Source organism: Strongylocentrotus purpuratus, unplaced genomic scaffold (assembly GCF_000002235.5).
Source record: "Strongylocentrotus purpuratus isolate Spur 01 unplaced genomic scaffold, Spur_5.0 spur5_scaffold_18, whole genome shotgun sequence".
NCBI classification, from domain to species: Eukaryota; Metazoa; Echinodermata; class Echinoidea; order Camarodonta; family Strongylocentrotidae; genus Strongylocentrotus; species Strongylocentrotus purpuratus.
In genome coordinates, this window is record NW_022145603.1 from 28,427,834 (window position 1) to 28,572,012 (window position 144,179).

At 37.0% G+C, this 144,179-nt stretch overlaps 4 protein-coding genes and 3 long non-coding RNA genes across 8 annotated transcripts; 6 read left to right on the forward strand and 1 right to left on the reverse strand.

The window, feature by feature from the left end:
* Nucleotides 1–7,576: 7,576 nt before the first annotated feature.
* Nucleotides 7,577–9,710, forward strand: LOC105437526. Its single transcript, XR_970636.2, has 3 exons — nucleotides 7,577–7,731; nucleotides 8,458–8,551; nucleotides 9,537–9,710. It is a non-coding gene; the product is annotated as an uncharacterized LOC105437526 (long non-coding RNA).
* A 16,660-nt stretch (nucleotides 9,711–26,370) lies between these two features.
* On the forward strand, nucleotides 26,371–31,387 carry LOC105437527. The gene is made up of 4 exons (XM_011664199.2): nucleotides 26,371–26,502; nucleotides 28,061–28,421; nucleotides 30,106–30,139; nucleotides 30,931–31,387. Exons 2-4 carry the CDS (start codon nucleotides 28,094–28,096, stop codon nucleotides 31,046–31,048), a joined length of 480 nt encoding a protein of 159 aa, XP_011662501.1. The 5' UTR covers nucleotides 26,371–26,502; nucleotides 28,061–28,093; the 3' UTR covers nucleotides 31,049–31,387.
* Nucleotides 31,388–36,937: 5,550 nt separating this feature from the next.
* On the forward strand, nucleotides 36,938–42,448 carry LOC105443767. The gene is made up of 5 exons (XR_004064785.1): nucleotides 36,938–37,329; nucleotides 38,407–38,549; nucleotides 38,811–38,879; nucleotides 39,505–39,600; nucleotides 40,401–42,448. It is a non-coding gene; the product is annotated as an uncharacterized LOC105443767 (long non-coding RNA).
* A 3,014-nt stretch (nucleotides 42,449–45,462) lies between these two features.
* On the forward strand, nucleotides 45,463–56,483 carry LOC100891623 (protein saal1). Its single transcript, XM_030988904.1, has 11 exons — nucleotides 45,463–45,581; nucleotides 47,006–47,230; nucleotides 48,712–48,834; nucleotides 49,100–49,183; nucleotides 49,768–49,847; nucleotides 50,342–50,517; nucleotides 51,368–51,491; nucleotides 52,262–52,344; nucleotides 53,243–53,413; nucleotides 53,892–54,232; nucleotides 55,149–56,483. The coding sequence occupies exons 2-11, from the start codon at nucleotides 47,021–47,023 to the stop codon at nucleotides 55,272–55,274; spliced, it is 1,518 nt and encodes a 505-aa protein (XP_030844764.1). The 5' UTR covers nucleotides 45,463–45,581; nucleotides 47,006–47,020; the 3' UTR covers nucleotides 55,275–56,483.
* Nucleotides 56,484–59,721: 3,238 nt separating this feature from the next.
* Nucleotides 59,722–78,520, reverse strand: LOC755573 (cysteine--tRNA ligase, cytoplasmic). 2 transcript variants are annotated; one of them, XM_030989664.1, is made up of 16 exons: nucleotides 78,261–78,520; nucleotides 75,801–75,978; nucleotides 74,371–74,566; nucleotides 73,450–73,575; nucleotides 72,515–72,655; nucleotides 71,540–71,628; nucleotides 70,726–70,960; nucleotides 69,827–69,955; nucleotides 68,876–69,109; nucleotides 68,007–68,107; nucleotides 67,194–67,383; nucleotides 66,159–66,227; nucleotides 65,503–65,584; nucleotides 64,135–64,283; nucleotides 61,306–61,449; nucleotides 59,722–60,386 (listed from the first exon to the last, which is right to left on the reverse strand). In XM_030989664.1, the coding sequence occupies exons 1-16, from the start codon at nucleotides 78,271–78,273 to the stop codon at nucleotides 60,225–60,227; spliced, it is 2,238 nt and encodes a 745-aa protein (XP_030845524.1). In that variant the 5' UTR covers nucleotides 78,274–78,520; the 3' UTR covers nucleotides 59,722–60,224. The 2 variants fall into 2 exon arrangements, with proteins under 2 accessions (XP_030845524.1, XP_030845523.1); XM_030989663.1 differs by having other exon boundaries at nucleotides 75,801–75,981.
* Nucleotides 78,521–78,972: 452 nt separating this feature from the next.
* LOC593137 (thymidylate synthase) lies at nucleotides 78,973–91,036 on the forward strand. The gene is made up of 7 exons (XM_030989665.1): nucleotides 78,973–79,105; nucleotides 80,802–81,068; nucleotides 84,924–85,103; nucleotides 85,871–86,041; nucleotides 86,978–87,078; nucleotides 88,106–88,252; nucleotides 89,545–91,036. Exons 2-7 carry the CDS (start codon nucleotides 80,822–80,824, stop codon nucleotides 89,680–89,682), a joined length of 984 nt encoding a protein of 327 aa, XP_030845525.1. The 5' UTR covers nucleotides 78,973–79,105; nucleotides 80,802–80,821; the 3' UTR covers nucleotides 89,683–91,036.
* A 37,275-nt stretch (nucleotides 91,037–128,311) lies between these two features.
* Nucleotides 128,312–130,510, forward strand: LOC115925551. Its single transcript, XR_004064786.1, has 3 exons — nucleotides 128,312–128,383; nucleotides 129,110–129,181; nucleotides 130,381–130,510. It is a non-coding gene; the product is annotated as an uncharacterized LOC115925551 (long non-coding RNA).
* The last annotated feature ends 13,669 nt before the right edge of the window (nucleotides 130,511–144,179 follow it).

The window sequence follows — 144,179 nt, forward strand, 5'->3', positions numbered from 1 at the left end:
AAATGTGATTAAGTTATAATAAAACATCGATAATTCTCGGTTTCGTTTTTTCTGGGACGCACTGTTAGCAATGTATAAAGAGTTAACAACATCATACTGGATTCAAGCGAGAAGAGCATGCATGGTTCATGTTAACTTCACAAGCGCTTTTGCTTTATTCTCATCATATGAAGTGATGACGAGAATAAATCGAAAGCACTTGTTAAACACTCCATCTTGTCGGAACCATTCCCTCGTAATATATATATATATATATATTCAAATGTATTATATATATATATATATATATATATATACATATATATATATATTCGAGTGCATGGGATGTGTATGCTTGTGAGAGTATATGTGTGTGTAAGCGAGTTTGTTCTTTTGCCCAGGTGTCTTCAACCTATAAGCCTTTGGTTTCCATGTCGGCCCTCTGCGTTTCAAACTTTTTTTGTTCATGTCTTGTTTTGTTCAGGTGCATTTTTCATTTACAAAAAAATAAATAATCAAATTAATTAATTTCTTGTACGTTATGGAATTGTTGAAAAGTAAATGTCCTGCACATGTCAACACGTAATGTTTTTATGTTCCTTTATGTTTGGAAACGAAAATAATTAATGAAAGTATTAATTTTTTTAAATACATGGAATTTAATCTACTTTTCTCTTCTTCTTTTATTCTTTTAGATCGATAGATAGTTTACTGCAGGAGAGTGAACTGATATTGCTTGCTAAAGAAGTTCCAGGCGACTGCTACGAATACCTGTGCATTGGTCTTGGTTTCAGCTTAGCTCAGAGCCGGAATGTACTGACCCAACATCAATTGAACCTCCCAGGAGCTTTGATCGAATTATTCTGCGGATGGAAAGTCAAGCAGAGAGATGGTATCAATTGTAGAGCACTTCTTGGAGAAATTCTTCAAAACGCTGATATGGGTGCACTTCAGACAAAATTATTAAAAGGTAACTTTGCCATTGTACTTGTAATGTCTTTTCTGTTACATGAATGTCGTCATTTCATGCGTAATCACAAAGGGTACATGATAACGATAAATATTGTGATACACATACAATGGACATTAAGAAAGATAGGAAAACGTGGAAAAAATATTCGGATTAAAAACAGACTTTATCAAATAAAACTAAAATAGGAAAAGTATTATCAGCAGAGAAAATTATTGCTTAGGTGTGCAAATCTTATCCACATAAAACCACTTTACTAAAAACATGGAAGAAAAGAGAAAGGTTCAGAAGTAAATCCCAGGTTTGCTTATTATTCATATTATTTTCAGACTTATGCTCGACCCCCCCCCCCCCCCTGCCAGAGAAATATACTGTTTCTAAAAATATATGTGGACATTTGTTTATAATATTAATTAGCAGAACATTAACTGTTCTTTTATCTATCTAATTTTATTTCCATTCTTAAGGTGCATATCTTACATCTGCAACCTCACCGTCTGGTAAGTTTACATTACACATTTTACAAGAAAGATATTTTGTTCATCATGGTGTTTAGAACAAAGTAGCTTTAGTTTAGAGGAACATTTAAGGTGACAATTAATTACGACAATCTGTTCTCTCATTCTCTGTGCATATTACGAATACAATTACGTTAGGGTGGACGATCTCTTTTGAATGAGTTATTTGGACATATTACTGGACGACTGTAAAATGTAATTTGATGCTTTGTGTATCCGTTACTATTAAGATCATTTATCAAAGTTATGTTAATCATCTATTCATGATGTATTTATAACGTACCGTCGAAGACTGATATTAATTGCATGTTTGGCCCAAATCATTTCATTTCCAATGGGTTGTGACCCAGAATGTGATTAAAATCCTGTAGATATTTGATTTGTTCCTACATTCACCACCAAAAGATATCATTTGCCTTTCTGTACGCGTTAGACATTTACTATCCGTGTCCTTATAATTATGTAACATCCGTTAAAGTAGATATTTCGTTGCATTTTGTTTTTAATCTCCGTATAGATCCAATACTGGATACTTCCAAACCAAACATAACTGAGGCACAGGTTCTCCAGTGTGGGGAAGACTTGAAGACATTCTATCGCGAACAAATGTGCAAAATTAAACCTGACCCGCTTGATTTCAATATCATCTTTGAATTCAAGCAAATTTACACAAACTTAACGCTACTTAGGAAAGAAATGGGATCAAGGAGAACCGAACAGCCACTTGATTACACTGATCTTCTAACTACAAAGATTAATGGGGTACTTCCTAAGCGTCTTCTGGTTGAAGGTGAAGGTGGTGTTGGTAAAACGACCTTCTGTTCGAAGATAGCATGGGATTGGGTCAATGGATCTCCCGAGTTTCAGCGCTTCAGTTGGGTACTGGTTATACCCCTGCGTAACGTTGTCAAGGGTCAGACAATTGGTGATATTATGAAAAACTATCTCTCTGACAATAATGCTGTAAACACTAAACAGATCGATGATTACATATTATCTCAACCTACAAAGGTTCTTATTGTACTGGATGGACTCGATGAGTATGATGGGGACCTCTCTGCCAAAGAAAGCTCAGATATTTCTCAAATTCTACGATCGAAGAAATTCAAGCAATGCATAGTTCTGGTGACAACAAGACCGTGGAGGGCGCATAAGATCAAATCCAACAAAGTATTGAGTAAGTCGTATGCTTTCATTGCAGTAAAAGGATTTAGTGCTGAAAATGTCTCAAAATACATCAGCAAGTACTTCGTGAAAGATGAAGACGCGGGATCAGAACTATGTCAGTTTATAGAAGTGAATGATGTAATCAAGGAGAACATGGCACCCTTCCCAATTTATGTAGCAATGCTATGCATCTTATGGGAAAATTGCGACAGTGAGAAACGAGAAACAATACGCAGACTAAAGACATTTTCTCAATTATTTGAACAAATGATCACGTCATTAAGAGACCATTATGTCTCAAAGGTCACCAAAGTGTTACATGAAACCCATCTGGACAAGGAAATGGACAATATCAAGCTTTGTTTGCAAATAATAGGATCGATTGCCTTCTCAGGACTCCTGAAAAGGAAATTGGTTTTTAATGAGGAGGACTTCAGCTTGTGTAAGGAAGCCATGGAGACATGTTGCAGAATCGGAGTTCTAAGTCGGGAGAATCGAAATGTATCCAAATGGAAAAGCATTTTGACTACCTCACAACCCAAAACCGCTAGTGTTTTCTTTCCTCACAAATTATTTCAAGAATATATTGCGTCTATTTATCTTGCCTCTCTATATGACACGAATGGCGAAGAGTATAGTAGGTCGATGGGTGAGGTACTGAGCAACAACCCACAAGAATTCCGTTATCTCTTGTATTTCACCGCTGCCCTGGGAAAGGAGGTGGGACTTGACATTGTCAAGAAAATACAACAAAAGGACTTCCAAAATGTACTACAAAGAAGAGGAAACGATGAATTTCTAGTAGATGTCACTTTTGAAGCGTATAACAATGACACAGCGAAAGCAGTAGGACTACAGATATTTGCAGACGAGAAAATGTTGACATTCGATAAAGACATGCCTGCTCACACGTTGTCTGGTTACCTATTCATCATGGAACAGCACGGAATGGTTAGTTATAGTAGGCCCGTAACTAGTATTTTAGTGGGGGAGGGGGGGGGGGCAGACATAATATAAAGTGGACTCTTTCAAGGGCGTGGGGAGGGTCTGGGAGGTGGGTGTCTACCCTCCTTGGTTAGGGGAAATCATGATTGCTGGGCAGTATAGCGAAAACAAATTACCATACATAGTTTTTAAATGCAATCGTGTGCATTGAGTCAATAGTGAATTAGCACAATGGAAAATGCCGGTTCATTTAATCTTCCTTCAAATAAATACATTTTGACAGGCAGCTTTTGCTATTTAATTTTTTTTTTTTTTTTTTTGAGAATTGACAGTCGGGATGCGGTGTATTAAACAACTATACTGCTTATTTTCCGGTTCACGCTTAAGACTATAGCTCCTCTGTGATCTTGAGACTGCAGCTAGCTCTCTCGACCTTGCCTCGGGTACCGTAATGTTTTGAGATTACCTTGGGCAACCATGTCCCTCAAAGCAATCAATAGTTGTATATTATTGAATGTAGGACAATTACGTATAAAAGTAATATGTGTATCTACAACAGTGTGTAGCCGGCGTACAACCTCCATTACAACAATACAACTTTATATACAATGTTGTAATAAATTTCTTTAATGAATGTGTATCAAAGGAAATACAAATAGAATGACATTCAGATTGTAGATTGAATGAAAAGGGGGTCCATGAATCGATTTTGGTTCATGCCTTCATGTGCATATCTCATAACCACTGGTTATTTAGTATATACATGTAGGCTCAATTGAAAGAAACTTGAATAGTATACACATCTTAACATTACTTGTACATGTACATTATGTACATCTAGGTAAAGACATATTGCGGCATTTCTTCATGAGTTATTGATTGTTGTAACCGTTGCTTCCATAATTTCATACACTGTACCCTTTCCCACACCTGGTCTTGAAAGGGAGCGCCCAGGTTAAGCCAGGTATATCCATCCTGGCACACACTGACTTGTATTTTGTTGCAAGCTGCTGTATTGATGTATGATTGTGCTTCCGTGTTAAATGGATACCGGTAGGAAGGAATTCCTTGAATGCTGTGAGCGCCGAAATTGCGAGAGCCGGGGTAATATTGGAGTGCCTTGAGCACCTTTCATGGTGGATACGTGCGCTAAATAAGAATCCATAATGTATAATGTATAAATAAATATATATATATATATATATATATATATACACACACAGTGGCGTACGCAGGATTTTTTCAGGGGGGGGGGGTATAATTGTTTTAAATCGTGCCGAAAATTTCGCAACGCCTAAGTCACCCGCTGAATAAGCGGGGGGGGGGGGGGTAAGGTCACTTTTTGGGGGTCACCCTTTTGCACACAAAATAAAAAAATACATACCTAAACTTGTATAACATGTCAGGATCATTTTAGCTATAAGAATGGTATAGTAATTATAACATGTTTATGTCTATTTTAGGAGACTTTGGTATTCAGAGACAGATCATGTGGCCCGACTGTTTCACGTGACCTAGCAGATGTCCTACTTGCATCAAATTCATTATCAAGATTAGAGTTTTATCGTACAACATTGGATCATGACTTCTACCAGTTAATGCATACACAAGTTTCTACAATGGCGGTAAATATATTATTATTTTAACAGAATACTAATGATGACAATGCGTCTTTCTCAGAAATGCTACAGTGTAAATAATACTTCCATGTTGTGTTCAAAAACGTTACTTTGGGACGTCGTGCGCTGGAACCATTTCATTTTTCTATTTCCGTTCTTCATTTCCCCCCCCCCCCCCCCATTTTTGTTTTCATTTATTTATTTATTATTATTATTTTTTTTTTTTTTTTTTTTTTTTTTTTTTTGGGGGGGGGGGGTGGGTGGGGGGGGGGGGGCGGCTAATTAGCGTGAATTTTGTTTTCGCTCCGAAACTTAGCTTCGCAGACTACCTGCATATACCACAAACAAGCACGTTTACCTCTTTACCTCTTTTAAGAAGATATTAAAAATAATATGCACACTGTCTTCATCACTTATAATTATGGCCTGAGATGGAATTATTGTTGTCTCCGCTGATAGCAGGATAAAGGGTGACATTATTTGGTAGAGAGTGAGCACTAGCTAGATAAGGGAATATCTACAACTTTCATTATTGGTTTTGTACTTTTGGAATTCAGCTTTAAAATTTAAAAATCTTTTTTTAAGAATCTTTATTTACGTACAGCTATTAGGTGAGGAAGTATATAGCAACTGAGCAAGATGGTTAATTGCTTCATTTTATCATGCGAATGAGACAGAAAAAAACACAACCAATCGCCCCCTCTTGTGACAGTAGGGCCAGAAATGATTGTGTGCCTCTGTGAGACAATGTTTCTACAGTTTTAAGTACTTATAGTACTTTGTTTTGCATGCACCATTTATTGAAGGAAAAATATTATGCTTTCGGAGGATGAAAGTACATTTTCGCTTTAATTAAAAACTGCTTATTGTCTCATGGAGGGCAATAAGTATTTTTCCACCCAGGCTTTGATGAATTAATAAACTAAGAATTCACTTTAATAGTAGTACTACTACTAATAATAATAGTAATAATAATATATGAAATTTGTAAGGCGCTGAATTCACCTGAATTTAAATTGTCAAGGCGCATGTGTGAAAAAAGAAGAGTAAATTGCATTGAAGCATCTGCATTATAAACAAGACAACAGAAGTCTTAAAGATAGAACATACAAAAATAAAAATACCAAATTTGATCATATACTTTGTTAAAGGGGAAGTCCACCCGGATTTAAGTTGTAGTAGTAGTGGTGGTTATTTTACCTGACTGTTAAGAAAGCATAAATGCTTGTTAGTAATTAAGCAACTAGAGGACCCATGGCTTTAGGTCCTCTCCAAATTAGGGACCTGGTAATGAGGATTAATGCATTACCAAAGGACACTAGCGCATCGCCTTGGTTTCGAACCAGGATCACCGTATTTCGAGACCACTGTTCTACCAACTGAGCTATAAATCAAACACAAAATGGCAACACTGACATATCTTGCGAGCTCCTCTCCAATTAGTGCTGTACATTCAATTTCCTAAACTTTCATTTTCTTCATTATTGATGACGGAGTATTTTTTTTCTATACCGGGTTGAATAGAAAAATGTTTGCAATAATTATATTTAGATTGTATGTATGCTTGAAAATGTTCTTGAGGGAAAATAAAAGTTTCAGATTTGTTAAAGTACAGAACAAATGGGAAGAGAGCTCGCAAAATACGTCACAGAGTTGCCAATTTATATTTGATATTGATTACAACTTCAAATGTAATGAGTTTCTTATTTTTAATCGTAATTTGTTAAACTTTCAATGACCTGTTTCCCTCATTTGTCTGTAAGTTATCTTTAGGAAAACAACATATTTGCTTCATCAAGAAAAAGTTGTATTTGAAATTCTTTTTCCTTTTCATTACATTGGGAATTTCTGTCTGTATTGCATTGTAAATAAATCTAATCGGTCATTCTTTTTCATATTTTTAATACAAGCTTTAATACAACCCAGGTGATGTAGATTGGTACCTGGCATGAATCAATTCCTTGAAATGCTAGAGCGCCACAGTGGCTGCCATGCTAAAGCCAGGCTAATAATCGGGGCAGCGCCAGAAGCGTCACAGCGTGACGGACATGTGCGCTATAAAAGAAGCCACCAGCATTACTATTATTATTATATTATATGAACAGATTTATTGATAATACTCTACTTCATTGCCATTTCGCACACAGGGAGATAAATCCTCAATCAAAGAGGTGGTTGTAGATCATCAATTCCTAAATGGTCTACAGAGGTTTAATGATGGTGACATTAATGTCACAATTGAGGGCCTATTCCCGAGCGTGAAGCAACTGACTTTTAACACTCTTCAAACTGTCTCACCAGGAGTTGTTAAACGGTTGGCACATTCCAGCCTAGCAGTGTTGTCTATTGAGCGTGGTAAGAAAGGGGAAAACCTAGTTCCTCTCATTGGAGAACCTACTTCACTGGGGCAACTTTTCTCTAGTTCATTCCCACAACTCACATGTCTGACCTTTCAAGAGCTAGTAATGGGCAACATACGCAGTGAAGCAATACTACGTAATCTAATGAACCACCTGCATTTGAAATCAATGAGGTAAGTATTAAAATCAGGGCCATGTTGCAGAAATTGTCATTATTTCCAATGATAATGAAAATAATAATGATAATAATACTTTTAATGATAATATTTGTAATGATAATATTAATAATAGTAATGATACTACTAATGACAATGATTCAAAATAATAAATACATCAATAAATAAATGAACAATAAAAATAACTTAGTGAAATTAAAGAAACGGATAGGCCAATATGTATAAATTATAGAAAAAATACCAATAAATCAATCAAATGGTTTCAATTTCTGACAGCAATCAGATTTTTGAAAGCTTGTGTAAGCTTGTGAAAGAGTTTTCTGCCCTAACAACGTTGTCAATTTGTAAATTTATTTCCAGAATAATTATTGCAAGAGTCAGTTATGATAAAGTAAAAAGGGACTTCACGCAAATATTAACTAAAGAAATTAATCTTGTTGATTAAAAAAGTTATGATCGTTGCATAACCACCTAGAACATTTATAATATGTGGGATTTTTATTATACCCTACTACTATATTCGTTTTGATAGTATAGACGTATCGAACATTTTCTAAATTGAAAATCTAAATGAAAATTATAACAAGAAAACCCCAGTAGCTGGTATACAGCCTGTTTGGTTATATCACTGGGTACTTTATTCTTCTTCAATTCCTTTAAACATTCAGTGATTCAAAATGTTTAAATAAGTAATTTTCTTGAACATATAATTATGTTGTATAGTATCATCAAATGTTTTACGGATGACGAATTGGACCCCCTGGCTGAACAAATAACTGCTGAGAAAAGGATGAAAATAACTCTTGGACATGACACGGTAATTTTTTTGTCACATCGTCTTTGTTGCTTCCAAATACGTTTTTAGAGTGTTAAATTATGATACATAAAGGGAAGTCAGTCGCGGATCCAGGATTTCTTAGGGGTGGGGGCCCAAATTTGAAATCAATTTGAAATTTATTGTGCTGAAATATGAAAATCGTGCCGACCAATATTTCGCTCAGTGGGGGGGGGGGGGGGGGGGGTGAGGACTAATTTTTTTGTTTAGGGGGGGTCCGGTCCGGTCCCCCCCCCCCCCTGGATCCGCCACTGAGGGAAGTTCACCCTGATATTCAGTTTTGATGAATGCAGGATATTGAGAGAAACATATCAGTGAATGTGTACGCAAAATCTGATAGAGAATAATACAATTATTGGTTATTGACAATTTACAATGCTATGACGGTTTTTGCGAGGTCCACTCGCAATCACTCTGTACAAAAAATATTATCTTTTATCTAAAGAAATATATTAATCACACATTGTACATATGTTTCTACACAATGTCTGTATGAAAAGAAACTATTTCGTCAGCAACTAGGATAATTGAAATTTACAGAGATTTTCTCTCTTTTTCAAATGGGAGAAGATGATAGAAAGGACATCAAGTACATGGATCAAACATCAAGTAGCCGAGCCCAAATACAACATTAAAACATACGAATCGTCAGACACCTGTATACATTTGGCGAACTATTACTCTGAAACATGTCAAAGTATATTGATGAAAGTTCCATAGTCGTAATTCAGATTAATTGGAAGTTTGAATTAATCTGTATGATTCGCTTGTTTGATATATAAATCCTATTTAACATCTTTAGCTTTGCCTTCTACAGTAGTTATCATACAAAATGCCTGGTCTTCTTTGGGAATATTTCAAACAAATTGCCAATACCTAGTTTTGTGTGCTCACCATACGTTGCAATGTCATGGTATTCCCTTCAGGGTTTTTCAAATAAGAAACCAGCAACTATTCTTTTCAACAGGAACAAGAGAGCATAGAATTTGGTGATGGGGATTCCTGCGTTGGACCATTAACAGTAGATACAGTGGATGCACTTTGCCATCGAACATGTGTTCGTTGTTTAAAAGTTCGCAAAATGGGCGTAAATATTGCAAGTGGCAAACGTTTTCCGGACCTTGATGGCAGAGAGGTGGATTCAAAGGTCAGTGAATGTGTGAAGCTGCTTTCTTACCCTTTCATCCCCATTCTCCCTCTCTCTCTCTCTCTCTCTCTATCTATCTCTCTTCCATCTCTTCCTTGACAATACAAGTTTCCTTTTTATTGCTAAAGTACTTTCTTCTCCCATTCCATTCAATTTCTCTCTCCTCCCCACGATCTTTGTGCTCGAGCTCTTTATAGTTATATGCCCTTTAACGGTATAGACCAGTTCTAGTCATGCGAAAGTTGGCCCACTTTTGGTAAAGTTACAAGCACTGTACACAGAAAGATGTATATGGGACTACGCGATATCTATCCAGTCCGGATAGATATAATAATTTACCAAATATATCAATTATTAGGCGGTTTCCCAGCAAAAATTTGTATCATCACGTATTAGTCAAAACAAATTCTTTCAAATGATTGATAATAAGAGCATCCATTTCATTTTTTGAGAGGGGGGGGGGGCGTTTCCAAAACTGGTCTATACCTTTAACGGGAGTATATATTATTTTGCTTGAATGTCAACATTTAAATTTTTGTATGTAGAGGTGATATGTCTATAATTAATTCCCCACTAGTAGAGAGGAGAGAGGAGAGCCTTCAATTCGAACCAGATTTATATGGATAATGGTAGACAATTTTTTCTTCATTGCTCTCCAATCACTCATTTGTGGTCTTTCGATCATGCTGAAATTTGTAAAGGAAAGGAAAATCCCTTCTGCTGACTAGTATTATAATTTTCACAAAGTGAATCTGATAGGATATAGGGCCATAATCCTATGGATGCCATCCCTTGAACACGATACCTTTGTAGCACTCAGTTGAAACAAAACAAACAAAAAAATGGTAATAAATTGCCATGAATCACAAACCTTTAGTGCTGTTCATATGGTGCGAGTTATAAATCCAACCCGGATTACCGTTACAATTCTCAGTCATGCCTGTGTTTTTATTCTTCTTCTTTTTTTTTCTTTCTTTTTTTTCGTTTTTTTTTTTTTGTTTAGGGGGGGGGGGGGGCTCTACAAATTACCACTAAATACTGACTGAAGGGTTTCCACTATCATTTATCCTTTTCCATGACTTGCCAGCGTATTCGATTGCATTTCCTCAGATTCACACGTTGAAAGTTGAATAAATTAAATCATTACCATTGAAACAGATTCTAAAACTAAATAATGACCAATCAGCTTTCCCTTGTCTGGATAAATTTATATGGCCCGGATAAGAGCATTCCAGTTGTATTTTGTTATTTAATTTGTTAATGTTTGTGTTCATTATATACATTTTACACGGACAATTTAACAAACCAACCAAACAGTTTTGCTCTTTAGATATCTCTTTACTGACTCCCTCCCTCCCTCCTCATCCTCAAACCAGAACCCTGGATCATCTTATGTAATCATGTGAATATTAAGGGTTTTAAATGTTTCCCAATGTCATGCTTCTTGATTCACGTATGTTATTTTTTTGTATTTCCATGCACAGATTAAGAAGTTTTTCGCATTGAACCTTCGCCATGATCAAGCAGCATCCTACTGTTTGGGGAAGTTTCTCAGTCTCCTGCCTCATATTACAGACCTGAAGATTTGGTCATGTTTCCTTCATGATGATTTCTACAAAGAGATTACTGATCGAGCTTCTTCATTTCAGGTAAAATTCATTTAAAAAAAAAGCAGATGAAAAGAGATGAGAAATATCTGTTTCTTTTTATAAAACCTGAGGTTGCGGGTTAGGACTACGAATAAATTGGCGTAAATATTTTTGATTTACCTTAATTCACCTTGATGTTGAGTATAATTAGTTATGTGCCCCTCTGTAGCAGGATTAATTTCTGTATGTACTGGGGATTGCGTCTGTCGGAGCTTCGAACAATGCAATAGCGAGGAAACATTTCTTCAGGGTTGTGCATGTCATACTTAGCTCTCCATGCTTTCCGGTTTGGATTTGAATGAGTTTACAGATGGGCTATCAATTACATAGGCTGGAAGCGCATTCCATAAATTGACGAATCGCTGTGTAAACGATCCCATTCGGATAGAAGCATGATAGAAGTGAAGGCTCTAACTTTCGGTAGTTTGAAGCTAAGGCAACGCGTTCAGATTGGTTGGAGCCCCTGCGGTCAATCCCACGGAATAGTCTATGGCCCGAATTCATAAAGGCTGGTTTGTACGAACGCGTCAAAACGCGTCATATGACGCAAGAAAACCAAGGTTTGTCGACAAACCTCCTTTGTGAATTCGGGCCTATATACTTTGTATCATATCCGCTCTGTGACGACGGTATGCAAGTGTGGGCAATTTCAAATGTCTAAGCCGGTCAGAATATTCCAAGTCACGAATAGGTAGAAGAATGTTAGTGATCCTGCGTTGCACTCTTGTTTTTTTCCATGAATGACACTTTGCCACCTATCAGACGTTTATTTAACTAAATGATGACCTATCGGCTTGCTCTTGTCAGGAAAAGTTTCTCTTTGTCTGGATTAGAGAATTCCAACTGTATTCTTAATAGTTGATTTTGATATGTTTGTGTTCATGTATAGACATTTTACTCAGGAAATAAAACAAACCATCCAAACAGTTACCAAGGATTTTGCTCTTTAGATTTTTTTTTTACTACCCCCCCCCCCCCCCTGCGTTGCACTCTTGTTTTTTCCATGAATGACACTTTGCCACCTATCAGACGTTTATATAACTAAATGATGACCTATCAGCTTGCTCTTGTCTGGAAAAGTTTCTCTTTGTCTGGATTAGAGAATTCCAACTGTATTTTTAATAGTTGATTTTTATATGTTTGTGTTCATGTATAGACATTTTACACAGGAAATAAAACAAACCATCCAAACAGTTACCAAGGATTTTGCTCTTTAGATTTTTTTTTTACTACCCCCCCCCCCCCTCCCCCTCCAACTATAGAACCCTGGATCATCTTCTGTAATAATGTTAATTCTTTTTTTCTTCCCTTTTTTCCTTATGTGTTTTATTTAACAATAAAAAAACAATCACAATATTTACAAGTTATTATAAAAAGATTACAAAAAAGCAGTAAAACGTATAATTCTTAGTGTGATAGTACATACTATATTTTTCTCCATGTCATACTTCCTGATTCACGATGTTATACTTTTGTATTTCCATGCACAGATTCAGAAGTTTGAGGTCTACACTTTGAAACTACGCGATGATCAATCAGCATCCTACTGTCTGGGGAAGTTTGTCAGTCTCCTGTCTCATCTGACATACCTGGAGATTCACTCATGTTCCCTTCATGATGATTTCTACAAAGAGATTGCTAATCGAGCTTCTTTATCTCAGGTAAAATCTTTTTTTTTTAAAGCAGATAAAAAGAGATGGGAAATATTTGTTTCTTTTAAAAAAACCTGAGGTTGCGGGATATGACTACAAATAAATTCAGTGGCGTAAATATTCTTGACGCTTTTTCCACGAATGACACTTTGTCACCAATCAGACGTTTCTATAACTAAATAATGACCAATCAGCTTTTATTTTATTTCTCTTGTCTGGAGAAGTTTCTCTGTGTTCGGATTAGAGCATTTCAACTGTATTTTTGAAAGTTAATTTTTCATATGTTTGTGTTCATTTTATATACATTTTACACAGAAAATAATACAAACCACCAAACAGTTATCCAAGTGTTTTGCTCTTTAGATATCTCTTTACTGACCTCCCCCCCCCGCCCTCAAACCAAAACCCCCGATCATCTTCTGTAAAATATGTGATTGCTTAAATCGACAGTACAGACTATATTAAGGATTTCCAATTTCCCCCATGTCATGCTTCTTGATTCACGTATGTTATTCTTTTGTATTTCCATGCACAGATTCAGAAGTTAATAGTTTGGCATTTGAAGCTACGCGATGATCAATCAGCATCCTACTGTCTGGGGAAGTTTCTAAGTCTCCTGTCTCATCTTGCAGACCTGGACATTTTCATATGTGACTTTCATGATGATTTCTACAAAGAGATTGCTGATCGAGCTTCTTTATCTCAGGTAAAAAAAATAAAAAAATAAAGCAGATAAAAAAGAGGGGAAATATTTGTTTTTCCTTTTTTTTAAACGTGAGGTTGCGAGATAGGACTACAAATAAATTGGCGTAAATATTCTTGACGCTTTTTCCACGAATGACACTTTGTTATCAATCAAACGTTTCTATAACTAAATGATGACCAATCAGCTTTAATTTCTGTTGTCTGGAGAAGTTTCTCTGTGTCTGCAATAAAGCATTCCAACTGTATTTTAAAAAGTTAATTTCTTCATATGTTTGTTTTCATTTTATATACATTTACAATGAAAATAAAAACCACCAAACAGTTATCCAAGTGTTTTGCTCTTTAGATACACTGTCGCTCATAAAGGTGGAATATTTTTTTTAAAATTATAATCTATGGAATTATTTTTAAAATAATTTAAAAATAATAGATCTAGATAATAGTATACATTCTCAGATTTTATTGAATAGTAATTTGCCAATGTGTGTTTTGCGTGACTGCTGAAGTATGTATATGCTAATATGCTTATCAACTAGGGGACCTATGCCCTTAAGTCATAAATGACAGTAATGAGGATTAATGCCCCACAAAAGGGCACTGATATAGCACATCGACACGGTGTTGATCATGGGGCCTCACAGTTACGAGGCCATTGCTTTGTCACTAAACCATGACTGTACGCAGCGGGGGCTAGGATAGGGGGCAGTTTCCATAAATAAAATAAAAAACAGAAAATGCAATAAATTTAAATAATTTATTGCATTTTACCCCGGTCCCCAACATAAAAAAATCCTCTGGACTGCCATGCATTATGGCTCAAGGCATGGGCACACAGAAGATTTGTTTATGTTGGGGACCGGGGTAGAATGCAATAAATTATTGAAAATGTATTGCTTTTTTTAAATTTATTTTTATTTATGGAATCTGCCCCTATCCTAGCCCCCGCTGCGTACAGTCATGGTTCAGTGACAAAGCAATGGCCTCGTAACTGTGAGGCCCCAGGATCAACACCGTGTCGATGTGCTATATTAGTGCCCTTTTTGGGGGCATTAATCCTCATTACTGTCATTTATGACTAAAGGGCATAGGTCCCCTAGTTGATAAACATAGTAGCATTTACATGCTTTAGCAGTCACGCAAAACACACATTGGCAAATTATTATTCAATAAAATCTGAGGATGTATAATATTATCTAGATCTATTATTTTTAAATTATTTTTAAAATAATTCCATAAATTTGGATTTAAAAAAAATATTCCACCGTTATGAGCAACAGTGTATCTTTATTATTCAATAAAATCTGAGGATGTATAATATTATCTAGATCTATTATTTTTAAATTATTTTTAAAATAATTCCATAAATTGGGATAAAAAAAAATATTCCACCGTTATGAGCAACAGTGTATCTCTTTACTGACCCCCCCCCCCCCACCCTCAAACCTGAACCCTCGATCATGTTCTGTGAAATATGTGATTGCTTAAATCGACAGTACAGACTACATTAAGGATTTCCAACTTCCACAATTCATGCTTCTTGATTCACGTATGTTATTATTTTGTATTTCCATGCACAGATTCAGAAGTTAAAAGTTTCCTGTTTGAAGCTACGCGATGATCAATCAGCATCCTACTGTGTGGGGAAGTTTCTAAGTCTCCTGTCTCATCTTACAGACCTGAATATTATCTCATGTGACTTTCATGATGATTTCTACAAAGATATTACTCATCGAGCTTCTTTATCTCAGGTATAAAAAAAATCGTTAAAAAGCGGATAAAAAGAGATGGGAAATATGTGTTTCTTTTTTAAACCCGTGGTTGCGGGATAGGACTACGAATAATTTTTCTTAAATATTCTTCATTTACCTTGATGATGGGCTTCAAGTATAATTAGTTATATGCCCCTCTGCAGCAGGATTAATGTCTGTATGTACTGGGGATTGCGCCTATGTCGGAGCTTCGGACAATGCAATAGCAAGGAAACATTTCTTTAGGGTTATACATGTCATATTTAGCTCTTCGTGCTTTTTCCAGGCTGGATTTTGAATGAGTTTACAGATGGGCTATCAATTACATAAGCTGGAAGCTCATTCCATAAATTGACGACTCGCTGTGAAAACGATCCAATTCGGATACAAGTGAAGGCTCTTACTTGCGATAGTTTGAAGTAGTCCAGCCTCTGTACCGTTTCCGTATCGAGTGCCCAATAAGCTGATAAAATAACACACCCTCAACGTTGAAAGTAGACGTAGCCATTCCTCTCATATTGGGGCCCGATAAAAATGAGAGGAATGGCTACGTCTACTTTCAACGTTGAGGGTGTGTTATTTTATCAGCTGATTGGGCACTCGATACGTAAACGGTACAGAGGCTGGACCATTGAATTTCAAGTATTTTTTGGTTTGAGTTCGTTGGGCTTGACTAGTGCGCACCATGTGCTATGCCCTAGTTGACCTCCGAGCAATTCTCTGCGTCCCGGGTCAAACGGCGCAAAGCAGCTGCGCAGAGACAAGGCCTTCATTTTAAATCGTGAAGAGACGATAAACGCGACATCCCGAAAATCACGTTCGTATAGTGGGGTTCGATAGAGGGTTCGATATGTACATATCTAGAGGCAAGACACGATAAACGTACCCTAAGCCGGTCAGAATATTCCAAGTCAAGAATAGATAGAAGAATTTTAGTCATCCTGCGTTACACTTTTGCTTTTTCCATGAATGACACTTTGGCTTCGTTTATTGACCAAATTTTTGGCTAGAATCAGGTTTCTCAAACGCCTTTCAGGCAAATTTGGAAGGTGATAAACGCAAAGCCTTTTTTAAAGGTCTTTAGATATGGGCATATCTAAAGACGCAAAAAGGTGTGTTTTGAATGTGACATACAGTTTTGAACCCCACATACAAATCGGACCACACAGGTTACTTTCCGGTTCGGAGGCTAGCGCGCCATGTGTTGTGTACAAGCATGTGTGTGTAGTTGACCTCCGAGAAACTGTCTGCTTCCCGGGTCAAAACAGCTGCGCAGACACAAGGCCTTTATTTTGAATCGTGAAGAGACGATAAACGCAACATCCTGCAAATCACTTTCGTATAGTGGGGTTCGATAGTGGGGTATGATAGTGGGGTACGATATGTACACATCTAGTGGCAAGACCCAATAAACGCGCCCAAAGTCACCGATCAGACGTTTCTATAACTAAATGATGACCTATCACCTTTCTTTTGTCTGGAGAAATTTATCTTTGTCTGGATTAGAGAATTCCAACTGTATTTTTAATAGTTGATTTTTTTTTAAATATGTTTGTGTTCATGTATAGAAATTTTACACAGCAAATAAAACAAACCATTCAAACAGTTACCAAGGATTGTGCTCTTTAGATTTCTTTTTACTACCCCCCCCCCTGTTACACCCTCAAATGTAATAACTCCCACAAATGTAATAACGCCCACAAATGTAATAACACTTTACCCACAAATGTAACAACACCCACAAATGTAATAACACTTTACCCACAAATGTAATAATTTCACCCACAAATGTAATAATGACTTTACCCACAAATGTAATAAATTTTAAGTGATATTTTGAATCACCCACACATGTAATAATGACTTTACCCACAAATGTAATAAATTTGAAGGGATATTTTGTCGAATTTAAAACTAAAACCCTGTAATAAAGCATGTGTATAGCACGCAGTCTTTGCTCCAGACCCGGTTATTTCAAAAAAATTAAAAAATCTTCAAAACTAAGACCACACCATCTTCCAAACTAAGACCCGGTAATAAAGCATGGGTTTAGAGCGTAGTTTTTCTTCCAGACCCGGTTATTTCAAAACTTTTTAAAAATCTTCAAAACTAAGACCCCATCATCTTATTCCTATGGAAGAACATAAGTATTGAGCGTAGTCTTTCTTCCAGACCCGGTTTTTCAAAAGTTAAAAAACAAACAAAAAACAAAGCAAAACAAAACAAAACAACAAAAAAACCTTTTAAACTAAGACCCCTCTATCTTCCAAATTAAGACCCGGTAATAAAGCATGGGATTAGAACGTAGTCTTTACTTCAGACTCGGTTATTTAAAAAAAAAATCTTCAAACTAAGACCTCACCATCTCATTCCTGTGGAATAACATGGGTATAGAGCGTAGTCTTTCATCCAGACCCGGTTATTTCAAATGAAATAGAAATTTAAACAAATCTTCGAAACTAAGCCCATCATCTTATTCCTCTTTTTTTTCATTTAAAAAATAAATTACATTATTACATATGTGGATAAAACACGTCACAAATAAATGATTGGTCGGCGGTCACACGAACTGACGAATCAGTCAAAATGGTCCATATATATAACACACAGAGGAGGGACCGATTCGATGGTTCGTTGACCGTCGACGATTTCTTAATCATGTAAATATTCTATTGTAAACAAACAAAAGGGTATCAACTGGGTTAAAGAGCTTCCCTCTTATACAAAACTCCTAAACGAGGACCCGAAAAAGGTCCTTGGATGGAAATCTCCTTTCGAGATTTTCTTTAGTAGGAAACCAGAACAAAACTAGATTTGTAATACTTGTTTGGTACAAGTATAGGTGGGCTGGTCCAGCTAAAATTTTAGACAAAATGAAGGGCACATTTGAGATAGCTAATTGTCTCAGCTACATCATACTCAAAGTTCAGCGTAAACGAAGCTAAAACGACGGAGATATTGCTCGCGAAAGACGGGAATGTAGAATCCAGTTTTGAGAAAAAGTCATGTCCCATAGAGAATACACGCAAAATGACATGCCTCCTTTAATCGCAAAAAATACGCCATGATGCCTATGCCAAAATGAAGGATCGTAGCCACTTTATTTGTAGAGAATTGTCTCGGCTAAAACATATACAAATTTTAAAGAAAATCGATCAATATCTACAGAGAAACAATCAATTTTCCGTAAATATGCTGACGTCATAATATGCAAATTGGAATGTTGAGTTCGGAGGCCATTATGATGACGTCATGAGTTAATTGAGGGTCAAATGGGACATGAAAAAATATCTCCGAATCATACTCTATCAAAATATGAAAAAAAATTGGGGTCACCTTGCATCCTAAAGAGCTACAATGGATTTTGTATGGGCATGTTTTTGCCCATATATGCTATGTATTACAAGAGCTCGCGCGCACGGAAATTTATGTTAAACGGTCGATCATTCCGTTATTAATAGTCATAAAGAGACAAACATGGTATCAATTTGTTCTCAAAAATATGTGGAATATTATGAAAGAAAAATAAGGAGATTTTATGTTGTGTTATAGTCTTACGCGCGAAAACGCGCGCGCAACGCGCGCGCATGCGCGTGTGCGCGATTTTTTATCAAATGCTTAGCATGGCCTAAAACGTATGCAAAATGATTTTAAGACGATTTTAAGCATTTAAAAATTTTGCGCGCGCATTGACGCGCGGACGTACGCGCACGCGCGCGTTCTTTGACCTGAAATTGACCGGACGGATATTGACCTTGATCATGATAAATATGAATGAGAAATAGCTTTCGGTTATGAAGATATGATCATGAGTTGATTTTCGTAAAATTTTACAAAATGGCGCCTAGATGACGTCATCAGTGAAAGTCAATGTTGAAAACGTTATTGTGCTTTGTACATATGCCTATACATAATTATGTGTGCCAAATTTGAAGGCATTTGATTGAGCCATTTTCATGTTATCTTGTCCACAAAAAAGTGGTTAGAAATAAATTAAATAAACTAGATTTGTAATACTTGTTTGGAACAAGTATAGGTGGGCTGATCCAACAAAAAATTGAGGCAAAATGAAGGGTACATTTGAGATAGCTTTTTGTCTCAGCTACAACATACTCGAAGTTCAGCGTCAATGAAGCTCAAACGACGTAGAGATTGCTCGCTAAAGACGGGAATGTAGAATCAAGTTTTGAGAAAAAGTCATGTCCCATGGAGAATACACGCAAAATGTGAAAAATTGACATGCCTCCTTTAATCGCAAAAATACGCCATGATGCCTTTGTCAAAATGAAAAATTGTGGCAAATGGATTTGTAGCAAATTGTCTCAGCTAGAACATATCAAAATTTTGAAGAAAATCGATCAATTTTTACAAAGATACAATCAACTTTCCAAAAATATGCTGACGTCATAATATGCAAATTGAAATTTTGAGTTCGGAGGCCATTATGATGACGTCATGAGTTAATTGAGGGTCAAATGAGACATGAAATCATATCTTCGATTCATACTCAATCAAAATATGAAAAAATAATTGGGGTCACCTTGCATCCTAAAGAGCTACAATGGATTTTGCATAGGCATGTTTTTGCCCATATACGCTATGTATTACAAGAGCTCGCGCGCACGGAAATTTATGTTTAACGGTCGATCATTCCGTCATTAATAGTCCTAAAGAGATAAACATGCTATCAATTTGTTTGTAAAAATATGTGGAATATTATGAAAGAAAAAAATGGCGATTCTATGTTGTGCAATAGTTTTACGCGCGAAAACGCGCACGCATGTGCGTGTGTGCGATTTTTTATAAAATGCTTAGAATGGCCTAAAACGTATACAAAATGATTTTGAGACGATTTTGAGCATTTTAAAATTTTACGCGCGCATTGACGCGCGGACGTACGCGCACGCGCGCGTCATTTGACCTGCAATTGACCGGAAGGATATTGACCTTGATCATGATAAATATAAATGAGAAATACTTTTGGGTTATGAAGATATGATCATGAATTGATTTTCGTAAAATTTTACAAAATGGCACCTAGATGACGTCATCAGTCAAGGTCAAGGTTGAAAAAAATTCTGTGCTTTGTACATATGCCTATTATGTGTGCCAAATTTCAAGGCATTTCATCGAGCCATTTTCAAGTTATCTTGCTAACAAAAAAGTGGTTAGAAATAAGAAAAATATTTAATAATAAATAATAAATAAATAAAGGCAATTCTAACGAAATTATAAGGTGGTCTGTACGTTATACAGCCCACCTGATTATATCTCCCGTCAAAAAACAAACTATACTATCCATGGTTGGGAAAAGAATGTACAAGCTGTTCGAAGAAAGGCTTACAAGGCTTTGCAGCGTGTAAAAAAAAGAACGATTAGATCCCAGGAAAAAAAACTTAATGTACCAAACATACCAGATCAGGTAAAGGTTGTTAATATTCTTTATCTCATTGTATAATTAAAATAATTATTTCCTTTTGATCAGTCATACTTCATTTCAACTCCGTCTACTCTTAAAGCATCTGAAAAGTATTACTGAAAAACTTTTGGAGTTGTACGTGTTAAGTAGTTTTATATGGACGAATACTAAGTTACAGAAAGCCAGGTACATTAGGTATTTCGGCATCTTGTTCTCTTGTTTTTCCTAGCTTAGAAAAATTGTCATGTGTTAGGTTGTTTGCGTTTTATATCAAGTTCAGTTGATGTTATCAGGTTCAATATTGCCCAAATTATAACCTTGTTTGCTTGTAAAAGACATGTGAGTTACTCCACCTTTTTATACGTAATAATTATTTTGGTTCTGTTACCGTCTGTATATTAATGAAACAACCTCTTCATTCGTTTGGAATAAAATACTTTCTATCTTACAAAATCTATGTATCCATCATTGCATTTAATACTATAAAACCATAACCTCTGCAATTTACTCACATTGATTGAGAGAGTATATAGATATTTTATCAGTCAAAGGGTTCTGCAATCGTTCATCCAAAACATGCAAATATGTTTCGCGCGATCTCGTTATACAGCTATTTATGATTTGTTATATGAAAGTATGCGTTGTTATTTGCTTGTTAACCGATTATCATCCCCCCAAAAAAGAAAAAACAGGGTCATAGTACATAATAAATATAAGGTATAATGTGTAAATCATCAGGGATAATTATGTTATAATAATTAATCTCAAGGAAGATATGCTGCCGGCGAAGAAGCAAATGGAGGAATAGAAAACATTATAAAAAAAAGCTGAAGATGGAAAACGACATTGCCAGATAGACAGAAAGACAGACAGGGAGAGGGAAAGAGAGAGAGAAAGAGAAAAGGGGGAGGGGGCGGGAGAGATAGAAAGTTGGACGTAGTCCGTACTGTATTTATTTATATGATTTTTGTCTCTCCGATCAACGGTCAACGAACCATCGAATCGGTCCCTCCTCTGTGTGTTATATATATGGACCATTTTGACTGATTCGTCAGTTCGTGTGACCGCCGACCAATCATTTATTTGTGACGTGTTGTATCCACATATGTAATAATGTAATTTATTTTTAAATGAAAAAAAAAAAAGGAATAAGATGGTGGTTCTTAGTTTCGAAGATTTGTTTAAATTTCTATTTCATTTGAAATAACCGGGTCTGGAAGAAAGACTACGCTCTATACCCATGTTATTCCCCACATGAATGAGATGGTGAGGTCTTAGTTTGAAGATTTTTTTTTTTTAAATAACCGAGTCTGAAGTAAAGACTACGTTCTAATCCCATGCTTTATTACCGGGTCTTAATTTGGAAGATAGAGGGGTCTTAGTTTAAAAGTTGTTTGTGTTGTTTTGTTTTGTTTTGTTTTGTTTTTTGTTTGTTTTTTAACTTTTGAAAAACCGGGTCTGGAGGAAAGACTACGCTCAATACTTATATATGTTCTTCCACAGGAATAAGATGATGGGGTCTTAGTTTTGAAGATTTTTAAAAAGTTTTGAAATAACCGGGTCTGGAAGAAAAACTACGCTCTAAACCCATGCTTTATTACCGGGTCTTAGTATGGAAGATGGTGGGGTCTTAGTTTTGAAGACTTTTTTTTTTTTTAAATAACCGGGTCTGGAGCAAAGACTGCGCGCTATACCCAGCTTTATTACAGGGTTTTAGTTTTAATTCGACAAAATATTCCTTCAAATTTATTACATTTGTGGGTAAAGTCATTATTACATTTGTGGGTGATTCAAAATATCACTTCAAATTTATTACATTTGTGGGTAAAGTCATTATTACATTTGTGGGTGATTAAAAATTATTACATTTGTGGGTAATGTGGTTATTACATTTGTGGGTGAAATTATTACATTTGTGGGTAAAGTGTTATTACATTTGTGGGTGTTGTTACATTTGTGGGTAAAGTGTTATTACATTTGTGGGCGTTATTACATTTGTGGGAGTTATTACATTTGAGGGTGTAACACCCCCCCCCCCTCCAACTATAGAACCCTGGATCATCTTCAGTAATAATGTTAATTCTTAGTGTGATAGTACAGAATATATTTTTCTCCATGTCATACTTCCTTATTCACGATGTTATTCTTTTGTATTTCCATGCACAGATTCAGAAGTTGAGGGTTTCAGAATGGAACCTACGCGATGATCAATCAGCATCTTACAGTCTGGGGAAGTTTCTCAGTCTCCTGCCTCATCTTACAGACATGAAGATTAAGTCATGTTCCTTTCATGATGATTTCTACAAAGAGAGTGCTGTTCGAGCTTCTTCATCTCCAGTAAAAAAAAATTAAAAAAATAAAAAAAATAAAAAAACTGAGGAGAGATGAAAACATTGTAAACATATTTTGTCTTATTTTTTGTACTGAAATTCCAGGTTAGAAACACAAATACATGTGAATGACAGGATATACACTGATCGATAACAACGCAATTTTTAAATCCCTGCTTTCTCTAATATGATTGATGAATTTCTATTAAAGGTTCTTAATTAGCATTATGTTTTCGGGTTGTCCGCCCGTCTGTCCGTACGACTTACGACGTCCCGTTCTCGTGATCGCGTTATCTCAAGAGCCGATTGATGGATTCCTGCCAAACTTGGGTCATGTACTCATGTATATATCTTGCAGAGCCAATGAACTAATTAGATTTGGGGTCACGAGGTCAAAGGTCACAGGGCTCATTATGTATGCAAACAAAACTTGTGATCGCGTTATCTCAAGAACCGATTGATGGATTCCCGCCAAACTTGGGACATGGATGTCCCAATGACCTGATTAGATTTTAGGGTCACGAGGTCAAAATTCAAATGTCATGGGGCTCGTTATTTATGTAAATATAGCTCGTGATCGCGTTATCAATATTAAGAACCAAAGGATGAATTACTATCAGACTCAGGCAGAGGCGGTTCTCCCGGGGGGGGGGGGGGCAGGGGGGCACAGTGCCCCCCCCCACTTTTTCAGATACCCCAAAAGTGCCCCTTTTTACATAGGAAAAGTGCCCCTTTTATTTTGTAAGAAGTGCCCCTTTTACATAGGAAAAGTGCCCCTTTTACTTTGACAAGTGCCCCTACTACTAAATAAAAGTGCCCCTTCCCCCTTTTCACCTCTGACGAGTGCCCTTTTTATTTTTGACACGTGCCCCTTTTCCTTCGACATGTTCCCATTTTCCTTTGCAATAAGTGTCCATTTTCCATTCTCATAAATCTTGAAATTATCTTTAATAAGTGCCCTTTTTAATCTCTAGTAAGTGCCTCTTTTCAGGTACGAGAGGTGCCCCTTTTCACTTTTGATAAGTGCCCCCTTCACTTCTGATAATTGCCCTATTCAAAACTGAGAGGTGCTCCTTTTACTTTGACAACTGCCCCTTTTTTTCTTTGTAAGAAGTGCCCCTTCTCCTTTTAATAACTACCCCTTTTTTAAACTCGGATGAGCACACCTTTAATTTTAACATGTGCCGCTTTTTTTCTTCTAATAAGTGCCCCTTTTCCTTATGATAAGTGCCCCCATTAAAAAGAGAGAGCTCCTTCCCCTTCTCATAACTACCGCTTTCCCTTTCTAATAAGTGCCCCTTTTCCTTATGATAAGTGCCCCCATTAAAAAGAGAGAGCTCCTTCCCCTTCTCATAACTACCGCTTTCCCTTTCTAATAAGTGCCCCTTTTCCTTATGATAAGTGCCCCCATTAAAAAGAAAAAGCTCCCTCCCCTTCTCATAACGGCCCTTTTTTTAAATTTGAACGGTGCCCCCTTTTCATTCAACAAATGCACATTTTCCTTTATTATAAGTGCCCCTTTTACATTTTCATAAGTGCCCCTTTTCATATCTGGTCAGTGCCTCTTTTCACCTCTGATAATTCCCTTTTTAATAATGATACGTGCCCCTTTTCCTTTCTAATAAGGGACCTGTCCCCTTTTCACCTCTTATAAATGCCCCTATCAAAATCTGATGGGTGCCCTTTTTCCGTCAACAAATGCCTATTTCCCATTTTCGTAAACGCCTCTTTTTCATCAGGTGAGTGCCTCTTTTCAGGTGAAAAAAATGCCTCATGTTCACCTCTTATAATTATCCTTTGTACTTTGACACGTGCTCCTTTTCTTTTCTAATAAGTGTCTTATCCCTTTCGATAATTGTCCCCTTTTCATGAAATCATTAAACATGCCCCTTATTTAAAGCGACTAAGAGCAATTTCCCCCAAAGTTCGCTCGCTGCGCTCGCTCGCATTTAAAGATGATATAATTATGTTAGTTATCAAAGGTCTTTTCAGTCTTCCGTTAAGAGAATGTGCTTATAACCCCATCACGATTGGCTTTTTTCCTCTTTATAAGATGTAATTTTTCGCACTGCGACCTCGCAGATCTTTAAAATTTTTCTCGCTCGCTTCGCTCGCTCGTAAATGCATATTCAGACATCCCACCCAACTGTAAAGTATGATGCTTAAGCGATATCTTGTATGATGTATGAAGAGAAACAAATATTGAAATCATCCCTGATAATGTAATCACAATGCAGGGGTATGTACCAATGTCTAAAAAATTGTATATTTTCGCTTTGAGATTTCCCACTGTAGGTGCCCTTTTTTCTTCAGAAAGTGCCCTTTTTTGTTGGTGCCCCCCCCCCACTTTGGAAGTCGCTCGACCGCCCCTGGACTCAGGACATGTATGTATCTTGTATGCAGAGCCAATGACCTGATGAGATTTAAGGGTCATGAGGTCAAAGATCAAAGGGTCATACATGTATATTAAAAATAGCTTGTAATTACAATATTCTGAGATCCTGGATTACGATCGAACTTGAATTATAAAAATTGCTTCCGTTTTGGTTTGTACAGTCGCTCTATATGGCGAGGCATCATTTTTGACTGCGCGCAGTCAAAGATCCATCTAGTCTCCCATACAATTTGCTACTGCCCCAATTACCATTGTTTTCCCTTCCATTTTCTTGCTCATCAGATATATCCCCCCTCCCCTTCAGAATCCTGGATCATCTGCAGTGATTTTATGAATGCTTAATGTGAGAGTATATATTTTAATGGTTTCCAATATTTTCCCAATTTCATGCTTCATGATTTACATATGCCATTCATTTGTAAAATCTTGATTCTATCAATCGACAAAATGCCCCTTCAAAAATGATATGGGGATGCCTTCCACACTATGGCTACTCTAGGTATAGAAATCAAATGAAACATATACAAAGTACAAACATGAGAACTTATAAATCTCTCTCTTGGTTCTGTCTTCCACTCCTTTACGGCCATCTTGTGACGTTTATCCACCTAAAAATATACTGGAAAATCACAACATAATAATATTGTGATTTCATTATCGGTGATATTTGTATGCTACATGTGCATGGCTGATTCCAAATGATTTTCTATCCCAACAGATTCAAACAGTCGACCTGGATGCTATACATTACATGTTAGACGAGGAAACGAAGCAGCTAGCCAAGTTTCTCTGCTCTCTACCCTGCCTTACAAACTTAAAGGTTGATGAGGAAAAAATGTACATGATGATTTCTTCGCTGAACTTAATTCCTTTGCTGCATCCTCACAGGTGATAAGAAAAGTCAGTGCTCAGGCAGTATAAACATGCATGGATGTAAAAGCACTTTTGCTGCTTACCATCAATGTTCACACAGTAGTATAAATATCAAATTAAGGGGTTATATGTGGGAGTTTTGAAAGCCAGACTCGTCCATTTATAGATTTAGAAGAAAAAAACAGCCAGGATGAAATCGGGCAAGAAATAAAGGAAAAATAATATGTGGTCTATGACCCCATTAAAAAAAAAATTGAGTACTATACTTTAGGAATTATGGAGTTGACTGTGCATATTTAAAAAAAGTGTACCCAACTTTGGAAGCTTCTAATTAAAAAGCCATTATGTGTGTGTTATCTCAATCCAAAAAGAAGAACATTTGTTAATATCAACTCAAACTCAAGGAAATGCTTATTACAAGCACAATTTATGATATTTCTCTTTGTTATGATAATTACAATCTTGATTTGACTCCTTTGCATCCCTTGTTAAATGTAACTATTCTCATTGAGTGAAACAAGTTGACAGAGTTTATTTGGGATGTTGTCTTTTTTATGAAAGTTTACTGTCAACTTCTTTGACACTTGACATCATATGTTTGCTTTCTTCCATTCAGGTTAAGTAACCTTTGAGTTTTCATTCGCTATTCGAAATAAACACCTCAATATGCTTCTTGTGCGTGTAAAATGGCGCAGCGGACAAGTGAGCAGAGAGAACTTAGATATCATGAGACAAAAATTCAGTAGGCTGTTCAAATTATTTAAAGGTTATCCTATGGATTGAAACAAGGTTATGTGAAAGATTGGATACATCTTTTTAAATAATGAAGCACTGAAGCACGAGACATAATGAAACTTTTAAAATTCGTTCATTCAGCTCGAATTTGGTACAAGGCGATTTTGACCACACTTGTTAAAGACCCTGGTAGAAATATTAGGAAAAGGGTATCATTGGACATACACCAATTTACTCGTCATCGTGAAACCGATTTCAATGTCATGTTGGTTATTACTTTCTAATTAGGAGCTAATACAGTTGGGTACCCTTTTTTGTAAAGGCACTTTATATGACATTACATAAGCATGAGAACTTAGCAAACTTCCTGAAATACATATTTTATACATGTATAGGAAAATTATAATTCCTCAACTAGCCTTATCCATTTCTCACTTTTATCTTGACCCTGAGGCTGATCATTGTATCGAATCAGTGGTTTCACGACGTTGCGTGAGTTAACTTGAAGGATAGAGGGTGAGAGAGAGAGAGAGACAGAGATGAATGAGTGACATGAATATAACCCTTTTGTTGACAACCTTACGTTAATGAATAGTGTGGGTGAAGAAAAAAAAACCTATGCATCTACATTTGTATCCTTGTTCATAGATCTACATGCATAGCGCAAAAAAAGGGGTTTCAAAGAAAAGAAAGAGTGCATTAATAGGGGAAATGGACGAGGTTGGCCAATTCCGTATACGTTACAAATCCCTTTTCTTTCCCCCCCCCCTCATTTTTACACCTAATCACTTTTTATTTCCTTTGTTTTCTAACAATCTGTGTATGGTTGTCATGTCAGCAACCTTACTTCAGGGAAAAGAAACATGTCAGAATGCTACGGAATTGGTCAGCAAGAAAACGTAATCGTCAAAAACGTCAACAACGACAACGCAACCAGTGTGAAACACAACATTCGCCACACCATGGTCTAGAAGAAGCAACACAGGACACCGCTGTTAGCCAGAGACAGGAAGATGCAACCCCAATCGAAACTGATGACACCTCACTATCATCAACATCTTCAGAATACATCAATTCCCAAACTTCGGTGTATCAAGGAGGGCTGTTAATTGGAATAAAACCAATCGATGAGAATGATGATAACCTTGCAATGCCCTTAACCAGTGGATTGAGTTGTGCACAAAGCAGAACTGATGCAGGTATGGAAATCGGGCTCAATACTTTGTATAGGCTCTTATAATCACCATGCAATGAATAATAAATTCATGGTATATGACAAGGTCTGGTTTACATACATTTTCTTTTATTCACAAAATGGGATGATCATTGTAGAGTTATCGTGGTCTCGTGGACACGTCACCGGACTGTGGATCACACAGGTCGCTTTTCGAAACCCGCCACAGCACTAATGTCCTTTGGCAAGATATTAATCTACATTTGCCACTCTCCAGGTGTTAAATTGGTACTCATTAATTGTAATTCATAACCATGTATGTCTAGCGTGTTAAGATGAAACATTTACTTCAAGCAATATGTTTTTCTTGCATGAAGTAACTTTTATCTGAGCAGATGTGTACTCTGTGAAATTTTAAGTTTAAAAGTTAGTTTAACCTGTCGAATAATCCACACCTTATCAGCAACATTCACCCATAATGCCATTCCAATCTACATTTGCATCAGATCAATTGACCAAGCAACATCTTGAGGAGTTTGAACAGTATCAACAGGAGGAGTTGACAAGAAATCATCAACAATTAGTTGAGGAGCTTGAACAATATCTATCTGCCCAGGATAATGCCAGTAATGGTCATGCAACTCAATACTCAGCAAACTCGAGTTCTCAAGAAACACAACAACATTCGCCACATCATGGTCTAGGAGAAGCAACACAGGACAATGCTGTACGTCAGAGACAGGAAGATGCAACCCTAATAGAAACTGATGACACCTCATTATCATCATCATCATCTTCAGAATACATCGATTCCCAAACTTCTGTGTATCAAGGAGGGCTGTCAATCGGAATGAAACCAATCGATGAGAATGATGATAACCTTGCAATGCCCTTAACCAGTGGATTGAGTTCTGCACAAAGAAGAACTGATGCAGGTATGGAAATCAGGCTCAATACTAGCTACTGTTTATAGGCCCTTATATTTACCATGCAATGGCTAATAATATCATGGTATATGACAAGATCTGGTTTATACCTATTTTTTCTTTCATTCACAAAATGGGATGATCATTGTAGAGTTATCGTGGTCTCGTGGACATGTCACCGGACTGTGGATCACACGGTTCCCGTTTCGAGCCCCACTGCAGTCCTTTGGCAAGATATAATTCTAAATTTGCCACTCTCAAGGTGTTAAATTGGTATCCTTTAATTATAGCTAATAACCATGTATGTCTAGAGTGTTAAGATAAAACATTTACTTCAAGTAATGTGTTTTTCTTGCATGATGCAACCTTTAGCTAAGCAGATGTGTACTCTGTGAAATTATAAGTTTATAAAAGATTCTTTAGTTTTAACCTGTAACGTTCACCACAAAAGAATAGGAATCATTAGATTTTAATGTGATTTTATCAAACATTGAAAAGTAAATGCAATCATTTTATGGTCATAATTAAATAAAGTATAAGAAATCCCCCAAGGGCAGTGACACGGTATTAGTGAGTGTCCATTAAATTGCTCCATTGCTTGTATTGTATATGCATATTGTTAATGCGTGTATTCGCATATAACATTTGAAGTTCCCTTCAAATACATATTCGATAACCATTTTTCAAAGTTTTACTTTAATTCAGTTTTATATTCGTCATTTGAAGTTCATTTACAACTCGATAATTATTCTCCCATATTTTTTTATTTTAATTTTATTGCAGCTCCAGTCGAGAGTGAACAAATTCCTGAACATCGGTAAGTAACACAATATAGGATTACCTTTTTCTCTTTCTCACATCTCCCTCATTATATGTCCCCATATCTCTCTCTCTCTTTCTCTCTCTATCCGTCTCTCTCATCCTGGCAGTCTCTCTTGCTCTCCCTCTCCCATCCACTCTCTTACTCTCCCTTTTATCTCTTCATCTATTTCTATTGCTGTCTCTAACATTTCTTGTACCTTTATAATCGCCTGTTTGGAGCCAGAAGGGCTTTAATTGATTATACTTTGACACACTTTAACGCCTTCTTACCACTCTCCTAGTGTCTTGCCGTGATGCTTTTTTGTATTGCCTTCAATTGGCATTCCACGAAGTTATGCCATGAATGAAAGTTATCAGGTTGCCTTTAGATTTGAGATGGATATAGAATTTTAAAAATCCTAAGGTTAAAACATTAACAGCCATATTAAAACCATTTCACATCCCAGTTTTTCCTCTCTCGACCTGGCTTTTAAAGCCTCTCATCCCCTCTCCAATCCATGCACTCTCAGTTTAAAATGTTTCCAAATCTCAAACACTATTATCTCAATGTTAAATGTTTCTCTCTCTTTCTCTCTCCTCACTCTCTCGTTTCTAAACTTTTTAAATCTCCATCTGCCCCCTCTCTTTGTCTATATTTATCACACTCTCCACATGTCCCTCTCCTTCATTATATATATATATTCTCTCTCTCTCTATTCCTGTCTCTCTTTGTATTTTTATCTTTTTTGTCTGACTCTTTCTCTCTCTCTCTCTCTCTCTCTCCTTTTCTCCCTCTCTATTACATAGCAAACGCATTTATAGCGACGACGACGATGAGGATGATGATGATGGAGTCAATGAGAGCCTGGAACAACGTCCACGAAAACGAAGAGCTAAGACGGATCGTCAACCTACCTCACCTTAGGATCCTTAGGATAAAATGCAATCGCATTCTTGAATAACATTCAGAGCAGGATTTGGCAGTAGTCTTACACACACTTATGGAACATTTATTTTAATTTGACTAGTACTCCCTGATTTGATTTCTTGTCATTCTACCTCAAAACACCTCTTACATATAATAAGTGCAATCCTTATATTTACTATGCAAACATTTACAAATACCGGTACCTAAATGTTATCAATTGTGCATTACAAGTCATCAGGTGTGTTTATTTTCTATAGGCGTATATTTTGATGAATTTGCTGTGAGTCTAAAATGGTGTAGTGCTTATGAAAACTAGCTTTCTTTTGTAATACAAAAATGCTGCATTCGTTTTAACAGTACTACCTACTAAGTATCTGATATATGCATTTGTTTTACATTGTTCTGTATATAAATATATATATATATATATATATATATATATATATATATATTCTATGTCACTCTTTATTTGTAAATAGATGGATATATGTAAATATCACATTAACTGATTATGAAATATAATACATGAAATGCTTAAAGTTTTCTTTAGGCCTTCGACTTATTGGCATTTATATTTTTTGAACGAAATCCTGTGGCAATACATTAATCAGTATGTGCCTCACTATAAACCAGGCGTAAGAAATGTTTAGTTGGTATGAAGAAATTTGAATGTCATATTTTCTTACAACTTAGCTAGCCCGGCTAAAGTCGGCGTAATGATAATTTTGTATACAGCGCTTATAATCATAACAGCTGTACATAATTATACAGACTATAATAGTTATACTGCTTTAGGTTATACATCGAAGCGCTTAGTAATATTTGTATCAAGCGCTCTAGAAATGTTCCTACACTTGTATTATCGATATTGTCAATACCGTTGTACAGCTGATATAATATGCCTGTTCACTTCTATTAAACTTAGAGGTGAAACATTTCATTAACCTATTCCAAACATTATTTGATATATTTTTTCTTTATTTTGTATTTTGCATATACCATGATGGTTGCAAGATTTGTATTAGCAATATTCATGAGGTCTTTTTTGTGTGCATCTTGAGCATTTAATTTCAAGTGTATTAGTGTTTTGAGAGCCTTACAAATCATATATGTACAATTTGTTTATGTACGGAGCATCATTAATTCTTGTATTTTCTGGAACTCCGAGAAGAATTCTAGACTTTCTTCCATATTATGTGTATGTATTATTCATGTATTGTGCAATTGCGAGCGATAACCAATTCAGGTATCAACATATTACTGTTGACAGCTGTCTTCATTTATGATGTCATGTATCTATTAAAACACAAAAGTAACTTAAAATTTCTAACACAGTCATGTAACATCATGATTGTTTTCTTCTTCTGTCAATGTAAATGAATGGCAAATGTGGTCATCATATTACCTGTGCGTATTCATTGAGGGTTGTGTTTATAGGATACAGACACATATGTTTATCTGGCTTATCATATACATATATATATTTATATTTATATATCTAAAATCGTCTTTATTTCAGTGGAAGAAAATCAAGAAGTTAAATTGATAATAAACCCAGGCCTACTTCCTCCTCAACTGACAAAAGGCAGGATCACGAATTGCTAAGTTATTTTCATAATTTTATCAAGGAACAAATGCCAAGTAAAATGAGCTGTAATATGTATGAGCTGTTCAAACGATTGCACAAGTGATTTCTAAATGTACTTTTGACATATCAGAGTAGTGCATATAATTTGTTAAAGGGAAATTCAGCCTAACAGCAAGATTGTTTAAAATAAAAGAGAAAAATATGAAAAGCAGATTGGTGAAAGTTTGAAAGAAATCGTACAACAATATTTAAGTGAAATATATCTCCCAACTGTTGTAAGCTGGTTTATAAAGTGCTTTAATTACCAACCAAAAGTCTGCAAGCGTTTTGTTTAATATTATATATGTATCTGAAAAATTTATGTTAACGATTGCCATTAGACCATGCAGTTACTAGATATAAATATATATACATAAACAACCTGACTGTCAAGGTCACCTAGGGAAACATAAATAGTAGCCTCTGTAGGCACTAGGCAGGTGGCCTCTCTAGACAGGTTCTACAGCAAACATTTCTTTCTCGAGGGTTACAAAATGTTTAATCACTATCCATAATTATGTGGCCTTTATAGACAAGATCTTTATAGATAGATAGAAAGATAAATAGATAAATGGTTTATTTATTATTTTTGCATTACGGCAAAGCCAAATTGAGATGAATTTACAATGACGGAGTGCACACAAAGAAGGTAATCGGCGTTGCACAACAAACTAACAAATTTAATTGTACATGGCAATGTTACAAAACTATAACATTCCAAAAATCAATAGTAGTAATTGAAGTATTCATATAAGAGGAATTGGAAGTGATAAAGATGTTGGAGAGTCGGTATTATATCATGACAATGTTAACAAAAGATATCAAAATCTAAAAGCAATGGTTGATATCTTTCTTCATTAATCTGTTATAGCAATTGGAATTGTGATTGATTTTAAAGATTGATTTTGAAGAATGTGATGGAGGTATTACTATGTTTCGGGACAAGCGTGACCTTAATGCGCTGTGTGTTACATTTTGCATTGAATAATTGTGTTTGTTTTGTACCTGAGAACATATGAAATAAAGTCACTCATTATTGATGCCAAGCAATGCATACGTGTCACTGTTCTTACTGCATTTTTTAAGGGCCAGACCAGAGGTATTAAGCCTGGGGTGATCAATCAAACACAAATTAACAATTCTGTGACGTACATATATTTTGCGATCTCCCCTCCCATTTAAATTTGTGCTGTACATAAACTTTCATAAACTTTTATTTTCTATGTTAGTGATGACGGATTATATTTTTTCCATATAGGGGGTGTATAAAAACAGATTTGCAATAATTAGATTTAGTGTGCGTGTTTGATTGATCGCAACTTCAAAAATTCTTCACCTTCTTATTTTTTATCAGAATTTCCTTTTTTTGTCATTCTTCTTTCAAACCCATTTAATATCAGGGTGGACTTTCCCTTTTAGGTCAGGTGTAATGTGGTATAGCATGATTATGTAATAGTCAAATTGTATATATATATATTTTTCAAATAAGGGAACCATTATGCGGCGTTTAATTCCCTGAAAAGTGAAATGAAAGGACAGAAAATGAAAAGGGGTTAAAACACCATCTTGCTATTTTGTTTGTCTAGATGTTTCAGTTTGTTAGTTTGTTGTTGTTTGAATATTATTGTCTCTCTGTTCCCTCTATCTCCCCCCCCCCCCTTCTCTTTCTCTGCATGTCTCGCTCTTCCGGTCTCTCCCTTCTAAGGGACCTCCTATGTGCATAATATAGGCCTACCTGTCTCTTTTCCATTACTGTTCATATTTCCCTTGTACAGGGTGTAGTGTTAAATATTATTTGCCATTTCAACCGTCTCAAGTTCTCTCTCCCCCTTTCTTACTCTCTCTCTCCCTCTCTCTCTCTCTCTCTCTCGATCGATCGATCGACGTATGTCTGTCATTCTTCTCTCTGTCTTTCTCCCTCTCTCTGTCTGTCTGTCTGTCTCTCTCTTTCTCTCTCTCTCTCTCTCGCTCCTTCTCTTTCTCTCACTCTTTCTCTTTATAAATAATGCAAATATACAACACCAGTAGTTATCTGATATGACCTCATTGTACACCGCTCTCAAGCTTTTATTAGGTCATCCATATAGTTTTAGTTAATTTGTATGCATACTATTTTGTTCATGTTCTTTATATTATTTACGGAATTATTATGAGGTTGACAAATCATATCAAATCACATAAAAAGATCAAGCATGTCTAGATCAGAAATTACCAGTCCCATAATTACTATAGAAACTATTATATACCTCATTTTAAGATTCTTTACTAATCCTGTCTTCTGATTGGTTGAAAATGCAGTCATGTTCTTAACCATGCCCGCTAATTGAAATTCATAGTCATTTTTCCCGGCTCTACCGGTTTATATCCATTTTTCATAGCACTTTTTCCATGGCTGTGAAACGTGATGTCATTTTGCTGCGATCCCCATTTTGGTTTACGTGTTACCGTATAAGTTTCTTTTGTGCGATGACTGTTCGTGTAATTTGGTATTCCCTGTTCTACTGGAGCACAGCTTGTTGGATTTCATACTGTACACAAGTTATTGTTGGTGTTAATATTCATGACTTCAAAGAGATGGAAACCTAAATGGGTGAGTCAACATTTTCCTTTTTTTCGGTATATAAAATATATATTGACTGCTTTTAATATTCGAGGCATAGTTGTTTCTATAGGGTCTCGGGTCTCGGGAAACTCACAACCTGCTATGACCCTGCGGCGCAAGCGCCTTGGGGTCATAGCAGGTTGTGAGTTTCCCTTGACCCTATAGAAACCACTATGCCTCTCAAAGCAGTCAATATATCCTTACTATTACCTCTCTCCTTCTCTTTAATCTCGCTTCACCCTCCTAGCTCTCTCTCTCTCTCTCTCTCTCTCTCTCGCTCTCTCTCTCTCTCTCTCTCTCTCCCTCTCTCTCTCTCTCTCTCTCTCTCTCTCTCTCTCTCGCTACGGGCTCTCTATACCCACCAATGTAGGCTACCTATCTATTATTCATGCATCTATCTTTCCCTTTTTCCCCCTCCCCTCTTTACATGTCTCTTCCACTTATAGCTAGCCGTAACATATATGTCGTATATCCTTTTATTATTTTTTCTTTTATTATTTTGTCTCGGCGTAGTGTATTAGTATGTGTAGGCCTATTTTTTTAATTCTTTTTTATTCTACGTGTCTAGCTTTAAAGGGCCCATGAAATCGAAATAGGCCTACAAGTGTATTCCTGTTGGTGTGCAGTCGTGCATACATCTCATATTTTGATATGTTAACCTCTGAATTTGTTCCATAGATTTTTAAATATTTTTTTTAAATATTTGTTCTTCAAACTTGCTAAGCTCCACCCCAAAAACCTCCTGATCTCATTCCCCTTGTGACATCATCTGTCAGTCATCAATGAGCTATCTTGAGAAACTTTGCCAAAGTTGACCACCTGTTACAATACCACAAACCAGGCGCGGATCTACGGGGGGGGGGGGGGCGACGGACCCGGGACGCCCCCCCCCCGCCCCCCCCCCCCCCCCCCGGTAAAAAAAAAAAGTTTTATGTATACACTTTTTAATACGAGATCACACAACTAACACTAAATAGCTCAACTAGCTTTGGCAAAGTTTCTCAAGATAGCTCATTGATGACTGACAGATGATGTCACCAGGGGAATGAGATCTGGAGGTTTTTGGGGTGGAGCTTAGCAAGTTTGAAAAACAAATATTTCAAAACATATTTAAAAATCTATGAAACAAATTCAGAAGTTTACTTATCAAAAGTTGAGATGTATGCAGGACTGCACACCAACAGGAATACACTTGTATTTCGATGTCATGGGGCCCTTTAAACAGCGACCTCTTTCGTCGAATGGAGGAACTATTGTACCCATTGCTTCACTCAAAATAAAGTTAAAGGTATAGTTGAGTATTGGTAATTTCCAAAGTGCCCCTCCAAAACAGATTTGGTTTATTTCAGTACCATATGAAAGATCATCGAAAAAAACATGGGAGATGATAATAATTCCAAATCAAATGCTCTAATTGTTGTGCAATTTGCTTTCAAAACATTATATAAAAGTGTTTGACGTCCGGACATCACTTTTGACTTTCGACGGTTTATTTTTTGAATTTACGTGTTTAGCTCCCTCTATGTCATTTAACAACCAGCGTATTTACAACGAGTGTTTGAGTTCGTTGGTACGTACCTAGCTAGCAGGCGGCGGGTATCCGACCGCGCGCTAGTAATACAGTACAGCTGATCAATTCCAATACGCTGCTATCACGTAAAGTATAACACACACAGCTCAGATCAGATTATCACCGGCGCCGATCGAACGCTAGACAGCTACAGACAAGCTTTGATTGAAATACGATAACGAGATCGAGATTGGAAAAGGAGCTCGAGGTCACGGACGATGGCCGACTCGGACTCAGCTAGTGCTAAGCCTAAGGACAAGGCTAAGGCTACGCTAAATCGGAATAAGACTAAGTAAGACGGTAAGAGGAAGGAGAGAAACAAGCAATGGCAGCTCGACCATCCGGCCCAGAGGAGGCGCGGGAGTGGCTGTGAACAAGGCCAGGGTACGGCGGAGAAACTTCGCGAGCTGCAGGCGGCCTTCTCGTTGCCGAGTCTAGAGGATGCAATAGACCCTATGGCTATGCCAGCTCACTGAGAGGTAAGTTGAAATGATATACGCCCCACTGCATTGGGTAGGCCTACCGTTTTAATTTGATCTAGTCTAGAGACTAGATGCATGGAATCGGCAAATTTAAGAAATTACGTTTTGTTATCTCTTGCCTTGGATTTTTAATTCAGATTTCATGAATCATATGATATTGATAGTCTAGCCTAGGTCTACAGTAGACCGAAAGCTTCAGTCTCTATATCGTCGGTTGTTCCACTGAGACTACGTCTGGCTCCACTAGACCTCCGGATGAATTTGGTTCAAATGAAAATATTGGAAGCATATGCGATCCTACAATATTCAGTGAACGTTGTCGCGTTGAAATCGAGTCTAAAGTGATGAAATTGTAAATAATAATCTCTTTATGGGGTATACTATAACTCTCTCTCAAGGTCAATATATTAATTCAGCTATAGTCTACAACAAGCTACAATTGACCGATTGGCTATTACCTTTTTGAAATTATATATCACAACTACATATTCCGGGATTTTTATGGTAGCAGCTACCGTTGTACGACCGTAGGCGCTATTTTAAATTTATCAAAATTTACCGGGAGCATCGGTAAATTTTTATATTCAATTTTTTTCGAAAGCAGAAGTGTTTTAGGAGCTAAATTTTCTAGTGCTTATAATACTTCCACAGGGGCATCCAAATATATCAAAATTGTAAAGAATCACTATCCACCCAATTTTCAAAATTTCCCAAAACTTTGTAATAGACCCTACCTTTAATGTCCCTCGTTACAACTGCAGTTTTCTTTGTAATGATGACGTGCAGGGCTAGTCAACCGGGTAAACATCCTGCTCTTTTTAAAAGTTGACAAGGTTATACTATAGCTTGCTTGAGATGTGACTGTCTCATCTATATTTATCTCTACCAAAGAGTGTCTCAACTTCACATACATGACAGAGAACCAATGCATCAGTTATTAGTCATGCAAATTCCAAATCTGGCTAGCTGTGATAATTATTAGAGAATGCCATCTTCAAAATAATTTCTTTTGGTGATTTAAAATCTGAATGTTTTTTACTTTGTGAATGACTTTCATTTCTTCACTTTTTACAGATATGAAGAACAGACAACACAATCCATCCCCAGGGAAGAAATTCCAAGCAGCAGTAGGGGAATTAGCAGGTGAATAGTACAAGTCACCTTTGACCGCAAATTCATGGAGAACTTGGCCTACTCTGCTGATTTGCTCGCTTCAGGTAGGATTCTGTATACATGTACGAAGGCTCTGTAAATTGAGAGGAATTTAATGAGAATGCGTTCATTACGTACATGTTTGCAAGATTGAGCTCTTTTTCAGTTATGACCTATAAAATTGGGACATATCAGCAGGTCAAGATAATGCATCTTATTTGCTCATGTGTATGACATGGGATTTTCAATATTGATTTTGTGGTATGAAAATAATGAAATGCCCTATCATTTATATCAGTTTTTATTTTGTTTTCATAATTCCTTAGGCACACCAGCATGCTCGAGTGTTTCCACAACCATATACTGATGTATGCTTCCAAGCGGTATTCCTTTGAGTAAGTATTTTTAGTATCATTTTGTATGTTTGAAGTAAGATTGTCTGTGGAAAAGTTGAAACATATCATAACAGTACGGTTACAGTTACAATATCATATTTTGAAGCAAATAGCAAAGTTAATGAGAAATTATGAATGACATCTATATAAATGCTGAAATCACTTTTGGATGCATGCAGAGTCTTGAAACTGCAGACTTTGTATCGTACTTGTGTCGGTACCTGATGTTAAGTCAAGTTGGAGTGGTTGTAGCAGGGAAATGTAACTACCTTTAATTAAGAGTCAATAATTTACAACACAAATCCAGAACTGAAGTGAATGGCTCGTATTCACAAAGGAGGTTTGTACAAACCATGGTTTGGCCAAGGTTTACATCTATGGAATGCCATTTGTAAACTGATGGAGAAGGAATGTAAACTCCATACTTGTTAACAATGTTAATTTACAATTTACGGTATGCGAGCAGCATTCCATAGATGTAAACCATCGTCAAACCATGGTTTGTACAAACCTCCTACAAACCTCCTTTGTGACTACGGGCCAATGAGTCTGAGATTTGTCTAAAGCATTTACTATTCATTCATCATGGTAGTGGTAATACCAATTGTTTGTCTTATCCATCCAGCTACCCAGCAAACCGGGCAAGGAATTTGCTTGCGGTCATCGACTACATGGCACACAAGGACAGGCCCGACCAGATTGATGAACAAGGCAATACAAAGTGAGTGGAAATTAGAAAGAAAGAAAAAAAGGTTTTCTTTTCTTTCTTGTTTTTCCTATTTTTATTTGTACATTTTTTTTTAGATGGACAAGGCAATCCAAAGTGGGTGGAGTAAAAAAAACAAACATGATTTTTTGTTTTCCCTGTGTAGTTGGACAGGGCAATCCGAATTGGCAGTTCTTTCCCATGAAATTTATCAATTTTGGGGAAATTATTAAATATCTAATTGTCCTTCCTGGGAACGCCCCTTTTAAATCGCCAAAATATGACGTCATCTAAAGAAGTTGTCCCTGTACACGACGCACATCTAAATTATGTAGATGACGGACTGTAAGCTGATGGTTTGTCAATCATGCTGCTGATTTTGGACCCTAAATGCGGACTTGGATTCAGTGTAATAATATACTTGGTGTGTAATGCAAGGTTCTGGAGTCATCAAAATCATCATAAATTTGGCAGAGTTTTGGTAAAGTAACAATCACTTACACAGAAAGATGTATATGGGACAACACACATGGTGTCGGCCTGTCGGGGCTAGTACTACCCTGATTTCCTTATCTTTCTATGCTCATTACTCAGCCAGTATACATTTTCTTCCAAAATTGTTTGGCACATGACATTTATTTGTAATCTTGAACATTCAGTGTAAGTTTCGTTAGATTCTGTGAGAATTCATTTTCTTTTTTTACCAGAACTCAAGTTTATCTTTAAGAGATATGAATCATTTCCAATTGACAAGAATGAGTGTGCATATAATGCAACTTGTTACATTTTGCATGTTCTTTTATTTTATGATACAGATATGTTGCAGTATGGTCAAAGCGTGCCAACAACTACGTGGCCCGGAAGGAGAAGGTCCCCAAGACCTACCCCTACATGTATGTATAAGGACTCATCGGTGCGATACTGGAACGCAGAGAACAGGACCAAGGACCACTGTTCTCGAAGGCTGTTCTGCTCCCTGATGACCCTAGACACACAAGGCCCCGGCTTGCACCATTTCCTCCACCACAAGTTGATGTGATCCTAGCCAGGAGACTAGGCCGATTAGAGAAATCCATGTAATCCTCTGTAGTGAACATTTGGGATTGTCTGACTTGAGAACTGCTTTTTTTCGAGCAGAGACTAAGGGATCCAAATGGCGTCCTTCCGTCCATCCTCCGTGACTGTACACAAATTTGAATGAAGTCTAATGTGAAATCTTACCTGCAAAAATCAATTAGGGTTGCTAACTTTCCAACCCTGCATCTGTTAATAACCATACTTGATTGGTAGATGCCCTTTATTGGCCACCATGATATTCTGGAGTTGAAGGTCACATAAGTAGGTCAAAGGTCAAATGAGGTTCATTGTTGCATGATTGCATGCAAGACTCTTAATCGCCTCAATTTAATTTGTCCATGTGGCATGTTTTTAGGCTATCTTGAGGATTGGTTGGAACTTAACATTTTGGACTCATTTGGTTGCTAATGATTTTGTGGTCCGGAGGTGAAAGATTGCATGGCTTAGCATTACGAGCATGTATTCTTGATATGTCAGAGACCCTTTGACAAAATACCACCAAACTTGATACTAGAGTGTCCCTGGGGATCATGGGGATGTGGTTATCTATCAGTATTAAAAAAAAGTCACATAACGCATGATATACATGTACCAGAAATAAATTGTTATTGTTGCTAGATTAGCCACCATGCTTGGCACTTGTATATTGTATTACAATAAGAGGTTGGCAAGTTTACAAATGGAAGAAATGTAGGAATATAAAAGACAAATTGTGACATCAGTGTATAAAAGCTCTATGTGATTTATACAATTCATAATTTGTGATAAAATCAGTGCTTGCTCATGTGGAAATGGTGGATATTTCAATTTGTATCTATTTGGCAACCTATATTCCTTGAAGAAGTTACGGTAGTAATTATAAAATTTACAGCCAAGAGGTCAAACCATGAGTCAACAATGTGTTTGGTTTTAGTGACTGTGCATGTAACTGAGGTGACAGTCGATCATGAAAAAGACTATACTTCGGAACCTGTTGAAAATCAACATGGACAGAAGAAAGATTTGTAGAATATCTTATTGTAAATAGTCTTCATTTTTTGTTTAATGCAATCAATGTGACTAAAATAATGCAAGCGAAAAAGAGAAATGATCACAAGACAGCAAAACAGTTGGTTTCATGCATCATTTGAATCAATGAACGTGAATCAGCTCAACGCCAAAGTATTGCGGTTCAAGGTTATACCATCAAGAGATATGCTGCCTGTAACTACTTTGTAGTTTGAAAGGGTGTATAAAGGAATAAGGATACAGTTGGGCAGGCAAGTCTTTCTGTTGGTCTATTGTAAAAAACTGGGTCAAATTTTTTCCAATTTTTACGCAAATTGTAATAAAACTTGGTATACCGATTGACCCGAGGGTGTGCAAGACACATTTGTTGTGTCTGTCTGTTAAGGTACCTCCATGGTAACCAAGCTTTGCACAAAGAATACAATTTTGTTTTAATAATCTTGTGGAGCATATTCTTTCCAAGTTTTAGCAATTTTATAGTTTTGGTATCTTTGATGAGGCATTATAATAACAGTATAAAACTCAATGCATGTGCAGTGTGTAAAATAAGTATGTGAGCAAACTATTGGAAGTAGTTTGATCGATTCATATGAAACTCAGTACACACAACGCAGAATTGTCTTTTGTGTGCGTATAGGACATGACCAGTTTTAAAATGTCTGTGCTATTTTTTTGAAAAACCTTATGTTGGATGTTAATCACTTGAGGTGATATTCATAGTCGAGCATTAGGGAAGATGAAAGACATATATGTACCTAACTATACTTAATTTTGTGCTGAAACTGATATGATTCAGGATTTGAGATCGATATGGAGTATGTATACATGTATACTCGTACACATTAAGGAAAAGAATCACTCAGACAATTTTTAAAGCATTTATATATAAAGTAAGATGTGAAACTTAAAAGATAAAACCAGTTATGGTCATGCGACTGCATTGTGAAAGGATTGTTGTGGAATCGATCAGAAAAGGTTGATCATCTAGCATATAAGTCTTGGTGTGTACTGCAAGGTTCTAGAATCATTGAAATGATAAAAAAATTGGCCCAGTCTTGGTAAAGTTACAAGCACTGTACACAGAAAGATGTATATGGGACTACGCACAAGTGCGCGACATGCGTTATATCTATCAAGTCCAAATAGATATAATAATTTACCAAATATATCAATTAGTAGGCAGTTTCTCGGCAAAATTTGTATGATCACGTACTAGTCAAAACATTGTGTGCGGGCAAGCACTGAATCAAATGACCGGGGTAATAGTATATTTGTCAAGCGCGTAGAAACATTACTGTTATAGATACTTTTCTTTGGTAAACTTATCTACACATTGCCTATAGAGAATGTCAAGTTTTTATGAAAGACACAAGATAAGATGTATATAAATAAGCAGTAACTAATAAGTAACAAGACATGGTGGTATACAAATAAAGTATATTGCTCTTTCTTAATGAGGACGGTTAAAGTTGTCATAGCGATAGATGCTAAATAAAAATGTGCCTTTTTTAATACACATGATCTGTTTGTATGCAATGGTTGGAATCAACATCACGTTTAAATATTGCCTTCAGTACAGCAAGTATAATTTGTATTCATCTGAATAATGTTGTGTAAATTTAACTGTTAGTTATGGCCGAATAAAGCTTTCAATGTACACCATAAAAATATGTTATGTATCTTCATTTTAGCATTACTATAATTATATTAAAATCTTATGTCTTTACACATTTACAAGTTATCACGTACTGACGTAGGTCATGCAATACACAGGCACTGTAGAACACAACTTATTTACAAGAAGTTACAATCACTTTTTTTTTTAAACTTTACAATTGCATGCAGTACCAAAATAAGAATACTGAAAAACACTGCATTATGGACAAGTATGAATCAAGTAAGATGTTAAATTAATTCACTACTGTTATTCATTATAGTATACTGATACAACAATTTTTAATATTTTTTTTAATTTATTTCTTTTTATTTCTCCACTTTCCCTTTAGCCATGTACCTTCATGTTGTTATATATGTTAAAGGTGTCGCTCTGGACCTATAACATATGATAAGACAAAAAAATCCACCAGTTATTTCTGATTTCTATCAAATTTTTAGATTTTGTGTTGTTGTTGTTGTTTGGTATTATCGGCGTTTCATTCTTTTTTAGAATATTTACGCCTTTCACTTTATTTCTTTTTTTTCTTCTATTTTTGGTACTATTTGTCAATTCATATTCATCTCTTTTTTTGGGATAATATAATCTCAGATCTACTGGTCCATGAAAACCCCTCACCGCAATTGGCACCTTCCTGCCAGACCGGCGCGGTACATTGCGCAATCTTCTCGGCCATCATTGGCCTAGGCAACTCTGGTGCCGGTGAGAGGATTCTGGGGTAGATCTTTGGAGTCTCTTGTTTGGGGTTTACCGTCCTCAATCCGTCTTTACTCTTTCTTACCTTTTCTCTTCTAGTATTTTTCCATTTTGTAAAACCTTATTTTTCTATCAAAGTGGGTATCAACATCTTAGGGCATTTGGTTGTCGTGCGATATGTGCCAAAAAAAAAATGTGGATTTAGTCATTCCTTTTTGAATGAAACATGGATTTAGCTTCTTTTGGAATTGAATGGATTTAGCTCCTTTTGGAATGAAACTGTAATAATGTTGTTTACTTTCTTTTCGAAAGGTTATATTTATGTGTGATTTCACTATTACTATTTAAAAGGAAAGGTTTGCTGCTAAATTTGAATAAAATTTCAGTGACTTTATTGAGAAAATACGATTTATTTTTTATTTTTTTAGGTACAATAACATGTTTCATTCCAAAAGGAGCTAAATCCACGAAAATAAAAAATCTAAAAATTTAGTAAACATCAGAAAAGCCGAAGGGAAGATTTTTTCTTATCATTATTGGCAGATAATCAGGTCCATGCAGGGTGACACCTTTAACATATATAACAACATGAAGGTATACATGGCTAAAGGGAAAGTGGAGAAATAAAAAAGGCAATTTACTCAGAAGTACCCAAAGTGGATTTGGCTCCTTTTGGAATGAAACTCTTCACATATTATAAAAGGAAGACAAGTAATATAAAAGGAAAAACGAAGGCCCACGTCATTTACATAGAAGGTAGGTGGACAGATAACCTCGATGTTTTTAATCTAATTTCATCTGGGAGATCATTCCACAGCTTTGTTCCTACAAACGAAATACAAAATTGCCCTTGCGTTGTCTCACATATTGGTTGATAGATAGAGTAAGCCACTTTCTTTACACTGTAGAAGTAATCAACTGGGTCATACGACGTACAATACATACACATACACTACTACTAGGTCGAGCGTACTCGCACTACATACACATACAGTATTCGCATATCGCGCTCAAAAACAATAGCGCTACCAGTACCACAGACCATGCAATTATGTGCAGGCCTCGCATACCATAATGTGTACAATATAAATCAGTCAGCGCGCTAGTAAGACATGGTTCGGATATTACTTGCACGCCCATATCCGATCGTCGTCTTGGCGAAAATTCACGGTGTGCTGCCGCTTGACCGAGAGGTGGCGCTATACAATTACACTGAACACGCCTCGAAAGTAAAATTTTTGATAAATAAAATCATTTGCAGTCGAACAGGTTTTTTGCATATAAATTCACTCTAATGTAATATTTCGGATTTATATCTTCAATGATGCATTCTTAGACATTTATTGTATGTTTTTTATGTTTAGATCATAGTTTCGTTCGCTAATGTGAGTATTGACCAACACTCAACTATTCCTTTAAACTGGTTACCGATTTCCTAATTTTTTGTATAAAGCCGATCGGTTGAGCTCCGAATTAGCTGTTAAATCTTGGGAAAATAGAACTACGTGAAAAGGAAAGGTATAAGCAGCCAGCTTTCGAGGTGAGTACAGTGTTTGAATACACGATACTGAATTAAGGTGGAGGCAATTGTTGTTTTGATTTTAGTCGCTAGTCCGAGTCGTTAACTTTGACGTAGGCCTACACTGTACTACTAGTACTAGGCTTAGAGAAAATACACGTGTGCCTGGTGTAATGTGAGTGAATGACCGACCCAGCCTAGGCCTAGCGCACTGGCCTGGAACTTGGCTGGAAGACGCCCGGCCTCGGAAGAGGAAAAGCAATGCTGTATGGCCAGAGTGTCTATGTCTGCAGCACTCTTGTCTGCACCGCACCCAGGGCCATGACATGGGAGCAGTAATATAATAATTAGACAGAAAATTCTGTCTCTTTCGTTCATTATACATATTCCATTTCAGGGTCAAAATCTTGCAGCCGTATGGCGTAGACTCTAGATCTAGAAATCTAGTATTTGTGTCTTCTTCTTCTTCTTCCAGTGCAAGTACAGTCCTCTGGGTAGAGTATTTTCCTACTGTTGTGTAGTGCTGTGAACGAGCCTCCAAAAAAGAGTTCTCAAATGGTTTTAAATTGAGTAGGCCTAGTAAAAACTAAAAAGTTCATTGTGCAAGTAAAAATAACTCCTTCTCCAGCTAGTTTTGACGCAGAGTCACCCCAACCAGCTGCCTATTGTACTGTTCCAGAGAAGTAGATGGCACTGAGGAAGAAGGAGTTTTGATACCCGATGTTGTGTGCTAAAATTCTTCCATAGAGATTGCACGCATCCCTATGCAGTCTGCATTGCCCAATCATGCAAAATTGGTCAATTAAAAAAAGAATATCAAGATTCAATCACAAAGGATTACAGTTTGAAAATACCCTTCCCCCATTTTTCGGACCAGCTAATTAGGGAGGCGTGCGCTCCGCTCAGTCTAACCATGGTTACATCGCGTAACATCTGCACATAAATATGCATTAGGACCGCGTACGAATAAACCCGGAAGTCAATTACACGTTATATTGAATGAAGGTATGGCTAGCCGATCACGCACCAAACCGGGAAGTGAATTCACATTATAGTCGATGGCAATATCGCAGAGACAACGTTGGTCAAGTTGCGCATTCAGCTTAGCAACATGCGTATGCTATGCATACACATGCATAGTGCGCGATGGAGTTTGTTTGGCTTAATTTAGCAAAACAACATAACTCTGCGTGTACGTCTTTTTCCTGACAGAATTGGATGAATATTGCAATTTTTTGGAAGGGCTGTATCTTTTGAAAGAAAACGTCTGTGGGTCTTGAAATTTGAAATGTATTATTCTTATTACGTTTGTTTTTTAATTATTCAACCATAATGTTGAAAAACGATCCCAAATCAAAAACTAAAAAATCAATCAGACACCCTACTTAAGTGCCCCCCCCCCCCCAAAAAAAAACACCCACTCTTACTCAATTTCTCTTTTTCAGGCTTTTGCTGTTGCCATGGAACTTACATCTAAAGATTCACCAATTTTAACTGGGGATTCCCCTCAGCGACCTTTGACCTCAGAAGACGTACCAATCAGGAACCCCTCCCCTCCGCCAGAGGGAATTCTAACGGGAGAAGACAAATCTTTGCTGGAGGCTGACACCATTCAAAACACTATGTTTAGCAAGCACTGGGTGTTTTCTATCCTTATGAAGTTACTTCAGGTACGTGTGTAATAATAATGATAATAATTAAATGTTTGTCTATAGCGCATACTGAAGGCACAAGAGGAGTATACAGCAGCACTGAAGCATATACAGAAAACAATGAGATTCTTACAAAGAGAAAAATTACAACATTACGTATCCTTCACGACTCAAATCTTTTCTTGTCCCATAAGGATTAAGGACCCACATTTTTTGCTTTCCACCATCAACCAGGAATCAAAACGTGGTTCAGAATGGATCAAAGCCAATAAATTATCTCTCAATCTGCTAAAGACGAACTACCTGCTCTTCAGTAACATAATAAATGAACTTCCAGGCAATGTTGTTTTTTATTGTACCATTACTCAAAGAGTTTTAAATACTGAATTTCTGGGAATAACGATAGATGAAGTTTTCCTGGAAGGAGCACGTAGATGATGTTTGTTAAGTTATTTCAAGAAATATATATTATAGTTTTAGTAGAGGGTTCAAAAAGAATTTAATACAAAAATACATGTCTCCTACAGGTTGAACTTCTCACATCTCCCTGTTTCACACTCTCTCTCTCTCTCTCTCTCCCTCTCTCTCTCTCCCTTCTTCTAACTTCTGTTGTGTGCAGCTTTGTTTTTGTTTATGTTTTGTCCTGTCATGACTTTTTTTTGTCTTGTCCTTTCATGTTTTGTTTATCTTGTCCTGTTATGAAGTGTTTTATCATGTCTTGTCTTATCTTATTATGTCAGTTTCCTGTCCTTTGTATTTCCGTTTTGTCATTTGTTTCTTTTTGTATATTTTGATTATTAAGATACTTTAAAATGGTTTATGAAAATATGTTATTAATTATATCTATTTTAGTGTAATTATTAAGACACTTTAAAATGATTTATGAAAATAATGATCATATTATGTTTATTCTTGGGAACCTACAAGAACAAGCTACATGTATGCTTTCCAGTAGGTTCCTGTTTCATTTCATAATTTTGATCTTACTTTGTCAACTATTTTCTTTATTGTGCAAACAATTGTTATATCAATCAATCAATCAACTATTGATATGCTAATTTGAAAAGATAAGTAAAGTGTATATACTGCAGCATTGCTGCATCATGTCTGAACATGACTCGATTGTGCATTTGGGCAGATCATTACAAATATAGCAGAAGGCAGAATACTTGAAGGAATATCTACAGTTTTTTCCTTTTCCTTTACTTTTCTGTTCCTTCATCTCTTTCTTCTTTTTTTTAATTTCTTTTATCTTCACTGGTGAATGTCTTTTATATGTTGTCTATTTTACATCGTACTATTTACAAATGTATTAGATATTGCAGTTTTATTTATAAATATATTCAAGATTTGTCGGCTTTCAGCTGTGCCTTAGACTGTTTATCAAATAACCTTGTCAATTCAGTTAAAAATGAAGACTTTCTACCTTACTGTATTGGATCTACAGTTTGTCATTGCTTTTCATATTCGTTCCTTTTTTTACCATTCAATTCATGCAGCAAGTAGAGAAAGAGAAGAATTTACAGACAGAGGTTGATGCTGCAGAAGAGCATGATGGGATTGATATTGACGAAGAGCTGGAGAATGAACTTTGTCGTCTGTGGGATATGACTGCCAACGTGGTGAGTATCTTCATCTAATATTTCTTGAGGGTATAATTTGGTTTAATATGATTAACTCATTGACTAGCAGAGCCAGGTACATGTAATATTTGGAGCGCCTTGAGCACCTTGCTTGGTGGATATGTGCGCTATATAAATATCTGATATTTTTATTATTATTATGGAACCAGATGGCTCCTATAAGCATATGGGAATGAGAGAATTCAGTAGCCTATGTCTTAACTCATTTTGTGATTCTTTCTCTATTTTTTTGTTGTATTTACAGGAAGTGGCAAAATTCTTACAAGAGTGGAAGTCTCCAGACATATTCCTGAGCGTCATTTCAAAGACAAATGCCCCAAGAATTACAGTAAGACCTCCAGCCAATTTCAGTTCTCTTTTTACGATATTGATTGAGTGATCCGACCTTTGCTCCTGTGAAAGTCATTCCTGGGGAGTGTTTCACAAAGACTGAGATCGACTTTAAGCTGGACTCAACTATGGCAGTCTGTTCATGCCACTGGTTGCTCTCACCATTGGTCTCTCAATAGTGATCTTTAGATAATATTTTTTCCTTCAATAATGAACTATCAAAAAAGGTAAATTCTGTAGATTTGTGACCATGATTTGTACGTCCCTTCAGAAACCAGTGTCACTGTCAGGAATTGTCAGAGGAACTAATGGCATGAATGGCCTGCCATAGTCCAACTTAAAGTTGATCTTAGTCTTTGTGAAACACTCCCCTGGTCTTCATCAAAGTTACAGGGTATGTTAGAGGTTAGGTGTAGGGTAGGGTCATCTATAAATTTAGTCTAGCCCACACCACCTTGTCCGAAGACTTTAGTGCTAGGCTGGGATTTGAACCCTCGACCCTTTGATTGAGATTCAAGTGAATGAACCACTCTACCACGACACCTCCACACTATTATTAGGCCTATTATTATTCTTTTGCAGGAGATCTGTATGGGTGTGTTAGGCAACATGGCATGCCGTTCAGATATTAGGAGAGAATTCAGTAAGAACCAACAACTCATGTAAGTATATAATTTGGAATTTTTTCCTCAACATTCCATCCATGATTAATAGCTTGAGACATACACGTTCTACACTTTTTATATTTCCAAAGTAATTGGCGTCACCTGTCTCTTCCTGATATTACTAATTTGGGATATACAAGTGGACCACTACACTAGCATACCTGCCAACCCTTCCGAATAATCTGGAATATTCTGATTTTCTGGATTTTTAGGACCTCAAAATTTGGAATATTCATATTTTCAAAATTCTTATCTGATATTATGTATTAATTTGAACATAGCAACCATATATTTACCGGTATTTTTGATTCACTCGATTATCATGCAAATTCTGTAACCATTATAATCTGTAAGTTTGATTTTTTTTTTTTCTGTACAAGAACTCTAACTAACCTTGCAATAACATTGAGCCAATAAAAAGAACAAGTTTGGAGGCAGAATTTCTGTATTGGGATCAAAGTTATTTATTATTATGTTTTCTGTTTTGCCAGTGATCTTAGCTTTGGGCTAATGAGTGGCAGTGATGCCCCGACCATGGTTGAAGCGTCTCGTCTCATCTATACTTGCCTCAATGACGAAGAGAGCGCCCCAAGGTGGCTGGAAACGGTCAAGAAGGACGGTGATGTTCTGAGGAGTGTCACTTTTATCTTACAAAGCTCTACAAACAGTGAGTTTAAGTGTAGTGTGTTTTCTTTAAAATACTCTAAATACCATAAATCTCTGTGTATAAGACGCACCTTTTTTCCGCCGGGAAAATTCAAAAGTCTGGGGTGCGTGTTATAGACAGGCTTAGGATATTTTGAGTCCTCAAAATGCTACTTTTTAGTGGTTTTCAATAATCTCTGTGTCTCAACATAAACTTCATAATGCGAATGAAGAATAGGATCTACTATTTGAAGTTAACCTACATTCCTAATTTGAAGGGAAAAGATTTTTTTTTTTTTTTAAGTCTCAATTTTATTATGCCCCTTCACGTAGCACCCTGCCGGCCAAAGCTCTGCCGACCAAAACCAATTTTTAATTTTTGTTTTTGTCTTAAAAATAGGGGTGCGTGTAATACAAAGGTGCGTAGTATACACAGAGATTTACGGTACTTAATTTAGATAATTCCAAATTAGTTATGACTTAGCATACGTTAGGTTAGTATCTCAGTCACACCGCCTAACGGACTGCAAACTGACCAATATGTTTGTCATTCCGGGTTGTAACTCTTTGTTTGGCCTGGTGTCAGTTTCATTGGTGTGACCGAGGTATTACTGTCGATTCTGGTCCACAGGTGATTTGATCCATTATGTTGCTGACTTGCTGGACCAGTTACTGGACCTAGTTTAATGTTGATTGTTGCCATTTGCTCTGCAGGTGATCTGATCCACAATGTTACTGCCTTAGACCAATCATGTACCTAGTTTAATGTTCATTGTTGCCATTTGCTCTACAGGTGATCTGATCCACAATGTTACTGCCTCAGACCAGTACTGTACCTAGTTTAATGTTCATTGTTGCCATTTGGTCTACAGGTGATTTGATCCACAATGTTGCTGACTTGCTAGACCAGTTACTGGACCTAGACGATGGTCTACTCCAAGTCTGGTCCGGTCCTGTCCTCATCCAAGCCATTACTGAAGCACTCAATCAAATCAGGTATCTAGCTTTAAATGATCCTTTAAATAGCAACACCTAAGTTAAAATTATTACATTGACTTTACCGTATTGAGGTGGGGGGAGGTATTTTTATTTAGCTTTCATGACTATTGCCTATAGTATTATGTATCTTTTGATAGCAAATTTATGAAACTTCGACCAACAGATGGCACGCAGCGTAAAAAATTGTATTCTTGTCAAGAAATACCCCTCAGTCTATGAGAGAGTCTTTGGTTGAAAGAAATGTAAGATAATGACTATACCACATAGGGGCAATTGGTGGAAAATGCATGTAGCAATATATAAGGCCTTTAAAATGAAGGCTAATTCTGGGTATTGTCAACACGATATTGGGTAACATCCAAATGGTGACGAATACCCCATGAGAGCCCACTACTATGCGTCTTTAATTCATTAAATGCTCCCTCACCAAAGACTCTCCGAGAGACCAAGGGGTATTTCTTGATAGGCCTACGGGTGCACTGTGTGCAGACTTGTACACACATTAATGGTATTTCCACCAAGTCTGGTGACGACAATCTCCCTTTAAAGCCCCACCGCACTACTTATAGCTACTTGCGCCCTATATATAGCAACAATGGCTAATCGTTGCCTGTTGGTCCCCATGATTCCCTTTTTCTTACGTTAATTGAGAGCTGATTTGATGAGATAACCACCTGTCAATGACCTTGCAGGGAGGTCCAATCACCTGGCCAAACTAGTGCAGACGGGCTTTACGACTCGTATCAATATTGTCTTTTTCCCCTCAGTTCTGATCGAGTGAATACCCTGTCTCTTCTCCATCATTCTCTGCAAGTCATCTCAACAACAGACTCAGGAATAGATGGCCTAGGTGAGTGCAGCCTGCCCACCCCACACTATACAATTCTCCTGCAGAGACGCCAAATGTTCCGTTTTTGCCATATTTTTTTTTTCTTCATAAAGTTTTAAAATTGATGTTTTTCTTAATTTCCGATCATGGGCTTTGTAGAAAGGTGGTCACTAAAGCGGGTTTGTATATTATTACAGCATCATCATCATCATCATTATTATTATTATAAGAATACTAACATGCTGAATTTTAGGGCAATCAAGCCTTCTGGTCGGAACAATTAGAGCCGGATATTTTAATATTTTAATATTTTATTGTTGTTGTGGTTCTTATTATTATTTATTGTGAGTATTTTTTACTATTACTATTATTATTATAATTATAATTATTATTATATTCCTCATGTATAGTTGTTTGCATTGCGATTGTACAGAAAAAGGTATAGACAAGTACTATCTACCGATCTCAGGTCAAGATAGTACTTATTGTAAAGTAATTTTTTGCTGCTACCCCACTTGCCCACCCTTGCCCATTGAATACGCATAGCAAAGTAGGTTACGCGAAATGTCAAAGTCAATGTCAATGTCAAATGAGCGCGCATCAACTGTATTACATGTATGCATGTTGCGCTTTGTAAAATCTAGCTGAAGCTAAACTGTCTGCAGAATCAGTTCTTATTAGTATGTAAAATTCACTTTAAATAGACCTTATTGCCGATGTGGGATATAAAACAAATATTAACCTCCTTTACTTGGGCAATGGATACAAACTATCATCGCCTCGGTGATCTCGGGGCTTCGGTCTTTCCTCGCCGGCTCGGGAAGATAGTAGCCCCGAGATCACCTCTGCGATGATAGTTTGTACCATTACCCTCGTAGTCGATTAATATTTGCTTATTATATTATTACTACTTTCCCAGTGGAGCTGAGTGAGAAGGTTCACCCTCTTGTATCATCCTTCATCTGTGACGTGTTTGAGGATGGAGTGCTGTCCATGAGAGGAAGAGAGAACACCCTCGCCTCGGTCATCTCCGTTCTCAGCGTAATGGTGCTACGGTCTAGAGACGTTAGTAAACGGCTTGCACAAAAAGGTTAGTAAATATTTAGGATATGATCATGAACTATGAAGGACTACACACTTACTCTTAGGCCTAAAAAAAGAAAGATGTTGTATTGCCCTTTAGGTGCCAAAACATGGGTCGGTCGGTCGGAAATCTTTTCTTTTTTTTCTCCCTCTTTGGCCTGATATTTCTCACTTTTGAATGCTTTCATACATATTTTTTCTAAAAAACTGGGGGAAAAAAAATTCTAAAAAGCCGACCGTAGATTTCCAGATTTTCGGGTCGGTCGCAAAGGGCAATACAACATTTTTTTCTTTTAACGCCTTATGTAAGGGATCGATAGTTCCATTAATTCTGATCTTTTTTTCCTCGCTCAATCCCTCCTGGACTTTTCAGATTGAAAACTATGTCTTATATAAAGTTTACATGTGATCCTGTAAGTGAATGATGGCTCATTCTATGTTTTGTTGTCTCCCTGTCTCACGCTTTTATATCCCATGCTTTATAGAGAGTAGAACGATTAAACATCTCACAGAGATGCTGTATATCATCCACCGCAAAGAGGCGTCGCCGTCATCACGGAAACTGCCCACCAACCAGGACGCGCCCCCCGCCGCTCCAGCTCATCCAAACAACAATCACCGAGAGAGTGCATCATCGGATAAACAAGAACCACAGAAGAGAGATGGTGGGCGTGGTGATGGTATCTCGGGCGGAGGAGGTGATGGTTGTCATGGTGATAGGAGAAAGGAGGAGGAGGAGGAGAATCAGGAGAAGGTTTGGTTGACAGAGCTACTGAAGGATCAGCTGATTGATTTCTTCTGCTGTATCTTAGAAGTTGCTAAGAAGGTTAGTGTGCCATCGGACAAATCCAAACATGGGGGTGTTTCACAAAGATCCTTAAGTTGAACTTATCTCTATTATGGAAAGCCGTTGGCATCTATGACATTTTTTTGTACAAGTTATTTAAAAAAGCATAACATGTTGATTCAAATCATTCATATTTTCTATTATCAAGGATACATGTATTTCATGTTCTTGATGTGGAATTAATAAAAAGGTCTAAAATACTTGTATTTTTGTCTTTGAATATATATTTTTTAAGGCTACAAATGGCTCTCCATAATTTGTAAGTCCAACTTAACAATCTTTGTGAAACACCCCCATGTTTTCATAGCTGCCACCCAACCATTGCTATTTTCAACAGAGGAATGATTTTGCCCTACTTTGCAAAAGAGGCAGCAAGGGATAAATTCTTGGCTATCACCCTTTCCTGTTTGAAGAATATAACTCTGTACTGTTGTGATCTAAAGAATTCTATTGTTAATATATCTATATATATTGTTAATATTCGTTTTTAAAAGGATTTAGCAGTAAATAATTAACTATCTCGTTGGTTGAGAATGAAAAGGGCCCGAAGTCAATAGCTAATTTCACAATTCCTTTGCAAGTTTACTGACTTTTGCAAGACATTGCATAAAGAATGATTGCTTTATATCTACAGTATTTCATAGATTGTACTGATCGATTTTGATGATATTCAGTAAGTTTAAACAAGTAGGTTTAAAGATATGTCAATCCAGTATGAGTTTTTTTAATATTTATTTTTGCAACTTTTGTAGAATACTAAATGTAGTTTGCAAGCAAAATTTTGTAAAGCTTTTTTTTCTGTATGACTTGTTTTTAGATGCACATTCAGATTGTATTAATGTTTTATTCTCCCTCCTCTCCTTTCCCTTTGTTTTTTATCTTTTTCTCATCTCAGGATAAAGCACTCCAACAGAGACTGCATGCATGTGGGCCTAAGAGACTTCAAGCCATAGCCGACTGTCTTCCTGAAGATAGAAACGATCTCTCGGATCTGATGGGAAACATTCAAGGAAAATCATGAACTGTCGGACCTCAAGTGGGCATGAGCCATCAGGAACAGCTCACAAGTAATCCAGAGAACAAGCCTTTCAGTCCTACCAGACGACACTTTTGATATGGAACACTCATGGAGCATCAACCTTGTGAAGATTTACTCATCAAAACAGTTGTGGATGAAGTCTTCCATAACCTTGGTGTTTCAATCCTACTAGGCAACTCCTTTGATATGGAACACTTGTGAAGTATCAACTCTTGGAAGATTAACTCATCACAACAGTTGTGGCTAAAGTCTTCTATAAGCTTGGTGTCTTCCTTACTTCCAACGTCAGGTAGCATGTGTTAAGCAGCACCAGTAGTCACAAGCAGAGACTGCATGCATGTGGGACAAAGTGACTAAAAGCTGTAGCCAACTGTCTTCCTGAAGATAGAAACGATCTCTTAGATCTGATGGTAAACATTCAACAAACATAATGGAATGTCGGATGTCAGGCAGGCATGATTCCTCAGGGATGGTTCACCCATAATCCAGTTTTGGGCGATACAAAGTAATTACGACATTATATCCCAGGGTGCTATACTTATTTGGATTTGGATAGGGAATCCAGATCACTCTTCAGGGTATGCATGCACAATCCCTATTTAGGAATCCTGGGTGTCTAGACTTAGATTATGGGCGTCCAGGGGGTGTTTCACAAAAATTGCCATCAGTGACAAATGACAGTTTTTGTTATAAGCTACTGAAATCCTTGCTTGTCATTGGTTATCTGCAGATTTGTCAATGAATTTTGTCATTTGTCATTAAAAAAAGCCTTTGTGAAACGGGCGCCCATACGCTGTGGGCACCTGTTAGTGTCGCGTCCTGCTTATCCCATGCATCATGATCCTTCTTGACGGTACTACCTTCTGCTCGGGCAAGCTCTGCAGTATCAACTCGTACAGGATTGACTCATTATGCAGTCGTAGTTTGGCACCGACTCAATGGACCAGATACTACTTATTGGAAGCTTCCTCTATCCATACATGCATGCTCACGATGACCTGGGATAACTTCTTAAATCAAAATGGCTATACTTAGGGTGACCCTCTCAATTATGGAAAGCTACACTCATCCCTTTTTTTCCACACTGTGGGGTTGGACGTTTCATTTCTCTTATGGCCCTTCTCCAAGCCTTGGTCAGTTGACACGTTATCTCTGAACTGGTCTTCTATTAAAGATAAAGTTCAGTTCTGGGCCCTGCAAGTTTGCAGTCTCCTATCTCTTATGTCCATAGTTGTGATTGATATCATTCACAAATAAATGGCAATTGATGTCAACTCTTTGTAAGACGGGGCCCAGATTATGCAATTGCATTGTGAAAGAACTGGGAAAATGATTGGAAAAGGTTAATCATGTAGCACATAAATATCTGTGTATGAAACCAACAAAATGACGGAGAACTGGCCTTGTCTTGCCGAATAAAACTCACATGAATTGTAGGACTACACAATCATGTGGCAGGTATTTTCTACTTATCACTTTTCCCATAAATCAACCTCTTCAAGTGATAATTAAAATTACAAATGTTGTACTTAAAAAAACCCATGAGGTGGATTTTGTCATTTGCATTTGTATCAAATTGATATCTTTCAATTAATGGCAAATAATATTGAATTTTTTAATGATCTTTTGTTGATGTTCAAATACAATGTATATAAAGACATTCCTGCATGTGCATTGTTTAAACATGCATTTTGTAGAAAATATTTTTTGAATAAAATAACCTACAAAGAATCAGTTTGTTTCATATCTTTATTTAGTAGTGTAATAATCCCACAAGGATACATAAATGCATAACTTTATCTAGACATGAATTTCGATAACAATATAGAAGATGTATTACTACATGTACATGAATATCTGGTGGATGTACAGGGCACATGCTCTGGCGACAGTTGCTCTGGTCAATAGACACTATGAACATTCATATTCATATTATTCATATTCATATTTATTTCATTTCCAACAGAAAGGTAAACAAAGATTACATTTGATTTCATACATAATTCATTTTTTCAAGAAACTATACAAATAAACTTTGCACATAATAAAATTATTACAAGAATTTCTGAGGAAATGGGGGGGGGGGGGGGGGATCCACTAAAAAGCAGTGCTTGTAGGTTGTGGATCCCCCAGAAAAAAAAAAAAAAACGAAACGAACAAGGAGAAGGAAAAGGGAAAAGGGGGAAGGAAGAAGAAGAAGAAGAAGAAGCAGGACAAATCATGACCGGAAAAAGTAAGTTATAATGTTAATTTTGGGAAGGTAAGATCATAAGACCAAATAAATATTAAATTAATCGAGCAGATGATGAACAAAGAAAGAATACAAAATATACAGTTCCTCATTCTACCTTCAACAATTGCTGTGGTAGACAAAGGAACATCCCTTCACTGCTATTATGTAAAAATGTGTAGAACAGGTGAATATGCATTTGACACCTGTTCTACACATTTTTACATAATAGCAGTGAAGGGATGTTCCTTTGTCTACCATATCAATTGTTGAGGGTAGAATGAGGAACTGTATATTTTGTCCGTCATGTTCATAGTGTGAGTACACAAATCAAATTCTAAATTTCACCCTGGACCTAAAGGCTTGTCCAGATATGGCATGGCAAAACCACAGTAGTTTCTTTATAACGTAAAGTACAGTGCACCTTGCTTCGCATTGCTGTATCTTATAACATAGAGATCAGTGTATTTGCGGCGGTTTACTGCGCCAAATTTGAACGAGCCTTGAAGTTCTGGTAAATATAGCAAATCAATTCTCACAGATTCCAACAAAACTTACACTGAATGTTCAAGATTACAAATAAATGACATATGTCAAACAATTTTGGTAGAAAATGTTCAGTGGCTGAGTAATGAGCATAGAAAGATAAGGAAATTCAGGTAGGCCTGACACCATGTGCTTATAAACACAGGTCACTATGCTGTGCAAATGAGTGTTGTGGACTTTATCAAAGATGTTAGCCAGTAAGTATTTGTGCATTTATTTTTATTTCACTGGTGCAAACAACCAATCTACTGCAGGATAAATAAATTGGAATAAATTATGCGATTCCGATACCAGAGCTCAAGATTACCTTTAACATAATCTGAAACATAATTACAACTTTCAACCTAACCTTATACCTTTAACAAACAAAAATTTGATGTAATTATTATCAAGACAAGACTGAACGTAGCCATGTTCATACAATGGCAATTCTTTTCAGACCGAAAGAACAATGCGTAAGGGCTTTTCACCCACATTCATTGCTTCAGCCGAAACTTGGTACAAGAGGATTTTAACAATACTTTTTGAAAAGGCTGCCAGTCAATCATCTATGGCAGGAGAGTTATGAATAAGGTGTCACTAGACAGAATAAGGGTTATTTTTTTTAATGATTTGTAATGCAAGGCCACATAGGTTATAGATTTTAAATGGGAGTCAACTAAAGTTGGGTATACCCTTATTGAAAATATGAACTGTATATAGTTTAGGACATCATAAGAGCTACATGTACTTGCATTGCAGAATGAAATACCATATTCTTTCAATAAATTTATGTTTCAAGTTTAAAAAGAAGAAGAGCACAGATTCATGAATGTTTCTTGGAGGAACAGAGCAGGTATCTAAAATGCTTAATATGAAATCGCTTTTCAGTCATGTAAAAGGCATATAAGTGAAAGAGAGAGTTCTTATGCCAGAAGATCTGAACACTTTACACTCATTGAGAATGCTTATATCTAGAGCCATCTTAATACAGTCGTAATAAATGTGTAAGCCTACAACATGAAAGAGACAACTCTTTTGCAAAACACGAGTCAGGTAACCAAGATAGGCAAGTCCTTTTTTTTGTCAAATTATTATTTTTTAGTCAAAATAAAATCTTCTCTACAGGCATATATCGTACATTTCCTTGACCACACCGTGCAGATCAGGTATAACCATTTCCAGTGCACGGTCAATCAGCGTGTTTCTATTAGTTATACTGAATTATCCGGTTGAAGAAATAAGCGTATAATGCCAGGGAAGAGCAGTTAATATCTACGCGCATTACCAGGATAAAATACACCGCTCCGATCTAGCCAGAAAAAAGGCGGTGAAAAAGTTCATCGAACTCTGGCTAAACAGGTCACCGCAAGGTATTGTGGGACTGCTAGGTCAACCCGGGATTGTAGTGTCGCGCGTGTCGGGGTAAAATTTTCCGATCACGTGATCACTCCTATTTCCGGTTTCTCACCGGCATGAGCACTCAATCGGAACGGGGTGTGTTTCTATCTACGTTATCCGGTTAGCCTCCCCTGCATTATCCTTCTAAAAGAAGGATAATTTTGCCGGTGAACCCGTAAAAGCTCTCTCCGGCATTATCCGGATAATGCCGGAGAAAGTGTGTTTCTATTAGGAAAACTTTTTCCCTTACCGGCCATTAACCGGATAATTGTATACTGGTGTTAAATATGGTTATCATGAAGATAATCAAACGGGTAACTTTGCAAAGCCATCCCTCCATCAATTTTTTTGCAAAATTGCAGTAATGCAAAGAAGTCAACCAAAGTGTTGAATAAATATACTTCTAAAGGGCTTCGGTTTCTAAAGGATATGATGAGGATATGATGATGAAAAGCATACTGTAATGCACTCCAAATTTCTGTATTTTATATACCACAGAGCTCAGTAAATACTTGTAGGTCCTTTGTTGTGAGCAGTTGCCATTCATTTACACCTTTAAAAAAAAGTGGCAAACCTTTGGAAAAAACAAACAAAAAACAATGTTTTTTTTCTTGTAAGTGAATGGAAACAGCAAACAACAAAGGTCCTACAATACATGTACACACTGAGCTCTGTGTTATACGATACAGAAATGAGAAGCATACTATGCTTCACATCATCATGAAAAACCTTGGGCGGTTTAAATACTACGGTACATCTGAACGAGCCATATTGTTTCATTGAGTTCCCTCTGTGGCACCTTCCCCGGCCCCTTGGCAGACCTGTGTATTTTGGTTGAACTGTGCGTAGAGCTTTTCCTGTGCTTGGTATAGCTTGGATAGTTTCTTTAATTGCTTCCCGCTCATTGGTTTCCCCTCTGCATCGTGGGTCGGCAGGCCCTGTGGAGTAGAGGGGTATGCAAGATAAACTTGAGTTCTTGTCATGCAATTTTTTTTGTGGAAAAAAAAAAAGGCAGAGAATGGAAAGATTGGTCATGTATAATAATAATAACAATATTGGATTCTTATATAGTGCATGTATCAACCTTGCAAGGTCCTCAAGGCGCTCCAACATTACCCGGCTAAGCTAGGCTGCCGATTTCGACGCTCACAGCATTTTAAGGAATTCCTTCCTACCGGTACCCATGTAACACCTGGGTGGAGCGTGGCAAATGTAGATCACTGTCTTGCCATGTAGGTTTTGGCATATCATGGTTAATTATCAAAATGGTAAGAAAATGACCGAGTCTTGATAAAAGTATTGGCATAATCAGCTTTTCCTTCTCAAACTGGCACCAATTATTTGTATTCATAACTTTCAATTCTTAATGGTTATTGCAAAAATGTTCAATGATCCATTTCTCTAATTTCTCTGCTCCATTCAAACCAACTTAATATCAGGGAGGGCTTTCCCTTTAAGTGGAGAATCGTATGTGGACCCAAAGACTGAACTTACAGTACTCGCAAGTGCTGTAGTCAGTTATTTGTAATTGGTAACTCATTTTCCTTGATTGATGTCTTGGTAATTCTAACTTTAGTAACAGTGGCAACTTTGGTAAATGTACACAGAGTATAAAGATATCTATCTGTCCCATCCCTTTTCTAAACGAGAGAGAGGGGAGAGAGATAGGGGGAGAGAGAAAGAGGGGAGAGAGAAAGAGGGGAGAGAGAAAGAGAGGGAGAGAGAGAAAGAGAGAAAGGTGAGAGAGAAAGGAGAGAGGGAGAAGAGAGAAAGAGAGAGGAGGGAGGGAGGGGGAGAGGAAGGAGAGAGAGAAAGGAGAGAGAGAGAGAAGAGGAGGGGGGGGGGAGCATCACCTACCCTGTCATCAAACGCTGAATATTTGTTGGTCTCTTTCCTAAACATCTCTTGAGGTGGAATTCTTCCTTGTGCTTCTTTGGCTGCTTGCTTTTCTTGCTCCCTCTTCTTTGCCTCTTCCTTCTTTTTCCTCTTCTCCTCCGCTTGCTGGGTGGAAAAGAAAGCAATAGCCGATAGCACTTTTATTAGGCAGTAGTCTTTGCTATGGTTACCATTATCATCATCCAAATAGTTATCATCATCATTGTCATTATAAGAGTTTATGTACCATCAGTAATCATCATCGCCATCATCATCAATTCACCACGATCATTATTATCATATGTTAACCAAAATGCCCTTACAACCAAATTATCATCATGTTTACCATTGTCAGTGTAACCAGGGAGGTGAGACTTTAAATGGAGATTCCGTCTCGAAAGAATTTCCCGAGGGAAAGATATTCAAGATTAACTTGGCTTAACAACAAGTAATGTAACCCTCTTCAGCCATCAAATCCATCAACAGCCGCCCTTATCAGACCACAGATGCCCTCTGGCGATCCAAATGTTACGAAGTGTTACGCAACGCAGCCTGCTTCCCTAAGCTCTCCAAACACTTGGTCGTAAAAAAAAGGCTTTGAAGCCATGCGAGTCACCGAGAAAATGACGTCATACTCATTGAAGATGTATATAGCTATAACAGACAAAAATACAAAATCGACAACTTATGGCACAAGGCAACCTTCTATTGGTTATCAAATGCTTTCGCTGTGCTCGGATAACTCTTCTGAAGACGTAGCCATCTGAACCAGCGAAATCGACCAAGGAAATCGTGAGTTAGAGTGAATGCAAGTTTCTCATCATCATCACGTTCTCTACTAATTATTGACATTTTCCGAAAGTTTCCGAAATTTTTACATAGCTAGGAAGGTAGTCCATAAGTTTATCTCTTAAAATAACTAAATGAAACTGTGTTATATATTTGCGCATTTGGTTTAATGAGGGTTAGAAGTTGTCAATTCATCACCACTTTTCACCCCGAGTACGGGCGGGCGACGCGAAAGCCGCCGTGCTCGCTGGGCTGTACATGCTGGATGTTGTTGGTGGAAACACACATAGCTGCATTACTACCCTGGCCGTGTATTCAAAGTTGTGCTATTGATTCTCGACATTTCAAACACCACTGTACAAAACTCAACTGATTTCATTCAAAGGCAGTACTATAGTGACGATTGATGACACCTAAAGAGCATTAAAATACAATTTGTTCAACTTTCTGATGTTAGAAAGAATAATTTAAAAATTAAAATTGTGAGTCTACTGTCAAACTTGCCGATCAACCGCATCGGGATGATTATGTGCATTTTGTACTGTATGTTGTGAGTGTATTGACTATTCATGTATTCAAAAGCTGCCTATTTACATGGAGCGGCCTACGCATTCACGATGAAACCATTTAACCGTACATTCTGGTAGCTGCAACGAATAAGATTTTCCGTTGATGGAATTTCACACGTGCATAACTTGTATTGGTCTCCAACTTCCCATACACCAGGCTCAAGAATCAAATCTTCCTCAAAATCAGTCAGAAAGTCTAATCGTCGCCTACCAAATACTCTTCGCTACTGTACGCCGCCATTTTTGTCGATAGCAGCCGATGTGTATTTCCAACAATGCATTTCGCGAGCCCTATGTCACTCAGTTTCGGGAGTGAGATTTACGAGCTTTGCGGTCCGGTTGGGGGATTAATGATAGGGGGAAAAAAAGACTCTCGGTGCAACGGACTGCTTCAAAGGGCCCTCTTAGATGCGGAATCCATTTAACTCACATGCCCTGGTGTAACCATTATCATTATGAACATCATCATCGACAGCAGCATCATCAATTTCATCATCAATTGTCATCAGCAGCAGCATCATCAATTTCTTCATCATCATCATCATTACCATCATTATCATCATCATCATCATCAATCATCATCATCATTATCAATCATCAGTATCATCATCATCAGCAGCAGCAGTATCATCAATTTCATCACCATCATCATTACCATCATCATTACCATCATCATCATCATTATCATCATCATAATTATCAAGTCATCATCATCCTATTCTTCTCTTCTTTTTCTTCTTATCGGGTCACTACACAAGTCCCGTCCAGTACTCCACAGGCTCTGGCACAGCAGTTCACGGCTTCCAGGTCATCTTGTGTGCATGGCTCTGGCAGGAGTGCTTCCAGGTCATCTTGGATGCATGGCTCCAGCAGGAGTGTTTCCAGGTCATCTTGGGTGCATGGCTCTGGCAGGAGTGGACAGACTAGCAGTCATCACCATCATCACTATTTATAACATTATGTCACTATCACCAAGTACCACCAGCACCACTCAATTCATCAGTGTACCCATCACAATCGCTCCACACTAATCACCATGACTATTACTATCACCATCACCAGTACCACCACCATCAAAACCACCAACACCAGCACCATCACCAGTACAAGCACCATCAAAACCACCAGTACCAACACCATCACCAGTACCAACACTATCAAAACCACCAGTACCAACACCAACACCATCAAAACTACCAGTAGCAAGTAGCAACACCATCAAAACCACCAGTACCAACACCATCACCAGTACCACCATCATCAAAACCACCAGTACCAACACCATCACCAGTACAATCACCATCAAAATCACCAGTACCAACACCATCACCAGTACCGACACCATCACCAGTACCACCACCATCAACACCACCACTACCACAATTACCACTTTCACCACATTCCACAACCACACCACACCAAACTTTTTTAGTTGCCACCATCCTAAACCCACCTGTTTGGCTAATTCTCTTTCTTTCATGAGGACGTCCCTACCGACCAGCTTGACGACTGAGTTCTCTCCTTCTCTATCCTCCAACCTCACACCCAGGTCAGGCAAGACTTCGTCTCTCAAGGCATCACACAGCTGCAGAATCTCAGTGGCTAAAAAAAAAGAAGGTTTATTGATGTTTGATCTACAAGTACTACATCTACTACTGCCCATTTAGTATAATTTCCAGTCAGTCTAATTCCCAGTTTGTTTAATGCTCATTTTGTGTACTACCCATATGGTCTATATTTAATCATAAATAATAATAATAATCAAATGATTATTAGACCTTGTGGATGGTAGACGGAATTGGCATTAGATAAACTCGGAACTATAGCAACTGGTTAGTAGACTAAGTGAACTATATACCAAATGGGTAGTAGACTAATTAGACATTAAACCAAATGGAAATTAGACCAAATGACTATTAGGCTAAATGGCTATTCGACAAAGTGATAAGTAGACAAAATGGTTATTAGACCGTGTGGATAGTAGAAGAACTGGTTCCAATTGTTAAATCACCCAAAGAAAACACTGGGCATTGTTTCACGAAACCGTCATAAGTACAAGTTCACAGACATCCCATTGAAATGTGTATTAGTTACAACACATAAATTTCAATGGGATGTTGGTGAATTTGTACTTACGACAGTTTTCTGAAACGCTGCCCAGGTGTACAAGAATGAGGTGTGGGTTGGGGATGCCATTTGAGCAGATAACTAAAGCAACAGAAGACATAAAGCTTTGGAGAACATGCGTCTCAAGGTCCACTTCATTGCTGCCCCAACAGCCTCCCAGCTAAGAGACATGGAGTGATACCTTGCGTAGATTGTTTTCAAAGACATGTAAGTTTATTAGAAAAAATAAGCAATACAAAAAATGTAATTGTTGCCAATTTGACAAAGGGAAGGTGATCACTTCAGCCCCTTTAAAAAAATATTAATGGATCCAAAAAATATATAGATATATTGTGTAGATACATGCATGTATGTGAATAGATTCATGATGTGGCACTTAAAACTAAGAACTAGTCAATACATGTAGGTTGTCATTTTGACTCAAGGAATATCAAGTCCCTTAAATTGGCAACACATTTTGATAGCTTCAGCAATACTGCTGGTATTCGTACTAAATTGGCAGCAACCTTTCAACATAGTTCACAATCATGCATACTATTTTCAGAGACATTAATCTTTATTACAGAACAAAGAGGCAACCAAAGAAAAATATAATTGTTGCCAATTTGAAAAAGAAAAGGTGGGAGGGTCAATTGAGCCCTTTAAAAAAAGTTGTCATGAATGGGTAAAAAGGGAATAGTGTTTTGTTTCTCACCTTGGAGTATTCTAGCCTTCTGTCTGATGGTCTGTCTGAATTCAGCCAAGACTTTGAGGTACGGTAAAACCGTCTGCTCAACCTGAAATAAGAATAATCTTAATAATAATAATGTACATACCTTTAAAGCCCATCTGTACTAGTTTACAGAAGGGATTAGTCCACCCTGCAAGGTCACTTACAGGGGGTAAGTAACCACCTCATCAGATCATGACTCATGACCATATTATCGAATCAGCTCTCACTAATAACATAACCAAAAGAGGATCATGGGGGACTAATGGTCACTGAATACGCATTGTTTGCTGTATAGAGGGCGCAAGTAGCTACAAGTAGTGCAGTGGGGCTTTAAATGAGTAAAAGATATTTGATATTTGAATTTTCATCCATTTATATAACTGTATTATAGTTTTTTTGTAATTAGCTTTAGTACATGTAACATATCAAATTTGTTTGTTAGTTTTATGTACCCAAACAGTGTTTTTCATAAGTTCGGAGGTACCAGACTCGATTAGCATTCATGATATTTTCTGGTTCCTTTTATCCTTTTTTTTAATTGTATAAAAGTATGTATACCTATTATGTGTTTATTATTGGATACAAAATTTAGATAGTAGAGGGGCTTGGTGTTAACCTATCTGGCGAAGGCTACTTACATTACCGCTTTCTGATGCCCCTCCAACAGGGAATCCTAGAGGCTCCTCTCCCTCGATAGCTCCAAAGATCTAAAAACACAAAGTGAAGAAAATCTTATTTGGTACATGCACCTCTCAGTTCTTTGTTTGGAAGGTTTCATGTTCATGAGCAGAAGCTTCATCATGATGGAATCCCTGGTAATTTTTCACATGCCAAAAATAAAACGATTTGGCTATTTTTCTCTACATTTTTGTTGGTATTTCCTAGAAATCTAAACTATTTTGCCTGTTTTCTATTTTTTTACCATGAAGGAATAAAAGGGAAACAAATTATCTTTGTTGCCAATTTGAAGAACCAAATGTGATCAATTTAGGCCTAAAAATAAATCTAGTCCTGAAATTAAGCGATACCTTGAACATATTGGTGATGTATTTAGGGATAGATCCAAGCAAGAAAGCATTAGGGCTCTCCTTCGCCCCTTTCCGGTCCTAGATGTACACATTGCACTGGGTGGATTTAAAATCCTTGATTTGGCAACACATTGAGAGATTAAAAAAAAAAATTCTTTTAAATTTTCTTTTCTCGACTTGTTGCCAACATTCTCGCTCATGTATATTGTTTTCAGAGACATAGCGTTTTATTTTCACAGTGACGGAATAAAAGGACAACAAATATCATTGTTGCCATTTTGAAGAACCATATGTGATCAATCTAGTCCTGAAAGCGTTACCTTGAACATCTTAGTGATGTATTTAGCAATGGATCCAAGCAAGAAAGCATTAGGGCTATCCTTAGCCCCTCTCCGATCCCATATGTACACATTGCACTGGGTGGATTTGATATCTTTAAATTTGCAACACATTAACAGATTCAAAATCTTTTTTAAAAATAAAAACAAAACAAATCTCTTTTTTTCGACTTGTTGCCAACATTCTCGCTCATGTACTGGTATATGTTTTCATAGCCAGAACATTTTATTTAAACAGTGAAGGAATAAAAGGGAAAAAAAATATAATTGTTGCCATTTATTAAAATCAAGTCCTGAAAGCGTTTACCTTGAACATCTTGGTGATGTACTTAGCTATGGATCCAAGCAAGAAAGCATTAGGACTATCCTTAGCCCCTCTCCTCTCCTGTATGTACACATTGCACTGGTTAACCACAGCACGGATCGCATCCAGAGCAGACTTGGTGTCTATTGAGTCACACAGGGTGCTGTGTACTTTCTCCTGGCACTCCAGGTATCTTAACAACAACAAAAAAGTAAACAGTCATTGTTACACAAAACCCCTTGGCCCGAATTCACAAAGGAGGTTTAAATTTAACCCATGGTTTAAACCCTCATTTACCTAACCCATGGTTTAAAATAAGCGCAAATAAGTAAGCGAGACACAAGTCAGAGGTCCAATATTAGACACGCGCAAGGCCAAAAAAGCCTCAATTTGCGCTTATTTTAAACCATGGGTTAAATTTAAACCTCCTTTGTGAATTCGGGCCCTTGTGTTAGAGCCACATCCTTGGAAGATCTTTTGACAATAAGTTGAAGTATCGGTTGGTTCATTTGTTTGTTTTGCCCGACTGCTAAGAAAGCATGGGTGTATGTGCTCTCTGATTAATAATGCCTATTAAAAAAAGGCTTGCATGCATTTCGTTTCCTCTTTTTCTTTTTCTTCTTCTATCTAGTCCTTTTATATCAATTTCTCTCATGAATTTAATTTCATATTTACCAATTTATATCATACAATTTGCATGTATTTTATATGTTACATTTTTATTTATCAATTTAAGATGTATCAGCTTTGAGCTGTGACTTGGATTTCTTATCATTAAACCTTGTCAATTCAATTTAATAGATAAACTTCACTTACTGCTTGTTGAGCCTTATCTCAAGAGTTGTCCATTTGTGGAATGCTTCACAGCCCTCCCGGGGTGAATTATGGATGATATCCTTGACATTTAGAAAGAATTCCTACACAAACAAAATATTAATAATAATAATAATAATATTATTAAGACCAGCTAAGAGATGGACAGACTGCATCAAGGCGGACTGCAACAACAGACAAGTTGACTCCCTGACTAAAGCCACCAGGCTAACAAAAGACAGGAAGATGTGGCAAGCCGTTGTGAAACAGAAGCCATCATACATCCCAGTGATGGTGTGCACGGCTTAAGTCAAGTAAGTCAATAATAATGTTGGGTTCTTGTATAGCATTTATATCTGTCATACTTGACACTCCTGGCGCTCTCGATTAACAAAATAAATTATGAAATAATCTCTTTTTCACCCTTTCACAACAATTCTTCTACATTTTGTGGTTAGGGTTCATAATTTTTGATCCAGAGCCCCCCCCCCCCCCCCCCCCCCCAAAAAAAAAAAAAATGTATAACCAGATGAATGAATACAAAGGGGAGAAAATAACATATGTATCTATTTTGGTTTCATGTCTATACTGCATTTTGTTGCTAGGGATTTTTGAAAGGAAGATAAGCTTTAAAATAAATTTCAAATTTCAAGGCTCAAAATCACTGTACTGTTATAGTTTGTATATTGACGATTCATGTGCATACCATTATTTTTTACACTACTCGGTATCTGTATTGTACATGTTTTCTAGACATGTTCTACAATGTACATTTCTTTTTTCATGGAGACAAAATACATGGCCACTATAAACAGGTGGTCTTTACAGAGAGGTGGCCACCAAGACAGGTTGACTATAGATAACAAGCTTACATTAATCATCTTCTCGTACTGCACAGCACACTCCATGGTAGCTGTTGAGTAGTCCAGCGTATCCTTCCATGAGTGAAGCAGAAAGACCAGCCTTATCTGCCTGGAGGAGTATGTCTCAAGAGCCTGCTTGATGGTGATGAAGTTCTTGAGTGATTTGGACATCTTACAACCCTGGATGGTCAAGTGGCCGGAATGGAGGAAGTAGCGTACCCAGTCGTCGTTGCCGTAGTGAGCCTAAATGAGAAGAAAGATTTCTTTATTTTGTAATCGTGATCTTTATTAGATTCCATTCAACATAAATAATATTCCATTTGCATATGTGAATTATACAATGATTATACAGAAAGATAAATAAGTAAATAAATTTTAAGCACTGATGCTTTAGTCAATTAATACATCAATACAAAATAAAATTTGATATTAATAATAATATTATTCAATAACTTATTTGTTATGTTATTTCTACAGTATATGAAAACATATTTCCTTTCCAATCATTGTTTTTCTCACTGCATTACATTTTCTATCATACTATTGTTAGTTTTAATTCATTGATGTATTTGTTTTGTAAAGCGCTTTGATAAGTTGTAAATTGGATATAGCGCTATAAAAGAAACAATTTATCAAGCTGTTTAGTCTAGATTTTTTTTTTAAGAGACAAACATTCCACCACATTTCAGTGAAAATCACTATTTAATCCCCTTTGTGAGTGCGTCAAGGGGTACTGTCCGTGTACTGGTAAGGTTGACAAATGTCAGATTTATCAAAGAATTCTCCATACTAGACGCTTATTTCCGTCTATATACCATAATGCTTCAGCATAAGGCTTCTTCAAAATGGCACCAATAAATGAAGTCATTGCCACATCGGATCTAAAAAAAAAGGAGCTACATATAAAGTAAAGCCCATGTAGTCATCAAAATCAGTACAAATTGGCAGCTGTGATCCTACCTCTGCTTGTGCGAGTTCGTTGTCATGGTGAGGAAACTTAAGGTCTGCCCCTCCAGTGTGGATGTCCATGGACTCTCCCAGGATGCTACTAGCCATGGCAGAACATTCTATATGCCAACCTGGTCTCCCCTGAGAGAGGGAAAGAGAAAGAGAGAGAGGGGGGATAGGGAGAGAGAGAGAGAGAGAGAGAGAGGGGGGATAGGGAGAGAGAGAGAGATACAGACAGGTATACAGAGAGGGGGGAGAGAGAGAGGGTTGAGAGAGAGAGAGAGAGAGGGGGGAGGAGGAGAAGAGAAAGAGAGAGAGAGAGAGAGAGGGTAGGGAAGAGAGAGAGGGGGGAGGAGGAGGAGAAGAGAAAGAGAGAGAGAGAGAGAGAGAGAGAGAGGGTAGGGAAGAGAGAGAGGGGGTAGGGAAGAGAGAGAGAGGGTAGGGAAGAGAGAGAGAGGGGATTATATACACAAAACAACTCTATAATGATTCTTTTTTTCTTCTTATTATAATTGTTTAAAGTGAAATGCGCTTCACATTTTAATACAGTCAAACCTATCCCATTGGCCACCTCTCTACAAAGGCCACCTGTTTGTAATGGTAATGTATTTTGGTCTCCCTTGAGAAAGTGCATTGTAGAACCTGTGTAGGAAGGTCACCTGTATACAGTGGCCATATTTTCTGTTCCCTCAGGTGACCTTAATAGACAGGTTTGACTGTACATAGATCAGAGAGCACTATCTTACTTCGCCTTCAGCTTGACAAGAAAGTAGCCAAGATCACCGCTGTGATGATAATTCATCCTATTGCCAGAGTATTCAGTAATTATCCGCTTACTATTATTAAAACGAGTTTGAAATCTGGGACGGTTTCTCCTCAAGTCGTTCTTTCTAATTCTTAGCCCTTCTTACCATTCCCCAAGGCGACTCCCACTCCGGTTCACCAGGTTTGGAGTTCTTCCACAGCGCAAAATCATTGGCTGACTGTTTCTCCTGCAGCTGGTCTGGGGAGATGCTAAGATCACCCTCCCCTTCAGCCAGGGCTGCCTGGTCTCCATACGCCTCAGGGACCAGCTTGGCGTAGTGGTGGCTATCATCGTTGTCAAATTTGGAAGTCGTGAAGTAGACAGAGCCGTTGGATTCGTACCTGACAGGGAAAAAAATAATATTTATTTTTCGGGGGTTACTTTTCAACCTTGCCTGCATGAAAATAATGATCTAAAATTTGTTTGGCATTGAACTTTATGCAAATTTTTTTGGGCTCTTTTCTGATTTTCGGGGGGTCTTTTGGGCATTTTGGGAGCTATTTCGCCCTGAGCCCCCCGTGTATTTTTTTCACTGGTATCTGGATGTGGATTGAAGGTTTCCTGATGGTGTAAATCACAAGAATGAACAGGGAGCCAATAAATAAGTGGCTGCTGATAATAGCAGAAAATGCCAAACTTTGATTTCATGCACCGCTTACTGAGGAATCAAGAATGCGCCGAACGATACTGTTCATTCTTGGTTCACAGTTCTCAGCTGAGCGAGAAACGTCACTAATTTACGCATGTTGGAAGCTGCGTATATTCGGCTTACTGACTCTTTCCTGTGATGACAGAAAGAGTTTGTTTTTCTCAAATTATTTTATCAGGAAAATGGTGGCACAAGGAAGACAAAGAAAACTACCCCCCTCCCCCTGCCATAATCTCAAATATGTAAGGATAAATACATGTTATGTACTCACCCAAAGCCTCTGTCAATGATTTTCTGGACGTAGTCGATGACTTCTGGAACGTATTCACTGACCCTCGTCAAGACATCAGCAGGTAAGACCTGTAAGAAGGAGTAGAAGAACAGAGATGGACATGAAGGGCTGAAGTGGCATATTTCTATCACAAATTTGTTTTCAGTTTCATGATAGTCAATCAAATTTAACGGTTTCAGTAGCTCTTGTTGGAATGCTCCCCAGGGAGTGGAGAAAGTGCATACAATGTGTGCGGGCAAGCCAGAATCCGATGACCGGGGGTAATAATGTAAAGTGCTTAGAAACTCGGACATTCCCGACGTATTAAGCGCTATATAAGCAATAATATTATTATTATTATTATTATAACAGCTTTTTCAACTTGGTATTGATAACAGGTTTTATAAGAACTTTAAAACATCCAAGGCATCCATACAAATGTGAAAATTCTGCCTTAAGTGCTTGTTACACAGGTACTACAGTAACACGACTTCTAAATTGATGCTCAATGATGTGGATTGATCTGGTTCAAACTGGATTGAAATGGATCAAACTGGTATAAAGGTGTAAGTACATACAAGTTTATACATTCAAGACAAATGTGAAAATTTCCAGTGTTTGGACAAAGATACAAACATTCACAACGTGACACATCATGATCTTTAACCTAACCTACATTTACTCTGCAATGTGAATGGATCATGATCAGTCTGGAGTAAACTGGACTGAACTGGAATGAATTTGTTTGAACACTTACATTGAAGGCACTCACATCACAAAGACACAATATGATCTCTATAATCAAATCAGCAATGATCAGGCCCCTGTTTCATAAAACATGTTATCAATGTTATTAGAGCATTCTGGATCAAATGATAATGCAAATATATCACTATAAAAAGGGGACACTGTTCTGCTATCGGTTACACTGGACTGAACTGGAATCCGCAAAATGAACTGTGTATGTGTACTTACGTTTAAGGCATTCATATCACTGTGAAACTCTGCCTCCCAATGCTGGGGTAATACTGAAAAGATGGATTTGTCGGACACATCACAGCCTTTCTGGGCATCAAGCATTTCCGCTAGAGGGTCTTTAGCTTCAGTTAGTAAGACCTGATAAAATAATTTGAGAAAAACAAATAATAGTAGTCACTTTTGTATAGTGCACAATACAACATTTATAAGCACTTTAAATGGTATTATTATTATTAACCCGGTCATGGAATTAAATTGCTAAACGGAACATGATAGTGCACATGCTCCGCTCCCTGGTGAGTATTCCGACAAGTACACACATGCTGATCCAACCACAAACATTGCATCCTTCCGGGTACCCATTTAACACCTGTGTGGAGATTGGCAAATGTAGATCAATGTCTTGCCAAAGGACATTGGTGCTACTGAGGGACTCGAACCGCAAATCAATTGATGCACAAAATTCTTATATTTTGATGATTGTGATACTCGGTAATGAGTTCATGATCCATGGAAATAAACAGTAATTATTGAAAACTGGTAGTGCTCGTGGCCTTACGTGTATCTAACGATGCGCAAATTCGTCCTTGAAACCTTGATCCATGAAAATATCTTTAAAGATATAGACCGGTTCAAGGGTTTTAGGTGCATAATATCCATTCAATATTGTTTAAATATTGCCTTCAGATGTTTACATGGCGATACTTCAAAATAAATTCGCAAAAAAGCAGAAATATATCCAGGCCGGTATTTACCAAATATATATCAATAAGTAGCCGGTTTCCCTGCAAAATTTGTATCATCACGTATTAGTTAAAACATATTCTTTCACATGATTAGTAATAAGAGCTTCCATTTCATTTTTTGAGATGGGGGCGTTTCCAAAACTGGTTGATACCTTTAAGCGAAAATATTGGCTAACACAATATTACCTGTTTGAGTTCTTCGCTCTTTGCTGCCTCACATTTCGCAAGTGCTTCTCTGACTTTGTTGATGATCTTCATCAGCATATCCTTCTTATCTGCACTAGCTTCTTTATTCATCTTGGCCTGGTATGGCTGAGCAAAGTAAAGATAAAAACAAAAAGAGATGTAAATTGTCTGTTCAGAGGGAATAAGGTGTTAACTCTTTATATGCCATCCAAGCAATCCCCCTGTACCATATTGCATTCATCAAGAGATAGATATATATATATATATATATATATATACCAAAGGCTTCCACGTTATTTAACCGATTCTGGTAACTGTTAGATTAATGCGTTCACAAGCAATTTATAGGCATACATAATGAGCCCCATGACCCTAAAATCTTCTCAGTCCATTGGCTCTGCAAGCTACATAGATGACCCAAGGTTGGCGGTAATCCATTGATCGGTTCTTGAGATAACCAATCACAAGGTATTTTGCATACATAGTGAGTTCTGTGACCTTTGACCTTTTACCTTGTGACTCCAAAATCTGATCAATTCATTAGCTCTGCAAGATACATACATGACCTAGGTTTAGGGGTACTCCATCAATTGGTTCTTGGGATAACGCGATCACGAGAACAGGACGTACGAATGGATGGACAACCAGAAAACATAATGCCTCCTGCTACTTTGTAGCGGAGGCATAACAACTGTCATAAAATTTAAGGGAAACACAAAAGTGGTCTTTGTAGATAGGTTCCTTTAGTACAATTTTCAAGAGAAACCAAAAATGTGGTCTTTGTAGACAGGTGGTCACTAAGCAGGTTTGACTGTACTGTGTAGGCACCTTGAACATCCCCTGGCATGGGTATAAGCACATTGTAAATGCAGATATCATTAATATTTTATTCTACGAAAGTTGTCTACAAAACGTGCTTACTTCAAGCGCTTGTCTGACATCGGCCAATACTTGCTCGACGCTGGTTGTGTTGCTCAGGTACTGATCGTAGAGGTAGTTGGTCCGAGCACGTTTGATTATCTTATCATCTACGTCTGTGATATTCATGACATAGGTCACGTCATAATTGAAGTATTTGGTCATCACTCGGCGTAGGATATCAAATGATATGTACGATCTGAAAGAGAATTCAAGGAAAATTTTTGTATATATATATATTTATTTATTCATATAATAAAGCATACAGGAAATCATTGAAGACTCAAAAATAATAATAATAATAATAATAATAATAATAATAGCCTAATAGTCCACTCCAAATTTTATTAAACCGAAACGGAAATTCTTTTTGCCCAATTGATCGTGAGCCCGGCAGCCACTGAGCAGCGCTAGATTGACGTTGCTCTATCCCTTATTGTTGAATGCCAAACAAGGTAGCAATAACTAGCAACAACTCCCATCTTTTAACGTCTTTTGGTATGACGCGGCCGGGGTTCGAACCCACGACCTCCCGGTTGTGAGGCGGACGCTCTACTGACTGAGCCAACACTCCGGTTGCCAGAAATGGAGAAAGGAATTAGAAAAGTACAAGAGCTCTGCACCTAACTGCCAACTGAAAGAATAATTACAACTACATTTTCAATCATTTGAACAGTAAGAGTAATGACTGATGTACCACAATTCAAAGTGGGCATAATCAGTGATTAACAACGACACCTCCTCCCCCTCCCCAATCTCTGATTTGCTAAACATTCAATAAAAAACTGAAGAAAATGCCCAAGTGATCCTTCCCTCCCCCTTTTTTAATAATAATTCTGAAGTTTACCTTCTTTTCGTCATTGTTTAAATGTATGTTATAAAAATAAGTATTATGACATTTGTGTTTTTCAGAAAATAATATTAATGATGGCTTCTTATATAGCGAGCATGTTCATAACAATGCCATGCTGGAGTTAGAGTTAAAAGTGAATGAACCACTAAACCACGACACTTCCACAAAATATAAAAGTAAAACATCTCATTACAACTTTGAACCAATATAAATAATAATAATAAATAGTTTGTTCTTTTATAGCGCATTTCGGGACCGCAGACCCTCTCAAAGCGCTTTAAGGATACATTTTAAACATCAGAATCACCCCTCCAATAAAATAAAATAAAATTTGTTTAAAGCCCCACTGTCCTACTTGTAGCTACTTGCTCCCTCTATATAGAAACAATGCCTAAGCGGTGCCCGTTGGTCCCCCATGAACCTCTTTATTCAAAATGATTTTGAATTTAATTGAATGTTAATTGAGAGCTGAGTTGATGAGATAGCCACATGTCAGTGACCTCTATGGGTGGTCTAATCCCCCTGGCCAAACTAGTACAGATGGGTTTTAAAGCATGAGTAAGTAGTAGGTCTATAATACCTTGCATGTCCCATGTGAGCTGCGTCATAGACGGTGGGTCCACAGCTGTACCATGATACCCGCTTGCCTTCTTGGGGAACGAACAATTCTTTCTGTCTGGTTAGACTGTTGAAGTGGCGAAGCTGAGCCTTCTGGGCTCCGCTTGGGGGCTCCCATTCCGGCTGACAGCGCTTCTTTCCTGCTTAAAAAAAAAAGGAAAAAACGTATCAGGGCATAGCTTCAAGAAACCATCTGAATGAAAACTGGAAGAAAAAAATTAGGGTTGGTAAAAGCTTAAACTACATGAAACAAAACCACTTTCTCCAAGAAGAAGCTTTAAAAAAAGAGGGGAAACGGAACATCTAAAAAACATTGACTGCATTGTTTAGTTAAGATTGCTTTAAAGACGCACTTTTATAACATTTAATTCATCCATTTTTGTCTGTTACCCAGTACATCTTGTCTTTGTATTCTGTTGTGTTTTTCTCTAGAGCGCTTAGGGACATGTTTTAATATTATGTGCTATGCGCTATACAAGAAAGGTTAATTATTATTATTATTATTATCAGCGGATAGCTTCAAGAAACCATCTGAATGAAAACTTGAAGAAAAAAAAATTTAGGGTTGGTAATTAAAAGCTTAAACCACATGAAACACAACCACTTTCTTCTAGGGATATTTCTTTGGAACCACTTCTATCTTTACAGATGGGACAGAGCCCCCGAATGCTCTCCTGTTTTAGCGATTTAGAACCTTCTTAGTTCACTGACCAACAATGGCACGACACCTAAGCAAATCAAATGTTTGGTCTCATGAGTCGAAATCTCAGAAGATCCTCCCAAAAGTTACGGCAACAAGCTTATACGTCCATTGTCCGACTCCATGTTGAGTATTGTGCTACAGTATGGAATCCATCAACGAAGAAAGACACAGCCAAAATTGAAGGTGTTCAAAGACGTGCAGCACGATTTGTCCTTCAGAGATACCACCATACTGAAAGTGTGTCTGCCATGATCAATGACCTTAAGTGGGATACCCTGGAGGAACGTCGACATGCTGCATGCCTAACCCTACTGTACAAGATTCAACATGGCCTCGTAGCAATAAATCCAGATCAGTATGTGACACCTGTGATTCAGAACAACACCAGGCAATTCCACCCGAATAAATTCAAGCTAATCACTGCCCGTACTGAGCTTTACAAACACTCTTATTTCCCACGGACAGTTGCAGCATGGTACATGCTCCCTCTAGATATCTTGGTTTCTGCAACAGCGAGCCCTATTCCAGAAACGCCATTGATGGCTGAGAATTGTTTTTACTTGCACCCTGTACATAATACACCAACTGACTGCACTGCACAAGAGCACCTTGCCAGACATTTCAACCTTGACGTTATATCCTGACTGATGGATCCTGTCAAGTACCGACGTAGAAGTAGAAGTTGAGCGATTAAAACTCTAAGGACAATTTTATAGAACAAAGCCAAGGGTTGCCTTTGACTTTGAAACCACTTCAAAGTTCTATCTTTTTTTCGCCATGCCACAGATTGAGTCTGGTCACAAAAAACTTTGCGCATTGAGCGCTGTCCAGTGAGTTTACGCACTCTCATTGGCTGATCTGCTCGAGTGGCTTAAGCGCAACTTAAGTTCAATGACAAAGTCAATACCTATTTACGTCACACCACAGAGGTTTTGACATGTCATGCTTTCAACAGGTGTTGCACACACATAAAATAGAAAAATCAATGAACATCTCAGAATAAATATGACGAAAATGAGAATTGTTCAAACTTGAAAAATAGTTAAGTAGTCCAAGACTTAAACTTAAGTGAAATACATAATTGAAAAAATCATAACAAATAGACTCTAGAGGGTTTGACTAAAATATCATGATTTTGGTATTGAAAAAACGGAAAATCGCAAGCTTGCTCCTCGCACAATTGCACAAACAGCATTGAGTGAATGGAGAACAGCGATAGCCAATGAGAAGGGCCCTTGTCGGCGCCTATTTCATAAAATGAGGCTGGGATTTGCCGAGATCGGATGAACGATCTGCCATACGCTAAGTGTAAGCTAAATTTCTATGTCCTAGGGGCACCGGCAGAGCCTTTGCCCATGCAGGATGTAGGGTGCATGCGTGCGGAGCTCCCTGATTCCATGAAGTTCTTCAATTTCTAACAATTTAGAAAATTCAAAATGGCCATCACGGATGATAAAAATAGTAATTTCCTTGTTGAAAATTAGACACCCTTTCAGTATCAGTTTTGTATCTATTCATTTTAGTACACTGGTTTTAGAAATCATCATCTCTCGACTTGAGCTTTTGGGCTTGCATTGACTTGAGAATTGGGCTCACTTTGAAAGTTTGACTTAGTTTGAGTTTGACTAGTTACTTTGATTGAGTCTTGCCATTATTCTTTCTTTCTTTCTTTCTTAAGTTTACTCTACATCTGTTTTTAATCATATGAATTCATCTTACCATCTGTTGACATAGTTCAGCTCTCGTTGCCTTCAAAGTTCAAATACTGAATCTGATGTCCACTCTTCAGCGTCCAGAAAACAAGATTTATGGTAAACAAATGTTGAGCCACACCAAAACGAATAGGTGGTACACGTGAATTGCACTGCTACACAGCTGTTCCCGATTTCTGATCTGATCACACACGTATACAAAATGTACACAAAATGTGGATGATGAAATACCCACGAAACTAAGAAAGGGACAAGCCCCTAGACGACTCTATTAAATTTAAAGGGGTGTTAATAATTTCAAATTATTAGTAACATTATCATAATCGTATGACACTATCTTATTGAAGTAATAATACATATTTAATTCACAATTTTAAAAGACAAATCTACTGGTTTGTCTTTTTCATGAAGAAAAAAAAATCAATTAAAGTCTTTGAAACATCCCTTATCCCAATCGGTCTATACATTGGTCTCAACCTTGTTGTTGTTTTAGTTTTAAGGGCGTCTAGTCTTAAAAAGCTACGTATGTCTCGACCAGGGCATTAAAAAGATATCGCTATTTCAATTTTTGAACGTAAAATAGTTGATGAATATCTAAAAATGGCTTCAAATTTATTATTTAGAATTTAAGATTTTTTTTTTTAAACTTAAAAGATGAATCATGATTTGCAGTAGTTCTCATAAGTGTGCACAAAGTGTATAATGACTCGATGGTAAAGACTATTCGATATACGCGGGAAAATCCGAAAAAAAACGCGCCACACACGTACATTAAGTAAATAGAGTTCATATCGAGGCAGAACTGCAGAGAAAAGTCTCCAACACCTTTTCAAAGTTTGCAGTTGTCGAAGGGTAAGTCAATAAAATATGCTCTGCTAGTCTAGGTGATAACTTGGAGAAGATATAAAAGATGGGTTTGTTCGACAGGTTTCGTCATAAATTCTGTTTTTGTCATAGTCTAGATCTAGATCATTAGAATTTAGGTCTAAGTTAGATTCAGTTCGTCTGATCTGAAGTGAAGTGAAGAGTGAAGCTGACCCGTCGCGCGTCGCGCCTAAGCTAGCTAGCTAGCTCTCGCCTCTTTGTCGGGCTCGGGCTTCGCTGTCGCCAGAATTTAGCAGGTAAGGGATTGCTGCAGCTGCTTTACATGGTGGAGATCAGGCAATCATGCAGGGCTCAGGCGATAGGACATGCATTTTTCATTGCCTGGCTTGTTTACCTGGTTTTGTGTGCTAAACCCTTCCTATCTACAGACATTGCACACATCCTATGCAGTCGACTAGACTCTAGTCTAGTCTAGATCTAGACCTAGACTATGTAGATTCTAGGCCAAACGTTAATAGTCTAGACCTCTAGATCTAGATCTAGATCTAGATTATGTGCATTGCCAAATTGGTCAACGTTTTTAAAAATAAATTTAGATTCAAACCTTTATCTAATATCTGTTGTGATCCTGAACTGCTGAAGGAGATACTCAATAAATGATGTGTCATATGAAAGAGGAGATTAATCTCCATAATTTCCAAAGCCAAGGGGTGTCATTTCAGTGATTTCCGATTTCTAGATCTAAAAAAACTCGCGCTTGTTCAGAAACGTATCCAAAATTTGACCCGTAACACCGGTGTGGAGATATGCCCTACTAAAACATAGGCCTACCCAAAATGAAATAAATAGGCCTAGACTATTCATTAAATATCCAAATAAAGATCATGAGTTAAAAGTTGATATAGATCTAGATCTAGGTGTATGTTTAATAGTACCTGTTTCGTGTCAATTTTCTTGTTATTTGTGGAGTATTTTTCGGACAAACGATGATATTAGTAATAGTATTTTAGTATACACTTTTTCTCAGGTTTCACGGCAAACTGCTGCACAATACAAGTGCATACCGATGGTGGGTTGCGGGCGGGCGCGCGACTGTGTGAAGTTATCTACTCAAGAGGGTCGTGGTTGAGGGGGAAAAAAAACTTTTTTTTTTTTTAGTGCTCACTATATCACCCCTGAGATTGATCAAAGGAAGCAGACTGCACTAGATCTATAGAAGAAGAAGGTTGATGAATCAATCTTTTTTTTAAAGTACGACTTTGACCATACACTGTGTAAAACTGTAAAGAGTCTGCCGGTAGTCTAGGGATTGAGTAACTTAGTCTCAGATTCTGAAACTAAATTCTGGATTTAGCTCATGCTGCTATGATAATTATAAACCTTTAGGTCTGTCAGGAGCCCGATGACCTTTACAAGCCGAACGCCTGTCTGATTATCGAGATATTATAATTGGAAATCAAAATTAAATTTTGTGTTTTCCCAACGGTTTTCATAACACTACAGTCTATTGGGGAAAACAAGTATGGTAAAACTGGTCACTCAAAGATTTTTACTTTTTTGAGGCACTTTGTGATCATGTTGAAGCACAATTCTTTTAGAGCATCAATACTACACCATATAACAGACACTGATACCACATAGGGCCGTGCATCTTAGATTTAACATTTTTAAACGGTGCCTTTAAAACATTAAAGAGACCTAATTATTAAATACCTTTTTGCAGGATACCTTATTCAGAAGATTATGTCTGTGACTGACACTCCTCTCCAAACAATGGACACCAATTTGAAAGCAGCCAAAGAGAATGGCATCACCGCCTCGACAGAGAAAATGGACTGTGAAGGATTTATGCCACCCCCTCCGAAACATGATGAAGACCAGTACCTAGACCTAATCAGGCACATCCAGGCCCACGGACATGTCAAGGGCGACAGGACTGGGACCGGAACCAAGTCTATCTTTGGTGCACAGTCGAGATACAATCTCAGAGGTATGAGTGTAACCAGGGCCCTGATTCATAAAACTTGTTGTCAATAACAAGTTACAAGCTACTGTTATAAGCTACTGAAATCATGGCATCTGATTGGCTGAGAGCAAATTTGTCATAGAAATTTAGCAGTTGTTATAGATAACAAGTTTTATGAAACGGGCCTCTAGGGTCTCTTTCTCAAAGCCGTCGTTTAAGTTTTAAGTTCATGAAAATCCCATTGAGGTATGATAATTAACTCTTATCGTGCCACAAGTACAATCCCCATTGTGCCAGGTTGTTTTGGAGATAATCTGATTAACGCGAAGGTTCTATGAATGGTGAGTGCAAAACACACAGCACAGCCCAATGAGCATGAACAATAACTGCTCTTACGAAAGCGCCCTTGCACGCACATGGCACTCAATAGGTAGCGTGCATGCAGCCTCATGGCAGGATATGGGTTAATATAACCTGGGGGGGGGGGGGTGTTTCACAAAGATCCTAAGTTGGACTTAACAATTGTGGAAGGCCATTAGCATCCTTGAAAATATTTTGTAAAAGATATTTCAAAAGGCATAAAATGTTGATTCAATTTCAAATCATTCATATATTCTATTATCATGGGAGATTTTATTTTCTTGATGTGGAATTTATGAAAAGTCTAAAATACTTGAATTTGTGCTTTTGAATATTTATTTCATTATGAGGCTACAAATGGCTCTCCGTAATATTAAAGTCCAACTTAGAGTTAAGTTTGACTTAAAATTTTTGTGAAACACCCCCCGGAGTCTCTTTCTTAAAGCCGTCATTTAAGTCTTAAGTTCATGAAAACCCCATTGAAATTTCTATGAGCTGTCCCAGAACCCCTTTTGACGGTTTCATGAAACTTGCCCCTAATGAATATAGGCTATAGTCCTATACAATAAATGCAAGGTTTCCTTAGTCAAAGGGGTGTTAAATCACTTAAAAAGAGCAAAACTTGTTAAATCAACAAAAAACAAGTATGGAAATAGGCCAAATCTCTTTCAGTACTTAAAGCTAGCTAACCTTGAGCTCTGCATGGTATGGGAATTGTATTTTGAGAGAAAATTTGCTATGATTTATTCTGGATTGTTTAGCCTGCAGTAGATTGGTTGTTTAAACCTTTGAAATAAAAAGAAACGCACAAAAACTTAATGGGCATCATCTTCTATGAAAACCACAACTCCCATTTGCACATACAGTGACCTGTGTTAAGCACATGGTGTCGGTCCCACTTATCCAGATTTTCTTCTCTTTCTATGCTCATAGTGTAAGGGATTAAGTAGAGCCATACATGTATATTTGCCAAGAACACACCGGTACAAAGTTTGTTGAATAAAAGTTTGTTTAATAAAAAGTTCCATGGGAAGCATATCTACCAGGGGTGCCAAAGTAAACTTTTGCGGATATTGGGTCAGAACAAATTGTTTCTTGGAGCACGAAGGACAAACAGGGTGTTGAAAAGAGTAAGGTGTGATGATTTCTATAGCTTTGTCAGGATCCAAGGAATATAACAGTCTGCTGTTTGCAAAGACCTGTACATTTCTCTCTTTCAATTATTTTCTTTTGGATTCCGTGATAATAATAATAATGATAATAATTGATAATATTGTTAATGATAATAATATGGTCTAGGCTTAACTGAGGAAAGTGCCCCCCCCCCCTTCTTGCTTAAAGAGGTTCGCTTATAAAAGAAAGAAAAAAAGAGCCATCCAAGGAGGAGAATGCTCCGTCTGATATAACAATGCAACCATGCAAACAACATGTACATTATGTACATGTATGTAGGACACGGCGACACAGTTATTTGTGAAACCGTTTCAGTGTTCAAAACTGTACCTGAAACCTTATTTTCAAACAGAAACATGCAAAAATTCTCCCTATCCTTGGAAAAGGGACACCAGAGGCGGTGCTCCTGGGGGGCAGGGAACACAGTGCCCCATCATCTTTTCAAGTACTCCAAGAATGCCCCTTTTTACATAGGAAAACTGCCCCCCCCCCCCCCTTTTACTCAAATGCTCTGTTCTGTAAAATAGATACCTGTTACACATACTTGTAAGTGCCGTCTGACCGTCTGTGATAATTGCCCCTATGTAAATCTGAGAGGTGCCCCTTTTTACTTTGACAAGTAACCCATTTCCTTTGTAAGAAGTTACCCTTTCCCTTCTAGTAAGTGCCCCTCTCACCTCCTAAAAGTGCCCCTTTTTATTGTGATAACTGCCCTTTTTTGTAAGTTAATAGCCCTTTCCCCTTGTCATATTATATGCCTCTTTTCACTTCTTTTTTCCAGACAGCGCCCTTTTTGTTTGTGCCCCCCCCCCCCCTGGGGGACACCCCCTCTCAGACCATCCCCTCCCCACTAAAATCCTAATCATGGGCCTGATATGGTTAATTTATATATACTGTACTATGCATTACATAATACAATTTGATGCTCTTTACATTAGATACAATCGGACAACACATACAGAAAATACTTCGCATATATTCTACAATACTAAGTTACTGACCTCATCTATTACATTCTTTTTCTTCTTCCTCTTCTGTTTTATTTGAGGGGGGATGTGTCCTACTTTTCAATATCATTGGAATACATGTACATTTGTAAAAATACAGATCTAATACCTAGTACATGGACATCTATTGTAATTGAATTATATGCTTTTGAGATTGACCTACACATTATTCCTACCGCTGTTATCTATCCGTTTGAATTTGTACTTTTATTTGAAATCCAACCTCAAGTTTTGGTTACAATTAAGAAATAAATAATAATATTTATACACTGTAACCTGACAGAAAAACAAATGTTGAACAGAGTACTAGCTGGGACGGGTTGTTGTGTAATGGTGGTGGTGGGAGGGGTGGGGGGGGGGGGGGTGATAATTCTTTGTTTTCCTTTTCTCCAAGAATCTTTGAGAGCTTCCAGATCTCAGTTGCTCACTTCTCCTGTGTATATTCCCTTTTTGTTCACTTTCATCTTTTCACTTTCAGACCAATTCCCTCTCCTGACAACCAAGCGAGTGTTCTGGCGAGGAGTGGCCGAGGAGCTGCTCTGGTTTGTCACTTCTCCTGTGTATATTCCCCTTTTATTCGCTTTCAGACCAATTCCCTCTCCTGACAACCAAGCGAGTGTTCTGGCGAGAAGTGGCCGAGGAGCTGCTCTGGTTTGTCACTTCTCCTGTGTATATATTCACCTTTTATTCACTTTCATCTTTTCATTTTTAGACCAGTTCCCTCTTCTAACAACCAAGCGAGTGTTCTGGCGAGGAGTGGCCGAGGAGCTGCTCTGGTTTGTCACTTCTCCTGTGTATATATTCACCTTTTATTCACTTTCATCTATCCACTTTCAGACCAATTCCCTCTCCTAACAACCAAGCGAATGTTCTGGCGAGGAGTAGCCGAGGAGCTGCTCTGGTTTGTCACTTCTCCTGTGTATATTCCCCTTTTATTCAATTTCATCTATCCACTTTCAGACCAATTCCCTCTCCTAACAACCAAGCGAGTCTTCTGGCGAGGAGTGGCTGAGGAGCTGCTCTGGTATGTCACTTCTCCTGTGTATATTCCCCTTTTATTCACTTTCATCTTTTCACTTTCAGACCAGTTCCCTCTCCTGACAACCAAGCGAGTGTTCTGGCGAGAACTGGCCGAGGAGCTGCTCTGGTTTGTCACTTCTCCTGTGTATATATTCACCTTTTATTCACTTTCATCTTTTCATCTTTTCATTTTTAGACCAGTTCCCTCTCCTAACAACCAAGCGAGTGTTCTGGCGAGGAGTGGCCGAGGAGCTGCTCTGGTTTGTCACTTCTCCTGTGTATATTCCCCTTTTATTCACTTTCATCTTTTCACTTTCAGACCAGTTCCCTCTCCTAACAACCAAGCGAGTGTTCTGGAGAGGAGTGGCCGAGGAGCTGCTCTGGTTTGTGAAGGGTTGCACCAATGCTACGGAACTCCAGGATAAGAAGATCCACATCTGGGATGCCAACGGTTCTAAGGACTTCCTCGAGAAGAGAGGCCTAGGTCATTACGAAGAAGGTAAACATGACATGGTAATCGGACATTGCTCCAGCAACATTCGATCTAGGGTGTGTTTTACAAAGACTAAGATCATTTTTAAGTGGGACTTTACTACTGTATGGCATCAAATTCATAAGAGGCACAAATAATTAAGATGTTAACTGTATATATGTAGGGTTGAGGGTTCAAATCTCAACCCAATGTGCTTATATCGCCCAAGTGATTATTGAAGAAAAAAATCCTTGTTATGTATTAATTTATGTTGAAAGTGTATCAATCATCTACAAATAAATTGGGTTTGGATGAGGGGTATGACGAAATAAAGATAGCATGAAAAAGAGTCTTGCTTAGTGTCCGTGTGGGCTCTATTCTATGCCATGTTTTCTTTATTTTCTTCATACGAGTACGTTGAGTAGTCTACTCACAAATAGCTGTTATTTTAATTGGGAGTATACTTCTGGAACAGAAGTAGTATTAAAAGGTCATATTTTGAATATAGTATTACCACATGGAACTACTATCTTCATACAGAAAAACATTTTTTTTGGTGGTTGTTTTACTTTAAAGTATTGCCCCCCCCCCCCCCCCCATTAAAATCCTACATATGTTTCATGTTAAATTTGTTTGTATAAATTTCAGGGCGGCGTACAAAGCCTTTTTTCAATGACAAATAACCCAAATCAGTGACACATCTGCTGATAACCAAACAGAAGCAAGGATTTCAGTAGCTTATAACACAAATTGTCATTTGTCACTGATGACCAGTTTTATGAAACACCCCCCAGGTGATCTTGGTCCAGTCTACGGCTTCCAATGGCGTCATTTCGGTGCTGAATACAAGGATCGTTTTACTGATTACACCGGGCAAGGTGTGGACCAGCTCGCTAACGTCATCGAGACGATCAAGAACAACCCAGATGATAGAAGGATTATCATGTCTGCTTGGAACCCTCCAGGTTAGAATCTCTCATTTTTCTTACTACCTTTTCTTATTTTTATGTTACATTTCCTCATTTTCTTTTTCCAATTTCTTAATTTTCTATTTTTTACCATTTTTTCATTTTTTGTTACAATTTATAAGTTTTATTTCCATTTCTCAATTTCTGTTTCATTTCCTCAGTTTTTTTTTCTTTCTTTGTTTTTTCATTTCATTCTTTTCATTTTTCTCCTACAATTTCTTCAATTTTTTTTATTTTTTCAGTTTTTCATATTTTGTCACAATTTCCTTATTTTTCTTACCATTTCTCATAATTGTTACAATTTCTCATATTTGTAACAATTTCTCATGTCTGCTACTATTTCTTATATTTCTTACCATTTATCCTTTTGCTGCTATATTTCTCTATTCTTTCTTTTCTTTTTTTTTATGTCTATTTCTTTCGTCACTTGCACCTTCTCTGTTTTCCTAAAGTGTATTACTCGCCTAGGAAATGATTTGCCCAGAAGGATCGAGTTCAATGAATATGCAGAATGACTTTGCACAAAGAACCTAAGTTGGGCATACATGTTTATGCACAGAGGAGAAAGTGCCTATAATAATAACGATAACAATAATGATGATAACGATGATAATAATAATGATGATGGTGATGATGACAATGCATATAGCACATTCTCGACATGATCAAAAGCACTTTACAACTATGCTTTTAACAGAAGAGGTGAGCTTTTAGATATTTTTTAAGAATGCTGGTTGCAACAAAATCTGGAAAGGCCATTTCTTTAGTGCAATAGAGGCACAAACAAACAAACTAATTCAGAACATAACAAATGAATGAAAGCAATACATTTACCTGAAAGTGAAATTTTGGGTCAATTTGATTTCTTTTTATAAGTCAATTCATTGCACTGGAGCAAAGAAAGTAACAAGTTTGAATTGTTCACTGTCACAGATCTGCCCAAGATGGCGCTACCACCCTGCCATGCTTTCGTGCAGTTTTATGTCTGTAACGGGGAGCTTTCCTGCCAACTATACCAGAGATCGGGAGACATGGTGAGTGGTCTTTGACTCTTTGCATAAACTAGGTCACTACTGGTCAGGCCTTACAAATGATAACGATACAAGGCCTCTTTATGCTACATTAACATTATTGGTTTTGTCAATCAAACAGTATGGACTCTGACTCTGACTCCTCAATGATACTTCTTGTAATTGGCCTACAAGTCAGTGTGCAGACTTGTAGGTCCATTTCTTCTGGTGTTGGCGATTTATGACGTTCTGCACATGCAAACTGACCCCCGACTTCCTTTAACTCATATTCTGCCATTAGACTGCATGCACGCTACCCTTAGTACTTTGTACATGCGAGCACTATCAGTTGGCTGCCTCATTCACGCTTTGCTGCTTTATGCATGCTTGCTCGCATTCGTAATAGCAGTTATTGTTCATGCTCATTGCACTGTGCTGAGTGCTTCCCACGCTCTATTGATCGCACCATCAGATTATCTTAAAATAAACTTGGCAAAAGGGGGATTTGCGAGAGATTCGCCAGAAAAATAACTATGTTTTAGTGCCGTCACAATATGAACCATTCCTGCCCAAGGAGAAGACATCCTATAGAGAATGAACATAATTGCAATGCTATTATTTCTCAAATTATAATGAGTTTAGTGTATATCAATGTGATGGAATTTTACACCATTCAAAAAGGGATATGACCCCGATTCTGATAACTAAATTCTTTTTTTTTGTAAATACACAGGATAGGGGTTAATAAATAATCAAAGAAACCACACTTTCAAATTTAAAAAAAAAACACAGAAATTTATGAGATGTCATGGGACATCGTCTGCTTGTGCAAATCATGTTCAACATGTGACGTCACACGTCTCAGCAGCAATCGGAGAGCTTTTCAGTTGCTATGCCGGGGCTGCATTTAAGCGTTTTGTAATTGATAATAATCATTACTTCAAATGTTTTCAAGCACTGAATTTGTATAACCGTTGTCCAATCAAAGTTTTTAAAATCAATGAATGAACCTTCTCTTTAACATTTATTTGTTTGTTTTTTTAAACTCCAGGGTCTGGGAGTGCCCTTCAACATCGCCAGTTACTCTCTCCTCACATACATGATTGCTCATGTGACTGGTCTCAAACCAGGAGATTTTGTGCACACCTTGGGTGATGCGCATGTGTATCTCAATCACATCGAACCACTCAAAGAACAGGTAAGCGACTGGGAATACAAGACTAGCTACGGGTTTGAGAGGAACGATTTTGTCAAACCTCTCTCCAATACTATTTCACCCTAAAGGGGAGAGGGGGGATGAGGACTGGCCTTTTCTTAAGCCTTGTTGAAATATACATTTATTTCCGCGCAAAAGAAAAAAGGCAATCACATTACCTGAACAGAGAAATGGGTATATGGGACTGCAAACACATTACCTGAACAGAGAAATGGGTATTTGGGACTGCAAATACATTACCTGAACAGAGAAATGAGTATATTGGACTGCAAACACGTGACCTTAACAGAGAAATGAGTATATGGGACTGCAAACATGTGACCTGAACAGAGAAACGGGTATATGGGACTGCAAACACGTGACCTGAACAGAGAAATGGGTATATGGGACTGCAAACACGTGACCTTAACAGAGAAATGGGTATATGGGACTGCAAACACGTGACCTTAACAGAGAAATGGGTATGGGACTGCAAACACGTGACCTGAACAGAGAAATGGGTATATGGGACTGCAAACACGTGACCTGAACAGAGAAATGGGTATATGGGACTGCAAACACGTGACCTGAAAAGTTTGGTCCAAACTTTTCAGCTTTATATCTCATGATTCCCTCGATATTTTGGAAATGAGACCATTTGAAGTTCGATACTTTTCAGGGGAGATTTCCTTTCAAATTGACAAACGGTGAATAAGAAACCTTACAAATTATTCTTCATTGTAACCGGTTAAAGGTTTTGGGAAATTTTGAAAATTGGGTGGATAGTGAATCTTTACAATTTTGATAATTTGGATGCCCCTGTGGATGTGTTATAAGCACTAAAAAATTTAGCCCCTAAAACACTTCTGTTTTCGAGAAAAATTAAATATAAAAATTTACCGGTGCTCCAGGTAAATTTTGATAAATTTCAAATAGCGCCTATGGCCGTACAATGGTAGCTGCGACCATGAAAATCTCAGAATATGTAGTTGTGATATATAATTTCCAAACGGGAATAGCTAATCGGTCGATTTTAGTCAAGAAACATTGTTTCATAGCTAAATTAATATCTTGGCCTTGAGAGGGAGCTATACAACATAAAGAGTTTATTATTTATAATTTCATAACTTCACACTCAATTTCAACCGCGACAACGATCAATGAATATTGTAGGAACGCATATGCTTTTAATATTTTATTTTGAACCGAATTCATGACCCCATACCAAAACTTTGTATTACCTTTAACCTTCTCATCGTTTAATTCTGTAACTTGATCTGTTTTCTTCCACACAGCTGAAGCGAGTTCCCCGTCAATTCCCCAAGCTCAACATCACGAGGAAGGTCACCAACATTGACGACTTCAAATTTGAAGACTTTGAGATCGAGGGATACAAACCATACCCAAAGATCACTATGCAGATGGCTGTGTGAGGGTCATTCACAATGACAGTGTGAAGGTCATGCTCAATGACATTGAAAGTCAAGGACAATGATATTAAACATGCATGACATGCACAAGGACAATTGAGGCTCATTTTGATATGAAGCATACCATTCATGCATCAAAACTGTATCGTATCTGAACCAGCCTTTAAAATGCATGTCTTACTGTAGCATCATGCTATGAATATCCTGCTGATGAGAAGGTGCACTATATTGAATTGAACTATCACCCAATCTTGATTTTTTTTTTTAATACATACATGTACATAAGAGATTGGTGCCAATTTTGATTGTCTGTATGGTACCGTCAGTGAGGTATTGTCTATTGATATACATGTAATACAAATCTATACAAATTCTGTTCGATGCCTGGGAATTAGTTCAATGTTTGATATATCCGTGCTCTTGTTGAGGCTGCCTGCATCTTTCGTATGAAGCTGTCAGGCTGAGTATGATAGGTGCAAAAACAGCCTCAAAAAGAGTTGGTAGATCTTGTACTGAATGAATAAAAAAATGCATTATTTGTTTTATACAACAAAAACTCATTGATCCTTGTTATTTGAGGTAAAAAGAATCCATTCCAAGATTGTTTTGTGTCATTATCGCTGACAAACAAAATCCCAATGTTAATGTGTGCACGTACCACTATAATGGCAGTGTCATGCATATGCAGTATAAGAAAAATATCCTCTGCGCAGACTGCTGTGCATTGCATACTTTAAATTTGTTAAGACACTATTGGAAACTATCGCACGCTTCTTTAGGACAAATAAAAACAGTGCTCGTCTCCGTAAATAAATCGCCCGTGACCGCGTCTAACAGATCATATGATTCGGATCTAGGAGTGAGTAAGTTGTATAATATTTAATGTAACTGTAAAAATAAACATGTATATATCAATGACAATGTTTCATATTTGTGGAGATTCTGAAATGGATGGATTGGAACAGTTTGTCTATAAGACATGAGTTCTCACAGAGAGAAAACAAAACTCATATATTTATATTACTTAGAATTTGTCTTGTATATAGAACTTTTGTAGTAAACATTTTAAGAGTGCTTTTGTATAAAAACCATTCCAATTGCTTACTGATCTTGGATCCTCCACATGCACTTAATCCTTTCGGTGCCTGCCAGCAAGGTTTTCATACTGTATAAGAACCATATGCCAATGCTTTTGCGTCAATATATGTTCAAGGTTCAAGGACAATTTTCAAGATGTTAAATTTGTGTAAAGCCATGCACAACCATTACCAACTATATATTTTTAAATGATTATCATTCTATTTCCATGGATCATGAACTCATTACTGAGTATCACAATAAAAACAAAATTAATCTATTAAAGTTTCCCATTATGATTTAGTGTGGTCTCAAACTGCGCCGCATGACCCAGGTGACGGCTCGTGCTAAAGTGTATGGTTTTCATTTGTGACGTGCGACAGGGCTTACTTCATTGATTTTGACATGCGACATTATGTGCTGGAAATATATTTGTACGTTGTTTAATACGCAGTCAATGAGCGATTATCGCCAGTTGGTCTTTATGTACAGGTTCCCTTAATACACATGACAATGTAAATCGCTATTCCAGGGAGAAAATAATAAATTCTTCATAGACGGGTTGTTCAGATCTGTCTCAAAAAGATGATCTCTAAACTAAAGCAGGTCTGACTGTATTAAACTTTTCAGTTAATGAACGTAAATCACAATAAACAAGACATAAACAATGTATTAAAGGCAGTTGGCAATGGAGATATAAATATGGAAACATGTCTTCCATATATAAGAACATGTCTTCCAATTGTTTATACATCATATAACCATCAGTTAAAATCTATCCTCCGCTTTCGAAATTGAAGAGTAAGTCTACCCTTATTCTTGGCTGTATACTCTTCAACTTTGTTGGACTTACCTAGCCTTGAAATTTGCAAACATGACAATGAAAAGGCATTAATCTACATTAGCCACTCCACACCCAGGAGAGAAATGAGCACTCTGTAGGATGACGAAAGCCTCAGTTTGTAATTGCCATAAGTACTCATGATGACCATATGGTAAGAATACTCCTCAGGTAGTGGAGAGGATGCACATTGTGCGTGAATTAATCCGATGACCGGGATAGTAATATCTGTATATTTCATATTAAGCGCTATTTAAAGGTTCTATGTCCCATTTACAGGCCCAACAAATGAAAAGGTTAAATTTCAACAGCATATGAAAGACGATACTACTTTAGAACTTACCATAATACAAAAGGACTTTAAAATGGATTTTATTGGGAAAATAACGACCATTGGTTGTCGATTCAACTTGAGTGATTGCAATTACCTGAGTAATATTCTGATATTCAGACCCCTTTTCCTGAATGGTCGTACGTCTTGTGCTGCACAAAGATTCAATGGGTTGAATCTGGGCCATTACAAGTAGTGGGTTATTAATGTAGACAAATGCTCATGTAACTGTTACAGCTCATTTTATGTATTTTAGTACCAAAGAAAAAAAGGTGTCAGTCAGTCAGTCATTAGTGTCTAGAAGGTAAACGGGTTTCCTTGCATAATTTGAATAGTAGGACACTGCTAATGTTAAAATTTCACAGATGGGACATACATGACATATTCATGATTCCTGCGATGTTCTACAGAATTTGATGTTGGCTGCAAAAGGGACAGAGTATCCTTAAATCCAGATTATTATTATTATTATATTATTATTCATCATGAAATCAAAACATGAATTTTCTTGGATATTCCAGTAGGGAATTGAAATATCCCTTGAATAGGTTTTTATTTTTAATATAGTTGCAATTGTGTAAGTAATACATTTAAATTCCTGTCTTCAAAACATTTCCAACCATTCCAATAAAAGGCTCTTGTATTGCCAAAATGCCTTGCATTTATTTGTTATACTGTTGATACATATGTACAGTGGCGTACGAAGGATTTTGTTCAAAGGGGGGGGGGGGGGGGGTTAAAATCAAAAGGGGGGTTTTCCAAAAAAACATACATAAAACATACACATAAAAACAACTCGAGGGGGGGGGGTGAACCCCAAAACCACCCCCTGCGTACGCGCCTGCATATGTTTATCAATTTAAAAAAAAAAAAAAACCAACATGTACCTTTTTTTTTTTTTTTTTTTTTTTTTTTTTTTTTTTTTGTATATTTGTAAACTTTAGATTTACACTGTACTTGTATACTTCGGTATATCTTTTTTTGAATGTATTGTGTCTTCATGTGCAGTCAAGGAAAGATCTTATACACTGGTTTACAATGAGAGAGTGAGGAATAGAGGGGGTGGGGGTAGCGGTTAATAAAGAGAGAGGTCATGGAGAGGCATTTTTAGAACGCTTTAGGGAAGTTAGATGTGTGTGTACGTGTGTATCAGTGTATATATGTAAAGGGTTCTAGGACAAATACCTCCTGGACAGTACCCCCCCCCCCCCCGTGGCAATTTACCACATGGAGAATTACCCCCCAAAAAATTACCCCAAGTACAACCACCCCCCCCCCCCCTCCCCCCTCCTCCCGAGGAAAATCCCCCCCCCCCTGAAAATTACCCCCAAGGACAATTACCCCCCCCCCCTTAAAATTCCCCCTTGGACAATCATCCCCCCCCCCCTCCGAGGACAATTACCCCCCGAAAAAAAATCAGCTTTACTATCAGGGTAGACTTCTCCTTTATAAATGAACAAGAGCTAGGTAACTATCCTTGGGGATGGTTGTCCTTTTTTTTTTTGGGGGGGGGGAATGTTCTAGCTAGGTTGTAATTTTTAGGGGTGTGGGTTTATTGTCCTAGGGGGTAATTTTCGAGGGGGTGGGGGGGGGTTCGGTTTAGGCGGGAATTTTTTTTCTAGGGGATAATTTCCGGAGGTTAATTGTCCAGGGGGTGGGGGGGGGTAATTGTTCAGATACGTTTGTCCAGGCGTATAATTGCGATTGCATAAACGAGGAGGCTGATATTCAAATACTCAAAAATTTGTTCGTATGAGCAGAACCCCCCTCTAAAGTGAAAATGGTCAATAATTTAATAAATCAACTGAAAACTATTACAAATTACATTGTTTTGCATGCCCTGTGTAAATCGATATGAATAATAACCATGGATACAAAATTGGAATACGGGCGGGGGGGGGGGGGGGGTGATCACTGATATGGTCCTACGAAGTACGTGTATACATACCCCAAATCCACCAACAACAAAAAAACGCCTTTTACCATATATAGTGGAAAGCATGAAAAACATTTTTGGGTTGTCGTGCAGTTGTAGATACTAGAATCTCAGCAGTATTTAACATGTTTAATAAGAGCAGGGATATGTGAGGTTGGGGAAATATAAAAAGAACAAAAAAAGGAAAGGAATGGACTGGCCACCGGCCATTCTTTCATGTTGTGAACATTTGATGACTAATTACTTTAGAATTTGATAGTCAAAACATTTGTTGTGAAGATGATTAGATATGCCATAGATTGAATTTACAAATGTTCACAGTCGAATTTTTTGTTGTTTAATTACCTGTGAGACTTGTTGTATATCCACTTGGAACTACATTAACATGAGATATGATATGTAAATACCAGGCCGAGCTATGCGGAAGGATACATAAATAAATGGTTCTTACAATATGGCTACTAATCAGTAACTACATCGTCTGCCAGACTCTATTATTTCACCGAGTTATATAACATATTTCAACTTTCGCCTAGCTACTCGTTGCCGCAGTCACCATCAGACTGACGTTTTATTGCCGCTAGATGGGGTAGTACGACAGTCCTCCACTGGTCCTCATACATGATCAGATATAATAATAATAATTGGATTTATATAGCGCCTTTTCCAAAGGTGTCCCAGTCTTATCCTACACTATGCACTTATACTGGAACTGCAAAATTATGCCGTCACCAGCGGCGGAGCGTGAGTTCAGCTATGGGGAGAGGGGGGGGGGGCGTTTGTATCATGGGAACCGAATCCCTTGGTGGATGAAATGTGTTAAAACAAGGCCATCAAGTGAGAGGGGTCCTGCTTTTTAAGTTCGGTCTCCTCTCCCGTTCTTTTTCTCTTTTATCTCTCCTTTTTACTATTTTCCCCCTTGTCACCTTTTGATTGGGGCACATACCCCATAATCCTTGTACTACTGTAGAAACGCCACGAATTCACGAATTACAACATATTTGCGGTAGTGTATTGCTTTTAAATATGGTTTATTTATTTTTATCATTATCTAAACCATGCATACATTGTGTTAATTTGTATTTTCTTTCCTGGTAATCTATTACATAACTTTAATATGATAATCAAATTTTCACATGAACCTTGCCAAACTTTTCGACTACAATAATGTGTAAACAAAATCACGATTAAAATTTATATGGTTCCACGGGAGTAAGCATCATATGAGGATGGGTGGGGGCAGGACCTACGTGCCCTTCAGAAAACAAATCTCATTGCGACACGAAATATGACTCTAGTGATTGTACCATCAGTACATACTTTAGACTCCAAAAGGGCTCCTCTTTAAAAAAAAATTCTTACTTGCCTGTCAAAGATTGTGCCCCATCCCTATCACTGCCAGATAGTAATGGATCCGCAACTGATCCTCAATGAGAGAAACGGACGGGAGACAGTTAGATAACAATCCGATAAAAGGTTAGAAAGGTGTAAAATGTTTTTTAAGCATTGATAGAGCGATCGCAAACTGGCAGCCTAGTGATAGCCTTTGAGGGTTGGCACCTCTGCGCTGATCCACACATTTCCCAAATTCAAATTTGAAATTTCAACATTAAACGCTTTCTCTATTCATTTATTTATATTAAATGAATAAATAGAGAAAGGCTGTCAGGCTGTTGATCTCCCATGGGGTCCTGTGAGAAAAAAACAAATTTGTAAAAACTAAAAATCATGCAGTCAACATCAATCATAATGAAAATAGCAAGTCAGAAGAATACAATTTATACAAAAGTGAAATTCACATGAATAAAATCAAAGCTAAGTTGTCTTTGCAATGTGAACATTTGATTACGAACATTTTCTTGGGATTTGAACGAGCTAACCTTTTTTGGTTTTGTTCATACTGCAGCAGGTTAATCATTCCATAATAAAGAGCAGTCGTAGCAAAGTAAATGCTTCTCGCTGTTGCCGATTTGTGACGTCACATCGATTTTAACTTAAAATACAAAAATGTATCCCTTTATTGTTCATCAGATTTTGTTAAACCTGTCCATTCTTTGCTTATGTCCTTTTTGTTTTGTTTTTTATTGTTGTTTTAGATAAAATAATTTTCGTAAGCACAAAGGCTCTGGCCTTTTGCTACCCAAAGAGTATTATTTCCATTGAATGCTCTTTGAAATAATTATCCGAGTGCCGAGCAGCGGCAAACACAACAATTACATTCACTTTATGACTTTTGTTGTATGCAAAAAAGAGCTAATTATTGTCATTATTTGTTTCGATTTAAAACCAGTCGAAATATTGTTAACCACTTTCTAAATTACTTCATCAATCATTTAAAACCACAGAACTGAATCCTTATTACGATTGCATGATAGCTGTGTTGCTGGTGGTCATAATGTCAAGTAGAATAAATCTGTTTAAAAATTGAGTTTGGTGATTGCTCACATTACCACTTTTTCTTTATTTAATACAGGAGCAACTTCAATCAATTTGATCCGCTTCAAATTAAAAGGTCTCTAAAAGCATCAATGATATTGAATTATTTAACGTAATTTATATCATATTTATTCATTCATTCAGCTATTTATAATTTTCATTAAAACAATGTACATACATATACAACGTTAATATAATCAGTACATAGATTTCATAATAGCTATACTATGCAAACAGATCTGCGATTAGCCAGAAAAAGCTGTAAAAGCAAAAAGGAATTATACTAATTCTCTTTACATCAGATGAAATAATAGCAATTAGAACCTCATTGTTCCTCCTCGTCTGTGATCGACATCCTTCCTCATGACAGATATCTCTTCAGATAAGACAAACAAAACTAAGAATAATGCACTTTCATTTTAATTTTAATACACCGTATGCCCTTACTCATTTCCGGCAACTCGCGCCTTCTTATAGGTTATCAACCAGGAAAAGGCCTGGTATCAAGCAGGTATCCAATCTCTGTAAAGCGAAGTATTGCATGAAGTGTAGGCAAGATGTTGGTCAACGAACTCGCACTTTCTTCCTCAGGAAAGTCATTTTGGATGATGCCCCCCCCCCCAAGGTAACGCAAACCAGGACCCTCCTTAAAGATATATGGGTAACTAGTTGGAAATGTTTTGCCCCTCCTGAGGCCAAGGTTTGGATATGCCACTGGAGATGTTTTCAGGAAAACATTAACGAAGATCAGATTGTGTACATCATACAGCTAAGAAATTATTCATAATAATAATATTTCATCATAGCAAACGAAAGACACGTGATCATACACACACACCCACATACATACGGCAACGTGCAATTAAAGTGCTACAAGGAGAGTCGGATATTACCATGAACAGGATAGTCTTGCAACTTTCCTCCAGGAAAATCAAAATGATAATAACGCCTCTGATAGTACATGTATTTTAAAAGACAATAATAACCACTGACATTAAGTGATTAAGATCATTGCTTTTGATTGGTTGCGAGTAAAATGAAATGCATGCAAAAAATAATATATTAGGAAAATTACCCCTGGACAGTCAGCCCATGGACAATAACCCTCTGGAAATTAAATCTCGAGAACCACCACCCCCAAGGCCAATTACCCCCGAGAAAATACCTCCCGGAAAGATTACCCCCTAGGGCAATTACCCCCTGAGGACAATTACCCCACCCCCTTAAAATACGCTCCCAAGGACAACCAAGAAAAAACACCTTCGATGACAAATACACCCCCCCCCCCCCCCTCCTCCCAAAATCACCCTCGTTCATTACAAGGAAAGTCCATCGTGATAATAAGTTGACTTGAATAAAAGCAGATTGTTTTGGTCGGGGGGCTTTAAAAACATTCAAGGAATAAACTCATTGAGGTACCTATTTACTACATCTGGGTGGAGTGTGGGAAATGTAGATTAGTGTTTTGCCAAATGACATTAGTTCCGCGGCGGGACTCGAACTGAGAACCATGTGATCCACATTCTGGTGATGTATCCTCAAGACTACAACATATCTGCTAAAAATAGACTCAAATCTTGTGTAAACGAAGACTTTTATTCTATGGTTTTGAAACTATCATCATAAATGGATCGATACATGAATGAATATTTACCAGAACTATACAAACAATATTGACGTGATTCAAAAAGATTACAGAACTTGCATACAAAAATTTACCAAAACCTCTGCACTCATTAGGAATGGAAAAGGCTAAAAAATACCCCATGCAATGACTGGTTAAGAAAAGGGGGTTGGAGCGATGCCCCTTAAATCCACCTATTTTCGGCAAGGTGTCTAGTGAGGGTAACTCCAACTGTACACTCTTTGTTAATTTTGTTCTGTTTCTTTTCTTAACTAGCTTTTCTAATTGCTGCTAGGGACGGTGTAGTCGGAATGTTTCTGATTTCATTTAAACAATGTGTTTTATTGTTCTTGTAGTTTACTTTTAAATAATTTCTCACAACTGGGAGTGTATCGAACCTTAATGCATTAAAATAACAGATTTATTTACCATATCTTGTCAAAAGCTTTTGCACTTTGAAGTTTACTATGGGCCTACAGTAATGTTAAAAAAGATATGGATTAATGTTTGTTTACCAAAAAATCCCAATGCTACCAGCACATCTCCGTAAAAAAAGAACACCAGGAAGCAGGATTTTTAGTATCAATATAAGTAGGCTAACATCGATATTGGGCGTCGGCTACCATAACCTGACTGATTTCATAAACGATGATTCTATAAACAGCTATCCATGGTTTATACGTATATTGTTTCAGCCAGTTCGACGAATCCCATCTTTTTTACTGTGTAAAAGGGTATACTAAACATAAAACTAAATGCTTTCCTTTCCCATAGGCCAATGTATGTATCCCTTTCAGAGCCTGATTTTCTTGAAGGGATGAATTGAGCATGTTTTGTTCTTTAAATCGGCAACAATATTTGTGTTCCTCTTTTATTACTACTTTGTTCTAATGAAATGTCTCTGAGAAAAAAAATATATGTGTAGAAACCTTGTCAAAAACTTGCAAAAAAGGACTAACTTTGATTTAAAATCCGAAACAAATTAAACCGCAACTTGGAACCTCCAAACGAGAAGCTAATTTCAAGTTTTTAATTTTGTTTTGCTGTTTAAGATTTCTGGCATCAAACACAGCAAGTTATGCAACAAAAATGGACACAATATGTCCTTAATATTTTGCTCGTTCTACTCATACATGTGGTATATTTTAAGAGCTCCGAATAAAAAGATAATGGGTCTATTCAGGTTAACTACAAAATATTAAACGAGCCCCCTATAAAGGGATAACTTAGGAAAAAAAATTCGGTTTATCTTAGACAGAGTTGTTATGTGTAGTTCGAAATTGCTATTTCTGACTGCAGTATGCTCCAATGTTATTATATCTGCACGTATAACATTTTAGTATACAGGATACAGGAAACAGTTTTCCTTTTGTTTATACATATTTACATAGTGATTATTAAAGATAAAGGTGAGTTCTGGTAATGCGATTGCATTGTGAAAGAAAAGGTGTGGAATGGATCAGAACAGTTGATCATGTAGCATGTAAGTATTGGTGTGCACTGCAAGGTTCTGGAGTCATCAAAATCATAATAAATTTGGCTCAGTCTTGGTAAAGTAACAAGCACTGTACACAGAAAGCTATATATGGGACAACACAAATGGTGTCGGGCTAGTACTAACTTGATTTCCTTGTATTTCTATGCTCAATACTCAGCCAGTATACATTTTCTTCCAAAATTGTTTGGCACATGTCATTTATTTGTAATCTTGAACATTCAGTGTAAGTTTCGTTTGATTCTGTGAGATTAATTTTCTTTTTTTTACCAGAACTGGAGTTTATCTTTAATCAGAAACAGATATATTTGTGATTATACATATTTTGTATAATTTGCAGCATTTGATAGAGGATACAGGAAACAGAAAACTCTTACGCAGTTTAGGATCGTACCAAATTTATAATTAATTGGGGTAAAATGACACCATTATCATCAATTATGGTTAAGACAGAAAGAAGGTAATATTACGGGGCTGGTATTAAAAATTTGTGACGCCATAGCTTGATGCAAAGTATTTGACAAACTTTTGTCAGAGTATTTTGGAAGTTTATTCATTTCATATTTAACAAGACAGCAACTCAAATAGAATTCTAGTATTCCTTTTGTAATGTTTTTCTTCTCCTAATAAAGGTCTATACTCTGACTGAGGAAAGCAGCTCCAATAGGACATTAATGATTTTTCAATCCTATTCTCTAATCTATCATAAATACCACATAAACTGTACAATAACACAATTAAAAAACGGATGCATACACAGTGGAACACATGAACAACAAACAAAATATTCAACCTTTATGTTGATGCCTCTCTCGTATCTCTTATCTACCCCAGCCCCATTCACTGGCCTTTTTAATCAATTTGATCCGCTTCAAATTAGAAGGTCACTAAAAGCATCAATGATATTGCATTATTAAACGTAATTTATTTTCATATTTATTCATTCATTTAGCTATTTATATTTTTTATTAAAACAATGTACATATAATCAGTACACAGATTTTAAAATAGCTATACTATGCAAACATATTTGTAAGTTCCTGATTACCCAGAACAAATCTATAAAATATAAAAGGAATTATACAAATTCTCTTTACATCATAATTAATAATAGCAATTAGAACCTTTTAGTTCCTCCTCGTCTGTGATCGACATCCTTCCTCATGACAGATATCTCTTCAGATAAAAACAAAAAACTAAGAACTATGCACTCTCATTTCAACAATAATACACCGTATGCCCTTACTCATTTCCTGCAACTCGCGCCTTCTTATAGGTTATAAACCAGGAAAAAGCCCGGTAGCAAGCAGGTATCGAATCTCTGTAAAGCGAAGAAACGCATGACATGTAGGCAAGATATTGGTCAACACTTTCTTCCTCAGTAAAGTCATTTTGGATGATGCCCCTCCCCCTATGGTAACTCAAACCAAGACCTTCCTTAAATCAATATGGATAACAGTTGGAAATGTTTTGCCCCTCCTGAGGCCAAGGTTTGGATATGCCACTGGAGATTTTTTTAAGAAAACATTGACAAAGATCGGTCATGGTTGTTGTGTACATCATACAGCTAAGAAATTATCTACAATAATAATATTTCATCAAAACAAACGAAACACACGTGTTCATACACACATAGTCACTTCATACACACACACACACGGTAATATGCAGTCAACGTGTACAAGGAGAGTCGGATATTTAAACCCCTGAATAAGATAGTCTTGCAACTTTCCTTCAGGACAATCAAAAGGATAATTACTCCTCTGATAGAACACGTATTTCAAAATACAATAACAACAACTAACATTACAGATATAGACCAGTTTTGGAAACGGTCCCCTCTCAAAAAATGAAATGGAAGGTGAAAGATTATGTTTTGACTAATAAATGATGATACAAATTTTGCCGGGAAACCGCCTACTAATTGAAATATTTGGTAAATTATCATATTGATCCAGTCTGGATAGATATCGCAAATGCACTTCAACACTGAACCTCTGAAGGCAATATTTAAACAATATTAAATGGATATTTTGCACCCAAAACTCTTGAACTGCAATTGTACCACTACCGGTCTTTATCTTTCATCGTCTAAATCATTTAAATAATTTGAGTGAAACAAAAGTTAAGACTGGAAATGGCGAATACGTAAAGATCATCGCATTATAAAGAAAAAGAAATTCACGTTTTGTTCTGATACGGAAATCGACATACATTTGACTTACATGTTTTTATATTTAGTAAGGAAAACTTCTTAATGACTTTTTATGTTCTTGTTCACTTTCATTATATAGTTGATGTTATATATATGTAATATAGTATACAACCAACAATTCTTGCAAAACACAGGGAACCAGACTAGATTAGCACTTGTGCCAACTTCTGGTACCCCCTTTAACAACAAAAGTGTACACATAATCTTTTCTTTCATTATTTTGTATATAACATATTTTGTAAAACAGTGTTTATCTTATTCATATGTAATGTTATTTATCTATAATGTTATAATTATGTAATGATGATTGATACATTATGTTTTACCTGTTGTTATTGTTGTTGTTTAAATAAAAGGATAAGAGTTAAAACATCCCATTGACATTTGTGTTATGTGCATTACTGTCTAAAATGTGTTTGCTTATAAATGTCTTGTTTTTATGTTTATTTTGGCATGTACATAATTCCATAGTTGCTTATACAAATTAACGGTGGAGTACAATCTTTCCCTACCCCGTCTCTCTCTCTCTCTCTCTTCTTTTGGGTTTTGTGAAAGGTTATCCAAGGGTTAAAGGAAAAATATCAGTCTGTGTTTCCCTTGAGACCTCGAGACGTATCTCGAGGCGCCCCGAGATATGACTCTGATAACTTTGACGAAGGCATCATGAGATAGACTTATTTGGTGTCACTCGAATTTTTCATTGAAACTGTATTTGGTTGGGTAATCCCTTTGTCAGCTCACTCAGGAAGCTATACTGGGATAGGTGATATGTCATACATTCATTTGAACACACAACCGTCATGTGCTTTTAAATATTCAATGCAAATTTCGTTTGACTAATGAAAGGCATTTGTTTAAAACTGTAAGTACAAGGTCTCGGAAATATCCGAGTCCCGAGCAGCGGCAAAAACAAAAATGTTATTCACTTCATGTCTGCAAAAAAATGCTAATTATTGCCATTATTTGTTTTGATTTATAACCAGTCCTAATATTGTTACCTGCTGTCAAACTTACTTCATCAATCATTTAAAACCACATAACTGTATCCTTATTACGACTGCATGATAGCTGTGTTGCTGGTGGTCATAATGTCAAGTAGATTAAATATGTTGAAAATTGAACCCGGTGGTTGCTCACATTACCACTGTTTCGTTATTACATACAGGAGCAGTGATTGGGAATAAAGAGTGTGGTGTTCTACAATTATGATTTACTACCAAGTGCGTACAAGAGACTTTCACGCGCAAGGCAGACTGAAGATGTGATTTGGGCATCTTGTTTAAAGATAATCGGATAAATAATAAGGAATTTATGAATTTTTTGAAAAACTATGAAAAACAATGAAACAACGGAAATTACTACACAAATTGCCAATTTGGTTATCAGTTTGTAACGTCATTGCCTCACTATTTATCAATTGATTTATATATTTTTATCCCATTGATTTCCCTTTTTATCCACAAAAACTTGATTTCCCCATGCCTTTGCCATGCCTTTGCCCAGGTTATATGATTTGTATCATATTGCATGCATGACATTTCACAAAATCTTTAATGAACTTTCAAGAATTGATACTATTTTCTGAATATTGTATATTTATATGGATTTTGATATAAATAGTTTATCGTAATTCACATTTGTCATGGTATAAATGAAACAAATTACCATATATTAGTGCATCCACACAAAAACATATTGCTATCAATATAACTTGGATGCTGGTGTGAGGAAATATGATTCTGGGAAAATGGGAAATTTATATTATCAATATAAAAAAACAACAATTAGAGGATAGTGAGGCAATGGCGTTATTGACTCACGGTGAGTTGCCAATTTGTCTTGTGATTTTCAAAGTTGTTCATGTTATTAAAAGATCATTACTTTCTTTTAAGTTATCCGATATTTCCTCAAACTTTTTTTGATTTTTCCGCTTCTATTTTAAATATGGTATTTTTGGAGTAGACTTGCCCTTTAATTCGTAAAGGTCTGGTTATTTGAGTGGCAATGACAAAGTTTCATTGTAGGAAATTCAGTATAAATACGCATCGATTCTTATATTTCGTTCTTTCACTTGTGATATGTCGCCCAGCATTTAACGTGTACCATGTTTATGCAAGTGGATAAGAAGAATAAGGGAAGCATGCATCATTTTGGACATGGATTCTCGGTACTGGTCATTGTTTGGCTGGTTACAAGAACAACATTCTGCCAAGAATTAAGTATGTCAATAGATCTTTATTTTGTTTCTTTCATTTGTATTAATTTTGAGTTGAAACATTATTCACACTGTTTGTTTATCGTAGATCACTAATTGAAGAGCGATGCTACGTTTCTTGTAGATTAAAACAAATACATTAATGTATTATGTTCAACCCGTTTATCGCCTCATGTGGACTTTCTAGGGCGAAGCAATTCTACATGATTCACTCCCGGGTTTTTTTTTTTCGGGGCTAATATAATAGAGTTTTTAGCCCTGCCAATTCCCGGGCTATCTTCTGTGTTCACACCTGTTTTTTTTTTGGAAAGTGGGTTTGTACCGCAAGTTCGCGGACTTAAGCTTAGGTCACAACCCTAAAAAGTAGCCTGCTCGGCGGCCGGGCGGCGAGTTATTATGTCATCGCTTGGTCGCCGCTGAAGTTTTAGCGGCACCGACCTAATCGAGCGTTCGCCGTCGAGCGATTTAGGTCAGAAATAGAAGCCGCTAGGTCAACGGCCGCAGAGCGGTCAACGCCCGGTCGCCGGCCAGTCGCCGCTGACGATTGGCCAGTCGCCTAGCGGTTTCGATTTTTGACTTAAATCACTCGACGGCGAAAGATCAATTAGGTCGGTGCTCGGGCAGCGAGCGTAATTTAGCCTACGAGACACCCGCAGATGCCCCGCCGATCACCGGCCGGCCGCCGGGCAATTTCTTTAAAATCCGCCAGTGGCCGATGGGAGACCGCCTGGGAATCTGTGGGTCATCAGTCGATCGGTCACTGCCGGAACGTTGCGCGGAAAAGCTCCCAGATTTCCACAAGTTTTGTCCTAAAATCGACCGGCGACCGACGGGAAATCGACAGGGCACCGCCCAGGCATCGCTGAGGCTCTACAGCCTGCCTTCTCAAAATTCGTTGGGCGATGCCTAAATTCCAGCGGCGACTGAGCAGGCTACAAATCTATCGCTCGCCGCTCTTAGTTGTGACCATAGCTTCACCTCGATCCGAGCAAACGCTTATTATCATCATTATTAGTAATAGTAGAAGTAGTAGTCGTAATACAGTTATTATCAATATTATTGGCCATTGATATCATGTGATCTATCTCAAACCTAACCTTCACTTGAATTTATCAAGTCTTGCAATCGATCATCATCAAGAAGTTGAAATCTAGGAAGGCTTTCTTCAGCCATTTTTGAATTTGTTTGGAAAATATAAGTGGAATCTAGGCCGGATTTAGTTTAGTAGTACGATCGACATTGCCGGTCGTCTTATTAAAAAACTAAATATTAAGCGACCAATTCGCGCACACACAACGCATGGTATCCGCGCTCGCTCAAACCAGATTTTAACACGTGAACCAATGGGTATTTCAGCAAGAATGAACTATTTTCCCGGTAACTGGAATTTTGCCGGGATTTTACTGATTTACTCTCGAACTATTACATAGGTTTGGCATTTTTCGTTTATTTATGGGAATGGCTAAAATCACGACTGCAATGTCGACCAATCAGATGGCTGGATTTCTTAAGTGAGGTATATAATTCACTTTAATTGGTACTAAACTGTTTAATAAACTCCCAGAGTCAATCCTTTTAGCAATTAATTTAAAATTGTTCACCAGATTGATTGTTCAATCATACCCCACCCTTTCTAGTTATATACATGTATTTATTTTTTTTTTTTTTTTTTTTTTTTTTTTTTTTTACTTTTAAGCATCCTATTTCTCTTTTTTACTTTATTTTTTTTGTATTTTAATTGTATGTATTGTTATTGTTTATTTTTGTATTTCATCTATTTTTCATATGTATTTTAATGTACCATGTAAGGACATGCTAAAAAAAACAAATATGCCAAGCTGAAAGCATGTTTTTTAATCACCGTATTTAAATAAACAAACAAACAAAAAACAAAAACGGAATCGTAGTAGATTGCTCCCCGTATTTGCAAAGCCACATCAAATTGTCTGCATAGGACAGATAGAAACCGCTAGTCTGCTATGATTATGATACGCTAAGGAAATACAATGCAAATGTTCTTTTTTTCATTTGTGTGTTTGTTAAATTTGTTATGTTTGTTTTTCTTAACTAGTTTTTCTAATTGTTGTTAGGGACGGTATAGTCGGAATTTTCGGATTTTTCCAAAATGTTATTTATCGTTCTTGTAGTTCAATTTGAAAACATTTTCTCACAGCCGGGAGTGTATCAAGCTGTTTATGCATTTAAAATAGCAGATTAATTTACAAAAGCTCGTCAAAGCCTTTGTTAAAAAAAGTGCTTTGCGATTTAAAGCATTCTATAGGCCTACAGTTATGCAAAATAAAGTATGGGTTAATGTATGTTTCTAAAAAAAGCCTCATGCTTCCATGCAAGCACATCTCCGTGAAAAACATACTAGCAGGAAATAGGATTCTTTATATCATTATAAGTAGGTTAACATCGATAATAGGCGTCGGCTATCATAGCCTGACTTATTTCATAAACGATGATTCTATAAACAGCTGTCCACGATTAATACGTATATTGTTTCAGCCAGTTCGAAGAATCCCATCTTTTTTACCGTGTAAAAGGGTACTAAACATAAAACTACATGCTTTCCTTTCTTATATATAGGCCAATGTATGTATCCCTTTCAGGTCATAATTTTCTTGAAGGGCTAAATTGATCACATGTTGTTCTTCAAATCGGCCACAATTATATTTGTTTTCTTTTATTACTACTTTGTTGGAATTTATCTAATGGAATGTCTCTGAAAATATATATGTGTAGAAACCTTGTCGAAGACTTGCAAAAAAGAACCAACTTTAATTTAATAATAACTGCATACACAGTCCAGAGTAGAGTCACAGATCCATATGCTGTTTTGCACACATTACACAAGAGTACAAAATATGTAGTTATATAGTGGGGCTGAAGATAAGATCCTGACCACATGGCTCAACAAAAATGTTTGAAACAGTCCGTTATTTCCTCGGTTTTCTCGTTATGTAACGAATTCCTCCCATGCATGGTACCAGTAAGAACTTGAGGGAAATTACATATTGCTTGGTTTGCAAAACAGTGCAAAATACTTCGTGTGTTCTTCAACTAACAGTGATTTCCAATAGCGATATCGAAGCTTGCATAAAATGCCCGAACCCCGCCAGCCCCACCTTTTCTAATGGCCCGGTCCCACTGATCGATGGACACAAAACGTATGCATAAAGGACACAGCGGACGAGCAAAATTTCGCGGGTGGCTCCATCCGTTTTCATCCGCTCCAGAAATGGACAAAATTGGCGAAAATTGGCGAAAACAGAACGGAAAATAACGCACGTGGGTAGTATGTAGCGGGGATGTTAAACGGATGTTCATCGGAAGCCTAGCGGATGAAAGCGGATGGAAGTGGATGACAGCTTTTAATACTTTATATACGAGATGCATACGCTTACATCCTTTCTATTTCCGTGCTACTAACGATGTATAGACGTTCCGTGTACCTTATCTTTCCTCCCGTTTTCAGCTGCAGCGGATGTGAGTTGCGAGGATGCCCAGAGGATGCAGAGAGGATACGGCGGACGTTTAACGGATGATAACGGACATAGAACGTTTGTTGCTCGTATTTGTCGCGGATTAACATCGTTCACGGCGGAAGTTCATCCGTTCTAAAAGTTTTGTGCAGCTCAAAACCTTTTGCGCGGATGAAATCACAGTGGACGGATGCTCGATGGATAGAGCGAATGAAACACGTATGCAATGAGTACACAACGGATGCATAGCATTTTCCAACGGATGGCAAGATTTTTTTACGTTTTACATCCTCTTTGCATCCGTAAGTGCAGTGGGACCGGGCCTTTATCTAGCCTCTGTACCGTTTTCGTGTAGCGCACCCAATTAGCTGATAAAATAACACACCCTCAACGTTAAAAGTAGACCTAGCCATTCCTCTCAATATGGACCTCGAATACGGAAATTTGGGGATTGCGCGATCAGTGGAGAGACCGCGTTGTGTGTGTGATCAATGCGTGTGATAGAAGAATAAAAACAAAGAACGGACTGAATCTGGACTACACCTTTCCCCGCCCACACCCCCTCAATTTCATATTCTGATTGCGGAGATTGAGACTACAGAGAAACTAAGAGAGTGCGATCAGAGGGAAAGAGGTGAGAAAGAGACAGAGAGAGAGAGGGGGAGGAGAGAGAGTAAGAGAGATAAATATAGAGATGAAGATGATGAGAGAGGAAGAGATGAGCAGAGAGATGAGCGAGAGAGGGAGAGAGAGAGAGGGAGGAAGTGTGTGAGAGAGAAAATGAGATGATGATGATGATGAGAGACGAAGATAGAGATAGAGAGAGAGAGAGAGAGAGAAGAGGGGGGGGCGGGAGTGAGAGATGACGATGATGAGAGAGGGTGAGAGAGAGATAGAGAGAAAGAGAGAGATGGTGACGATTAGAGAGGGGGAGAGAGAGAGATACGATGAGAGATGAGACAGAGAGAGAGAGAGGGGGGGCCGAGAGTGAGAGAGAGAGAGAAAAAAAAAAAGAGATGATGACGATGAGAGAGGGGGTGAGAGAAAGGGGAAGAGCGGGAGTGAGAGATGACGATGATGAGAGAGGGTGAGAGAGAGATAGAGAGAAAGAGAGAGATGGTGACGATTAGAGAGGGGGAGAGAGAGAGATACGATGAGAGATGAGACAGAGAGAGAGAGAGGGGGGCCGAGAGTGAGAGAGAGGTAGAGAGAAAAAAAAGAGATGATGACGATGAGAGAGGGGGTGAGAGATGGTGACGATGAGAGAGGGGGAGAGAGAGAGATGCGATAAGAGATGAGACAGAGAGAGAGAGAGGGGGGGGGGGGTCGAAAGTGAGAGAGAGGTAGAAATAGAGAAAAGGAGATGATGATGATGATGATGAATATGAGGGAGATGATGAGAGAAATGAGAGAGAGAGGGAGAGAGAGAGAAGGAAAGGAATCTGTGATTGGTATAGGCCTAGCCTTTTAATTAATCAAGTTGAAAAAAAAGCTATCCTTTGATCGACAGTGTTTCGTAGACGGAATTTAAAGAAGTCTCATATCCGCTATATAGTTATAATAATAATAATAGATAGTTCTTATATAGCGCTTTTCAAGACCGAAAGCCCTCTCAAAGCGCTGTACAGATATATATATATATAATTATAATTAAACCTTTAGGTCACTCAGGAATCCCATTCCTGAGTGACCTAAAGGTTTGATTATAATTATGAATGCAGCATGAGCTAAATCCATGATTTTGTTTAGAATTTGAGACAAAGATACCCAATCCCTTTATACAGTATAGGAACTCCATAACTGTTGTGCAAATTTTACCTAAAAGTTAATTTCCCAAATATTATATAGAAATTGCCAGTCTGCTTATTTCTTTCCTTTTTCAATACAGATTACTATGTACTCACTGGTTATGATAAGCTAAGCAAATAAGAAAACAAATATTGTTTGTTGACAGAAAATCAGGCCCTGAAAGGGATACATACAATGGCCTATGGGAAACGAAAGCATTTAGTTTTATGTTTAGTTCCCTTTTACACAGTAAAAGAAGATGGGATTCGTCGAACTGGCTGAAACAATATACGTATAAACCATGGATAGCTGTTTATAGAATCATCGTTTATGAAATCAGTCAGGTTATGGTAGCCGACGCCTATCATCGATGTTAGTCTACTTATAATGATAGAACAAATCCTGCTTCCTGGTGTTCTTTTTTGACGGAGATGTGTTGGTAGCATGGGGACTTTTCATAAACAAACATTAATCCATACCTTATTTAGCGTAACTGTAGGCCCATAGTATAAATTTAAATGCAAGACACTTGTTTTTCTTTCCAAAGGCTATGGTAAATAAATCTGATATCTTACATGCAGAAAGGTTTGATACACTACCGGCTGTGAGAAATTATTTCAAATTAAACTACAGGAATGATAGAACACATCTTCGAAAAATCAGAAACATTCCGACTATACCGTCCCCAACAGTAATTAGAAAAGCTAGTTAAGAAAAACAAAATAACAAAATTAACAAACAACCAAATAAAAAGAATTAAAAACAGTTTTATTTGCAAAGCTTTTCATAAGCAGTTAGTACAAAGTAATCTCTATTAAAAAGGGAAAGAAATAAGCGATGGTGATGATAATTAAAAAAAAGATTATACTAATTATAACAATAATAGTAATAACCTGGGTGGAGAGTGGCAAATGCTCAAAACACTAATCTACATTTGCTACACTCTACCCTGGTGTAGTAAATACGTATCTGGAATGAATTCATTGCTTGATTTTGTTTAGTCCTAGGGCAGCAGGGCTACAGCCGCGTTAGTTATACTATTTTGGAGACATCTTGAGTATCCACTGGGATGGATGCATGCTCAAAATAAATGTAGTTATGATATCCTTCATCAAGAATGTTGTTAGTTTCTCTTTCTTATTGATCTATCTCTCTGTCTATTGAGATAGATCAGTACAGTTTTGAGAAAATATAAACTTTGTCTATCAAGAATGAATCATATTGTTACAATCATTTCATTAAAAGAGGTGTAAAGAAATTATTCCAACCTCAAGCGAAAAATTGTACTAATAGAAGGAGGAGGAGAAGTAGCAGTAAAGTAGGAATATTAGTAGTAGAAGTATTACTGATAGTAGTAGTACCCGTATTAAAAGCAGTAGTAATGTTAGTAGTAGTAAGTATAGCGCACCAAAAATAAGTACAACAAACACATGTTATTTGATGATTGCAAATGATCAAGCTTTATGAAAGCTTCAACAACAAAAAAAATTGAAATCGGTCAATGCGTTGTGATTTTAAACCATTTTTTGATATCGCAAAATTACCAAAAAACTTGCCAGAAATGGTCAAATTTGCAAAAATGGCAAAATTCGACAAAGTTGACAACTTTCTCGGACACAAATAATAAATTTAATTTTTAGACACTAAAATATCATCTTTGTGGTAAAAAATACAAACAAAGAAAATTCATATATCTATTACCGTTTTGAAAACAGAAGCCAACAAAATAAGTCATTTTTGCCATTTTTGCGAATCTGCAGATATGAAAAAGTTGTGAAAATAACTAAGTCCGCCTTATTAATTCGCATATGTAATCAAATCAAAACCGAACATGATACATCAGTGAAACCTATGTATATCAGACAGGTATGGAAATATATTTCATTTGAAGAAGAAAAAAAAAATCATGAATATTCATCAAATATGCAAATTAGGTCATTTCAGCTAATTATATATATATAGGAAAGTCAAACTGTTCATTTTGTTGGCATTTTTTAAATCATATATTTATAGATCATATTTACACCAAATATTAACATTAAATTCCAAATATTTTTACAATGCCAATAAAATATGGCGATGGAAATTACTTGGATCACCGTCACAGCTATTTCCTCATGTGTTTCACAAATTATTCAGAAAAACTGATCAATTGATAAGAATTTGCAGATTTTTAGCTACATCACAGTATATTTTTCTTTTTAAAAAATGTCTGATTTAAGGATTTATGACGATTTTCCGAGAAGCCATTCAAGAAGTCATAACGTTCCACATGGACTAAATTTCAGAGTGAAAAAAAGTTTGGTGACCCCAGAAAAAGTTGTGGCTACCTTGAGTGTAAATAACAAATTGATTCAATGAGTGAAACACATGAGGATATTGCATTTTTTGTAGAAGAGTTTTATACATTGAGGTGCATTTTCACCACGCAGAATAGCAGCGCGAGTCAATGGGCGATCAGCGGGCCATGTCACACAATGGCTGAAAATACAATATTTTAATTAAATCATTTAACATATTTTCCACATGCCTATAACAATAAATCTACACAGAATTGTAATTAAAGGTTTGCTTGAAATATATGTGGAATAAAAATTTAAAAATATTGTTTAATTTTTTTTAAATTAAATTTACAAAAATTGTTATTTCTACCAAGTGACTGCTGTTGTTTATGTGTGTGTGTGTGTGTGTGTGTGGGTGTGTTCGCGGGTAGACTATGTGCACAGGCAGTGTGATCACCCTAGTAGTAGCAGTAGTATTACAGGGATGGTTGAATTTTGGTGTAGATCGTGGCGCTACACAAAACAATTTTTTGAGATAATTAAAACATAACCTTGTCAAATGTGAAAGAGCATACAATTTGTGAGAAAATCATCTTTGTTTGACTCAAATCTGTTCATAGACGGCTGAAATATCCATACATATAGCCATTTCTAATATTTATGGGGCCTCACAAATATTCAATAATTTTGAACCAGCCCTTAAAAAAACGAGATAGCGCTCTGTACGTTTTATTCCAGCCAATGCCAATGTTAGCTTAATGTTGCCTTTTTCGTGTTGGTTATCATTATTATTATTGTTATTATTCGAAATTAACGGTCACCGTATTTTGGGGAAAGTGGAGCTAAATTGGTAAGATCGGAAGTTTATCTACATTTCACACATGTTGGGGTCTAACATTACCTTCATAGCATACTCTTACTACCGCTAACACTACTACTACTAAAACCGTTATTTTTCTTCTACTACAGTGTACTACTATTTATACTATTATAAGAAGAAGAAGTGGAAGAAAGAGGAGGAGATTTATTCGTGTTATGGCAAGTTTTGCTAAATCTTTAGACTGTGAATCGCAAATGTCGACTTTTATAATGAATTGTTTTTTCTTATCGGACATATTAATAACTCGGTGTAATCAATTCCCTTATTTAATATCTATATTTTGTACAGATTCCGCCTTATTTCCGCCGCAGAATGAAACGTGTGTAACTGGACATTGCTATCTCGATTCGAACAACGGTAAGAAGTACATTGATTAATGAGCCTACTAAACGCAGGCAAAATGAAAATGTTTAGCGTGGACCGAGCCTCTATTCAAATGATCTTTTATGTTCAGTTTAAGACACATACAGGCATTAGCAATGAAGTTCATATATAACACATCGTCTTTTCTTTTTATCAAAGAGGGCGTTTACTATGTAGAAAATGGAAGGCCTTTCTGGCTCCAAACAGTCGATATTAACTTCGGTCTTGTAAAAAAATCTAATCATTTGAAATTAATCATTTTAAATTTGATCTCGTTTTCGAAACGACTTGTAAGCGTAATCCACAAAACATGTAGAAGAGGGGAACAACGAAAACTGAGAGTTGGGTGTGCTATTAGCTTCCTCATTTTAAGATTGTTTATGGGTCTGTTCAGACTAAAATATTCATACGAAACTCTCCTAAAAAATAACGTCGTATAACAAACGTCTTAAAACCGTAGGAGGTATATACTACAACAGCGTTTTTCTAATTGTATAGACACGGCATTCTCAGAAGAAGAAAAAAATTCCCGTCACCGAATTCACTTATTCAGGCATCGCGTTGCACAAAATATAAAGTTATTTATGCACCTCACTGTCTGAAATTGTTTGTTTTATTTCCGAAAATCATCATAAAAAACAATAACACAATATAACAAAATCAAAGACTTATATAACAATGATAGAATGATAAAACGGTTGGATAATCCATTTCAGAGCCATTAACCTAATGGCTCTGTTCTTCCATGGAGTTGAAATCAACATGTCACTAAATGATTCGAGCGAGCGAAGCTATGGAGGAAAAATACACTATTCTCGTTAAAGTGTGCTGGTATGGGTGCGCTAGTTACTTAGGCGGCTCAGCTGTAACTGAGGTAATAATGTCAAAGCGCCAAGGATTCTAACAAATATGATATATCTTTATCATCAGATGGAAAATGATGAAGATTTAAAAGCGAGCTATGCGATCGATCGTAGAATCATTAAAAAGAACGTCATTGCTTGACGGATACAGGCGCTATAAAGTGATATAAGTGGCCATTATTTCTGAAGTTAGTACGTCTTCATGATTACCGACCTTTTCAAAATCAAATTCCATACAGTGAGCCGCTGCATACCAGTTGTGGATATATGTGTGACGGCTGGAAGGAGCACAGGTGAGTAAAAAATAAATTAAAATAAATATGCATTTTTGAATAGTTTCGATGGCTTTTTCTCATGGTTTTAAGTATGTTTAATATTGTACATGTGTTTATGATATTTTATCAACTACATTATTCATACCGTTACCAAGTTGTAATTTTTTTTAAGTATGTGTACATTTGACTTGTCCAGATTTATAATAATAATAATATTCCGCGTTCATATAGCCTTTAATACATCGACGATACGTATATTAGCGCTGTACAGCTATATCAATACCCCGGTCATCGGATTCAAGCTCGCCCTTACACAATGTGTGAACATTCTCCACTCCCTGGAAACCTAACCAGCCAGGCGCCATTCTACAGACGCTCACAATATTGAGAATACTACATTAACCTTCGCATTATACCGTGTTCCCATTTAGCACCTGGGTGGAGAGTGGCAAATGTAGATTAACGTCTTGCCAAAGGACATTAATGTCGGGCTGGGATTTGAACGACTTATCGACTAGACTACATCACATCTACGCTTGTTGAGAACAGATTAAAGCTTACATCTAAAAGCAAAACATCTTCAGCATAGGCATTGATTCAATCAGTCTACCTTTTATTCTTGAATTACGAAAAACAGTTTTGTTATTAAGTGTATATGGTGGTGCGTGTGTGTGCGTGTTTGCGTGTATGTGCGTGTGTACGTGTGTGTTTGTGTGTGTGTACATGTATATACATGTATTTAACTTTAATTTACTATTATTCCATTTTATTCAAAGGTTTAGTATGTATAGCTACACCGATTCGACCCATCCCTTCATCAATACGATGCATGTAAGTTCACTTCACTAGTAAACATTCGTGACTATATACAACAACGATCATCTCGATCTATTTAAACAGAAATACTGACTGTTTGATTAAAACAATACTGCATATCACACCCGAACCATCAGTGGATTTTGCAAAAGAAACTGGATGCCTTACCAAAAGGTACTAACACATTTGTCCCTTATTATTAAAAATGACTCAAAGATCCTGATATCCTGGATATTTTCCCTCTTATTTAACAGCTGCTTCAAGACTTTTAAGGGGAATACTTGCCTACCGTAGTGTAAATCTAATTGTTAAGAAGAATTTAAATTTAAACGATTTTCTTTTTCTTCAAAAACGATGTCGCAGCAAAACTATTTTCAGTAGTATTTATTTCAATTTTCTCTAATAAGTGCAGCTGTAAATGAGTCGACATCTTCATGTCATGATTTACAAGCTATTAACTATTTTTCCTTCTTTTGTTGGTTACTTTTTAAAATTTCCCTTGTTGCGGATGAAGGACTTTTAAAGAGAGGGTCCAGACTAATCTACCTTTAAGGGAAGTGATATCCGCACTGACTGATAAGTTAAGAGGATATCGTTATAATACAGCTGTCGAAGATCTCCTCGCAAACCCTCGAGACCTACTGGATATCTACGATAATCAAAGACAAGCTAGAATACTGTGAGTTGGTATTTCCCTGTCTGATTCGTGACCCGACTTTTTCTTCCGCCACAATAAATCCTGGCTTTATTTCGTCACGTGCTTATATGATTAAAAATAGTTGTTACAGGGTGAACGCTCGAATAGTATCAAAATCCCCATGAAAGCCCACTACTATGAGCCTTTGAAATGAAGCAAAAAGAGTTTTCTCTGTCATTTCGGCTTGATGACAGTGGTCAGACACGATTGCTTATCCAGACTTATCACCACGGGAATTATAACCTTTTTTGTATTAAAGTGTTTGTTCAAAATCGGGTTTAACAAAGAAAGTTAGTTCGAGGTTTAGCATTTTCTTTTGTGATTTAAGACCCAGAGTCTGGTTTAACTGAATTAGTTGAATAAGGACCATTGTGTCTATGGTACTGGCAAATTAAAATTCAGGCTTATAATTATGTTTCCTTTCGCATTTCTCTACAGATATCTTTTTGGTTATGAATTACAACACATTGAAGATAATGCGTTCACCGCATTCACAAGCCTTCGTTCACTTGATATTATTCTCCTGCAAAAAGATTTCAAGTGCCTACTTAAAAAAAAATACCCGAGTCTCAAGATTTAACGTAATCTATCTTAGATAACTTTTCCAAAAAAACTTAACAGCCGCTCTAAAGAGTTGGACCACCAAAAACTGAAAATTCCGTTTTATATAGGATAATTACCCCATGGGCAATAACCTCCCGGAAAACTACCCCCAGGGCAATTACCCCCCCCCCCCCCCGGAAAATTACGCCCGAGGACAATTACCCCAGCCCCTGAAAATAGCCCCCCTATGACAATTACCCCTTCCACCCCTAGGACAAAAAGGACAACCATTCCCGAGGACAATTACCCCCCCCCCCCCACAAAAAAACAAAAAACAAATCCAAACAAATCCAAAGAAATAAACAATCCAAACAAAATCACCCCCTCCAGTTCGATAAAGGGGAAGTCCAGCCTGATAATGAGTTGGTTTTATTAAAATCAGATTTGTTTTCGGGGGGAATTATCCTCGGGGGGTATTTGTCCTTGAGGGTGAGTTTTCCGTGGGGTGTTTTTCCGGAAATCTGAAATTCGCACAGATGTAGTAATTTCATTTTTCAAACATTTATAACCTTCCTATTGGTCGTCTTTTTTTTAATCTTTCGATATTTCGATTGTGTTTCTTCATCTATTTGTGCTCTCATACAAATGAACTTATTGCAAAGGTAAGATTGCCTTCTATAAGTAACAAAGCCACCGCCTCGGCATCGATTTTTGGTATCGTTAAAATGGCAAAGAAAGAACATGCATTAGGTATTAGGTAGGCCTAGCTATGCAACGAATTGTCGACCACCTCATAATAGGGACTTTTAGATTTGCGTGGACTGATACGTGTGACGTCCAATCAAGGCAGTGCATTAAAAGGACGTCGATCGTAGCAATCCCCATTGTCTTCGTGCGAATCTAAAAGTTCCTAATTATTCATTCTCTTCAACGCGGGACTGCATTACTTGTAGTTTCTCGCCCTTTATACAGTGGAACCCAGCAAAAACGACTTTGTCTTTGAAATTCAGATACCGTCCGCCAAATGACTTTTTGTTTTCCTCTCTTCAAATTCATTTTAATCACTCATGCGTGAACTATATGAGTTGCATCAAATGAAAGGGGAGGATCTCAGCTTTCCAAATATGTGTCATTTAGTAATGTTAAATGTGACTAAGTTATGATAAAACATCGATATTTCTCGTTTTCTTTTTTTCTGGGTCGCACTTTACATGTATAGCAAACAATGCCTAAGCGGTTACCGTTGGTCCTCCATTATCCCTTTTTCTTATGTTAATTGAGAGCTGATTTGATGAGATAACCATTTGCCAGTGACCACGCTGAGAGGTCTAATCCCTCCTGGCCAAACTGGTCGGACATGCTTTAAATGAATATTCTTGATTAGCTATCAATGTTGATCTGTAAACTTTTGCTAGGAGAGCTACAAATGTGAGTTAGGATGTGGGTAAGGGTACTAAGGTTTAGGACTGAGGTTTCGGTTTCGCATTAGGAAATTAAAATTCGATTCTACGATCGATCGCATAGCTCGCTTTTAAATCTTCATCATTTTCCATCTGATGATAAAGATAAATCATATTTGTTAGAATCCTTGGACGTTAAGAACGATGCACGGCCTTGCATGGTTTAAACGAAGCAACTTTATTGGTTTTTTGTAACCTTATAAGAAAATCTTAGAAGAAATGCTTAATCTGATCGTATTAAGTTAATAACAATACTAGAACTTTTATCTGACCAGGGTCCCGTTGCATAAAACAGTTATTGTAGCAGTAAGTGCTTATTTGAGCGGTAAGTCTTTTTTCCAGATATGTATCATCGAATTCCATTCAGCATTTTACAGGTTGGGGTATTTTCTGGACTCCGGTCTCTTTTTTTCTCTGTTTTGCGTCTTTAAAGCGCATTACTCATTTACAACTTTCTATTCTTTTTTTTTTATCTTCAGACATTTGGATTCGAATTCCATTCAGCATTTACAGCTTGGGGTATTTTCTGGACTCCTGTATCTCGATGAGCTGTAAGTGCAAAACAGTTTAGGGGCAAGTCTACGCTATTGCTTCCCCCTACTTCACAAACCACATCTAAGATTTTAGTATAGGCCTATAACTAATTATCGTATTAAGTTAATAACAATACTAAAACTTTTATCTGACGAGATATGAAATGAAAAGGCACAAATGATGTCAATATACTGTTCAGAACTCTTAAATACTGTGTAACGTCATCATCATCTAGTGCCGTCCCTTCGGAAAGGATTGGAGGCTAGGCACCGCCATCGCTCCCATCGCTCTCTGTCATGTAACGTACGGGCCACCAAAGTACCAAATAAATCGGACTTACCAATTCGAGATAGAATCACCCACAAACAGGAGACTTGTCAAAGTAGTAACTTTATACAGCGTGGATCAGCTAAGTAGGATCTTGACAAGAAAATCTGTGTCCTATGTTGTACAACTAGTTATCAATAAAAAGTTAAAATAATTGTTATAAGTAGTACTAAAATTGTGCAATTTGATTGGCTTAGAGCGAATTTGGCATATAAATTGATCAGCATTAATTATCGGCCTTGAGCCTTCATCAAGTAAAACAGCTTTAAAAAGACCACCTGGCCAAACTGGTCGGACATGCTTTAAATGAATATTATTGATTAGCTATCAATGTTGATCTATTATAATTATGTTAATAATTCAATATTCATGACTTTGTTTGAAGATGAAGTGACGCTATATTGTGATATTATAAGCAATTCAAATTGATTTACAGTCATTTATTTTCTACTCTACATTACGACCAATTAATTTTAAATCAAATATTATACCTCAGTCACGCCGGCAAGACCGACATCATACTGACTACAGACCGAACACTACTATTTCATTACCACCAATGACAAAATAATTGGTTGTTTTGAAGCCTTGGGGTGTCGGTTTCGCTTTAGGGTGGAGTCGATTTGGCGGTGTGACTTAGGTCTTCGGCTTCTCGGTGAACCAAACAATTTACGCATCATCACATATCATTAACCCTAGAAATTGATGACGTTTCAATAGATTATTTATTGTTGTGTTATCATTATAATCAGGAATCTTCAATCAAACAACATCCGCTGGATCCAAGTGGGAGCATTTTCACATCTAGAGAACCTTTGGAGCTTGCACATTGCAATTCATTTAAACATTTTTAACAATTTTCAACCTATTACTTCTCTTGTACATGCATGTTAAAACTGATTAAGAGAGAAAGGTTATGATATTCACAAAGTTCCATTAATACGTACATTTCGATATTTCAATAAGGTAACACAATGCAATTGAAACCAATAGCGGATATGTATGATATTTCTAAGTACACTGAGACGAATGAATTCCTTGCCAATTCCTATCACTTAATTTAAAAGACATGGGAAGATTGCGGTAATTAGCCCTTCAAAATATAAAAATAAAAAGTCTTTGATGTTAGATGATGAATAATACGACACTAGATGTGCTAAGCTGCTTTGCAGTGTTTCCAATCTCAAGTAAGATATTAAACAAATGAGAAGTAGAAAACCATGAAGATACCATCCTGGGACGTCAATTTAACAAAGATAACCTTTTCTCTACACGTGAAAAACGTATGATGATTGTATGTACATACTACAGTCCACACACAAGCTGCATATAGGTTAAGTGATGAGTATTTTGGGTGGAAGGCTCTTAACCCCATTGACTACTAAATTCATTCATTCCCATATGCTTAATGCAATAACCACCCGGTTCCCGTTGGAAATGGGCTAGCATAGGGAAGCGTATGGCAGCTTTTTAGCAATCCTTGCAGATATTTACACTTTAATTCAACGGATATAATACGAAATGATCTCTTACATATTTGTTTTTATACGAGGAGAAAAGCCTGTCAAAAATAATCATGTCTCGCAATATGCTATGGTCAATACGGCTAAAGGCTAAACAAGTTTCATGTGCTTAATAGATAACAGTTTTCCCGATACTGAAGCGAGTTACGAATGTTTCACATTTTTCATTTTTAAACCGCATTACGCTTTCATAGCGAATATTCTTGTTTTTTCCCCCAGGAATTTGTCATCGAATTCCATTCAGCATTTAGAGCGTGGGGTATTTTCTGGACTCCAGTCTCTTTGGAATCTGTAAGTGCAAGTTAATTGGGGGGCAAGTCTAAGCTATTGCCCCCCCCCCCCTTATGTCACAAACCACATCTGAGATTTAAGTGTATAACTAATGAGCGTAATACGTTAATAGCAATACTATAACTTTGATCTGACCGAATATGAAATGAAAAGACATATTTGATGTCACAATAATGTTCAGGACTCTAAAATAATGTGTAACGTACGGGACACCGACGTACCAAATAAATAAATCGGACTTACCATTTAACGATATTATTAAACACAAAACATGGGACTTGTGGAAGTAGTTATTATATACAGCTTGGATCCGCAACATAGGATCTTGACAAGAACAGTTGGGTCCTGTTTTTATCAAACTTGTTATCAATAACAAAATAGAAGTGGTATTAAAATCGTGGCATTTGATTGGCTTAGAGCGAATTTGTCAACGAAATTGATCACCATTTGTTTTGGCCCTGAGCCTTCCTCAAATAATACAGCTTTTAAAAGGACCATTTCCTAGTTTATCGTCTGGCTGAAATGGCCCAAAATATGACATATAACCACAGGTCATTTGAAAATGGAGAGACTGATATGAAGACCATTCCACGCTGTGCCTATGCGATCCTATCGTGATTTTCAAAGAAATCGCAATAACATTAGATGTCAAAATTTAAACTAATATCATCTTACCAAATCGAATTCTGAATAATAATTTGTGTTTTTACGTAATCTTTAGGATAATCATAAAAGAAATGCTCCAGAAAGGATTTGATAATTCAGGGGAAATTTCAATTTCATATATTTATTGCTCAATGAAAATTTGTTTCACTAACATTCTACAAATATCGCAATTCACAACTTTATAACAAAAAATACAGATATCATAGCAAATGTAGATTACTGTAACTGATTTTGTTTCAAACATGTTCATAACAGGTTTTACAAACCTAAATATCATACATGGATTTAGACAATGTGATATGCTTATATCCGTCTATTATGATTAAATGCAGTGACAGTAACTAATAAATCAGGAAATCAACTGAGAACCCTCCCAAATTCATATGCATTGCCTTAATAAATCATGTTCATATTATGTAATACGTCATTGTAATGTTTGAACAGGTGTCTCATTAGAGAAAGTGATTGATTTTTCAAAAGTCTTCGCGATTGTTTTTAATCTGATATCATTATACCGATCAGGTATCTTCCAGACAACAAGATTCGAGACATTGAGGTTGGAGCTTTCGATGGTCTGCAGAATTTACTTACTTTGTGATTTAAATTTCTTTTTGCTACTCTACGTTTTTGACCAATACAATTCATGACATGGTTCCTGTCAGAGGCCTAAGTTTATGATATTCACAATGTTTCATTGGTGCGTTCATGTACATTTAGATATTCCAGTAAGGTAACGCAATTTGTCTTTAATAGTACACTGAGACGAATGAATTCCTTGCCACTTCCTAACTAAATTTAAAGGACATTGGAAGTTTTAAGTAAGCCCTTCTACAAAAAAAATATATTTGATGTTAGATGACGATTATTACGATACTAGCAATGCTAAGCTGCTGTGCAATGTTTCCAATATCAAGTGAAATATTAAACAAATGAAAAGCAGAAAACCGTGAAGATACCATCCTGGGACGTAAATTGAACAAAGATAACCTTCTCGACACACGTGTAAACGTACGATGACTGCGTGTATGTTCATACTACAGTCCACAAACAAGCTGCATCTAGGTTAAGTGATAAGTATTTGGGATGGAAGAGTCTTAACTCCATTGACTACTGAATTCATTCATACCCATAGGCTTAATACAGTAGCCACCCGGTTCAAGTAGGCAATGGGCTAGCATAGGGAAGCGTATGGCAGCTTTCTAGCAATCCTTGCAGATATTTACACTTTAATTCACCGGGTAAAATACGAAATGATCTCTTACATATTTTGTTTGATACGTGGAGAAAAACATGTCAAAAATAATCATGTCTCTCAATATGCTATGGTAAATACGGCTAAAGGCTAGAAAGTTCCATGTGCTTAAGAGATAACAGTTTTCCCGATACTGAAGCGAGTTACGAATGTTTCACATTTTTCATTTTTAAACCGCATTACGTTTTCATAGCGAATATTCTTGTTTTTTCCCCAGGAATTTGTCATCGAATTCCATTCAGCATTTAGAGCGTGGGGTATTTTCTGGACTCCAGTCTCTTTGGGATCTGTAAGTGCAAATTCATTTGGGGGCAATTCTAAGCTATTGCCCCCCCCCCCCCATTACGTCACAAACAACAGCTAAGATTTAAGTTTATAACTTATGAGCGTATTAAGTTGATAGCAATACTAGAACTTTTATCTGACCAAATATAAAATGATGAAAAGACATATTTGATGTCAAAATAAAGTTAAAGGTACTATGTCCCGTTTGCAGGCCAAACAAATGAAAAAGTTAAATTCCAACTGCATTTGAAAGATAATACTAATTTAGGGCTTGAAAATGTCTTCAAGTTGGAAAATAACGACTATTAGTTGTCAAATAGACTTTAGGGCTATAGAGCCCAAAAGTAATAGTCTAGATTTTCAGACAATTGTACCGAATGGTCATACATTTTATGCTGCGCAAAGATTCAATCAGTTTAATCTTGGCCATCACAAGAAGTGGGTTATTGATGTAGACAAATGCTCATGTACCCTTTACAACTCTTTTCATGTATGTTATTACCAAAGAAGAAAAAAAGCCAGTCAGTCACTCAATAATGACAATAGTGTCCGACAGTGAAGTCTAGCAAGTAAACGGGTTTCCTTGCATAATTTGAATATGAGGACACTGCTAACTTTTACATTTCACAGATAGGACATACATGACATATTCATAATTCCTGCAAAGTTCTACAGCATTTGAGGTTGGCTGCAAAAGGGACATAGTACTTTTAAGGACTCTAAAATACTGTGTAACGTTCGGGACACCGAAGTACCTAATATATAAATTGGACTTATTATTTAACGATTTAATCACCCACAAAACAGGGGACTTGTGAAAAAAGTAATTATATACAGCTTGGATCCGCAACGTAGGATCTTGACAAGAACATTTGGGGCCTGTTTTATAAAAATTGTTATCAATAAAAAGTTACAATAATTGTTATAAGTATTAATACAATTGTAGCATTTGATTGGCTTAGAGCGAATTTGTCATATAAATTGATCAGCATTTGTTATTGGCCCTGAGCTTTCCTCAAGTAATACAGCTTTTAAAAGGACCATTTCCTAGTTTATCGTCTGGCTGAAATGGCCCAAAATATGGAAAATAACCACAGGTCATTTGAAAATGGAGAGACTGATATGAAGACCATTGCACAGTGTGCCTATGCGACCCTATCGTGATCCGATTTGTAAAGAAATCGCAATTACATTAGATGTCAAAATTTAAACTAATATCATCTTACCAAATCGAATTCTGAATAATAATTTGTGTTTTTTCGTAATCTTTAAGAAAATCATAGAAGAAATGCTCCAGAAAAGGATTTGACAATTCAGGGGAAATTTCAATTTTATATTTTTTGCTCAATGAAAATTTGTTTTACTAACATTTTACAATTATCGCAATGTACAACTATAAAAAAAAAATACAGGTATCATGGCAAATGTAGATTACTGTACTGATTTGTTTTCGAACATTTTCATAACAGGCTTTACAGACCTAAAAATTATACATGGATTTTTAAACAATGTGATATGCTTATATCCGTCTATTATGATTAAATGCAGTGATAGTAACTAATAAATCAGGAAATCAAATTAGGACCCTCCCAAAATTTTTATATGCATTGCCTTAATATTGAAAATCATGTTCATATTATGTAATACGTCATTGTAATGTTTGAACAGGTGTCTCATTAGAGAAAGTGATTGATTTTTTCAAAAGTCTTCGCTATTGTGTTTAATCTGATATCATTTTACCGATCAGGGATCTTTCAGACAACAAGATTCGAGACATAGGGGTAGGAGCTTTTGATGGCCTGCAGGATGTAATTCTTTTGTAAGTTAAATTTCTTTTTTGCAACTCTACGTGTTTAGCGACTACATTTTATTACATGATTCGTTTGACCGCTTGACCATGCAAGAGACCTGTATATCGATTTAATAAATACTTTTAAAAACAAAAGTTTCTCTTGAAAACTTTAAAAATAGGGTTTGCCAGAGGCCTAAGGTTATTATATTCACAATGTTTCATTAATGCACACATTTCGATATTCCAATAACTTAAAGGTAACGCAAGGTGACTGATGCCAATAGCGGATTTATTAGTATGATTTTTATAAGTACACTGAGACGAATAAATTCCTTAATTCAAAGGACATGGGAAGTTTTTGATAAGCCCGTCCAAAATTAGATGACAAATACGACGATACTAGCAATGCTAAGCTGATGTGCAATGTTAATTTAATAATAATAATAATAATAATAATAATCTTTTTAGTCCACTTCAAATTTTATTAAAACGAAGTGAAAAATGCTTTTCGCCCAATTGATCATGAGCCCGGCAGCCACTGAGCAGCGTTAGATGCAAAAACATTAGATTCCACAATTTAAACTAATATCATCCTAAATAATCAAATTCTGAATAATAATTTGGGTTTGTACGTAATCTTGGAAGAACATCATTGAAGAAATGCTCCAGAAAAGTATTTGATAATTCAGAGGAAATTTCAATTTAATTTTATTGCTCAATGAAAATTTGTTTTACTAACATTTTACAATTATCACAATTAACAACTTTATAACAAAAAAATACAGATATCATAGCAAATGTAGATTACTGTACTGATTTGTTTTCGAACATTTTCATAACAGGCTTTACAGACCTAAAAATTATACATGGATTTTTAAACAATGTGATATGCTTATATCCGTCTATTATGATTAAATGCAGTGATAGTAACTAATAAATCAGGAAATCAAATTAGGACCCTCCCAAAATTTTTATATGCATTGCCTTAATATTGAAAATCATGTTCATATTATGTAATACGTCATTGTAATGTTTGAACAGGTGTCTCATTAGAGAAAGTGATTGATTTTTCAAAAGTCTTCGCTATTGTGTTTAATCTGATATCATTTTACCGATCAGGGATCTTTCAGACAACAAGATTCGAGACATAGGGGTAGGAGCTTTTGATGGCCTGCAGGATGTAATTCTTTTGTAAGTTAAATTTCTTTTTTGCAACTCTACGTGTTTAGCGACTACATTTTATTACATGGTTTGTTTGACCGCTTGACCATGCAAGAGACCTGTATATCGATTTAATAAATACTTTTAAAAACAAAAGTTTCTCTTGAAAACTTTAAAATAGGGTTTGCCAGAGGCCTAAGGTTATTATATTCACAATGTTTCATTAATGCACACATTTCGATATTCCAATAACTTAAAGGTAACGCAAGGTGACTGATGCCAATAGCGGATTTATTAGTATGATTTTTATAAGTACACTGAGACGAATAAATTCCTTAATTCAAAGGACATGGGAAGTTTTTGATAAGCCCGTCCAAAATTAGATGACAAATACGACGATACTAGCAATGCTAAGCTGATGTGCAATGTTAATTTAATAATAATAATAATAATAATAATAATCTTTTTAGTCCACTTCAAATTTTATTAAAACGAAGTGAAAAATGCTTTTCGCCCAATTGATCATGAGCCCGGCAGCCACTCAGCAGCGTTAGATGCAAAAACATTAGATTCCACAATTTAAACTAATATCATCCTAAATAATCAAATTCTGAATAATAATTTGGGTTTGTACGTAATCTTGGAAGAACATCATTGAAGAAATGCTCCAGAAAAGTATTTGATAATTCAGAGGAAATTTAAATTTAATTTTATTGCTCAATGAAAATTTGTTTTACTAACATTTTACAATTATCACAATTAACAACTTTATAACAAAAAATACAGATATCATAGCAAATGTAGATTACTGTAACTGATTTTATTCGAACATTTTCATTACAGGCTATACAGAACTATAGATTATACATGGATTTAGACAATGTGATTTATTTATATCCGTCTATTATCATTAAATGCAGTGCCAATAACTAATATATTAGGAAATCAACTGAGGACCCTCCCAAAATGTAATATGCATTGCCTTAATAAATCATGTTCGTATTATGTAATACGTCATTGTAATGTCTCATTTGAGAAATTGATTAATTTTTTACAAGTCTTCGCTATATTGTGTTTAATCTGATATCATTATACCGATCAGGGATCTTTCAGACAACAAGATTCGAGACCTTGAGGTTGGAGCTTTTGATGGCCTCCAGAATTTAACTACTTTGTGAGTTAAATTTCTTTTTGCTACTCTACGTTTTTTACCGACTGCATTTAATTACATGGTTCCTCTGACCACTTGACCATGCAAGAGACCTGTATATCGATTTAATAAATACTTTTAAAAACAAAAGTTTCTCTTGAAAACAAAATAAAAGGGTTTTCCAGAGGCCTAAGGTTATCATATTCACAATGTTTCATTAATGCACACATTTCGATATTCCAATAACTTAAAGGTAACGCAAGGTGATTGATGCCAATAGCGGATGTATATGATTATTCTAAGTACACTAATACCCCATTCACAGTGGCCTCAAACACCGCGACATCAGCGGGACTGTCCCGCTGCTGTCGCGGTGTTGTCTTCAGTGTGAAGGCTCGGACCCGTTATAAACTATCGCGGGATATTAACACCGCCTCGCGATAACGCCGCGACAAACTATCGCTAGGTTCGCCTAGCTACAGCAGCGGGACAGTCCCGCTGCTGTCGCGGTGTTTACTCAGTGTGAAGGCTCTCCGCTATAACACCGCGACAAACACGTGTGATTTGTTTACTTACCTATCACTGACCTCTTTTCTCCAGCAATGGTGAACATAAAGTGAAATAGAAATAAAGTAACCAGTGGATTCAAATTGATTTTATTATTATGTAGATATTATAATTATCCAAATAAAAATATTTCACACTTCAAAAAATTAAAATTTTCTGACTGGAAGCAATAAAAATGCTAGTTTTTTAAAAAGTAATATGATCGAGGATACAAAAAGCAACTTGACATGTTTACGCGCTGAAGTATTTCCGGTCATATCGGGGTCACTCGCGGGTCATGAGCCATGCATACACGTGTTTGTTACGGTGGTAATAAAAATCACCCGCTGCAGCGTGAATGGGTACATGATATTTATCCCGCTGCTGCAGCGGGATAACTTTTCTACTGTGAATGCATTTGTAGCGGTGTTATGGCGGTGTCGCCGCTCCGCTACAACGCCGCTACAAATTTCAAAACCACTGTGAATGGGGTAGACGAATAAATTCCTTGCCATTTCCTATAACTTAATTCAAAGGACATGGAAAGTTTTTGATAAGCCCGTCCAAAATTAGATGACGAATACGACGATACTAGCAATGCTAAGCTGATGTGCAATGTTAATTTAATAATAATGATAATAATAATAACAATAATAATAATTTTTTTAGTCCACTCCAAATGTTATTAAACCGAAATGAAAAATGCTTTTTGCCCAATTGATCATGAGCCCGGCTGCCACTGAGCAGCTTCAGATCGACGTTGCTCTATCCCTTATTGTTGAACGCCAAACAAGGTAGCAAGCAACCCCCATCTTTTAACGTCTTTTGGTATGACGCGACCGGGGATCGAACCCACGACCTCCCGGTTGTGAAAAGGACGCTCTACTGATTGAGCCAACACTCTGGTGTTTCCAATCTCAAGTGAAATATTAATCAAATGAGAAGTAGAAAACCATGAAGATACCATCCTGGGACGTCAATTTAACAACGGTAACCTTCTCTACACACGTGTTAAACGTACGATGACTGTGTGTATATGCATACTACAGTCCACAAACAAGCTGCATCTAGGTTAAGTGATGAGTATTTGGGCTGCAAGGGTCTTAACCCCATTGACTACTGAATTCATTCATTCCATAGGCTTAATACAGTAGCCACCCGGTTCTCGTAGGCAATGGGCTAGCATAGGAAAGCGCATAGCAGCTTTCTAGCAATTCTTGCAGATATTAACACTTTAATTCAATGGGTAAAATACGAAATGATCTCTAACATATTTGTTTTGATACGAGGAGAAAAATCTGTCAAAAATAATAATGTCTCGCAATATGCTATGGTCAATACGACTGAAGGCTAGAAAAATTAATGTGCTTAATAAATACAAGTTTCCACGATACTGAAGCGAGTTACGAATGTTTCACATGTTTCGTTTTTAAACCGCATTACGCTTTCAGATCGCATATTTTTGTTGTTTTCCCCCTAGAGATTTGACTTCAAATTCCATTCAGCATTTAGAGCGTGGGGTATTTTCTGGACTCCAGTCTCTTCAATTTCTGTAAGTGAAAGACAATTTGGGGGCAAGTCTAAGCTATTGCCTCCCCACCCCCCCCCCCCTTACGTCACAAACCACATCTAAGATTTAAGTGTATAACTAATGAGCGTGTTAATAGCAATACTAGAAGTTTTATTTGACCAAATGTGAAATGAAAAGACACATTTGATGTCAAAATAATGTTCAGGACTCTTAAATACTGTGTAACGTACGGGACACCAAAGTACCAAATAAATAAATCGACTTACCATTCATCTGTCAATCATTAGTGAGCTAACAAGAGACAGTGGTATGTAGCTTCACCAGAGCTGACCACTTGTTTACAATAGACTATAAAATACCAAAATAGGAGTTGCTGTAGCATCAACAGGAAAAGAAAGGTTATGTGGAGGTATTGTATGAAAGAATGCAATTCTTTTGTGAACATGTGCTGAGCTGGGGGAAGTTACATACCACTGCCTCTTGTAAGCTCACTTATGATTGACAGATGATGTCACAAGATGAATGAGATCTGGAGCATTTTCTGAGGGTGGAGCATAGCAGGTCTAAAAAAAATACTTTATAAAGTATTTAAAAAATCTATGAAATATATTAAGATGTTTGAAGAAGAAAAAAGGTGAGTTGTATGCAGCCCTGCACATCAACAGGAATCAACTTATATTTGGATGTCACCCGACATTTAAGATATCCACCCCCTTAAGTGTTCATTTTTTCCTTTCTTTTATACAGGGATTTGATGTACAACAATATCCAGGGTATCGAAGAATTTACGTTTGAATCTCTGGCGTCTCTCCAATATCTGTATGTAATTTCAATATCATTCACTTTGTTTGATGTTTACATCCGTGGACAAGGGATTTTTTAGCAATATTTGCCCCCTGATCTGTACCAACGTATATGAAACGAGCACCAGACAGTATTTAGAAAGTAATAAATTACGATCCATTAAAAGGAGCAGTATTAATACCGATCGCAAATAAAATATAGGCTCTACGAAGTAGGAGTATTAGTAATACACTGTAGACAAATTAGCTTTTGTTTACTAATATGTTTTTGTCCCAAGAATCCAAACAGATGCACACTAACACATAAATGTTTAGGTGCTAGTATTCAAACACTTAAAACGAAGGTAAATTAGCACTTACTGTTTAACAATCAGTTTATCCGCGTGTTATAGGGCTTTCACATATACACTCCGGGGCCCGAACGGCGAGTAAAAACAGACATTTCAGTAATTTTCAGCCGGTGTCCAGGCGGCTGCCGTAAAGTTCCTACGGGCGCCGGGACAGTTTTTTAAGTGGTACGGGCGCCGTGGGGCTGACTTGGCTGCTCCCAATTCTCCCGGCGTTTTATCCGACCGTTAGGCGGTATAAAGCCCGGACGGGACGGACGGGCCCCTCACGAATTTTGTGGGTCTATTTTTCTAAGAAATCTCAAAAACATTAGATTCCACAATTTAAACTAATATCAGCTTACCTCATCAAATTCTGAATAATAATTTGTGTTTTTACGTAATCTTGGAAGAACATCATTGAAGAAATGCTCCAGAAAAGTATTTGATAATTCAGGGGAAATTTAAATTTAAATTTTATTGCTCAATGAAAATTTGTTTTACTAACATTTTACAATTATCGCAATTAACAACTTTATAACAAAAAATACAGATATCATAGCAAATGTAGATTACTGTAACTGATTTTTTTTTTCGAACATTTTCATAACAGGCTTTACAGACCTATAGATTATACATGGATTTTTAGACAATGTGATATGCTTATATACGTCTATTATGATTAAATGCAGTGCCAGTAACTAATAAATCAGGAAATCAACTGAGGACCCTCCCACAATTTCATATGCATTGCCTTAATATTGAAAATCATGTTCATATTATGTAATACGTCATTGTAATGTTTGAACAGGTGTCTCATTAGAAAAAGTGATTGATTTTTCAAAAGTCTTCGCTATTGTGTTTAATCTGATATCATTATACCGATCAGGGATCTTTCAGACAACAAGATTCGAGACATTGAGGTAGGAGCTTTTGATGGCCTGCAGAATGTAACTGATTTGTAAGTTAAAATCTTTTTTACAACTCTACGTGTTTACCGATTACATTTTATTACATGGTTCGTTTGACCGCTTGACCATGCAAGAGACCTGTATATCGATTTAATAAATACTTTTAAAAACAAAAGTTTCTCTTGAAAACTTAAAAAAAGGATTTGCCAGAGGCCTAAAGTTATTATATTCACAATATTTCATTAATGCACATATTTCGATATTCCAATAACTTAAAGGTAACGCAAGGTGATTGATGCCAATAGCGGATTTATAAGTATGATTTTTCTAAGTACACTGAGACGAATAAATTCCTTAATTCAAAGGACATGGGAAGTTTTTGATAAGCCCGTCCAAAAATAGATGACGAATAATACGATACTATCAATGCTAAGCTGCAGTGCAATGTTTCAGATCTCAAGTGAGATATTAAACAAATGAGAAGTAGAAAACCATTAAGATACCATCCTGGGATGTCAATTTAACAACGGTAACCTTCTCTACACACGTGTTAAACGTACGATGACTGTGTGTATATGCATACTACAGTCCACAAACAAGCTGCATCTAGGTTAAATGATGAGTATTTGGGGTGCAAGAGTCTTAACCCCATTGACTACTGAATTCATTCATTCAGTAGCCACCCGGTTCCCGTAGCCAATGGGCTAGCATAGGGAAGCGTATGGCAGATTTCTAGCAATGCTTGCATATATTTACACTTTAATTCACCGGGTAAAATACGAAATGATTTCTTACATATTTGTTTTGATACGAGGAAAGAAATATGTCACAAATAATCATCATTCTCAATATGCTATGGTCAATACGGCTAAAGGCTAGAAAGTTTCATGTGCCTATAATAGATAAAAGTTTTCCCGATACTCAGTGAAGCGAGTTACGAATGTTTCACATATTCGTTTTTAAACCGCATTACGCTTTCAGATCGCATATTTTTGTTGTTTTCCCCCTAGAGATTTGACTTCAAATTCCATTCAGCATTTAGAGCGTGGGGTATTTTCTGGACTCCAGTCTCTTCAATTTCTGTAAGTGAAAGACAATTTGGGGGCAAGTCTAAGCTATTGCCTCCCCACCCCCCCCCCCTTACGTCACAAACCACATCTAAGATTTAAGTGTATAACTAATGAGCGTGTTAATAGCAATACTAGAAGTTTTATTTGACCAAATGTGAAATGAAAAGACACATTTGATGTCAAAATAATGTTCAGGACTCTTAAATACTGTGTAACGTACGGGACACCAAAGTACCAAATAAATAAATCGACTTACCATTCATCTGTCAATCATTAGTGAGCTAACAAGAGACAGTGGTATGTAGCTTCACCAGAGCTGACCACTTGTTTACAATAGACTATAAAATACCAAAATAGGAGTTGCTGTAGCATCAACAGGAAAAGAAAGGTTATGTGGAGGTATTGTATGAAAGAATGCAATTCTTTTGTGAACATGTGCTGAGCTGGGGGAAGTTACATACCACTGCCTCTTGTAAGCTCACTTATGATTGACAGATGATGTCACAAGATGAATGAGATCTGGAGCATTTTCTGAGGGTGGAGCATAGCAGGTCTAAAAAAAATACTTTATAAAGTATTTAAAAAATCTATGAAATATATTAAGATGTTTGAAGAAGAAAAAAGGTGAGTTGTATGCAGCCCTGCACATCAACAGGAATCAACTTATATTTGGATGTCACCCGACATTTAAGATATCCACCCCCTTAAGTGTTCATTTTTTCCTTTCTTTTATACAGGGATTTGATGTACAACAATATCCAGGGTATCGAAGAATTTACGTTTGAATCTCTGGCGTCTCTCCTATATCTGTATGTAATTTCAATATCATTCACTTTGTTTGATGTTTACATCCGTGGACAAGGGATTTTTTAGCAATATTTGCCCCCTGATCTGTACCAACGTATATGAAACGAGCACCAGACAGTATTAAGAAAGTTATACATTACGATCCATTAAGAGGAACACTATTAATACCGATCGCAAATAAAATATAGGCTCTACGAAGTAGTAGTATTAGTAATACACTGTAGACAAATTAGCTTTTGTTTACTAATATGTTTTTGTCCCAACAATCCAAACAGATGCACACTAACACATAAATGTTCAGGTGCTAGTATTCAAACACTTAAAACAAAGGTAAATTAGCACTTACTGTTTAACAATCAGTTTATCCGCGTGTTATAGGGCTTTCACATATACACTCCGGGGCCCGAACGGCGAGTAAAAACAGACATTTCAGTAATTTTCAGCCGGTGTCCAGTCGGCTGCCGTAAAGTTCCTACGGGCGCCGGGACAGTTTTTTTAAATGGTACGGGCGCCGTGGGGCTGACTTGGCTGCTCCCAATTCTCCCGGCGTTTTATACGACCGTTAGGCCGTATAAAGTCCGTAAAGGACCCGTTAGGGCACCTAACGGGTCCCGTGCTGGCTCCGGACGGGCCCCTCACGATTTTTGTGGGTCTATTTTTCTAAGAAATCTCAAAAACATTAGATTCCACAATTTAAACTAATATCATCTTAAATAATCATAACAGGCTTTACAAACCTATAGATTATACATGGATTTTTAGACAATGTGATATGCTTATATCCGTCTATTATGGTTAAATGCAGTGACAGTAACTAATAAATCAGGAAATCAACTGAGGACCCTCGCAAAATTTTATATGCATTGCCTTTAGAATCATGTTCACATTATGTAATACGTCATTGTTATGTTTGAACAGGTGTCTCATTAGAAAAAGTGATTGATTTTTCAAAAGTCTTCGCTATTGTGTTTAATCTGATTTCATTATACCGATCAGGGGGCTTTTAGACAACAAGATTCAAAACATTGAGGTTGGAGCTTTTGATGGCCTGCAGAATGTAACTGGTTTTTAAGTTAAAATCCTTTTTGCAACTCTACGTGTTTACCGATTACATTTAATTATATGGTTGGGTTTGACCGCTTGACCATGCAAGAGACCTGTATATCGATTTAATAAATACTTTTAAAAACAAAAGTTTCTCTTGAAAACTTAAAAAAGGGGGTTTGCCAGAGGCCTAAGGTTATTATATTCACAATGTTTCATTCACGCACACATTTCGATGTTCCAATAACTTAAAGGTAACGCAAGGTGATTGATGCCAATAGCGGATTTATTAGTATGATTTGTTTAAGTACACTGAGACGAATAAATTCCTTAATTCAAAGGACATGGGAAGTTTTTGATAAGCCCTTCCAAAAAAAGATGACGAATAATACGATACTATTAATGCTAAGCTGCAGTGCAATGTTTCAGATCTCAAGTGAGATATTAAACAAATGAGAAGTAGAAAACCATTAAGATACCATCCTGGGACGTCAATTTAACAGCGGTAACCTTCTCTACACACGTGTAAAACGTACGATGACTGTGTGTATATGCATACTACAGTCCACAAACAAGCTGCATCTAGGTTAAGTGATGAGTATTTGGGGTGCAAGGGTCTTAACCCCATTGACTAATGAATTCATTCATTCAGTAGCCACCCGGTTCCCGTAGCCAATGGGCTAGCATAGGGAAGCGTATGGCAGATTTCTAGCAATGCTTGCATATATTTACACTTTAATTCACCGGGTAAAATACGAAGTGATCTCTTACATATTTGTTTTGATACGAGGAAAGAAATATGTCACAAATAATCATCATTCTCAATATGCTATGGTCAATACGGCTAAAGGCTAGAAAGTTTCATGTGCCTATAATAGATAAAAGTTTTCCCGATACTCAGTGAAGCGAGTTACGAATGTTTCACATACTCGTTTTCAAACCGCATTACGCTTTAATAACTTGCGAATATTCTTGTTTTTCCCCCAGAAGTTTGACATCGAATTTTATTCAGCATTTAGAGCGTGGGGTATTTTCTGGACTCCAGTCTCTTCAAGTTCTGTAAGTGAAAGACAATTTGGGGGCAAGTCTAAGCTATTGCTCCCCCCCCCCCCTACGTCACAAACCACATCTAAGATTTAAGTGTATAACTAATGAGCGTGTTAATAGCAATACTAGAAGTTTTATTTGACCAAATGTGAAATGAAAAGACACATTTGATGTCAAAATAATGTTCAGGACTCTTAAATACTGTGTAACGTACGGGACACCAAAGTACCAAATAAATAAATCGACTTACCATTCATCTGTCAATCATTAGTGAGCTAACAAGAGACAGTGGTATGTAGCTTCACCAGAGCTGACCACTTGTTTACAATAGACTATGAAATACCAAAATAGGAGTTGCTGTAGCATCAACAGGAAAAGAAAGGTTATGTGGAGGCATTGTATGAAAGAATGCAATTCTTTTGTGAACATGTGCTGAGCTGGGGGAAGTTACATACCACTGCCTCTTGTAAGCTCACTTATGATTTACAGATGATGTCACAAGATGAATAAGATCTGGAGCATTTTCTAAGGGTGGAGCATAGCAGGTCTAAAAAAATACTTTACAAAGTATTTTAAAAATGTATGAAATATATTAAGATGTTTGAAGAAGAAAAAAGTGAGTTGTATGCAGCCCTGCACATCAACAGGAATCAACTTATATTTGAATGTCACCCGACATTTAAGATATCCACCCCCTTAAGTGTTCATTTTTTCCTTTCTTTTATACAGGGATTTGATGTACAACAATATCCAGGGTATCGAAGAATTTACGTTTGAATCTCTGGCGTCTCTCCAATATCTGTATGTAATTTCAATATCATTCACTTTGTTTGATGTTTACATCCGTGGACAAGGGATTTTTTAGCAATATTTGCCCCCTGATCTGTACCAACGTATATGAAACGAGCACCAGACAGTATTTAGAAAGTAATAAATTACCATCCATTAAGAGGAGCAGTATTAATACCGATCGCAAATAAAATATAGGCTCTACGAAGTAGGAGTATTAGTAATACACTGTAGACAAATTAGCTTTTGTTTACTAATATGTTTTTGTCCCAAGAATCCGAACAGATGCACACTAACACATAAAGGTTTAGGTGCTAGTATTCAAACACTTAAAACGAAGGTAAATTAGCACTTACTGTTTAACAATCAGTTTATCCGCGTATTATAGGGTTTTCACATATACACTCCGGGGCCCGAACGGCGAGTAAAAACAGACATTTCAGTAATTTTCAGCCGGTGTCCAGGCGGCTGCCGTAAAGTTCCTACGGGCGCCGGGACAGTTTTTTAAGTGGTACGGGCGCCGTGGGGCTGACTTGGCTGCTCCCAATTCTCCCGGCGTTTTATCCGACCGTTAGGCGGTATAAAGCCCGGACGGGACGGACGGGCCCCTCACGAATTTTGTGGGTCTATTTTTCTAAGAAATCTCAAAAACATTAGATTCCACAATTTAAACTTATATCATCTTACCTCATCAAATTCTGAATAATAATTTGTGTTTTTACGTAATCTTGGAAGAACATCATTGAAGAAATGCTCCAGAAAAGTATTTGATAATTCAGGGGAAATTTAAATTTTATTGCTCAATGAAAATTTGTTTTACTAACATTTTACAATTATCGCAATTAACAACTTTATAACAAAAAATACAGATATCATAGCAAATGTAGATTACTGTAACTGATTTTTTTTTTTCGAACATTTTCATTACAGGCTTTACAGACCTAAAGATTATACATGGATTTTTAGACAATGTGATATGCTTATATCCGTCTATTATGATTAAATGCAGTGCCAGTAACTAATAAATCAGGAAATCAACTGAGGACCCTCCCACAATTTCATATGCATTGCCTTAATATTGAAAATCATGTTCATATTATGTAATACGTCATTGTAATGTTTGAACAGGTGTCTCATTAGAGAAAGTGATTGATTTTTCAAAAGTCTTCGCTATTGTGTTTAATCTGATATCATTATACCGATCAGGGATCTTTCAGACAACAAGATTCGAGACATTGAGGTAGGAGCTTTTGATGGTCTGCAGAATTTAATATATTTGTGAGTAAAATTTCGTTTTGCTTTTCTACGTGTTTACCGAATGCAATTCATTTAGTGGTTCCTATGACCACGTGACCATGCAAGATACCTGTATATCGATTTAATAACAACTTTTTTGATATGCTTATATCCGTCTATTATGATTAAATGCAGTGACAGTATCTAATAAATCAGAAAATCAACTGAGGACCCTTCCACAATTTCATATGCATTGCCTTAATATTGAAAATCATGTTCACATTATGTAATATGTCATTGTAATGTTTAAACAGATGTCTCATTAGAGAAAGTGGTTGATTTTTCAAAAGTCTTCGCTATTGTGATTTATCTGATAACATTATCCCGATCAGGCAACTTTACGACAACAAGATTCGAGACATTCAGGTTGGAGTTTTTGATGGTCTGCAGAATTTAATATATTTGTGAGTAAAATTTCGTTTTGCTTTTCTACGTGTTTACCGAATGCAATTCATTTAGTGGTTCCTATGACCACGTGACCATGCAAGATACCTGTATATCGATTTAATAACAACTTTTTACAACAAAAGTTTCTCCTGAAAACTTTTTAAACAAAAATTGGTCGGTTTAGAGCCTTGAGGTGTCGGCTTAGCCTTGTGATTTAGGGAAGATGAACCAGATAATTTGTGTACGCATCATCGCAAATTATTAATTCTAGATAATTGATGACATATCAATAGATTATTTATTGTTGTGTTATCATTATAATCGGGGAGTTCCATTCAAACGACATCAGCTGGATTCAAGTGGCAGCATTTCCCCTCTGGAGACCCTTCGGATATTGTAAATTGCAATTCATTCAAACATTTTAACCATTTTACAGCCTATTACTTCTCTTGTACATGCATGTATGTTAAAACTGATTAAGAGAATTATGATATTCACAAAGTTCCGTTAAGATGTTATTCCGATATTTTAATAAGGTAACGGAATATAATTGAAACCAATAGCGGATATGTATGATATTTCTAAGTACACTGAGACAAATGATTTTTTTTTTAAATGTTAAACAAATGGAAAATCATTAAGATGCCATCCTGAGACGTCTATTAAACAAAGGTAATCTTCTCAACACACGTGTTAAACGTACGATGACTGTGCGTAGTACAGTCCACAAACAAGCTGCATCTAGGTTAATAGTCAGGTCAATATACGGTAAAAAACACCCCAACCCCCAAAAAATTGCAACAAAAGGTTTTTCAACGGTTTATAATAGTATTCGACCTCAGGAATAACATACTAAAAGTATACCCAAATCGGAGGTTCGGAAAGCTGTTATTTTCAAGATGGCGTCCAAGATGGCGGCCGATACCTAGAAATGGCCATAAATCACTTATTATCCATCCTAGAGACATAATTTTGGTGTCTATCCCATGGTTTCGGGGGTCAGAGAATCCATTGAGACAAGTACGAATGGTTTGTGATGGTCTAGGAAACCCCAAAATCCAAGATGGCGTCCAAAATGGCCGCCATAACATAAAAATGACTATAAGTCACTTATTTTCCATCTGAGAGACATAATTGGGGTGTCTATGCTATGGTTTTTGGGGTCATAGAATCCACTAGGATAAGTTAGAACGTTAAGCAGTGGTTCAGGAAACCACAAAATCCAATATGGGGTCCAGTGGGCCACAAAACCACTAAGATTTCTCAATAGAGGGCGCACTTTATAAACAGGAAATGAACTTATAATGTTTCTCTCTCACCCTTATGGTGTCACTGACCCCCCCCCCCCCCCTGAAAAAGGAACAATTCAACTATTGACAGGTTATCATACAAAAACTGAGGGAGTGGCCGAGGGGGGGGGCAGTGACAAAAACAATGTAACAACTTAAAAATAACATCTAGACACACATTTATAATACCTACCATACAATTAAAAATGTTTAAACTCGTATTGTTCATGTCATCTATACGAATACACATGCATATCTTCATGTTCCTTCATTTTGATGAGGAATGTACTTTAGTAAGAAAAATCATCTTCTGCTTCACTATCAAGTGACTCGTTATATGGATTGTGGAATACATCAAGTTGGCAAGGTCCACACACACACACTGTTACATGGTAGTCAATAACATCTGCAGGTATAGCGAGGTGTGCTACAAGCAGTACAGAAGTCGCAATGAATCAACTCCGTAATTGACATTTGTGAAACCAGATGATTGTCCTCTAATTTCCAGCCCCAGTCTGTGACGTCCATGTCTTCACACTCTTCATCCATGTCATGACTTGGTAGCCCGGGAGGGGGGGGGGAAGTCACGTGTGCCGCTCTAATGAGTCACTTTGTCACCACGAATCCCCAAACATGGGTCCCATTTTTAACAAAAATATCCCTAAACATGGCTCCGTGTTTTCAAAATTTTCAACATTTTGGGGTGTTTGCATTGTGAAAATTGTGAAAAGTGGGCTTTACTTCGAGAAAAATGACCCCTAAAAATAGGTAGGGGTTTATTATCTAATTCCCTCCCCCCCCCCCCCCCCCCACCCGGGCTTGGTAGTATGTTCTGAGGGAGTGCATTTGGTAGAGGCTGACGTAGTTGGGAGTTGCATTGGCAATTTTCTTGACGAACAAGTTGTATCGTAATGATGCAACTGAGTCATAACAGCGGCCACCAAACATGACAGACATTGCTTTGATACCAAGTTCCTCTAAGTAAGTAACTTTGGCTTTCTTGGTAGAAGGAAAGTACTAGCACAGGATTCCAAAGGGAGGTTGCATTTCACAAGCTTCTGGAAGACTGCTTTCTTTCCTATTCCGAATATCCGGGAAGTCGAATCGCAATCGGTGTAGGCATCCAGAAAAAGTAGTTGTGAGCACAGATCCCTTACCAAGGTCCACTTTCAACTGCTTACAGTTTTACATCTTCGGAGCCTTGGCTGCATTGTAAGAGTGGAAGTATAGTTCCCTGCTATCTGTTCTAAGGATTTTGCGAAGTCCGGTTCCTTTCATCAGGGTACCGATTGCTTCCAGCAAAATCATGAAAGTCTGGAAACAACCTAATTGCAAGTCAATCCCTTTCAGTGGGCTATTCTAGGGTACATGGCATCGATGCCTCAGCGGCCTTCTAATATGCTGTTTTAATAGTCTCGTTCAAAAGGAAAGACAAAGCTACGACTCTGGGACAGATTTCGAAAGTACAAATTGTACCTGAACAAGCCATACATGCTATTTTGCTTTGCTGTTTCAACAGTTCCTGGTAGTTTAAAAACAAGGCATCGTGCGGTATCAGAGGTGATGAGCTTTTCGAGGCTAGGAATGTCTTTCGGAAGGCTGAGAAGCCTCAGCTAGCTCATGTTATAACCGATCATGCAAGGTAAGTGTCGGGTGAAGCCGTGAAAGAACACAGACCAGTATGTTCTTGATGGTGGTTCCTTGGTGCATCGGATACAATGAAAGAAGGGAGACAGCTTTGGCAGAATAGCACGATCATATCTTGATTTCACAACCCCCCCCCCCCCCCACTATATGGTTCTGCAAATGTAGTTTTTGATGGCTATGGTGGAGGGCCGTCTATTAATGATAATACACACCAGCGACGTAGGCAGAATGCCCATCCAGTTGTCAGATTCAATGGAGACACAGTATTCTCAGGCAAGAAGGATGAGTTTTTATCCAGAGACTGCAATAAGCAGGGACTCATAAATCTCATTAGTGAAAAACTGAGAAGAGTAATTACACCGTCATCAATGTATCCGGGGATACAGATGTACATATTGCTAAAGCTGCAGTGAATTCTTCTCGTCTTCAGTCGACTACTCTGATTTGAGAAGGCACTGACCTATTGGTGTTACTCTTGCATTACGCGGATGTAGATAACAGGGAACTATACTTCCACTCTTACAATGCAGCCAAAGCTCCGAAGGTGTATAACATTAAGCAGTTGAAAGTGGACCTGGGTAAAGATCTATGCTGATAACCTTGGACGTAGATCTGTATTTGATACCTATTGTTCAGGAGGGGGGGGGGTGATCTATTCATTCACCCCCCTGAACAATTGGTATTACGTAAGGATTGACGCCAATGCTTACAACTACTTTTTTGACATCGAATCGATGTTGCGATTCGACTTCCAGGATATTCGGATTCGGAAAGAGAGCAGTCTTCCAGAAGCTTGTGAAATGCAGCCCCACTTAAGAATCCAGTGCTAGTACTATTTCCTTCTTCCAAGTCAGCCAAAGGAACTAATATAGGAACTTGGTATCAAAGCAATGTCTTTCATGTTTGGTTGCTGCTGTAATGACTCAGTTGCATCATTACGATCATCTTGTTTGTTAAAAAAAAATGCCAATGCGACTCCCTCCTACGCCAGCCTCCACCGAATTCCACTCCCTCAGAACATACTACCAATTCATGGCATGGGTGGAGAGTGAATCCTAAGACATGGACGTCACAGACAGGGGCTGGAAATTAGAGGACAATGATGTTGAATACGGAGGCTGTACCTAGTAATCTTCTTTAGTTGATTTATTGCAACTGCTGTACTGCTTGTTGCACACCTTGCTGTACCTGCAGATGTTACAGACTACCATTACATGTAACAGTGTGTGTGTGGACCTTGCCAACTTGATGTATGCCACAATCCATAGAACGAGTCACTTGATAGTGAAGCAGAAGATGATTTTTCCTTACTAAAGTACATTCCTCATCAAAATGAAGGAACATGAAGATATGCATGTGTATTCGCTATAAGATGACATGAACAACACGATGTTTTAAACATGTTTAATTGTATGGGGTACTATGAATGTGTGTCTAGATATTACTATTGAGTTGTTACTTTGTCTTTGTCTTTGTCACTCAACCCCCCCCCCCCCCTCCCCCCCCTCCCCCTCCCCCCTCGGCCACTCCCTCAGTGTTGACAACGACTTGCCAATAGTTGAATTGACCATTTTTCTGGGGGGGGGGGGGGTCGGTGACACCATAAGGGTGAGAGAGAAACATTATTAGTTCATTTCCTGTTTATAAATTGCGCCCTCTATTGAGAACTCTTAGTGGTTTTGTGGCCCTTTGGACGCCATATTAGATTTCGTGGTTCCTGAACCACTGCTTAACTTTCTAACTTATCCTAATGGATTCTGTTACCCCGAAAACCATAGCATAGACACCCCAATTATGTCTCTCAGATGGATAATAAGTGACTTATGGCCATTTTTATGCTATGGCGGCCATTTTGGACGCCATCTTGGATTTTGGGGTTTCCTAGACCATTACATACCATTCTTACTTGTCTCAATGGATTCTCTGACCCTCGAAACCATGGGATAGACACCAAAATTATGTCTCTAGGATGGATAATAAGTGATTTATGGCCATTTTTAGGTATCGGCGGCCATCTTGGACGCCATCTTGAAAATAACAGCTTTCCGAACCTCCGATTCGGGTATACTTTTAGTATGTTATTCCTGAGGTCAAATACTACTAGAAACCGTTTAAAAACCTTTTGTTGCAATTTTTTTGGGGTCAAACCATATCTTGACCTGACTATAAGTGATGAGCATTTGGGGAGGAAGTGTTCTAACATAGGGGAGCGTATATCACCTGTCTAGCAATCCTTGCAGATATTTACATATTAATTCATCGAATAGAATACGAAATGATCTCGTACATATTTGTTTTGATATAATGAAAAAATCTTGTCACAAATATCTCTGTCAATATGCTATGGTCAATAAATTCTAGAAAGTTTTATATCCTAAATAGATACAAGTTTTCCATATACTGAAGCGAGTTACGAATGTTTCACATGTTCCGACTTTAAACTGCATTACGCCTTAACATCGCATATTCTTGTGTTTCCCAGAAATTTGTCATCGAATTCCATTCAGCATTTAAAGCGTGGGGTATTTTCTGGACTCCGGTCTCTTGTGTTTCTGTAAGTGCAACACAATTCGGGGGCAAGTCTAAGCTAATGCCCCCCCCCCCCCTTTATGTCGCAAACTACTTTTAAGATGTTAGTATATAACTAATTCAATCCAGTTCAATTCAAATTGTATTGATTAAAATCCAAACAAATATAAACATTCTCATTCTCAATAAAATTGTTTTTTTTTTTCTTTTCTTTTCTTAAAAAAAAAAAAAGGAATAAGAAAAGCCAAAAATACAACATGATAGTAAAACAATACGTATAAATATGTCTTATGTTTACATACTCCTCCCAACGAGGTGACCGAAACAATATGATCCTATTCCAAATGCAACCTCGTGGGAGACAGTGAGCATGGGATGACAATAAATAATACTTTTTTTACAATACAAAATTTTGACGAGATTAATAATATGGAGAAAACAAAAACAACCAAAGCAGAACAACAACAAAACAAAAAAGCAATTAGTGTTCTACTAATCTCGTATATTGTCCTATCTCTATCTTATAATAGACTTAATATTGCAAAGTCAAAATATATTAACAGTATAAGGATTAATAGCAATGTAAATGGAAAAGGTAACACATTACAAGGTCAATTAACAGACTTCAACTTTATATAGATTTGTATTGTTGTTAAAGGGGGAGGGTAGGGGAATTTTACGTGTTTTGTATATAGATTTATTATTTGTCAGTAGTTCTATTCATTTGTCATATAGTTCGCCTATTCAAAATATTATTATTGCGTTTATGTCAGCTTCCTAATTGGACATCATTAGTTAAAATTTCTCAACTAGACTCCAAGATTATATTAGTATTACACTGTGTTTACCGATTGAGCTAACATGGGTTGATGACAAGTTGATTTGTAAAATTAGTATGCAGATCGTATAGTCAATGGATTAAAGGTCGGGTGACATCCCAATATAAGTTATTTCTGTTGATATGCAGGGCTGCATACAATTCTAATTTGTTTATTCAAACATCTAAATATTTCTTAGATTTTTAAATATTTGCTAAAGTAATTTTCTCAGACCTGCTAAGCTCCACTTGTTAAAAGATGCTCAACATCTCATTCATCTTGTGACATCATCTGTCAATCATTAGTAAGCTAACAAGAGACAGTGGTATGAAGCTTCACCAGAGCTGACCACTTGTTTACAATATACTATAAAATACCAAAATAGGAGTTGCTGTAGCATCAACAGGAAAAGAAAGGTTATGTGGAGGTATTGTATGAAAGAATGCAATTCTTTTGCGAACATGTGCTGAGCTGGGGGAGTTACAAACCACAAACAAAAATACTTTACAAAGTATTTTAAAAATATATGATGTTTGAAGAAGAAAAAAAGTGAGTTGTATGCAGCCCTGCACATCAACAGGAATCAACTTATATTCGGATGTCACCCGACATTTAAGATATCTACTCCCTAATGTGTTCTTTTGTTCCTTTCTTTTCTACAGGGATTTGATGTACAACAATATCCAGAGTATCGAAGAATTTACGTTTGATTCTCTGGCGTCTCTCCTATATCTGTATGTAATTTCAATATCATTCACTTTGCTTGATGTTTACATCCGTGGACAAAGGATTTTTAGCAATATTTGCCCCCTGATCTGTACCAACGTGTATGAAACGAGCACCAGACAGTAATTAGATAGTAATAAATTATGATCAATTAACAGAAGCAGTATTAATACCGATCGCAAATAAAATATAGGCTCTACGAAGTAGTAGTATTAGTAGTACACTGTAGACAAATAAGCTTTTGTTTACTAATGTGTTTTTGTCCCACAAATCCAAACAGATGCACACTAACACATAAATGTTTAGGTGCTAGTATTCAAACACTTAA

Excerpts from the sequence above, each read along its gene's own strand:
- LOC105437527 (XM_011664199.2), top strand. The coding sequence starts at position 28,094 with ATGCTACGGAATTGGTCAGCAAGAAAACGTAATCGTCAAAAACGTCAA. Across the intron at positions 28,422-30,105 it reads ACAAAGCAGAACTGATGCAG|CTCCAGTCGAGAGTGAACAA; the intron begins GTATGGAAATCG and ends ATTTTATTGCAG. Across the intron at positions 30,140-30,930 it reads GAACAAATTCCTGAACATCG|CAAACGCATTTATAGCGACG; the intron begins GTAAGTAACACA and ends TCTATTACATAG.
- LOC100891623 (XM_030988904.1), top strand. The coding sequence starts at position 47,021 with ATGGAACTTACATCTAAAGATTCACCAATTTTAACTGGGGATTCCCCT. Across the intron at positions 49,184-49,767 it reads CAAATGCCCCAAGAATTACA|GAGATCTGTATGGGTGTGTT; the intron begins GTAAGACCTCCA and ends ATTCTTTTGCAG. Across the intron at positions 50,518-51,367 it reads CTTACAAAGCTCTACAAACA|GTGATTTGATCCACAATGTT; the intron begins GTGAGTTTAAGT and ends TTTGGTCTACAG.
- LOC755573 (XM_030989663.1), bottom strand. Across the intron at positions 67,384-68,006 it reads GAGATAAGGCTCAACAAGCA|ATACCTGGAGTGCCAGGAGA; the intron begins GTAAGTGAAGTT and ends GTTGTTGTTAAG. Across the intron at positions 61,450-64,134 it reads AAAGAGAATTAGCCAAACAG|CAAGCGGAGGAGAAGAGGAA; the intron begins GTGGGTTTAGGA and ends TTTTCCACCCAG.
- LOC593137 (XM_030989665.1), top strand. The coding sequence starts at position 80,822 with ATGTCTGTGACTGACACTCCTCTCCAAACAATGGACACCAATTTGAAA. Across the intron at positions 85,104-85,870 it reads CCTAGGTCATTACGAAGAAG|GTGATCTTGGTCCAGTCTAC; the intron begins GTAAACATGACA and ends AACACCCCCCAG. Across the intron at positions 87,079-88,105 it reads ACCAGAGATCGGGAGACATG|GGTCTGGGAGTGCCCTTCAA; the intron begins GTGAGTGGTCTT and ends TTTAAACTCCAG.